At 37.8% G+C, this 115,206-nt stretch overlaps 1 protein-coding gene across 3 annotated transcripts; it reads left to right on the top strand.

Moving 5' to 3' along the window:
- Positions 1-42,395: 42,395 nt before the first annotated feature.
- On the top strand, positions 42,396-99,787 carry DSE (dermatan sulfate epimerase). 3 transcript variants are annotated; one of them, XM_081045380.1, is made up of 6 exons: positions 42,396-42,811; positions 67,406-67,874; positions 88,792-89,045; positions 92,396-92,635; positions 94,780-94,987; positions 97,092-99,781. In XM_081045380.1, the coding sequence occupies exons 2-6, from the start codon at positions 67,459-67,461 to the stop codon at positions 98,851-98,853; spliced, it is 2,880 nt and encodes a 959-aa protein (XP_080901506.1). In that variant the 5' UTR covers positions 42,396-42,811; positions 67,406-67,458; the 3' UTR covers positions 98,854-99,781. The 3 variants fall into 3 exon arrangements, with proteins under 3 accessions (XP_080901506.1, XP_080901507.1, XP_080901508.1); XM_081045381.1 differs by having other exon boundaries at positions 42,399-42,804; positions 97,092-99,787; XM_081045382.1 differs by lacking the exon at positions 67,406-67,874 and having other exon boundaries at positions 42,614-42,811.
- The last annotated feature ends 15,419 nt before the right edge of the window (positions 99,788-115,206 follow it).

Genomic DNA, 115,206 nt, shown 5'->3' with positions numbered 1-115,206 from the left:
TTGTTTTTTTCCCCTTAAGTATGTCCAAGTGTGATATTTGATTTATGTCTAAATAAGTGTACAAGAGCTCTTTAAATAAAGATAAATAAAATTATGTATAAGAATGCCTTGTGTCATAGTTTAATTGGAAATTTCCTCTTTTTTCTTGGTAATATTTAAGTAATACTATGTTTACAACTGATGGTGTCTTAAATTAGATGAAATTCATATAGTTTCTTTCCTGGAAAATTCATTATGTAGTAAAAGAGTGCAAACATATTGTGTTTTTATATGTAAAATTATGTTAAATTCCAAGCTCAGGTAAATAAAAGTAGGTTTTTCCTCTCAGAAGTGGGGCAAGTTTTTGTTGATAAGGACTTCCTGCATGTTATCTAACATCCCAGACCCCATCTCATGAAAGCCAATACTTGGTGGGTATGGTATTCCCATCGATTTTCACTAGAGGGAGCAAGTGATCTAAGAAAGTAATATGTCTTGTCTGTGATGGAAGAACTTTGGAATGGTCTTTCACTATAAATGAAATACTCGTATAATTTAAATTAAATCATAATCTTTTATTCCCACTATGCTGTAATTTTTACAAAGTAGTTTTCTCAAACAGGTTTAGGTTTGTTATGATGGCTTCCAATAATCAAATCAGGCCAAAGTATCTCAAATGACCCTGCACAGTCTGACAAGTTGCTGCCTGTGTAGACTGACGTCTAGACCTGGTTTCAAGTTTGAGCTATGCCATTTATTACCTGTTTGACCTGAGCAAGTCACATCATCTCTCCGAGCCACAATTTCCTCAAAGTTATAATAAAATAGAGATTATAATACGTACTTGACAGGCCTATTAAGAAGATGAAGTAAGATATGTGTCAAGTGTTTAGCACTATAAACTTTCAATGAGTAGAAGCTGATAGTATTATTTATATTGTTTTATGCTAAAACATACATTAAAATTAAACTTGTACAAGGTATAGTCAGGCACTATATTTAATTATAAAACAGTTAAGTGTTTGGGAGTTCAGAGGAAGACATCCATGTGGATTAGAGTGGTCAGCGAAAGCTTCATGGAAGAAACGAGCCTTGACTTGTATCCTACTATGGGTTAAGAGTTGAATAGCTTGAGAAATGGGTGGGGCATGAAGACGTAGCAGTCATACTTGTCCACTGCTCCCGCTATTTTAACATACATTCTAGACCTGCACTGTCCTATATAGTAGTCACTAACCACATGTGGCTATTTAAACTAAAGTAAATGAAATGAAAATTTCAGTTCATCAGTCACACTGACCACATTTCAAGTGCTCAATTGCAGCATTTGGCTAGTGGCTACTGTGGACAGCATACATTTCATCATGGCAGAACGTTCTACGAGACAATGCTGTTCTAGACATGATAGTGTCTTCAGGTGGTGGGTAAAAGGGGTCTTGCTAGAACTAAAATGCCATACCACAGAGATAGCAGGCCATTATTTATAAAGGTAGTAAGGGAAAATTTTACTTATTAAAATTAGTGTTTTCAGTTAGCATTTCTTGAGCAAAAAGTGTGTGTGTTTATAATTGGGAATAAGTATCTTAGAAGTACTTATCTACTGGCTCACATAATATCAAAAGAATAATTCAAATGTTATTTTTTACTATAAAAATTATAGATTTAAAATAATTTTCAAATGTGTCTGAGCCATTACCCCTCAGAGAGAGGAAACTAAATGAGTCAAGTTCCAGGTGTTAGTTGAAAAATTGTGTAATTACATTAGTCATTTAAATAATCAATGAAATGTATGCTTACTGGGACAAACCTCTACTGTATTTTTAGTAAGATAAAATAATTTAAAATGAAGTATGTGAAACAATGAAAATGATTACATAAATTTTTAAAAGTCAGTGTGAATCATAGTGATTTGTTTGATACAATACCAAAAATTGACAGTCAAGCCATTCAGTAAACATGATTTTTATATTTGAAAGCATCTCAGCATCCTAAGGTTAAGAAATTTCATACAAGAGCAAATGTTTCTTTGCATTTTCTAGATAGTATGATGTTTAGATGAGTAGTAGCTAAACCCTTTAACAGTATTCCTGTGAATTTTGTGTTTTCACTGTTCATTAAAATCCAGAGCTTGTATGTAATCATACAAAAATATCAGTACTTTTTTGTGTGTGTGAGTATAGTTCCAAGGTCAAAGAACCTTCTTAGAACAACTAGACTTTCATGATAAAAAGCAGTCCTCTTGTTTTAAACCAAATTTCATCAGTCATTTACTACTTTCCACATAAAAATTAGTTTAATGTGAAAAGTTCATACTATGTTATCTAACTTGATACTTTGCTATCATAACTCTTCATCCATTAGCTAAGAACTCTGCCTTGTGAATTCTTTGGCTTTAAGACTGCATTACAATTTCTTTGGTTTGTAAGCAAGCTGTTCTATGCACCTGTTTTAAAAATGTGAAGGGTCGATTTGGAATGAGACCGTCATTCATTTGTTTGATCATTAATAGAAATTATCTCATCCCCTCTATGACATAGGTAGAATTTGCCATATTGTAAAGATAGGAAATCTCAAAGAGGTCAAATGACTTGCCTAAAGTTACTCAGCTAGTAAGTAATGGAATGTGGATATAAACTCAGTTTGCCTGACTTCAAGGCTCTTTCTACTATGTCCTGTTGCTTTTCTGATTTCTTGAAAACCTTGACAGTAATAGGGGAACTCAAGGACTGCTGTCTCTGTCCTGATAACTTCTTTTTCCAGGGTTTGTATCTTCACTGCCCATCAGCCAGAAGATTCTTGTGCACTGTTCCTGCACTGATTGATTGCACACTGAAGGCTAACTTCTACAGCCATGGGAACTTGAATGTATTAATCTAAACAGACCACATGGCTTTTAAGAGATGAGTGCCCTCATTGGAAGCATTTATTAAAGTGGGACAGATTTAAGAAACAATACCTCTTGCTCATGCTGATATTTCTAACTTAACAGCATTTCCAGATTTTCAGACTTGGGGTTCAGAGATTTCATTTGCTGATGAATGAACTCAAGGGTAAAAGAGCTCTAGCAAATAAATATACCATTAGTTTTTACTGTACTATATTGAGGAGGAAGTCTTGAAAACAAAGGTTTGTTATTAGAAAATACATGAAGTTCAAATTGGAAATATTTCTAGCTCACTCTGAGAACAGAAAAGCAATATGTATCCTTCCCACTTAGCATATCATCTACCCAAATGAAGATGGAATTAAAGCTGTTAATCAAGTGACCTTGAGATAGGGAGATTTTCCTGGATTATCTGGGTGACCCAGTGTAGTCACAGGGACTTTTAAAGTGGAAGACGGAGGCAGAAGAGGAGGTTAGAATGGTGCAGTATGGAAAGAACTCTGCCAGCATTGCTTGCTTTGGAAGATGGAGGAAGAGGCCATTAGCCAAGGAATGTGGACAACCTCTAGAAGCTGGAAAGGGCAAGGAAATGGATGTTCCCCTGAAGGGTCTAGAAAGAAATGCAGCTCTGCTGATCTGATACCTTGAGTTTAGCGGACTGAAATCTATTTGGACTTCTGATCTCCAGAACTCTAAGGAATTACACTTGTATTGTTTTAAACTACTAATTTTGTGGTCACTTGCTACACCAGCTATAGAAAGCTAAACATGTAAAGCATTTAACATGTTTTATGACATTTAATGTTCATGCAATACTGTTAGCTAACTCAGTTCCAGTGTCGAGATGCACAGGAACATTTGACTTTTTCAGCATTTTGAAAGGTGGGCCAGAGGAAGAAGAGCATCTTCTCCCACTCTGTATTCATTAACACCCTTCTCAATTATTTAACTTCTGATTAAAATATTTTGTTGACACCTCAGCCTATTATCTTTTCCTCTGAATACTCAGGCATTTTTTGTACATCTATTATGATCACTTATTTTGTTTTATCTTGTTTTGAGTTATTTGTGAATTTATTTTACTTATCCTTCTTAATTTGGAAATAAGTTGAATATAAAGACACTTTTGACTAGCTTTTCTATTCCCAGGATGGTATCAATTTGCATAAAGTAGGTAATAATTATTAAATATTCTTAAGTAATAAATATGGGAGAAGAGGAAGTAAAGGCAAGCAGTTTTCTAATGTGACCTAAAAATTCCATAGTCCTATCCACTCACATGCCAATGGCAAAACTTGGTTTGAAGGAAGCAGAGAGAAATTAGCCTCTAGCTAATGTGGTTTTGTGCTCATCTGAAATTCTAGGGGAAGAAGTGAGGATTGACTATTGAACAGTTTCTCCCTCTACTGGTTTTAAGAATAATTTGAGCCAATTAAGAGTTATCTATAATTATGAGTTTAAAAAGCTATTAGGGGACAAAATGTCCCAAAGTCATGGTAAAATAGAAATGTAGATAAACTTCCTCATCCTGAAAGGCTGCTTGAATTAATAAAAAAAAATTATTCCTTCATTTTGAGTTTCATGGAATTAGAGCTTATAAGTCTTACAATTATTATGACTAAAATATATTTGTCTATCCTGGGCCAAAATTCTTAAGAGTGTAAAAGCCAAGTTAGGTCGGTTTTGTAGATTCTGCCTTTCAGAACATCCTCATTTTTAAATTCCTGGCTTTCTTGACAAACAGAGTGAGAAAGAAAAAAAGTAAAAGGAATATGTGTCACATTTGTGGGTAGTGGAGAGGTGGGTAGAGGTAAACAGTTCTGAGTATAGTTGCAAATATATGTTAACTCAAATTCTGGATGGATATTTGATGTATAACTGGTTGGACCATCAAGGATTTTTAGGAAGAAGAAACAAAATCCTAAACTGATTTAATCTTCTGGGGATGCTATTGTTTTTACTTGGGGTTTTTCTCCAGTGCTAATAAATCTTTAGCTAATGCAGAAGCCACAGCAGCATGTGTGTAAGTTACTTTAGAATGTGAGTGGTTTGCTGCCTTTTTCCTAAATAAGTCATAAGACAGGATAAGCAGAGGACATAACCCAAAAATATATAGATTTAGATAGATATAGATTAGATATGTACAGAGATAGAGACAGAGACAGAGATAGAGATAGAAACATAGAGATGAGGAAGGTTTCTCTCACTCAACTTATACCAAATAGGATCTCCAAAACTTGAACAAATATATCCACAACTTTTTTTTCTCACCTACGGGGTCCAAGATAACATTTCAGAGCACATTTTTAACAGTTATTAATGTTGAGATGTATAATTCCATGGCATACTGTGAATTAAAGTTGAGAAAGTAAAATTAATATAGTCTAGAAGAAAGTTACTTAACACACTTTGCTGGTTTCTGAAGTTGCTAGCGTTTTGGCAATGGTTGGCTATGGGCAAGGATAATGTGGAACATTAGATGCAAATATAGCTGTGAAATTTTAATAAACTGCCAGTCTGCTAATAATATGTTTTTACTCAAACCGTTTTTTAAATATGGCACTTATTAATAAATCTTAGTCCAGAAAAAAATGTAAAATTTCATTAGAAAGATGGGTACAGTATTAAGAGGGTAAAGAGCAGACAGACCTTTACACCTTCCAGAAAGAGACTTTATTCAGTGCTAAATTAGTATATTTGTACTTGCAGAGTTTGCTGTAATCCTTTGGGATCCAAAGTCACAATTAGAGGAAAAACTGGAAATAATAGAGTCATGTTTGAATAGTAAGTTTCAAGTCATACATTTTAGGTGGCTGTTACTATTTTTGGAATACTAAATAGTCCTTAATAGTACAGCACTCATTTCCTTTTATATTTGAATATTCTTTTCATACAAATGCAAAAATGAAAGAAAAGAAGCCCAACTTCAAATGTGCAAGTTCCTTTAACTTCTGAATATATAATTGTATCACTCTTATTGATACACTTTTACAAGTAGGGAAGAGTTGGGAATTGTTAGAATTCAGAAAGATCATGTATAATATTTGGCAATGGCTTAATATGCCTCATGACATATATTTATCTTATCTTTCCCCTCCTGCTAAAGATCTACTTTTCATAATTGTTTCCCTGATGATTCCACCTCAGGCTATTAAGTCTAATGAAGGGATTTTGGCTTTATACTAACTTACTATTGCTGGTGTCAAAGAACTATTGTCCTTCCCCAGTCCTCCCACTCTTTGAATCTAAGTCCAAAATAAATGAATGGTAACAAGTTTTCTTCACTGCTTTTTAGTATAGAGTTTCAGTTCAGGAAAAGTTCTGTTCAAGAATGAATTCCAGCAGTGTTCTTAATGCCAGCAGGCAGCATAAAAGTATTGGAGTATGGAAGTACGCCAGAGTAAATTCTGCTCTATTTGAGTGAAGTCATTTATATATAACATATGATTATGATTCTTAATGCAAAGTTCATGGCCATCTTAAGAATTTAAATGATGAGCATTTATGAACAACAAACTTGAAGGTGAAATCATCCCAACTGTAATTTTCATTTAGATACTATTCAAGCACAAAAAATGTGGAGGGAAATCCTAAGAGAGAGAGCATTCTTTGCAGAATGGTGGTTGGACGACAGGGGTAGTCAAGCTGAAAGGTTATGGAGTAAGTTTATGTGTGAGCATAGAGAGAGAGCAGGCAACATTTTTGGGGGTAGGCTTCTCCCTCAGAGGTGAATGGCGGTTCTGAGGACCCACCTGGAAGGAGTCTTGATTCTTTTCCTTTTTGGAGATGGCAAGTCCTTACTGGAAGTCCTGGCCTTACCCTGAGGAGCTACGATGTGTAATCTACTGTTTCAGCAGCCGGGAGGTCCAATCCTGCTCGGAGTCATGCTCATTTGGCATGTTTCTGTGTTACCTCTTCTATTGGAGGTCTGTGTGTCCTAAAAGGGAAGAACTGTTTTATTTAATTCTTCAGACATTCACTCTTGATCTTCCAATTCCTTCTCCACCTCACAACTGGAGTGATCTGAAAAGTAGTATCTGGTTAGGTCTCATCTTTACTTAAACCCCTCAATGGCTGATTATCTCTTAGGATAAAGACCAAACTTCTTTTACCTCACCCCAAGTTCTCTCTCTTTCTGTCCACTAGCCACATTTGTGGCTTTCACTTCCACATTTTGGCCAAGTTCCTTCCTACCCTAGGTCAGATCCTTTTTATGTAGTTTGCTTTGCCTGAGATTCTGCCCACCTTCATTCTCCCCGCCTTCCTCTCCCTTTCCACTGGGTTATCAGGCTATCTTCTACTTATTTTTCTCATCTCAACTCAAAAGCCATTTCCTTTGGGAAGATTTCCTTGAGCCACTAGGCCAAGTTAGGCCCCTTCCCCATCCTTACACACTTTCACCATATTCTGCATCCCCATTTGCAGCGCTTACTACAATTGTACTTAATTATTTAATATCTGTTTCCCTTGATAGATTGTAAACTCAATGATGACATCAAATATGTCTGTTAATTGTTGTCCTTTATGTAAAACAGCACCTGGTACATTGTAGCTATTCAGTATGTATTTCCTGAATGAATGAATGAATTAATTAATGATCCAAAAATGACCAACTGGATGGTTCAATGGCTGGCTGATCTGATTTCTTTTTGCACAAACATCCCCACCTCCCAGAGTTCCAGGCAGGACAGTAGGAAACAGGTGCAGGTTATAAGTCCCATGGGGCACAGCATAGTGAGAGTGGAGCAGGCATGGTGGGGGGAAGGGTCTGATAACATTTTCTTAGAGGAAGTTATGGTTCAGGAAGGTTAGATATCAGATAGCAAAAACCATCACCTGAAGAAGAGTGAGGGCTTTGAACTGACTGGTGAGCCAGGCCTGTAAAGGTTGCTGAGGGACAGAATCAAGCAAAGAGCCAAAGATACGGAAATGAGGAACAGTGAGTCAAAACAGGCCCTCTCAGTAGTTCCTGACATAAGATGCCAGTGTGTGGGGAGCCTTCTGTGAACTCCACTCACATTTTCATGGGTGAGATGTTCACCTAAAATTCACAGTCTAAGTTGTAAAGTATTTTCCCCCACTTTTTGAATACATTTCCATATTTCCTTATCAGAAATCTTTACAGTCCCATGAATTTGAAACTCAGAATTTTTTGGATTTTAGAAAGGAGATAGGGTAGATATACTATGAATTAATTACCATCCCCAGTGAGTTCTGGGGCAGCCCTTGTTATCAAACTCATTAATAGTTATGCAGTGAAATATATGAATATTCAGAATGAGTGGGATAAATAAACACGATCAAAAGTCTCAGGATTATTTTAGGTCAGTTTTGCTGCCAAATGAGATGTTAAAAATACTTTTAAAATTATTTGTATTAGGAAATTCTGAGGGATTGTGGACCTGGTACAAAGCGTTATGTGCTTCTGGCACCCCGTTAATTCCTGTTTGACTGATTCTCAGCAGCAGAGGAGGAGTTGCCCTGGTGATCTGACTCAGGGGTTCCTCAATTCTGCTGGGAAATCCCCAGAATCGTCCCAGCACTCATTTTCCCCGAAGATGCCTGCCCCTGGCCTTTTCCTTAGGCTGCTATGGTATGATTGTCAGTCTACAGTCTTTATTAAGCGTCTGCTGTGTTCAGGCCTCAGCCAGGAGACAGAAGTATAGGAAGATGGGTTTATCCTTTTTTAGATAATCCTCTGTCCTAGACACCTCACCTGAGCTCCCTGTCTTATTTCCAACTATATAATACACAGGTCCACTTAACATTCAAAAGCAAACCTGGTTATCCTCCTTCAACCTAGAATCAAACAAAAAGCAAAATCTATTTCTTACCTAATGATCATTTCACCATCCATTAAATGGCCCAAGCTGGAATCAAACTTTCATTTTCTTTACTTTTCACACAATCGTCACTAAATGCTCTTAAATCACTCACATGGGTACCTTTCTCTCCCAACCTGTTAGGCCTTCGTCACCTCAGCTGTTTCTGTCTTCCGAGTCTCCTCTCTGCCCCTAATTTTATGCTCTCTCTTATTCATCCATCTCTCTCACTGACCTTAGTCATTTTTCAATAATAAAGTATTTTTTAATATACCATTTGCTTTAAAAATCCTCATTATTTTTTGGTGTTTTTTTTAAAATGTCGATGTCATGAAAAATAAAGGTTGAGGAACTTTCCAGATTAAAGGACACTAAAGAGACAAGAAACTGAAATGCGACACATGATCCTGGATTTAATCCTGTACAAGATAAAAATTGCCATAGTGAAGGTCATTATTAGGACAATTGACAAAATTGGAATACATAAAAGTACTATATCAGCATTACAAGTTTCTGTATTTGGTAACTGTAAAAGGGAATGTCTTTATTCCTGGAAAATACATAGTGAACTATTAAGGAGTAACAAAATTAACCAGGAAAAAATATATGTGTATATATATGTGTGTGTGTGTGTGTGTGTGTATACATATATATGTAATATACATATATGTATCCATGTATATATATATATACACATACACATCTATATATGTTTATTTCTATATGTCTATATAAATAATATATATATGTTATATAGAGAGAAAAATAAAGAAAATGGTGCAAAATAGTAATAATTGGTAAATCTGGGTAAAGAATATACAAGAGTTCTCTGTATTATTCTTGCAACCTTTATGTAAGTTTGAAATGATTTCAACATTAAAACTTTTTAAAATTTAATTTTTAAATGTTAAAATTGTGTTACTGTTATCCAAACATGCTCTAAAGCATGATGTTATACTGCGTTAAATTAGGCAATCGATGGCTTCCGAAGCCATGATTGGTAATACTGGTTTCACATCAGAATTATATCTGGTGCTTTAAAAAATACAGATGACTGCTGCTTCTCACTATCCCTCATTAAATATTTTGATTCCCTCTTTGTGGGCCTGGAGTCACTACGTTTTGTACTAAAATTCCCAAGTGCATTTAATTTATACCTAAGGTGGAAAATCAGTGCTTAAAGTTTATTTCAGTAAATCCCTTAACTTTATAAATCTTTGAAATTTATCCTGAAAGGAGTTCAAATTGAGGCTTTTTAAAAATCCTACTGATCTAGTAGAGTGGGGTGCATTAACTAAAAGCGGTGAAAGGAACAATTTCCTAAGGTCCAGTTCTAGGGGAGAGTTAGACTGTCCATTTATTGTGAGACACGGATTATCTGAAAGTATAATCTTAAAATTATTAATTACTATTTTAATAAAAACAATTATTTTCTATCAGAACATTATTACTGTTACTTTCATTACTGGGATATTAGATTGGTAATTCCATTTCTTTGCTGGTGCATATTATTGCATTCCTTGTCGATAAGACATACATTCTAGATAATAGAGCATTTAAGCAGATAGTCAAATCACTTAAATGGTTAAACCACTAATTTTAAATCACATAGATTATTGGATCATTATCATCTTATAGTAGAGTCTCTAGTTATGAGTCACAGGCTGGAAAACAGGAAAACTAGAAGACCGTAAGACCAAAGCTGCGTTAGGTTCGTGATCTGGCTTATGATTGGGTTCATGGTTGAGTTCCTGGATCTTTCTATAAAGACTTTCCAACTAGTTCTAATTACATAAAATTGGCTAACACTCGTAAATGTGAGCATGTTATTTTTAGAATTTTAAAATTTTAATTTATTTTCCAATCACAGTTGACAAACAATATTATATTAGTTTCAGGTATACAACATAGTTATTAGACATTTATAAAGCTTATGAAGTGATCGCCCTGCTAAGTCTGATACCCACCTGACACCATACATAGTTATTACATTATTGACTATATACTCTATGCTAAACTTTACACCCCTGTGACTGTTTTTATAACTGGCAATTTGTACTTTCTAATCTTTTCACTTTTTTCATCTAGCCCCCAAGCCTCCCTCCCATCAGGCAACCATCAATTTATTCTCTGCATCTATGAGTATGTTTCTTTTTTGTTTGTTCATTTATTTTGCTTTTTAGATTCCACATATAAGTGAAATTATACAGTATTTGTCTTTCTCTGAGTTACTTCACTTAGCATAAGATCCTCTAGGTCCACCCATATTGTCACAGATGGCAAGATTTCATTCTGTTTTATGACCAAGTAATACTCTATTGTATACATGTATCACATCTTCTTTATCCATTCGTCTATCAAGGGACACTTAGGATGCTTCCATATCTTGGCTATTGTAAATAATGCTACATTGAACGTAGAGGTGCACATATGTTTTCAAATTAGTGTTTTGGATTTCTTCAGATACATACCCAGAAGAGGGATTTCTGGGTCATATAGTAGTTCTACTTTTAAGTTATGAGGACCCTCCATACTGTTTTCCACAGTGGCTGCACCAATTTACAATTCTACCAACAGTGCATGAAGATGCCCTTTTCTCCACATCCTCGCCCACACTTGTTAATGTGAGCATATTTAAATGCTTTGCACATAAGGTTTTTTTAAAAAAATTGATTGCCAACAGAGTTGGAATAAATTATACTAACTCATATTCTGAATCAGAGAAAATTCCTAGAGAAATGAATTATACATAAACTTAAGCCTGTTTGGGCACAGAGCAATTTTCTCATTGTTTGCATCAAGTTTCACTTTGTTTAACTTTGTTTTCAAGACTCTCAGCCACTAACTTAATGATTTCCTTTTCCCCATTTTTTTTCTGTCAATTTAATCTCTAATATTAAATCAAGAGTTACTGTTTTGTCTTTTTCTTTTCCGGTCCATAAGGATAAGAGAAAATTTTGCTGTGTTATCATAGGCACGATTCTACCGAAGCAAATTATGTTTTTTACATAGGTTATGGAATGTTTTGCAACATCTTTAAATTGATTGCTCCTCTTTCCTTTACTCAACCTCAAATTTAATTTTTTTTTAGTCTTGAGGGTCATGGGAAAAGTTTGAGTTTCGTCACATCATATGGGTCTTAACCTTCACAGTTATCTTGTAACACAAACAAATATTAGTCATACTAGAAAAGGGTTAGAAGAGTTGTTTGGACATCTCATAGGACTTTAACTCAGGTAAGTTATTATCACAATACATTTTCTCAAGAAAATGTCTTCAATTATTGCTTTCCTGGTTTCTGGTCTTCTGGAAGTATTCTAAGTTCTATCTGACTAAAAATGCTTTAAAATGCTGCTATGGCCTAAGTATATTTTGGGAAATTATCATATTTGCTTAGTCACAAGATAGTGCTATTTTATATCAAGGAAATTTTAATAGTAATAATAATTATTATTATATTAAAGTATTATTATATTAAATTGTATCAAAATGCATTTTTAGTGCCCTTTTACATTTTCCTTAGCCATTGTTTACCTAGTCATGGTGTAAATGGAGACCAGTAAATAGCCCCTCATATGACTATTTTAATATAAAGATGCTTAAAGAGTTGGTTGGAGCTACAGGCAAGGTGATTTACTTTAGTCTTTATCTTTCCATGTCCTCAGGGATGCCAGATAAAAGCTGCATTTAGCAATATTTGCTTCTGATGTAGGCACCAGTAAGAGCTACATTCAGGTACAGGAATCTGTGTTGAGTCAGATGCTGGTCCAATTGTTTTAGCTTTTGTCTTCCAGCCCCAGATTGAACTTCTCCTAGGAGTGAGATCAGGAGGCTCAGGTAGGGGTAGCCCTGATCCTGATTTGCCTCCTTTCTTACAGTTACTTGGCTGGGTTCCTCCACCTCTCTGGATATCAGTTTCCTCATTGGTAAGATAAAAGAATGGCAGATAGCACTTGGAGAACACCATGTGCCAGGCACTGTCCTAAACACCTTACATATAAACTCTGTTTAACCTTCACCATTCTGTGAGTGGGGGAGATCCAATACGCACATACTCTCTCAATCACCCCCACCCCACTTTTTCTCTTATTATCATATCACCTTTGTGTGTGTATATATTACATGTATACATATATATTTTTATTATTTTATTATGTTGTCATTGTGTCAGTGTCCTTGCACTAGAATATAGATGTCACAAGGGCAGGAATTTCCATTTGTTTTGTGCACTGGTATGTGTCTAGAACTCAGTCTGGCGCTCAACAAATATACATTGGATGTTGAATAAATGAAATACAGAGAGATTAACTTAATTTACTGATGCTTTTGAAGCTAGTAAAGGGGCAGAGTTGGGAACTGATCCCTGGTTGTTTATCTCCAGAACGCAGACGCTCTAAAGCATGATGTTATACTGCGTTAAATTAGGCAATCGATGGCTTCCGAAGCCATGATTGGTAATACTGGTTTCACATCAGAATTATATCTGGTGCTTTAAAAAATACAGATGACTGCTGCTTCTCACTATCCCTCATTAAATATTTTGATTCCCTCTTTGTGGGCCTGGAGTCACTACGTTTTGTACTAAAATTCCCAAGTGCATTTAATTTATACCTAAGGTGGAAAATCAGTGCTTAAAGTTTATTTCAGTAAATCCCTTAACTTTATAAATCTTTGAAATTTATCCTGAAAGGAGTTCAAATTGAGGCTGGAAAACAGGAAAACTAGAAGACCGTAAGACCAAAGCTGCGTTAGGTTCGTGATCTGGCTTATGATTGGGTTCATGGTTGAGTTCCTGGATCTTTCTATAAAGACTTTCCAACTAGTTCTAATTACATAAAATTGGCCTGTGACTCATAACTAGAGACTCTACTATAAGATGATAATGATCCAATAATCTATGTGATTTAAAATTAGTGGTTTAACCATTTAAGTGATTTGACTATCTGCTTAAATGCTCTATTATCTAGAATGTATGTCTTATCGACAAGGAATGCAATAATATGCACCAGCAAAGAAATGGAATTACCAATCTAATATCCCAGTAATGAAAGTAACAGTAATAATGTTCTGATAGAAAATAATTGTTTTTATTAAAATAGTAATTAATAATTTTAAGATTATACTTTCAGATAATCCGTGTCTCACAATAAATGGACAGTCTAACTCTCCCCTAGAACTGGACCTTAGGAAATTGTTCCTTTCACCGCTTTTAGTTAATGCACCCCACTCTACTAGATCAGTAGGATTTTTAAAAAGTACTTTTTGGCAAAGCATTATCCCTTCAAGTCATGTGACAATCATTGCCACAGCAATGCAATGCAACATGGTGCCTACAGCTAGCCCAGGAAGGTTGGTATTTGGTTGTGCTATAGGTGACTTCCTGATCCTAAAACTAATGACTGAAAAGAAGGTTTTTAATAGATTTCTGTGAAATTGATTGAGCATCCTTTCTTTTTTTTTTTAATACGCTATCCAGATACCTTAACTCGTTTACTTTTCTTAAAGCTTCTGTGAGTTTGTGTTAGTATGGATTCTTCAAGAAGCAGAGGCCAAGTCAGGATTAAGTGTGCAAGAAATTTATTAGGGTAAATACCCGTGAGAGAAAATGGGAAATGGGAAACGTGAATATGATTATATCCAGGTTTTATTTAAAATCCTACCATGCCTTTTTATGGCTCTTAGAGTACATACAGCATTTTTAAGACACTGCCTGATTTGGGGTTTACTCACCTTCACAGCCTCAATTTTTTTTATTCATTCCCTTTCACCTACTTCAATCCAGATATGTTGGCAAACTCTTAGCTTCTTGAATATCTCCTCTTTTCTGTTCACAGGCCTTTGCAGTTGAAGTTCACTCCTCACCGTTCCATATAGATAAATCCTACTCCACCTTCACATCTCAGTTTAATCCTCACATATTCTGGGTAACTGTCCCTGTTTCTGTGTTAACGTTGAATCTGCTCTGACTCCTGGCGACTCCATGAATGAGTGATGTCCACAATGTTCTGTCCTCAACTGTCCTCAACAGCTCTGCTCAGCTCCTATAGACTCATGCCTATGGCTTCTTTTATGGAGTCAACCCATCTTATATTTGGTCTTCCTCTTTTCCTGCTGCTTTCTATTTTGACCAGCATTAGTGTCTTTTCCAAAGAACCCTGCTTTCCCATGATGTACTTACCCAAAGTAGGACAACTTCAGTTTCATCATTTTTGCCTTCAGTGATGTTTCATGCTTAATTTGATCTAGGATCCACTCATTTGTCTTTCTGGCAGTCCAGTAAAAATTCCCCTAGTATATGAACTCAGTAGTTAATAGATACCCATTCCATTCCTCACCTCCAACCCGGGATTTTCTTTACTCTTATACACAGGAAATAGAGGTCCAAGAGCCATATCTGCTATTGGTCTTTCCTGCTAATTCCACCATCATTTTCATGTGACTTAATTTATATCTTATTTAATCATTTTGCCATATTTTCCTTAGTTTATTGCCTGGCTCCAAGGTACATACAACAGCAGTATGATCAAGGAAGTAAAGATATTTTGTCTATTTTCCCTAATCTGCTTTAATACCTGGGAACGAGCAACTTGATGGGAATTGATGGTTTGGGTTAGTGGCAAGAACATGAGCTTGGGAGTCAAGGTCAGTTTGTAATCCCAACTCCACTTCCTAACAGCTGTTTGAATTGACTCTGTGAGTCTCAGGTCTTCATCAGCTAAAAGGGCATGGAAATCATGGTTGACTATGGTTGACTTGGAAGAACAGGGTAGTTGTAGGTTATGTAACTTTGGAACCTTCATGAAATTGTTCTGAGAATTGAGAATTGTGTGCAGTATTACATATATATGTATATATGTATGTATACATATATACATATATATGTATATGTGTATTTATGTATATATATGTATACACACATACACACACACACACATCGAGGGTGCCAAAAAATGTATACACATGACTTGTATTCATCTTTTGTTCTTTTGTTATTGGTATATATTGAGTATTACAATTTTAATCCAATATTTTCCTTTCTTAAAACGTGTATACATTTTTTGGCACCCCCAGTGTGTGTGTGTGTGTGTGTGTGTGTGTACACAGACACGGCCTAGTTAAGTTGGACATCAATGATAGACAAATCCAAGTAACTCCAGAGGCCCATTATCTTTCCCTATACACACACACCTCCACCCCATGCCACTCCCCAATCTGTAACTCAGTCAGCCCGAGTTAGCTCAAGGAAAGAGTAGGTTGATAGTTTGACTACATCCTTCCATTATATAGATGTTCACTCCCTTCCCCAACCCATTTTTGTCAATGGGTGGAGTGTTACAGAGGTACGGTCTCATTCTCCTGAGGGTGCATGCAATTTATGTCTTCCTGGCCTAAATTGTAGGTAATGAAGACTCAGGTGATTGTACTCTCCTACTTGTCTCCTTGTCAATTTTCTCTCAATTTATCCCATTTTGAATTTGTACCATGAGGTACTAATAATAGATGTTTGTGACCCCTTTGCATGACAATTGGAGACCAAGTAGGGACACACACCAAACATTCCAGTGTTATGTGTTTTAGAAGCAGCAGAGTTTTAGTGGTCCACCAAGGGTGAGAAAAAACCCTCCTAAGGTGACCAGTCACCTGAAAGCTTAGGGCCAGTGTTTGCTAGCCTACGATCATGTTTGGTGGCATCAGAGGAATCCTTCAGACATCAGAGCTCTCAAGCCCACAAGTCACTGGAAAGAGGTGGATTTTTTTCAAAAGGAAATCCCAGAAGCATGAGATTGCTAGTTGCCTGAATTTTGCAAATTTCCAAGGCCTCACTCCCTGACATTCTTTTTGCAGGGCTGGGGTGAGGCCAGACATGTTTTTGAAAATGTCCATCATAAGTTGTGATGTATCCTCCTGAATGAGGAGTGATGTAATCCATCATCTCCAAGTCCCATCAGCGCTTCAGTTCTAGGGGCAGGCTTAATTGTATACATATGGATACTTTCCCTTGTTTTATTGGAGAAATTGTATAAAATAATTTTTTTGTACTTTCTACCTTGCCTTCATCCCCAAATTTCTTGTACTTTTGATCATTTTTCATAAAACCTAACACCCTGTGTTGCAACGGGGGTAGGTAGATGGTCTCCTGCAATTATACAACTGTATTTATACAATTTCTGTTCGTCACACTGTAATGCTCTGATGCATGTCGTGTGATTTTCTTCTGCCTTCCACGTAAAGATCACTACTGTCTGTTTTACAATTCTGCTGTCTCAAATGTACAACCCATGTATAATTTGCTATCTGACTTAAAGCACAATGCAGATAGTTTCCTGGCTAATCACCATTGTAACCGGGAGAGAGCCTTCATCCCGGAAGAGCTAAGAAGAAATGAAGGTGGGAAGCCTGAGGAGTGAGAGCCTCTCTGGAGAAGAAAGGAAAATCTGAGGCAAGGATTCCCTTTAGATCTTTCTTTAAAAGAAACATCTTTATGTGTGAAATATCTTAGGGGCTGCTTGTACCAAGACTGATAAAATCTTTGGCAGGTACTGTGATCATCATGCCAGTTCGTCGTTTAGATCTTGCTGATAATATTTAAATGATGCCACCACAACACTGTTTGACCACGCGTCTGCCTTCATTGCCACATACCTTCATCCAGTGCTGTGGCTCCGTGGGTGTCTTTCAGCTGGTACTGAAACGGCCAAATCTTGGCTCACTACAGTCATACCCCATCTCTCTTTTGCTTGGCCAAGAAAACTGTTAAGTTCTCTTTTCATTTGTCACATGTAAAGATATCAGGTGCTCTCTGAAACTTACTGCCAAACTACAGAGCATGAATCAGGGTGAAGACTTAATGGAAAGAAAAGTATAATGTTTCAAAATCTAAGTGGGGCCAAGAGTGTGTAAGAGCAAAATGAAGCAGAAAAATTCCTAGAGACATGTGAAAATAAATATATTTTCCTAAATTCATTCCAGTGGAATAGTCTGTAAAGAGAGGAAAGCACAGATTGAAATATAACCCTAAGTAGACTCTTGAAAATGATTAGTCAGGCAGTTAGATTTTCATGATGTTTCACATTTACTAAACTTTAGCTTTGATGTTGGGGTCATTTGTGTGATCTTCAAATATGCAGGCCTCCTACATAGGCCTTCTAACTCCAGGGAAAGTGTATGGGTTTCCCTTAAATGGAAAGTGATGAATTCTGACGGAGTTTACAGTGCAGATAGTAAGGAAAGGAAAGAACAGGGAAAAGTCAGAGAAAGGTATAGCCAGTTGGTATAGCCCCATCCTTCCCCAGAACAGACCTGTTTTTCTCAGTTACTTAGTTACACAGCACATCACAAAGAGTAAGCTATTGACCCTTAGGTACGGAGAGAGGTGACTCAGACTTTATTTCCATAATAGAAAGCAGAGCCTTGAACCCAGCTGTCCTGGGTTCCAAAATACAGGGGTGCCAAAAAAAATGTATACACATGACTTGTATTCATCTTTTGTTATCGGTATATGTTGAGTATTACAATTTTAATACAGTTTTTTCCTTTCTTAAAATGTGTATACCGTGGTTCCCCAAAAATAAGACCTCGCCGGATCATCAGCTCTAATGCGTCTTTTGGAGCAAAAATTAATAAGGAAGGTCTTATTTTACTATAATATAAGACCAGGTAATATAATGTAATATAATATAATATAACATAACATAACATAACATAACATAACATAACATAACATAACATAATATAATATAATATAATATAATATAATATAATATAACATAACACTGGGTCTTGTATTAATTTTGCTCCAAAAGACGCATTAGAGCTGATGGTCCAGCTAGGTCTTATTTTCGGGGAAACACTGTATACAAGATTAAAATAAATCTTTCTTTGATTTCTCTTTCTCTTCTATGACAAGGTGAACAAATAAGGGAGAGGGTTAGAATAAATTTTTGAGCTCCCAAATGTGACCTGGGAGTTCATAACTGACCGTGAACTGTCTCATGAAGTTGGGGTTCCAGAAAAGATAGAGTTGGAGGAAAATGGATTTTCTTGTCAGGATCTTGGGCAAACGATTTACTGGGAGAAACACAGCTGGTGTTCACCAGGGATAGAAATCACTGGCATTACAGGGAATTTGGAGTTCAAAACTTTACAGCATTCTAATAATACTTGACTCCAGAATGCTCCTGGTCAATATTTCTATTTGTTGTCAGTGGGCCCATTATTGGTATATGCTTTCTACCTCATTGGCCATTTAGTATTTTTTAAAGAAAATCCCTTGTTTCTATTATATATTTTATCTACTTAATTTTGAGTGCAGTTGAAACCATTATGTGCGTTATTATAGAAATTGTGTCCTTACACAAGTAAACTGAGAAGCACAACTGCTAAACGTCAGACTCTTGATTGGCATTTTCCCTGCTTTTAGTACAAGTTCAGGTCTGTTCCTCTGCCCAGCCCACTTCCACCACAGAGGCCAGAACAGCACATCAAAGCCAGAAGTACAGCAAGTCATCAGAGTTCAGATTCTTTCCTGCTTCCCTGTGGAGGGGTCAAGAATACAAACATTCTCAATTGCTACAGCAGGAGGGAACATTAGTCCATCAACAGAACCAAACAGGAAGCACCAAATGGGCATTTCTTCTATTTATTTTGTGACTATGAAGACAGAGGTAGTTTAGTTCCTTCAACCAAATTTGTCGATGAAGCATAGAAAACACCTTATAAACACCTCATAGGGTGTAGTCATTTTGGTTAGTTTAAACTCTGCAAAAAAGATTTAATGCTGTTTTTTCAGTTATTTTACTTACTACAATTTATGCAATACTACATTCTTAGGATGTTGAAACTTTACCATATCTTGTTATTTTTTAAGCTGTGAACTAGAAACTTCACATTTGCTGCAGTCTATTGAGATGCACATTATGATTCACTTAGACTTTAATTAATTTTTTTTAAGATATTTCCTTTCCAGATCCAGGAGGATGTGCATAGTATATTGAGCAGAATACTTTCACTCCCTTCAGTTGATGACAGGGTGTCCAAAAGTGTCAGATAAGGCCAGGAAATACCTCAGATGGTACTTCAGAGGTTTGTTTGCCTTACCCAAATTTTTAATTTTGCTATATCAGTTAGTTATCCATTCCATTACATCAGAGTAAGTGCTATTACTTCACTGCCAGTAGTAGCAGATAAGCAAAAATGAGGCACATTGTAATGATTTAAACAAGTCTAGTGAAGGAGCAAAAGGGAATGTAATTTGTATTTTTTGTGGATATTTCCAAAAATAAATCAATGAGACACATTATTCTTGTAATTATTTGGAATCTGTTAATTCCAGAAGATTATTTGGCCTGCTGTTAAAAGGAAATGAATGTTTCTTTTCAGCTTCCTTCACTATTTTTCTCATCCAGACAGTGGTGTACCAGTGGTGGGAGTGGTCCACCCCTAGGAACGGCAGTAAAGGAGTGCTCTATGTGTAGAAAATTTTAAAGGAAAAAAATAAAAAATAATAAATTCTAGTCTGCTTTTTATTACGCACTGACAATTCTAAGCAATGCCAATGATACTACTTCTTTCTGAAAAAAAAGCACTTGTTGGTCTAAGTTCTAAATAACTGCTGCAGTTACTGAAATTTAATAACATACCATGTGTAAGCTAAAAATTAGCATGTTTTTATTACTTATTTAATAAACATTGTATTCTACATGGAAGTGATTCGGACTCCCCTGCACGTGGACTCAGCTACACATGTTTATTTCAAAAATAAGCAGCCAAGTTCTCTTTCTTCATTTTCATAATCACTGTGCTATGATTGTTTATTTTGAATCTATGTTGAAACACAGGATTACATAGTACCACAAGGGTTAGAGATATGAACTCTGCCTGAAGCAAGCTCAACTAATTCACAACCATTATAAGCTTTGGAAAATTTTGCCAACTATTATGGAAATGTATGATGAATTTTCTGGTGAAGTATTTTAGTGAAAAAGTTTCAATTGCAGAAACTTTTGAAAGCTACTAGAACTGATTGCAAAGAGCAAAGATATGGACAGTACTGAAATTTCTGGAATTTACAGTTAACTGAGATTTTTATGAATCTCTGATAGCTTTCCTAACTACTTGTATATCTGTTTCTTCATATGAAAGAAATACTTGAAATTAAAATAAATATCAAGTGTCCTTCAATCAACTATGAGTGAAGATAGATTGACAAATCTGGCTATCCTGATTCTATTGACCATGAACATGTGAAGGTCAATTTGACAAAGCCATTGACAAATTTGGAGAAGTGAAGGCTCAAAGCCAAAAACTGCAATGAAATTATTCATCATTGTGGCAAACCAATATGTAAGTATAAATGTTTTCCTCCTTTTTTCTAAAAACACATTAATGTACTTAAAAAGTATTAAAACTTTACTTTTTTTGCATTTTACTTGCATTGTATATGCAAAATTCAGCAAATACAAATTGTCACTTTTTGCATTTCTTTTCTGGACATAATAATTGTTATTTGTTTCATTTCATGATTATTACCGAAAATGCTTTTGTCATATAGAGGAAGAGGTGTTAAAAATTGTCCCTTTCAGGTGTCAAGTATACTAGGTATACTCTTACATCCACCGTTTCATTTTAACTCAAGACAAATAAGATGCATTCTCAGTCTTTTTAGTACCACAATTATGCTTTTGAAATTTATCTGAAAAGGCAGTTCATTTTAATAACTCTTAATAACCAAACTCTTAATAACCAAGAAATAGAAAGAACTATCCTTAAACATAGTTCTCATTCACCGTAGATTTTGGTAATAATGGTATTTCTAATAAATGTATGTTTCATGTCTTAACTATTTTATATAAGCTTAAGATGAATATAATACAAAAATTCAGACTGCTGAAATTTGAATGTGAAAAAACAGAAATTCTGAATATCGCATAACAACTGAAAATATTTGAATCTCTAATTTAAAACCTTCCACTACAGGTCCAATTAGTTTTACTATTTAACTCGAGCAAATGTTTAACGAATAAATATCTTTATGCCTTCCCAGAAGAGAAAACGGGGTGCACTCTCCTGCTTACTTTATGAGGCCAATATAACTTTGATATCAGAACATAAATAGGAAATTATAAGGAAAAAAGTTTCTGGGCAACCTCAGTCATGAACACCTATACCAAAATTCTTAATGTCAGCTCACCAAATAGCATACAAATGATAATACGTCACAAATAAGTTGAGTTTGTTACAATTATGTAACGTTAGTTTAATATTAGAAAGCCAATTCGTAGAATTTACCACATTAACAGAATAAAGGGAAAAAAGTTAAATGATCACTTACAAGAAAAGCAATTGATTAAAGTCAGCATTTGTTTGTGACTAAAATACATCTTTTGGCAAACTAATAGAATTTCTTTAATTTAATAGAAGATATCTATAAAACATCAATAGCAGGCACCATAGAAATATGGAAAGCTTTCCCTCTGAGATCAGTAATAAAACAAGTATGAGAACAATCACCACTTCTAGTCAGTCTGCTACTATGACTATGTTACATTCCAGCAGAATTAAAGCCAAGTTATATTCTGAAAGATAAAGGACTCTGCTTCAATTTTCCATTTGAACTGATTCACAAACAATTCCACTTTCTGTTGCTCTCTTAATTCCCACAACTCTATTCAAAGAGTAAGACTCTCTTTGCTGAGGGTATTGTTTTCTTCTTTACTCTATGTACTTAATCAATAATAAATAGTTCTTTCAGAATTATGTTCGGCATATGAATGTCCCTGCTTTACATTTGTATTCAGATGTCAACTCCTTTGGAATCCAGCAAAAATTTTATTTTGGCTATACTTATTAATAAATAAATCTCTGTTTTATAGAAGAAAATCTAAAAATATGTAGCTTGCAGTATATTAATAGAAGATACATTCCTGTTGAAAAGGTTTGTGATTACCTAGACAGAATCTAAACTGTTGAATGAGAGAATGATATATAAGCTTACAAGATGCTAAATAAAGTGATAGAGTTAATTTTGGCCAAGATCTTGTTCAGCTGAATGTGAAGCTTAGTTATAATTTCTAAAAGTTGTGTTAAAAATAAAGAAGCATTATTTTTAAACTAATACTATATTGCCACCTATATTGAGTGACGTGTGGGTTGTTCTATTTGCTTGCATGTTTTAAAGAAAAAAATAGCATTAGGTTATATTAGCGTAATTACATTGTGCTCAAAATATTGGACTATGCATTTTAGGCTAAGTTTATAGTCTTTGTTGCAAAAAAAATTAATGACTATATGATACATATATATTAATATTTATGACTATGATGAGAATAGCTCATGATAGTGATTTACTGATAGTGCCCATATTTACTTTTACCCTGAGGTGTAAATACTATCATTACCCCTATTTTACAAATTAGAGAAACTGAGGCACAGACAATAAATATTTGCTCAGTATCACACAGCTGATAAGTGGTAGAGTTGGTATATAAATCTAAATAATCCTACTCCAGAAACACTGCCAAGCTATAGTGCCTCATAGATATGAGGAAAACATATCGTATAAGTTGTTTTGCGCAGGGTTTACTTTAGCTAAATTTTGCAGTAGTATTATTATTCATCATTTAAAATTAGAAATGCCCTAATTGCAGAATTAATCTGGATAAATTGAAAAGCTTGGTATTACTCATGATTATAGAGAGTCTTGAGATCAAATAAAGGCTGAAGATTTAGAAAAATTATGTTTTGATGAAGTCTGAGATTTCAAATATATCATAGTAAATTGGTTTTACATACTTCTTAACTATTAGTAGGCCAAAATGTCCTGTGTGAATTGTTTTTGTGTGTGTGTGTGTGTGGTGTTTTTTTTTCAGAAATGGCTCTGAGGTCATTAAATTTAAGTTAGGTCTGCTCTGATTTATATAGACTTTTTACTCCTGCATTCAATAACATCGTTGGCAGTTTTGGAGGACATTATGAAATTTGCTATAACTATGAAGTTCAGCAACCTGCAACATAAATTTTGCAACTGCTGGTTTTCCCCACTATCCACAAGTAGAGCCTTCCTATAAAATGCTTCTCAAGACAAAATGGCAATAAAGCATAGAGTATCCCCTGCTTTCCAAAAGTTTGCATTATGCTACTTCACTTTTAGAAAGACATACGTTAGTACCCCTTCTTGCTAACTAAAAGAGATCTGAAGATTTTTGCTTTTACAAAGAAACCCATTACTATACGAGTGTAGATATTTTGTAAAAGCAAAGTGGCATAATGCAAACTTTCACAAAGCAGGGGGTACCTGTACCTTGACTCTGTCAGATAGGAGAAACGACAGTAACCACAGAGAATAAACTTCATCAGTTCTTTCATGTGACAAGAGTTTTGTTATTCCTCACATCTCTGTTTGGTGTCCTGATTAACCTTCCTTTTGGGGCTCCGTTTACCTTTAATTGACGTGCATCTTTCCATAGTGAAGCATTTTAAATTTGGATCCTGTGAATTCAGAATTTACTATAATCATAGACTAAACCAAAGATTACCTTTGGCATAAGTACAGAGAGTAGAAGGCTTAGCTAAACCATTTGACCCACACCCAACCAGCATTTGCTGAGTTTTTGTCACCTAATTTGCCAAATCCATGTAGCTTATTCCATTCACAAAGCCGTAGAGTGATAGAAAGCTTTTCCATTTTCCAGCAAAGCACTGTGCAGGCAGCAGCATGTTTATAAAAGCAGCTTCATGCCAGTTCATCAGTTCTTCAACTTCTTATTGTCAAGGGTCTCTGGACCTCTGAGGGCTTGCCCAGACTTCCTTGCCCAGGCCCATCTGGAACTACGAGTTCCTCTATGGCTCCAAATAGCAAAACTGAGTATTCCAGAAATGTTTGCTCTAATCTTTGTTTTATTTACCTCATGCGCCTGTGCTAGAAGCTCTGTTCATCTGTATCCATTTACTAGTAACGTGCTCCTGTTCAGTAGATGAATTACTTTGTCTTCTTGTCTGTAACTGGTTGAAAAGTCCAGGGTGGGATGTCCTTCACCCCAGCCCTGTCCATCTGCTCACCATATTTCATGACCACGTGTCCTGAACTTTTCATCTCCTGTAGCTGATGTGGCCACTCGACGCTTCCAAGAACTTACATAATGTTAAATCTTAGAACATTTACAAGTTGTCAGGAAACATGTACCCACCCACAAGTAATAACCCTTTTCCCCATTTTTTTTTTGTTTCTCTTTTTTAAACTTCATGCTTTATTTCAGTTGAATTGAAAAAAGTCTACAAATGTTTTAATAACTGGAATTTGGGGTTGGTTTAGGAAAGTGGTAAATACATTTTAGAAAGGAATGTTTTGCTAAGAAACTCAGATTTTATTTTTTTGAGTCATTAGAAACTATCATTTTGTTGTTTTAACAAGGAGTGAAATCATCAGAGTTATGCTTTAGGAATATTAACCTGACTACTATGTTTTGGATAGATTAAAGAGAGAAGAGGAAAGGGTTATGAAAACCAGTTATTACTGTAGGATCAATCTGTGTGAGAAGATAATGAAATCCTGAACTAGAGAAGTAGCAGGAGAAATGAATAGGAAGGAAAAAATTGTCATCAGGATTGTCAGGATTTAGCAAATGAGTCAAGGTGGGAGAGAAGGAAAATCAAAGGTAACTGAGGATTCGGATTGCCTGTTGCCCACGTTTGGAACTAATACTATTATAAAAAAATATGTAACCAACGAAAGAAGAATCTCCATTCTGCACTTAGGAGGTCAATAAAATATGCAAGAAGATGTTTTTAACCAGACAATGGAAATACGGAAGCCATGTTATAAGATTTGAATGTTTAAGTGAATCAACTGTTATCTATCTACATGTAACTTCCTTGGCACAACCAATTCTTTCAGACCTTAGCTTGTCCTGTTACTATGTCTAAGGATCAGTTTAACTAAAATGGCCAGTCAGAACCATTTCTTCTTTCAATTACAAGTGTTCCCCAGACATAGGGCTGCCTCGAATGATGAATACTTGCCTTAGAGGAATCAATATGGTGCTGAATTCACATGGGTCATTAATCATAATTTCTAGGCTCTGCGTGGAGATAGCTGTACTTGAAATGGTGGTTCTGAAAAGCTAAAGGACTTAAAATCTCCAGGGTTAGTGCTGGGTGGGGCAGAGGTCAGCAGCTCTTGAACTAGGTAGTAAGCATCAAGGAAATAAGAAATAAAAAGCAGGAACTTTGGGCTCCTTTAGGAGCACACTCCAAACCACCACAGCTTCAGATGTTTGTGCTAAAGAAGTAAGAGGGCCAAGAAGAAAGCATTAGTCAGGTCTGGGATTCCACTCATTCCAATAATATGCCTGGCAAAAAAATCACTACTTTTTTTTGTAACATAGCCTTAGGGCAAGTCTGGGCAAACTCTGTGTGGGCAAAAAATTGGCTTCCCAAAATTGGCCTGGCTTGCCAACCCACCTTACACACACGCCCCACACATGGAGTCTTTCTTTCTTTCCTCCTTCCTTTTCCTCTTTTATTTCTCCCTGCCCTTTGTCCTTCCTCCCCTCCCCCACTTCCTTTCTTCACCAGAGTGGTTTGTGGGAATATGGAATGTGCTTGTCAGACAAGTCCTTTAGGAATGGTTAAAAGTATGACAGAGGCATACGAGAAGTCTTGTGGTCATCACAAGTGCTTGAGCTTCCCTATAAACTCATTCACTTATGTTAGCTAAGTCCTAAAATCAAGGTTTTTACGGATTTATACTTCAAATATACAGAGGAGCAAATGTGTTTATGTCTATGTATGTACATGGAAGTGTATATGTGTGTGGGTGGGTGTGTATAAACACTGATGGATATTTTCCCAAATGAACTGATGATGACCTCTAATTTGTGGTTTAGAGAAGGAACTTTGTGTTCTACTTTTCCTCTGGAGAAATGAAGAAAGTACTAAGGGTGGTGGTAGGGCAGCATCATGCACATGTGTGTGAGTCTTAGGTAATATTGAATGGAAAATTCAGGGATTTTTTTTCTTCATAGTATTCCAAATAAATATATTTATGTCATGGATAGTTACAGGGAATGAATATGTTTCTTCATGAGGCCCTTCTTAATTTCCAGAAAATCTAATAAGTGTTCACCAGTAAGGTCTTTAAATAGACTTTGCTTCAATAATAGTAACAGCCACCTTTGAGCATTTAGTCCACGTGACATTGTATTCAACATTTTACATTCTTTATGTTTCATGCTCATAACTTCACAAGATGGGCATTAACATCTCCCAGAAAACTGAGATTTGGGGAAGCTAAGCAATTTGGCTGAGGTTATAGAGCAAATAAATGGTGTAGCTATTACTGGAACATAGATCTGACTATCTCTAGTCATTGGACACTTGCCATTGTGACATAAAGGGAGTTAGATAAATACGGGGTGTGGTAGCTTTTCTCCTTTGATAAGAGCTTGTCTATAAAGGTGTTTGTTTTTTGTGATCTTTAATGGCTAATGTAAAATAATTTGATAATTATTTTAAGTTTAGGAAAATCTTAGTGTCAGTCTAAAGATAATCATATGCCATGTACCGAGATTCGTAGAAAAGGTTTTAGAGTAGATGTAAGCAGCCTTCAGATACTAAATCATAAGGATTTCTGCTTTTAAAGAATAATAATTACTTTCTAGAATCTAGACTTCAGATGGTTTCCAAATATACACTAAATGTGCAGCAGTATTTAGAGGTAATATTTCCTTAAATATAGTTCTTCTCTTAAAGAGAATAAAGATACTATTTAGTGCATGCTATACAGGAACAGTTTCCTTCCTCGTACTCGTCCTTGAGATGTGAGGCAAGGATTGGGGATTATTAAGTAAATGTTGACCTAGACTACATAAATTTAATGATCAAAATCCTTTTCTAAAAAATGTAAGGAGGTTGGAAAATAGTAAGTAATATTTATTGAAAGCCTTTTGTGTGCTGTTTGGGTCTTAGACAGCATAACCTCATACAGACCTTGTAACTGCTCTGGGGATCAGCCATTGTTCTCAAGTCAGGCTCTTTTCTGTTGTAAGAAACAGAATTTCCCTCCTCATGATATCTCAAAAGAGGTGAGTTATTTTAAAAGAGAGTGGATGAAAGATTTGAACAATAGGAGAACCAAGAAGCTCATGGGCTTGATGTACAATAAAGCCTTACACAAATTTCAGTTAGAACTCTGTCAGAACAGGATGAAGCTCAAGAAACTCTCTCTTTGTACCTCAAGGAAGGATGACACTTTTCTGGTGTATATATATTATGATTATTATATCTTCTTGATGAATTGACCCTTTTATCATTATATAATGGCCTTCTTTATCTCTTGTTACCATTTTTGGCTTAAAGTTTATTTTGTCTAATGTAAGTATAAGTACAACTGCTCTTTTGTTTCACATTGGAATAACTTTTTACATGCCTTAATTTGAGCTTCTGTAAGTTTTTAAAGCTGAAGTGAGTCTCTTATAGGCAGCAGATAGTTGTTTTGTTTTTTTTTTTAGTCCCACAGCCTTTATATGTCTTTTTATTGGAGAATTCAATCCATTTACATTTAGAATGTTTACTATTAGGTAAGGATTAGTAATACAATCTTATTAACTGTTTCGTAATTCCCTGTTTCTTTCTTCCTCTCTTGCTACCTTCCTTTGTGAATGAATGACTTTTATAGTTGTGTACTTTGATTCTCTTCTCTGTATCTTTTGTGAATCTACCACAAGTTTTTGCTTTATGGTTACCATAAGGCTTAAGTAAAACATCTCATAGATATAACAATCTATTTTACATTGATAACTGTTTAACTTCGATTGCATACAGCAATCGAACCCTTTTATGTTTTTGATGTTACAATTCACCTCTTTTTATATTGTATATCTACTCAATTCAACATTTCTTGTAAATGGTGATGAACTCCCTCAGCTTTTGTTTATTAGGGAAAGTTTTCATCTTGCTTTTATTTATGAGGGATAATTTTATAGGGTAAATATTCTTGGTTGGAAGTTTCTTTCAGCATATTGAATATTACCTCTTCCTCTCCTGACCTGCAAGATCTCTGCTGAGAAATCTGCTGATAGCCTTATGGGGATTCCCTTATATGAGAAAAAAAATGTTTTTCTCTTTCAGTTTTTAAATTTTCTCTTTGTCTTTGGTTTTAGACAGTTTTATTATGATGTGTCTTGGACAAAATCATTTTGGATTGAAATTTTGGGGTGATCTATTAGCTTCATGAACTTGGATGTCCAAATCTCTCCCCAGGTTTAGGAAGTTCTCAGCCATTATTTCTTTAAATAAACTTTCTACCCCTTACTCCCTCTTTTCTTCTTCTGGGACTCTAATGATGAGAACACTGTTTCTTGCAATCGTATCCCATAGGCTTTCTTCATTCCCTTTTTTTTTTTCTCTCCTATGATTGAATGATTTTGATTGATTCATCTTCTAGACCACTAATTGTCTCTTCTTCTTGGTCAAGTTTGACTGACGTTGACGCTCTCTATTCAGTTCCCTAGTTTGTTCATTGTGTTCTTCAACTCTAAAATTTCTGTTTGGTTCTTTTTAATGTTTTCTATCTCTTTGTGGAGCCTCTCATTTTGTTCTTGTATTGTTTTACTGATATTGTTAAATTGTTTGTATGTATTCTTTTATCGCTCTCTGAGCATCTTTAGAACAATTATTCTGAATTGTTTGTCCAGCAATCCCTGCATCTCCATTTCTTTGGAGCCAGTTACTGGAGGTTTACTGTATTTCTTTGGTGGAGTTATATTTCTCTGATTCTTTATGATCCCTGTAGCCTTGCATAGGTGTCTCTGCATTTGAAGAAGCAGTTACATCTTCCAGATTTTATGGATTGACTTTGTTAAGGGAAAACTTTCACCTGTGCGTGGGGGCACACTGGAGCATGCTCTGACCCCAGATCTACTGGTGCAAAGCATCAAGTGTGAAGGCGTGAGGCAGCACCAGGTTTGGGAGCGCATGATATATCTTTGGCTCATGCTGCTGGGGACCACAGCAGCAGTAACAGTGTGGTACTTGGTGCGCATTGCGGGGGTACACAGTGGCTTCAAGGGCTGTTAGGGTCCTCAGCACTGCTCCCACATCCAGTGGCTAGAAACCAGGGCAGGGGCGAGAGTGGGGAAGAACTAGGTGGCTGGTGTCAATGAATGAGAATACCTATGTGGTGAAAGCTGGTAAAATCTGCAGGGGGTCTGTGGCAGCTACCTATGTTGGTCATTAGTTTGCTCTGTGGCACAGACTGCTGCGTTTGTCCACAGATCAGGTCCCTGTGAACTGCAATTGTTCCTGCTTCATTGCTTCCTGCTATCGGTAACCCCTGCTTTTCCCCTTATTCCTAGCTGTGTCTGTATGTCTCAGCTTTGCTGGTCTAGGTGGGGTGAAACCAAAGTGGAACTTGCGTGTAGTGTCCAAAAAGCCTGGGTAAGATTTTCCTTTCTAGGCAAAGGGAAATATTACTAGCTGAGAAGTTCCCTCTTGTCACTGGGCAATGCCAGCTGAGGGATAGGATGATGCAGATAAAATGAAGCTATCTTCATTCTCTTCTTGTGTGGATATTCTCAGGTTTTTTGTTCCACTGTGTTGCTAAAGTTTCTTAAGTGGATTCCAGAGCTCTCCAGAGCTGTTTTTGTTTGTGCATAGATGTCTAATTGTTCATCTTTGTCGGGGGACAAAGGCTGGGTACTCCAACGTCCATATGGGTCTCACCGATTATTTTTCACGTGATACTTTTAAACCTTTTCTCCAGTTAGGCCACAGAAATCCTCCTCTACATTTGTGACACCTTTTCTTGCTCTTTGGCATAACATTGGCTCGGGTTCCCCATCCTAATTTCAACTTACCTCTTTCCTGAAAATTCCCAGGTAGCTTCCTTTGCCCTTGCTTAAATCTTGGAAGTCTAGAAGGCACACTTCTAATACATATACCCATTTTTTTCATGTCAGAAATATGAAGTATTATAAGACCCTTCACTTTCATAAGTTTTCTCAATTACTCTCACCATTCAATTGAAGACATCTGAAAGTGAGAATCAGTCCTAGATGGAGGGCAACCAGTCTACACACAAATGGTAAACAGGCCCCAAAATCAATCTGTAACTACAGCTGCAGTTCCATCAAAATACCAGCTGGACACATCCTGGCAGAGTGAAATCTAGTCTCCTTTGTTTTGCAACATCAGCTCATTGTTCTTTAAAACGTTTTAACTTGAAAAAGTTAAATCACATTCAATAACTGAAAACACCTTATGCTGTCAGGATTAGTGTTGAAATCTCCCAGTCCACATAGCAGACAGAAGATGGTCCTCTTGAAAACTTTCTGGAGAGTCTCTGGAAGGGACCACATGACCATGCTTCCCTTATTCCACTCACCTCTGAACAGCACGAAGGCTCAGTTAGGTCAATGAAGAGGTTTTCAAACACTGCCCTGCAGAACTGCCCTGCAGACTGGTAGGAACTGCCTGTATATCAGACTTATCTAGTGAGATTTTCCAACATGTGGCCCATACCCAAGGAATGGGGTAGGCTCCGAAATATTTTTTTAAGTTCATCCAGTAAGTCAGGCTTTAGAACTATGGCTCAGAGCACTAAAGAGAAGTGTAGCTCCTGTGCCATCCCGAGAACTTTACACTACTCTACAGAGCTGTACTTTCCACCGTGATTGTTGGTAGCCATTAGCTAAAAGTGGCTTGAACACTTGAAGTGTGGCTACGCGAGATTTCAGACATGTTGAAGTGACAATATTTTAGACATATTAGGTTAAATAAAAATATTATAAAACCTTGTTTTACCTGTTTCTTTTTACATATTTAATGTAGCTATTTAACATTTAAAATTACATATGTGGCTTGCATTATATTTCTGTTGGATCTAGAAGGCATCTGTCCCATAGCTTAGAAACTTTGAATCATAAAATTCCAAAGTTCAAGGAATCTTGTAGATGATTTAACCCTTTCATTTCATAAATGAAGATACTAGCACCCAGGTGGGTGAAATGACTTATTCAGGTCACCTGAATTGGTGACAGAGCCAAGATGTCCCTGATCCCACATCCATGGATTCTGTTCCAGTGTGTGCTTCTCCCTCCTGTGCTGCCTGTTTTGGGCTGCAGTAGCCACACTGAGTGTTTAAGAGTTTCTACTATTCTGGGGCATAGAAAATCTCACCACCCGCAGCCCTTGCTGCAGTCTCTGCTCATCAGATCCTGTCTGCATAGTTAGTTCTTCCAAAATTCATCACTATTTGGGCCTTAAGTCAATGTCTCCCCTTTTCACCATCTCACACTAATTATTAGTTTTGACTCCACACAGAGCTGTCGTTTTACTGAGTTTTTAGTATTTTTTCAAAGATTGGCCCCCAAAATAACCCCTTTGAGTTTATTGAGAGCTGTGAACTTTTCAAATTCATTAATGTTTTTCTCCCCCCAATGTTTACTACATCTTGGTTTTCTCTGGCATCCACAAAACAATATTCTTTCTTCTCTCTTCTCCAGTACTAGTTCGCTCTTCAGAAGGATCAAGTGCTGATGGGTAAGCCACTCCCTGGGTCCTGTCCTTTAGCCATAAAAACAAGTTATTTTTTACATGGCATCAGCAGAGGCTTGCTTATATAAGACTTTTTTTTAAGCTGAAAAATATTTTTCCTTCTCTCTTATCCTTTAATGAACTATTTGAGAATATTAAGAAAATAGTGTTATTGGTAACATCCAAAATATTTCTAGATTCCCTTCCCCCACCAACATGAATATTTGCTGCTCTGAGTGGCACATTCCAGGAATCTACCGTCCTGGGTGATTCCAGGCCTGTTGAGATCCATGTACGTACATGTCCCAAAATGTATGAAAAACCGTGTGTGTGTGTGTGTGTGTGTGTGTGTGTGTGTGTGTGTGTATGAAAGTCAGTGAAGACACAGAGAAATATCTGACTAATGGCTTTGCATTTTGATGTATATCCTTCTGGATTCTTTAGGTTTAAGCTGAGTTGTCAAGTGTAGAATTTATAGAGTAATTAACCCAAGTCATCGATAAATTAAAATACCCTAGGCTAATAAGAATATGTAAATAAATCTGGTTTTAGGGATTCTTAGGACTAGGTCACAAAACGCTTTCTAATTTTAGTCCATTACTGTCTAGTTGAATCCTTGCTGCTGGAAGAAGGAAGGCAAATTCTCTTTGCCTGGCTCCAAAGCCCTGTATCAAATGCAGCAAAAGTTTCTGATCATGGCCCCCTTTCCCTCATTACTTGTAAGTCTCTATTACTACCGCTGATTCTCTGTGACCACTCTGTGAAAAGAAATAAAAGTGATAATCAATAGATGACATGTTTAGAGATCACAGTATCCGTCCATCTGTAATAGCAGATCGCAGCCTATGCTAGTATATACACTACCATACAATTATTTATAAATGGAGGAGGTGGGAGGAGTTTTTAAAAGTCTCTATCTTTGTTGAAGGGAAGAACTACTCTTCACGTATTGAAAACATGAGATGAGGTAGTAAGGGCATATGATGGGCGTGGTTCGGGAATGTGCTATCCTTGGATGTGTCCTTCGCAGCGGCAGAAACTGATGGTGGACCTTCTCATTGATGGGAGTATGACTTCCAGTTGTGGAAACCTTTGGTGCCTTACAGCTCTGACAATTGTAACGTTTCTTAGTGTGCCCCATAAATACCCCTGTTAGAAGATCTATGAGGCCATTGGGAAAATATTAAAGGTAGTGTATTGCTCTAAATCTTAGCTCTATTTACTACTGTTTCCTTCTTCTGCCAGTATGAGCGAGCTTCTAAATGCCACAAGGTGTTTGTTTTTTAAGCAAAGTTGTCTCTGTTTGTTTGGCTAAAGCACCAAGGCATATTCTTATGTTTTTAACCATCAGATTTATGGAGCTCAAAAGAGTTCAGAAGCCATTGTTTCAGTTACATATTTCTGAGAGGTCTATACTCTTAAACTTTGAAGTAAACGTGAACAATATCTCTCTACACATGCATGATAACCTCAGTGCAATATTTTTAAGCTGCAAGTTGTAATCCACTGGTGGGTCTTGAAATCTATTTAGTTGATCAAAATCTGTCTTTCTTTTTTAATTAGACTAAAATAAAAATATAAACAATGGTTTCTGAGACTTTGTTATATCCATATGTATATTTAATTATAAACTTGTTTATAGATAAGGAGCGTTACCCTGTTACCTACATATGGAAAGAAAGTCATGTCTTGAGATGTATTCTAATACTTCATTTGTAATTTCCTGGTAAAGTTTACCGTTGAAAGATGCAGAAAAATATTTGAAAGCTAACTTTTGAAGGACTTGTAGAAAAGGTGACACCATTATCCTCCTTTCAGTAGAGCAGAGGTTTTGGAGTAGCTGTATAAGTTTCATGTTAATGCCCCAGTTGCTTTGTGACCATTAGAATGGAGATTTAACATGTCTATATGTTTGAAAATGTTACCTTCGCCTTATCAGAATAGAATTCTAATTAAGTCAAGTGCTCACCAACCATTCTTTAAAACTCTCCTGTTAAACCCCAGGACTATCAGGAAAGTTGTAAACCCCAGGACTATCAGGAAGGTTGTTAGTTTTGATTCATTAGTTACTTGTTCTTCTCTGATGAGATTGAAGTTTTTAAATGGCGTTTTTAAATGGTTCCTTTGCCTGGAGAGAAAAGAAAAACTATGGGGGAGGGGGAACAGGGGTTGTGTTTTCTACTTTTATGTGGTAACTTTTTGATGACAGTATTTACAATTAAATGCAGTGGTCAGAGCTCTGGTGATTTATTTTTATTAAAATTTTTTTTTGTTTTTAAATTGGGGAATATCGGGGAACAGTATGTTTCTCCAGGGCCATCAGCTCCAAGTTATTGTCCTTCAATCTAGTTGTGGAGGGTGTAGCTTACTGGCCCATGTGGGAATCGAACCGGCAAACCTGTTGTTCAGAGCTCACAATCTAACCAACTGAGCCGTCTGGCCACCCCGTTGAGATATTTTTAAATGTAATTTTTCTATAATGATTATTGTGAGTTTTGGGGGAATGGCATCTAAAAATCCTAGAGCCATTTATATCCTGGTATCAAAAGAGATTTTAAAATTACATAACTCTGAATATAAATTTTATTACTAAGAAATACTCATAGCTCCTTTATTTATATAGTTGAATGAGCTTTTCTGAGATTTATAAAATAATTGCATTATGTTTATTTGCTTTTTAGAATATTCCTGGACTCTAAATTTGTAAGATTCTTTTAAAATATCTCATAAGCATCTGGCTATTGAAACCCTCCTTTAGTCATACAGTTGAAAGACACTGACCATGAAATCAATTTTTGATTTTTATGAAAAGTAAAGGACCATTCATCTAGCAAATGCACAACTGAAATAGCAATTCCCAAAAAAATTCCTATTTAATGCATTATATCATGTGATTAATGAAAAGGGACTAACAAATGTTTTTGAAACTACAAAATAGAAAGAGCTATCTTATCACCTTTTAGTGTACAATATCTAGATTATATATATTATATTACATATATATGTGATTACATTAAAATTTATACTATTTTAGGACGGAAAAGACCTTTAGAGATTTTCCATGCCAGTGGTTCTCAGATTGGATTCACATAAAGAGTTTTAAAATTTGCTTAGAGTGAACACCCTGCAATAAATCAAAATCTCTGGAATTGGGCCCTAGGCATCAAAGGTTTAAAAATTCCTCAGGTGATTCAATGTGCAGCTCAGTGTAAGAACAAATGGCCTCGGCCAGTGATCCTCAAACTTGGCTATGTGTAGGAACCGCCAGCAGAGTTTGTTAAAAAATGGATTCCTGGTTCTTACTCCCAGAGAATCTAATTCAACAGCTCTGGGGTTGGGTCTGGGATTTTTCAAAATTCCAAGTGCCATGGACCGAATTATCCACACCCCTCCCCCTGCCCCAGTTCATATGTTGAAGCCCTAATCCCCAAGGTGACTGTATTTAGAGACAGGGCTTTTAGGAGGTAAAGTCACATGAGGTCATAAGGGTGGGATCATAATCTGAAAGGACTGGTGGACTTATAAAAAGAGAAGGAAAGAGAAAAATCTGCCTCTCTCTACATGTGAAGGCACTAGGGAAAGGCCATGTGAGGACACAGCAAAGAGACAGGAAGAAAGCTCTCACCAAAACCAAATCAGCCCGCACCTTGATCTTAAACTTCCCAGCCTCCAGAACTGAGAAATAAATTTCTGTTGTTTAAGCCACCCAGACTGTGGTATTTTGTTGTGGCAGCCCGCGCTGACTAATACACCAAGTAATTCTGATGCTGGTGGTCCATGGACCACATTTTGAATACCACTGGCCCAGGCCACATCACCCAGAATTTCTGTTTTAATTTGTCTGGGGTAGTGCATAGTATCATTCTTTTTTATGTTTCCTGGGTGATTCTAATGTATAACCAGGATTCAAGGCCAGTTTTTCCAATTTATGGCTGAGGACTCTGAGACTCAAAGAGGTTAAGTGATTTGCCCAAGTTATCATGTATGCTATTGATGAATTTTCCAAGTTTACAGGAGACAAAAAAGAAACAATTTTTCTGGGGTCACACTGCTTGATATGTGAAAGACTTAGTCCTAGAACCCAGCACTCTCAATTTCCAGTATTAACCCATTCATTTCCCCCCAAACAACATTAAAATTTGTTTAACTCAGGCAGATTCACTTTAAATGACTTTCCATTATAGTACATTCCAAGAATGTTGATTCTATGTCCAATGTCTGCTGCATAATAGTTATTTGTTGCAACATGCTTAATGACTCATCCGAAAGTGATATTATATGTATGAATAGATTAGGTTGGTGCAAAAGTAATTGCGGTTTTTGCAATTATTTTTGACCTTTCAAACTGCAATTTCTTTTGCACCAACCTAATATATATATAATATATAACATATATATATATATATATATATATATACACACACACACATGCATACATATATATATGTGGGTGGTCTTCACATGGTAATATTAATCTGCCCATTCTGAACAGAAACTCTACTATCTAGCATTATCCTTCTTATGTAACAGCAGGAAACTTAGAAAATTGATTCCTGCAATAAAACGACAATTTGTTAAGACTTTTGAATGCCTTAAAAAATTCCTAGGCATAATGAGGATAAATGACTCAAGATAGGTAAAGTCTATTAAAGATTCCACCATAAGGACAGGAGCTTGGTTAGGTAGCAACTATTAAGTATGCGGTGATGAGCTTATTTTGCCTACATGTCAGTGGACAATTATAAGTAACATATACACCATCAAGTTTAACAATGGTAAAAGAAAGATACCATCTCATTTACATTTTGAGTAGGCCTTTGATTTTCTCCAAAAACAAAGCTTGTTTCTCCTTATGCATTAATATTTTGTTAGTGAAAAGAATGCATCTTTACATTTTTCTATAAATTGCCACAGTACATGTAAAATATGGGAATCTCAGAAGGAGAAGTTAGAGTTTCATGGTCAATGATGCAGCATGGAGAAGTGGGAAAAAGAAAGTTTGGCTAGCAACCAGGAGGTTTGTTCTCTCTTCCTACGTCTACCAGGAATTAGTAGCAGGAACTGGTAACAACCACCACCTATGTTAACTTCTGTTTTTTTGTAAAATGAAAGGGTTGGCATATAATTAGTCCACGTTTCCTTTTACTTTTTTTTACACAGATGATAAATGCTTCTAAGGAATGCTGTTTTTGTGTTAGACTGTAGTCAAATTTTTACATTTTGTTATGTTAGCATTTTTAAAAACACCAGTGTTTCCCTTTTGGCCATGAAGAGTAGTAACTTCTTCACACAGTTCTTCCTTAATTGCACTCTTCTGGAAAAAGCCAGAGTTTGATAAAAAGAGGAGGATTAAATACTATCCAACTGCCTATTATAAAGAATCACCAAATTAAATTAACCCTCAGTAAACATTCATTTTCTAAACTCCTCAGTTGATGTCCACAGTTCTCAAAAACCACGTTAGGAAAATATTAAATGTTTAATATTTTTAAGAAAAATAATGCTTAAACTCCTTTTGGTCCATTCAATAAGGAAAAGAACAAACTTTTAATTTCATTCATTCGTGTAGCAAATGTCAATAATCATTTCTGTAATGTCAGAGAATAGTGCTAACTTGGTAGGTGTATGGAACACCTTGGGTAGTTGTCATGCAGGGAGTCACGTGGGGTGGCATGCGGGGTCTCTGGTCCCGCTCCCCACATAAGAACACAGGATGTGGTGAGGCCAAAATGGAACATCCACGGAGCCATAGGTAGGGGAGCCATACCTCTATAGCCATACCCCATACACTATAGTCTCACTGGCGGCTGGGTTGGAGACACAGGTAGCAGGAGCCACAGAATCCGCAATCCTTACTCCTCCACACTCCGCGCTTGCTAGCTCAGTCACCATCTTCGTGCTAGCCCCCATTTGCTGCTAGCGTAGTCACGGCAGTTATATTAGTGGCCAATGGCTCACTGGTTACAGCTGACAGCCAACTAGCCACAGTTAATGGCCATTTACTACCTGAGCCAGCACCTTTCTATGTGAGGCCGAGAGCCTGGAAACTGCTCTTGGGGCTCTGTCCCCACAGTAGTTTAAAATAAATAAAGAGGTGATATAAAAACTATCCATTTCAAGAGTCAATCAAGAATGGAGAAAAACTTTCATCTGAGGCTGGGACACTCAAACTATAAGTGGAGCTTTAGATGCAAAAGGTTAGTATAGACTGAGTGCTTTAGTGGTAGAAGACTGGATTTGATATCAGAAAACTCAATCATATGTGGTCTGAGCAATGTATATCTTGGGAAATTTGCTTCAACTTTCTGAACCTGTTTCCTCATGAGTCAAATGAGTATAGTAATGCCAACTTCAGAGCCTGTGAGGATAAAATGAAACACATATGGAAGTTTTTGGAACAATTAATGATCCATTAGAAAATTGTGAGGCCAGGAAATCTGTACCTGATAAAGAATTATGTATAAAAGCCTCAAATTATGACTAGGTTGGAGGGGGTACAACTCAGTTATATTAAGAATGTAGGTAAATGTTTCCTTTTGCTTGTTTTTAATTGAGATAACATTGGTTTATCACATTATGTGAGTCTCAGGTGTACAACATTATAATTTGACATCTGTAAACACTGTAGTGTGCTCACCACCAAAAGTCCAATTTCCATCTGTCACCAGACAATTGACCCCTTTACCCATTTTACCCTACCCCCAACCCCTTCCCCTCTGGTAACTCTCTGGTCTGAATCTATGAGTTTATTTTTGTAATGTTTATTTGTTTTTCTTTTTATATTCCACATAAGAGTGAAATCATACGGTACTTGTCTTTCTCCATCTGACGTATTTCACTTAGCATAATACCTTCAAGTTCCAACCACATTATCTCCTTTTGTTTTAAGAATGAAACCTAAGTTCAGGAAGTTTGAGTCATCAGGAGATGAAGCAGTAGCAGCAGAATAGTCTAGCTCACGGAAAGAAGCAGGTCAGCACTCGGAAAATCACGGAGGCCACAGGCCTGAGTAAGGGAGGTTGGAGAAGTCTTGGTGGATGTCTGGCCAGGGCTGAATGGAAGGGGCCCAAAAATGGAAGGGGAAGCCGAGAGAGATTATCACTGAGTAAATAAGTAGAAGTATAGGGCAATAGGGTTTGAGCAAACCAAAATGATGATTTCTCTTCAGTGACTCAGGGTGGATCTTTTAGGTGTGGGGGTAAGGCAGTTTTTTACAAAGAGACTAATTTGGCCTCAGGGGGAGAAAAAGCATTTCAAGGATCCACACAGTTGTATAGTCATGGACCAGCTGGCTGGTTAGTAAAACGTAAAGGGCAAATTTGAGTGTAATTTAATGATTTATAAACTAAAGCATGTACTTGTTAATACTCCTGTAAGACTGGGGTCTGTTAGGCTAGAGCCAAGAGTAAACCAAGCACAACAACAATATATACTTTTTTGTTTTGTTTTGTTCAGACAAGAATAAACATAAAAAGGATGCCCTTTCTTGAGATAAATGGATAACAAACCAGAACTAATTCCCCTTTTAATTCTTCTCTATCGTGAAAAATAACCATCCAACTGCAAGAATAAAATGTACTTTGCAAGAGTTGATTGAAAACTAAGATAAATGAGAAAATGTCTTAGCTCTCTAAAGCTTAACTTCTTTTGCCCAGAAAAATTATATCTAAGCAAGAAGTTCACAAATAAGGACTTACATCTAGAACCAGCAAAGAGGAAGCTGAATAATAAAAGACTGGAGATGGACAAATGTTTTCAAAAAAGAACAGCTTGATTCCTGAAACCAAGACAAAGTGCTTTTCACAGATCCTGAGCAAAATTAATAAACCTATTATTAAAGTCATATCTGGGTACTTAGAAAAGGAAGAAGAAATTCAGAAGTTAATGAGAATTCACTAAGTAGTCATTTCCTTTTTTCACAATGTTGCTACACCAGTAAACACATCACTGGACAACACACAGCTGTTTAGGGCTCTATCTGGGAGGAAGAGGTTGCTTTTTCCTAGTAATCCCTCAGCCTGGGTAAGGGTTGTGTATTTTCTTCTAATTTCTACAAAGATGCCATACACCCATGCACATTTGATGATGCTCTGGGACAAGGAATAAAAATATGACTCAATAACACACGTTTCCTCAATTGATGAGATTATTCATCAACAGCATGCTAATTCAGTGTCAGTTGGCAAGGAAGGCATATGAGAATGAGAACTTGATTCCACTCTCCTGTGGAATCAAGGCTAAATGCATCCTGGAAGACTACAGAGGGCAGAATTGCAGATCTTTGAGGCCTACTGTATAGGGGACCCTTTGCAAGAGGTGGGTTTTTATCCAGTAGCAGATTTCTAGGTCAATTGAAGGCAAAACTGGGGGTGAGTGGGAGCAAATAACAGTGGGTACTGTCTCCTTTGAAGAATTCTCAATACTGGTTGCAGATTATAATCATCTGGGAAGAGAGTTTAAAATGGCAGTTGCTTAAACTCTATCCCTAGAGATTCTGATTTATTGGTCGGGTGTGGGGCCCCTATTAAAAAGCATTATCAGTGTCATTTGGCAAGGAAGGCATCTGAGAATGAGAACTTGAATGATGACATAGCCTACAGACCAAATTTACAGAAGACATGAAATTGGGAGGTAGAATTACTCAGTTACATCTACCTCTGCTGACACAATGTTCTAGGTTGAGAGAATTACTGAGCTAGATGATTACTTATGGAGAGGTTCAAGACATCAAAGCAGATGCTTTTTCTAAGGTCTCTTCCAAATTTGAGAAGCTAAATGGAAATTAATACTTATGGGTTAAATACGTATTACAGCTAGGTACTTTTACAATTAATCATCTCTAATAATTGAATTAATACATATAAATCTCTTAACATGTCTGGCATGAAGTAACTCTCAAATATTAGCTATTTTTGTTGTATCCTCTCTATAACTATTCAATGAAAGTATTATATCTCTATATTACAGATGAGGAAACTGAGGCTCTGAAGTTAAGTTTTCCAGGGCCTTTAGTAGTAAATTGCAAAATAAGGATTTAAATCAGATTAAGCTAGTTCTAAATAAAAGAGCCCAGTTTCTCTCCACAGCCCACCTCTAAATAAAACATCTGGAAGTTTATGCAAATCAGTGGTTTATCTGAGTGAACAGGACAAAAATTTAACAAAACCACTTCTGCTTGACCTGTTTGTAAAGAATCTCTCTTCCAATGCAATTTCTGATAAAGAGAACCATAAAAGTAGAAATCCACTTTTTTTTCCTAATGTAGCCTAATGGAAACTCCTCTGTAGGTCTTGAGAACCTGAGAACAGGGGAAATGGATAGAGGTGGCCCTTTAGAACCCAAACAAAGCACTGTGAAGCAAACAGGGGGAAAAAAAGCACTGCTCTCAGGTAAAACGTCTCCGGTTCTAAGGATTGGATAAACATCTGTCACTTCTGTGCTCTCTAGCTCGGGTAGGTTAATTACACGCTCACACTGAGGGAGGCGAAGTTAGCACTGAGGTGATGGCCCTGTTCACGTCAGAAACGTCCCTGGAACCAGGTTGGTGCAGTGGCTGCTTTAAGAGAACGGAAGAAACTTCTCCAAGGGGGCTGTGACTACTAAGGTTACAAATCCTCCTCCTGAAGAACCCAGATGGATGAAGGGTTTCCCTCTCCCTCTCCTCCATCCACCCCCACAGGCGTAGGAGATAAGGTAAATGGAATTTCCTTTTGTGAGCTGCATACATCAAATGCTCCGTTCCTGGCCCTTTACCTTTGATGATTAAAATCTATTCAGTTTTCAGGCTTCAGTGGTTTTGGATTTATTGTATTTTGTTAGTACAATTAAGGCGAGAACGGCTTCTACATAGGTGATTTTTCTCCCTTCTGAGAAGAGTAAAACAGCATGCCGGAGAAAAAGAGTAACTGTTTTGTTGAAGGCGAGTGGAGTGGGCCAACAGCCCCGGTGATAAGGTTCTCCACGTTTTCCCCGATTTCTTCACCCAGGCTGGACGGAAGCATCAGCTCCTCCCCCTGGGCGTTCAAAGTATCTTTCGGTCGGGGGCGACTCCGGAGTCGAACCCGAAACGTATGGGTCCCTAGAAACTACGACAGCAAGTTAGAATCAAAGAGGCCTGGTAGGGCAGGGGCGCGTGGAGTCAGGGCCCGAGTGGAGGGGCAGGCCGAGCGCCACTCGCGAGCTGCGAGTCCAGGAGAAGAAGACGGGGAGAAAGCCCGGCGGGCCGGAGGTCGGGGTCGGGCAGAGGGAGGGGGTGCCCTTGTCCCGCTCCCCATTCTCGCCTCCGGGAGCCCTGGTGACGTTGCGGTTTCCTCCTCCCTCCGGCGGAGCCTGGGCGCCCGCCGCGTCCCGCCCTCCTCCCAGTTCGCCCACACCCCGCCTGCCCGCGCTGGCCCGCCTCGCAGTAGCGCCGCCCGAGGCTGCAGCGGCGCATCTCGCGGCGCGGCGCCCACCGGCACCGATGGCGCGGCGGGCGCCTTGAGAACTTGGCTCCGAGGGCGCCGGGCGCCCTGGAGTGAGGCGGCCGGGAAGGGGCTCTGGAGCCTGGGCCGAGGCTGGGGAGGCGAAGCCCGAGAGGACGAAGCCGCGGCGGTGAGCGGTGAGCGGAGAGGCACGCGAGGGTGGGCAGGGGCGCGCGGCGGGCGCCACTCGGGGCCCCGTGAGGCGCAAGTTTCTTCCGGAGTCTCGGGCGCGTCGCGGGAGGGAGGCGGGGAGCCACGTCCTCCGCCGGGTGCGGAGCGCGGCCGGCGGCGCGTCGGGTCCCGGCGCGGCAGGGTTTCTGGAGGGCGCTGGAGGCGTGAAGCCGGAGCCGGGTGCCTCCAGGGCGGCGGGGCAGGCTCGGCGCCAGCCTTTCGTCTTTTCCCACCCCTTGAACGCCCGGCGCAGAGCCAGGCGCTCCGCAAGAACCTGGAGACCGCTTTGGTGCGTCGGGTCTGGCCCGCACAGCTGCGATTTCCCGGACGGCCCGCGGGGCGCTCTGGCTTCCCTGTCCGGTTGCGTGGTACAGCCCCGCGCCCTCCTCTGCCTGCGTCCCCCTGCGAAGTGGGCTGGTGTCGGGCGTGTGTGCCGATCCTGGCGCTGGCAGCCTGCCTCTGCGGCTGCGGGGGCCGACTGACTAAGCTCGTCCTGAGCCTGCCCCAGACGCTGGATTCCAGCGCCGCTAGGCTCGCCACCTCTCGGAGAAATTGGTAAACCTCGCTCGGAGGCAGCCCCTCGTGGTGGTGGTGGTGGTGGTGGTGGCGGCGGCGGCGGGACGCTTGACTCACTGACTGGGAAGCTCTGTGAGCAGTGCCACATGGGCTTGAGATCTGTGGCGGCTGGAATCCGAGCTAAGTTTGTGACCCGAGAACTTGCTCAGTTTCATCGCTCATTTGATTGAGGTAACAGCCTCTGCTTAGGCCGGCTGGCATGAAAGGTTGAAACCGAATCCATTGCTTCTAAAAGGAGGGGTGAACCTCATTTACCTAGACTTCCTTAGGTCAGGAAATGACACTTTTGGTTTCTGCGGATCTTCGTGTGATAAAGTGCTTTAAAAATGTTTTCGTTAGTCACAGATTAGAAAGTTACGGTTTAGTTAATGTTACATTCAATTGCAGAATGGACGTTCTCACTGAGAAATAGTTTCAAACAGTTCCCCCCCCCCCAGTATTTTTCACAGTAAAGAATTTAATCTTCCAGGAATTACTTTTTCCACAGTTTTTTTAATTTCTCAATAAATGGTAACCTCTGAAGTGAAATGTCATACATAATATTTTGTAGAATACTCACACAGTACTACTAAAATCGGCTCGCGAAAAGATAATATGCATGGAAGAAATAAACGACAGGATTACCTGTCTGTTCGCCTATTCTGTGCTATTATAAGGCCGCCAAATGGATATAAGTCCTTTTATGAAGGGCATAGGTAAGATGTGTTCTAGGTAAAATGGAGAAAAGATTGAATTTGATACCTCCATCATCTAGTCACCCATCAGTGTGAATTCAGCAGAAAAGCACAAGACAGTGCTGGTCACTTAGGAGCCATGCAGAGGTATATGAGAAACTGCCCTAGCTCTTCTGGAGCTGCTAATACAGACAGGGAGAAAACCTAAATAAACATCTGAGACTTTGAGCTTGGAAAGCATCATTTTTCATTGATTAGTATATGTCAGTATAAGTTTCAAGTTTTAGTTAAATAAAAACAGTGGCCTACAAAGTACATTTTTACATTCAAGTTAAAAAATATTGATAGCACAGTCACCAAGTAAAAAGGGATTCTCAGAAAACAAAACAAAACAAAACAAAACAAAAAAACAACTAAAAAAACGTTGGATAAAGAGAAATTTACAACAGAACACAGTATAGACCTTTGCCACTGAGGGTATTATTAGGATCTTCCCAGCCCTGCTGGGTAGGGGTTGTTTAAAGTTCCTCCCTGTGAGGTTAGGAGCCTGGTTGTGGGAAAACATCCTGTAAGAAGTCAGCTAGGTTGGCCACATGAGGTCAGGACCATCATAGGGACTACTAACATTTGTGTGTGCATCTACTTTAGTACTTATAAAATGAGTCCACAAGTTAGTAAGGTTTGCAGTGAGATTTGTGGTCTTTCCCTTTCGGTATCAACAGTACTGCCTTGAGAGGACCTGGTCATTATTCATGAGGTGCAGTCCTTCACAGATGCTGTCCTGCCTTTCCCAATGCCTTATAAAGATTTTTTTAATTTCTGAAAAACTATTTTAAAATCATAGGTGAAAATACATTCTGCAATTAAACAATAAAATATACATTTCTTAATGTTATTTGTGTTATTTTGGTATCTGTTTTTATGGTCTTGGATCACACCGTGTTGCATGAAAGAAATTACATGATTCTCATTCAGAATTATGATTTCAACAAATGACTGGAGATGTATAAAGGAAGATAAAATATTTTAATTGGGATTTTAATGTATCAGTAATCTTTGTTTCCAAAAGCGTAAAGAAATTAGTAATAAAAGGCCAGCATTTTGTGGTTGCAACATATATTGAATATTTCTTAACCATTAGCTTGTTTGAGTCCTAAATATAGTAAATACTCATCCTTTTTCACCACCCCAGTAAAAACAGAAATATTGTTATCCTGTGGATGTGGCAGGTCTTTGAGGAGATCTGGGACCTGTGGTAGAGGGAACATCATAGTGGAATTGTTCCATTGACTGAGAGCAGCTAGATCTGTACTTTTCTGAAAGAGGGGGTAAGGTACCTGATGAGATTCCGTGACCAACAACCTCGTGAAAGAATGTGTCCAAGCAGAGGACAGAACAGTTTTTACTACTAATGCCTTAGGGTTTTTCTCAGCTTGGAATTGTATTATCTTCCCCTATAGTGATCTGTAGAATAAAACTTTGAGGGGAAGGGTCACCAAATTACCAGCAGATGTTTGGATAACACAATAAAATTCTTTAAACCTAGAGTCAGTGCCCAACATGGGAATTAGCCAAGTACCCATATAAACCCAGAGAAACGAAACTATTTTCCCATGAAGTTCATATGGAGAATTATTGGCGGAATGGGAAGTAGAGATTAAAATTGCAGATTCCCAAGGCACTGATCCATGCTTCTATTTACTGATAGCAGTAATTAGAAATGGATGAGTTTCAAAAACTCTTTGCCAACCCTAATGCCTAGTTCTACTAGGGAATTCCTTTTTAAAAATTAAACTTTGCATTTTAAATGGATACTATTTTAATTTAAATAATTATTTTTTGAAGAAAACCTTCATATATTTGAGTAAATACATAGTAGAGTCCCAATTTCTGACCCATCTAAATTTAGCGTTTTACTACTTCTTGTTATGGATAGAAGAGTAGTCTGGTTAGCTGATGGTGAAGTGTTGCAGAAAAGAATCAAATTAAAAAAGAGAAATGCAGGAGGCAGGTGGGGATGAAGGAGAAGGGGAAGGGATTAGACAGCAAAAATTGGTAACTACAATATTGCCACGGGGTATGAAAGACAGTTTGGGGAATATAATCAATAATGTAAAGATTTTGTAGGGTGTCAGATGGGCACATGTCTTATGAGGGAGACCACTTTGTGGACGGTGGAGATGCTTGACCACTGCGCTGTACACCTGAAGCTAAAGTTGAATAATATTGTATGTCAAGTATAATTTAATATATATATAGTCACGGGATATGGAATATAGCATAGGGAATAGTCAGTGGACTATTCTTCCAGCCCTGAAGAATATATACTATATCAGAGGGGCAATAGATTGAAGGTGAAATCTATTCACCACTTTGTAAGGGGTGAAATGTCTAACTATTGCATTGTTTTGTACACCGGAAACTAATTAAAAAAGGAAAAGTAAAGTATTGAGGATGGGTTTAAAGAGGGGGCATTAGGATTAATTAATTCTTCCTTACAAGTTCATATGCCTTCAGACAAGTGAGGGAAAGGGAAACTCCCTGATAATACAGCTACACGAATACTTACATTTTCAAATCCCTAGTCTTTTTAATTTTTTTTCAAATAATTTGAATATTTTCACATTTTAGCCTAGTGGAAATGGAGAGTGATGTAGAGCAGGCATCTTCTCTTCTTAGGGGTAGGGAAATGGAAATACTGTAAACTTAAACATTTATTTATCATCTTACAAGTAATAAGTGGCCTACCTTAAATATGAGACTACCCTACATTGCACATTTAATTCTACTCTTCTTTATGACTCCAAATTCATGTTGTTAAAGACTCTTAAATTTTATTTTCCTACAGATCTAGTTTATTATCCCTTTTACTATTCACTGCTGTCCATGAACTGCCAGCTCTAGAATGAATGCTTATGTGCTTTCCAGGCTTCTGTAAACTGGCTATTTACAGAGCCACTTCCAGCAGCTCCCTCCTCTTCCATTCCTCTGTATCTCTTCTCATGTCTTGGAAGGATTCCATTGTGGGGCCTCTTCTAATTTCTGCGGAGCCCTAGGCTCGTGGATCAGTTCTCATTAGCTGGCCTCATATCTTTGGGTGCTTTACCAAGTGTTGCTTATTTCTGCTTATCTAGGCAAGCTCCAGCCTGTTGAGGGTGTGAATTCCAGTCCTCTTTCAAATGCCCAGAAGAGTATAAACCTGCAGGAGGCAGAGTTTTCAGAGAGATGGTTGGAGATCACAAAGAGTAAAAGGGAATACTTTTAATTTGGAAAGAGAAGAAAAGATTGCTGAGGCCATGTGTTTATTTCTTGAATGCAATAGTTTGTTCAGTTCTTAATTCAGAACAACACTGTGAATTTTAATGAGCATAAAAAGTACCACTGAATTTCTTTCTGTTTTTTTTCAACTCTCGTGGGATATTCCATAAACAAGATCTTGGTAAGTGTTGTCATCAAATGTTAGTAAACAATACCTGAAAGAACAGAATTTGTCTCTTCAGTAATATCTAGAAGCTGTAAACATACTGATAATAAGCATGACTTATTTTGGCATTGTAGATTTGGGAATAGTTATAACTATTAGGTAAGTGTAGTCTTGTTTTTAAAAATATAACAGAAGACAAATAGGAAGTTAGCTCTCAATTACACATACGTGATATATCCATTGTAGGTTGTGACCATCTTCTTTTCCTAGACAGGATCAGAGTGAGCTTGCAACTGAGCGTATGTGTCTGCATGCTAAAAATTCTTTTTGGTATTGTTTATAGAATTAATGCCTCTCTTGTCCCCAATTAATGTAAAAAATAGTAGGACTGATAGTAAAATTCCATGTGTCTAGTTTACATGCTTTTTAAAGTATAATTTGAATAGATTCATAGTCAAAAAACTTCTATTTAAATCTTTCCATTTGAAATATTTGTTGCATACACAGATGCCATAGTTGTGAATGTGTACTGATTACATCAAGGCTTTTGTATTTTTCTCATGTGTAACAAACTTAGCTACTAAGCAATAGGCCTTTAATGCATGCAGATGTTGTACCACAACAAAGCTGAATCAGCATTTCATAACACTTAAAAGGGATTTGTAAAGGAAATGGGCTCACCAAGCTTGTGGGTCTATAATATTTTTATTGATGAAGTAGGCAATATACTGACTTTACTGTTGGAGTCTAATGGCTGTTGCAAGAAAACATGAGGGTATTTGTTAAGAGTTCCTCCAGTGGGAGGCAACAACATTAGATTGGTTATGTAAATTTTGGTAGGAAGTGTAGTGCTCTGCAGCTGATGTTTTGACTCCAGTAGAGATTACTCACTTAGAGAAATAAGAGACTACAAATTAACAGTCTCATTTCGTGTAGTCCTTTAGATTGGTAGAAGTATTGAAAGACTTACTGCATTTCTCAAGTAAGTTTACTTCCAGAAAGTTGTGTCAGTGATAAGAAACTACAACTGCATGATAAAAAGCACTAAGTAGTTTAAACCTGCTTCCTGCCAAGGTGAGCTCACCACCCTGACCTGTGAGATAGAGCAGTAAGTAGTGAAGACCCAGGTGGCCTAGCTGCAGGACAGTCCTTATCTTCTCTGCAATCTGACTGTAATCTCCTTGAAACTGCGATGTTTTTGTTTGAGTATATCTGAGGACAGACTCTAAGCACTGGATTTCTAGAATTCCACTAATTCTAGTAAAGAACGTTTCTAGGGGCCTTTGCAGTTTAGTGATGTCATTCCAGGAGGCGTGAATAGGGCCTGGCTAACCAGCCCTGTAGATAATCTGGCATGGACCAGCTGGATTTTGGAATCACCTGCAGTGTGTACACTTCTCCCGTGGGGGGAATGGGCCTGGCAAGAAAGAAAAAGTAGCCTGAAAGGGGGTGTTGAACAGCTGTTTTCCATCTTTCCTGAAGAAAAACAGGAGGAAAAGAGGAGGAAATGGACTTACAGCAAGCATCAGGAGGGATTTATGCTAAATACAGGGAAGTTTTTCTGAATGTTTTAACCTTCAGAATAGATTTTTAAAGGAGGCCTTTGAATTCTTTTTTGGTTTGAAAGGTTGAAGTGAGATTGTCCTGAGGGGATGTTAGTGTTTGTCTTCTGGGGTTCTAATGTTATGACTTCCACTCATCTGGATTTGAAAATCTTAGAAATTAAAAATGATTTAATTACATTGACCTGTGAACAACATGGGTTTGAGTTGCACAGGTCAACTTATATGTAGCTTTTTTCCTGAATAAATGTGTATAGTACTGCAAGTGCTTTTTCCTCATGATTTGATTTTCTTAACATTCTTTCTTTCTCCAGCTTACTTTATTGTAAGAATACATTATGTAATACATATAATATACAAAATATGTATTAATTGACTATGTTGTTGGTAAGACCTCCAGTTAATAGTAGGCTATCAGTCGTTAAGTTTTGGAAACAGAAGTTCTATGCAAATATTCTCACTGCACGGGACATCGGCACCCCTAACTGCAGGTTGTTAAAGCATCAACTTGTATGTGAATGTAGAAATGGTCAGTTTTAGTGCCTGAAATACAGGTTGCCTTTATAGTTTCTATTTAGCATTTTTATTTGTTAATACAAAGTATTTACTAACTGGTTAAATACTGATCATACCTAAGTTTCCTTTAACTTTTCATTCAGGCACACATCAGTGTCTGAAAACACCTCTATGCTTAATCTGTTTTCACCTCAAACAGGTCACTTTTCTCCACATTTCTAGAAAATCTTAATTTAAAAAAAGTCTTGGCACCAGACTGTCATGTTTCATTTGGATTCTCAGTAATAATCTTTTCTGTTTTTTTGCTCCATTTTTCATAGTAGAATTCGACTGGCAACAGTGGCTACATGAACACCCAGAGCATTCATCCATCATCTGGGCAAAATATAGAGGTTGCCCATGTCAGAAAGAGTCTGGAAGCTTCTCTCATACCAAACTTTTTGTAGCAGTAATTACGGTTAAAAGATTTAATGGTATTTATAGAAACAGTGTGAACTTTGTTTCCTTTTTGTTTAGGAGATTGAATCTGTAGTAGAATTAATTCTGTAGTTTCAGGACAGTGGTTCTGTTTTTCTCTCAATTTTAAAATTAGGCAATACTTAAGATGTAATTATCTTAAAAGCAGGTTCATTTTGATTCAGTGAAAGGTGTTGGAAAATGCACTCTCAGCCAATATTGGGTCAGTGGGCTTGGGGGATGCCAAAAAGTTAGCCCAGCAAAGTCAATATCTTAGGCAGCTGCAATTAAGTGTTTCAATTTAGTTTTACAGCAATTTTGAAATGCTTTTCACAGTTACCTTTCTCAAAGGAAATTGATTCTTGGAAGCATTGAAAAGCCTGCAGAGTTACCTTAGGTGAGAGTTTCTTTTTCTGGCCCCTTGAGATGTGAGGTTCATTTCTTCTTTTCTTCCTCTATCTTTACTATAAATCTGTAAGTTAGACCCTATTGGTTCTAACGGGAACCCAAAAGAAGTGGAGAGTGAAGTAAGAATCAATCTGTTGCTTTTGTGCAGAAGTTCAATTTATCCTTTCCTAAACACTGGTGAAATTCTAGGATTCACCTTTTTTCCTAAGAAAACCAGTATTGTTCCGATTGAATTCATCCTGTTAACCATGTGCTATGATAGGGTTGATGAGATTTTCACCATTAAAATTTTTAGACTTGCATAGAATTCTATATAAAACTCAAATTAAATGGTATTTGAGTATCCACCGTAGGAACTTTAAAAAGTCAATTTCACCTCTACTTGTTAAATTTCATCTTGCAAGTTTTAGGGTAAGTTGGACCACTTCCAGTGTCTTTCTTGGGGAAGAAATGTGTGGCAGTATTTATACTACTAAATCGCCTTAAAATGATAAACCCTGTGCTGAAGAACTTGAATTGAGCTCGCAGTGTTAGAGTGGTTACATAACAACAGATCCCTCTTTGTGTGCTTACACCATTTTTTCTTGTCGGTGAAGCCACTGAAGTTTGGTGCAATGATTGCAAGTTTTAGAAAAGATAAGTCCGTGTTACTTGGCAATGAATGCTTTGATATATATCTTTTTCCAGTGTACTTTTGAACCTGGAGAGTCAGATGAAAGAATGCTATACTTGAGCGATAGACATCCTGAAAGGATTTAGTCATTCAGCAAGTATGTGCCAGGTGCTTCTGTGTTTAAGGGGACATCTAGATGGAGGCAAAGAGGGGAGGCACGCAAAATAAATAGGACATAGTTTCCAGCCCGGAGGAGCTGTAAAATCTGGATGGAGGATAACTGACTGAAACTTTGTGAGAACAATTAAGTGCTGAACAGAGACAAATGCACGTACTAGGGTTGCAGGCAGGAGGTCTGTAAGGATTTCATGGGCAGAGAATACTCAAGCAGGAGGGGAGAATGAACTGAGTCTCGGAGGATTTTATGCCAAAAAGGGGAGGGAAAGCAGCATTGCATGGAGGGTGAAGGCACAGGAAGAGGAGTGAGCAGCAAAGTGGAGTGGCTGCCAGGCTGAGGAGAACTTCTTAGAAAAATCATGGAAATTCACTTCTCTCCTTTTACGACATTCTCTTTCCTTTCTTCCTTGTCTTCCTCGTATATTCTTTCATTGTTTCCCACAAATATTTTTTGAAGGTCTGTATTGAATGTTATCAGTGGTGCTTGACATTTTAGGGAAGACAAGACTCACCCATACCTCCTAGCAGCTTGTACCTGAGTAGGTGAGCTCGACCTCAAATCTCTTTTGGGTCCAGAGAGGACTGAAACAACAAATGAGAGAAAGGAAGATAACATATGCCTGCAAATAATTTGGTATGCCTGTAACTAGTACTAAATGCAAATTAGTAGAGACAGTTAAAGCTATTAATATAGTCTTACTGACCCCTCCTTTCAAGCCCAGTTCAGATCCCACATTCTCAGTGCATCCTTCCTTCTTTCCACCAGCCAGAAATGTTAACGTTTGTAAATTTCAGTAGTACTCGGTCCTTCTCATGTGTACTCCTTTTGTTTTGGTGGTTTGTGTAACTATATTATTTCTTCTGCCATCTGATAAGATGATACAAGCACCTTTTCGACTGGCCTCATACCTCAATTCCCAAAGAGTATTGAGCAATGCATATATGGGGCCCCAGGGGAGAACACTTATGGATGGAGTTGCCAGGGATGACTTCAGGGAACACTGTATTCTTTGAGAAAGGAAAGAGGTTGCCTGTGGGGCAGAAAGAGGGAACAAAGTACCTCAGACTGGGTGGTTTAAATACCAGAAATGTATTGTCTCACAGTTCTGGAGGCTGGAAGTCTCAAATTAAAGTGTCAGCGGGGTTGGTCCCTTTTAAGGCCATGAGAGAATCTTTTCCATGCCTCTCTCCTAGTTTCTGGTGGTTTCTGTCAGTCTTCCATGAAGTTCCTAGATGCTTCTTGATGTTTCACCCCAGTCTTTACCTTCATTTTCACATGGCTTTCTTCCTGTGTGTGTATGTCTGTCTATCTCCAAATTTCCCCTTTTCATAAAATCACCAGTCTTATTGGATCAAGGGCCCATCCTACTCCAATGTGTGACCTCTTCTTCACTAATTATATCAACAATGACCCGGTTTCCAAATAAGGTCATGTTGTGAGGTCTAAGGGATTAGGACTCCAGCATGTGAATTTTTGTAGGACACAATTCAACCCATAACAGATTCCATGTCAGCTCTCTTGAGTGTACCACACTGTGATCGTGGTGTGGTACAAAGATTGTAGGAAAGAGGCAGACTGTAGGTTTCTAGGAGAAACAATTAATGAGCTATCCATGGCTCGTCTATCCTGTTTGCGTGGACCTGAACCGTTTCCTGAATAGCCACAGCAGTGGACATGTCACAGAGGGCCTTGGGATATTGGTGTCTCCTGCAAGGATCTTTTGACTTTCTTCTTTCCAGTATGGCATTCTTTGTAACTTCTTTCCTTTTGGGATTGAGTAATACAAATATTAAGATAAGGTTAGGAACATTATACTTGCACTGGATAACTTCAGTCTTTTCGATAAATTTGGATGATAAATCACTGTCTCAAGAGTACAGGTCATAAAGGAAGAATTGAATGTTTTTGGAAAGAGGCAAACATCTAAAGTATCAATGATAAGGATTTTATTGAGGAGTTGATTGGAAATGAATAAGGGGGTGGATATGTAGCTGTGAGGTAAGATAGCTGTTGCTGCTTCTCGGGTATACAATAGGGATTGAAGTAGAATGGGCAAATATGTTTGAGGTTCCTAAATCACTGAGGAAGTTAGAAATATCCCCAAATGATAGAAATTACCTGTGAAGACTAAAAAGAGTACATAGAGAAATGGTGATTTTAAGTGAATAACGTGCCAGGAGAGTCACTCTGAGAAAGACGCTAAAAGAACTAAGGTGGCCCCAGGAATGAAGAGGCTGGTTCCATCTTGCTTGTGTGTTAAGGCGAATGAGATTTGGTCTTCACAGGAGAGCACAACAGAGGATAAGGTGTCACTGAAAGAGTCAAAGGTACTTCATAAAATCTTTAATTTGGAAGGACCTTAAGTGGCATCTGGTCCTTTCCCCTGTCCCATTTAACTCAGGAATCACCTGACAGATGGCCATCTAGTCTCCGCATTGACTTAGGACAAGACATGAGAAGAAAATTTTAAAAATTTTAAATTAGTGCGGAAGGAGTTTTCTCCAGCGTAGATGAAGAGAATTTCATTAGGTTTGACCAAAAGAAGTAGCTAAGTGGAATCTGGCTGTCAGCAGAGATGGAGTAAAATAGGATGGATATGGTAGGTAAATGCTTGGATTAAGAGATGGCAAAGAATGGGGCTAACACTCCCAGCGTAGGATGGGAAAGACAGAATGAAATACAGACAGTAGATTGACCAAGATAAAGATATAGACACTGAGTTAAACATCCATGACCTTAAACATACACAAAGACAGACATTAAATATCTGGCCATGTTTCAGGCTCTGAGTTAGGGTATTTCTGGCAGGAGGATGTGTTTTGGCCTGTGGATCTAAGGCAAGCAATTCTGAGATTATTCTTTTGTTCTGCATAGTGTGTGTATGTGTGTGTGTGTGGTCTCCAGCAGTCCCGCAAAACTTTTCTTTTCCTCAGAAATTGTTTTCTGACTATTGTTCCTTTTTACAGATCTATAAAAACTCAGCGGGATAAGTTTTTTAGTTCAAAATAATAGAAATGATAAAGGTATAAAATAAATAATATTTTATTAGAAACCATCTTCATTCTTTTGAATTCTCTAGAGAAATGTTATCAGTTCAGAATGATTTTTCTTAAATTTGTAAATAATAGCACTAATAAAGCCCTTAGGCCAAACAATTAAGTAATAAAGGGAACTACTTTAAATTTCAAAACAGAACAACCTCAACAAGTCCTTGCGCTGAAACGGTCATCCGGTGGATAGAGAGGCCTGGCTACTGTCGCCTGAGAGAGCAGGAGGTCGAGTGGTAGGATGTCTAATCCCATGCAAAATGGGCTAAAAGTTTTGAGACGACATTAGGAAAGACTCTGAGAAACCCTTGAAAACCATCCATGGAATGGTGGGAAACAAAGAACTCAGAGGAAGTGGACTGCATCCAATCAGAGGTGGCCCCTGCACGTTAACAGGGTGTGGCAAGACTTGGGGAGACAAGAGAGCCAGCCGCAGCCTGGGGAGACATGGTGAGAGCGCTGTGCCTAAGGGCGGTGAGGGAGCGGGCTGGGTGTGACAGCAGCTCTCTGGAAATTCTGCGATCATCACCTGGATTAACCTTGAAAGTTTCAAGCGTTGTAGTACATTTTATCTCCAAAGATTTTTATTGCTTCTTTTTATGTAGTTATATTTATACAGCTCTATAATTATATGTGTAGTTATCTCTGAGTTTTTAAAGGTTTACGTCTTGACATGTTCGTCTATTCAATAAATCTCTAAGTGTTTATTAAGTGCTAGACACTCTTCTAGGAGTTAGGGAGGGAGCAGAAAGAAAGAGCCCTCATGGAGCTTACATTCTAAACATGGGAGCCAGGCACACAGAAGAAATGAGTAAATTACATAGTCGATGAGAAGGGTATAAGTGCTATGAAGAAAATAAAACTCTGAAGGGAGTTAGGGAATGGTGGTGATTGTACATGGTAAGGATGTAATTTAAATAAGATGGGGATGATCAGTTAGCCAGCCTGACTGAGAAAATGACATTTGAGCAAACACTTAAAGGGGGTAGGGGAGCAAGCCACATAGATGTCTGTGGGAAGCATTCTAGGCAGGAAGAACAAGCACACAGGCGCTGAGGAGGGAGGACTCCCGTGTGTTTGTAGGACACATGTCTCGTTAGGGAGACCACCTCAGGGATGATGAGGATGCCTGATCACTGCACTGTACACCTGAAGCTGAAGCTGAACAATAATGAATGTCAACTACAATTATATATACATATATAGTTACAAGAAGCAGAGTACAACATATGGAATAGAGACAGTGGAAATGGAATGACTGAGTGCGATGTCCGAGGGATAGTGGTTGGGGGAGGGGGTTGTTACTGTGAGGGATATAAATGATAAATGTCTAACTATTACATTGTTTTGTGCACCTGAAACTAAAAAAAAAATGTTACAAAAAGAAAAAAAGAATAGACAGGAGGCCACAACTCAAGAAGGGGGAAAGAGACAGGAGAGTTGTAGGATACGAAGGCAGAGAGGCCAGACTGTGCGTGGCCTCGAGAACTATTGTCAGCACTGGTTCTTAATTCCGAATGAGGTGGGAAGCCAGCGGAGGGTTTTTAATGCAGTGGGGACATAATCTGACTTATGATTGAACAGCTCTGGCTCCAGTGTTGAGGGTGACTGTCGGGAGGTAAGGGTGAAAGCAGGAAGGCGAGTTTGGAGGCTGTAGCAGTAATTCAGGCAAGACATGGTGTAATGTGGGCTGGTACAGGGGTGGCGAAAGGGGCTGGATTCTGGATGTATTCTGAGATGGACTCAACAGAATTTGCTGATAGTTTGGATATGGAGACAGAGAGGGGAAGGGAAGGGAAGGTGGAGGAGTTTGGGCCTGAATTGCTGGTAGGATTGGTTGCCAGCAACTGAAATGGGGAAGTCTTGAGAAGGCAGAGCCTGTATCTTTGGGTTAATTACATCTTTTTATCATTGTTTTACAAAGCAAATATGTGGTATCCTGAGTTTTGGTTAAGATTCATAAGAGAACATTCAGCAAGTACTCAGGGATTTTGAGGCCAAAGAACTGATCTGTGAGACAAAAATTTTTGACCAAAGAAAAGTGCATACAAAAAATTGTTTGAGGATGTGAAAGGCAGCAAAAAGTAAATTTATCATCGGCACGTGTTTGAAGATTCAAAAAGTGGAAGAAAGCTTGTGTATAAGTAAGGAATAATAAAGCCCTTTATGTATAGTGCTAAAAGCAGCACTTCATATATACTTATCCAATAAATGAAATGTTTATTTTAAGTTGAATGAACTGGAAGTGTAGCTTTAACGCCAGCAAATTACTTTCCCAGAAATTCTTTTAAGCTTTTTGCCTAGTCTCTATCTGTTAGACAATATCTAAAGCTTTTAAGCAGTCTGTAAGTCCAGTATATTCTGCTGTGTCCTTTGCTTCAGTAGTAACATCCAGAATCCTTTTCCTGGATACGAGTCAAGAGAACAATAACAGAAGTTGAGTAGAGAAAGATTTGGTGAAAAGCATCACAACATTTTCTATTCTAATGGGAAAAAGGAGTTATTGCAAGACTCTCATAATCCTAACAGGAATTTAGATGATTGGACTAACAATAAAGCTTGGGGTCTCCAAGACCACCTTTGGGCTCAGTGAGTCACTAGAAGTTGTTATAATCAAGGTTGTGGTTTAATTCAGCCAAAGGGTACAGATTAAAATCAGCAAAGGGAAAAGGTGCTTAGAGCAAAGTCCAGGAGAAACCAAGCGTAGGCTTCTAGGTGTGCTTTCCTGGAGATGCACTCCCAGCCACAGTGTGCAACAGCCGTGTACAGTGTTGCCAGCTGGGGAAGCTCCCCCAGCCTTGGTGTCCAGAGCTTTTATTGGGGTTCAGTGATGTAATCATGCAACACTTGCATGACTTACTTCAGCTCTTCAGACTTTAGTTCTCCCTCCCTCCAGAACAAAGATAGGAATTTATCATAAATCACACTGTTAGTATAAACTATCTGATCACACTGGTACCACATGACCCAAGGCCTCAGGCATGCATGCAAAAAACTCCCATCCAGCAGAAAATTACAAGGGCTCCTAGCTCATCTCCCCCGAGCTAAACAAGGGCCAGTCCTGAAGACAGGCCTTTCTTGGAGACGTGTAGTGTATGAGCAGTAGGCCTGCTGAGTTAACCCTTTCCTGCGAAGCGTGGTATTACCTTCAACATGGTATTCGTGCTTCTTAGAGTCATTATCATTAGGGGTAAACTTATAGGACCCGATCCTGGAGGAGATTACATAAGGACAATCCCCAAAGATACGTAGTTTTAGCTAAACTCATGAATGAGTGAACCAGAGTAGATTACATACAAAAAGTTAAACGTGTTTTGTGGTACTTCACCTAAAAATCTGTCGTTGATGCCATGACTCATCCCACAGAAGTTTGTAGATACTGGGCTAGAAGAACAGTTGAAATGGGGGATTGATTGAAATCAAGAAGCGGCGTAAAAGAGGAAATGTGGCCTGGACGTTGCTGGTAAGGCAGAATAATTGGCTCATATGATTACAGAGGCTGAAAAGTCCCATGATCTGCTGTCTTCAAGGTGGAGCCCAGGAAAGCTCATGGTGTAAATTCCAATCCCAGGCAGAAGACTGATATCCGAGCTCAGGGAGGGAGGGACGGAGAGGGGATGATAGGGGAAGGGAAGGAGAGAAGGGGTGGTGGGGAGAGGGGGGGGAGGTTTTCCTGTGTAAGAGCACACACAAACACTCATTAGTATGATGTATCAGTAAGCTTTATCTGTCTACATAAATTTGGTTGATGGAGAAGTAGTATTAGATTTGAAGGCTTCTTTCATCCTCAGATGTGTTCAGTTACTTGGAATATGTAGCCTAAGAGTTATAAATACGCAGTAGAGCAGGAAGAAGTAGAAACCTCTTGGCATCAAATACTTTATATTTGTCAAAATATTTGATATTTTTAGGCTCTTGAAGAGTCTGCAAGGTTATGAATACACAATACATTGTACGTGTTATTTTGAGCGCTTGCTCCTGATGTCATGGCACACTTCCTTTCAGTGGAAATGACCTTGGCGTTCTCATCGAGATGACGACTGCCAGCATTTACTGAACGTCTTGTAAATCCTACGCACCCTTTTATTGCTTTAAGCGTATCAGCTAATTTAAGATCCCAGAAATCCTGCGAGGGAGGTGTAATTATTTCATCCATTTTACAGAGAAGAAAACAGGGACATGGCTAAGGATATGGTGGCTCTTCAAACCTTGGAAGTCTGTCTCTAGCTAGTGCCCTCAACCACTAATCACGTTCTGAGGTGAATGACCATAATTTGCATTTGGGGTAACACTTACTGGAAAGTGGTAAGTGCTTTTGTAGGTGTTATCTCATTTAATCTTCCAACCAGTCTATGAGACAAATACCATTTTAATCTTCATTTTAAATGAGGGACTAGGTTTAGATAATTAGCATGCAGTGGTGAGCTTGTAGCCCTTTTAACCACCTCACCAGTCTGCCCTCATGAATCTATGGCAGGAAGAAAAATGTTACTTTAGTTTTCATTAGCATTTCATGGTTTTGTGTAACTGTTATTTGAAACTGTATGATGTTATATTTAGCTATTGGTGTCATTATCTCTATTCATCTTCTTTTCTATGCTTTATTATTTTTTTAGCCAGTAATGCCAGAAAAGAGCGTTTTCATGCTTAAAGCTATTGCTGAGAAAGTTAAAGGTGGTTTTTCAGAACCTTCCAGAACATCTCTAGTTACTTACTATTTAGAAAAATTTTGGAAAAAAAAATTATTATTTTCTTTTGGGGCCAGTTATAGTGGGTTAAATAAATTGCTTTGAACTAAGGGAGAAATTCCTATTTAACAGTGTAATACAAGTTACTGCAGTTTAAAAAAACACACTGAAAACCTCAGAAACAGCAGTTTCTTAATTTTTTTTCATCCTATATTAAGAGGAGAGCACAGTTTTTTTGTTTGTTTATTTACTTTGTAGCCTCATGCCTAGCAGAGTTCGTGGATTTAATAGCTGCTCAATACATAGCTGAATTAGTTAATTAATAATTACAAGAATTTCTTACTTCCAACATGGATAGGGAATTGCTATTCCAATTCTGGAAAACAGTGCATTGGAAAACTTAATACGTATGCATAAATTGCTACTGTTTAAAAGGTTCAGAATACCAAAAAGAAATATACTAATTATACTCCACATTAAATTATTCAGAATATAATATCAGAATAAAAAATTCTGAAAATACTTTAGGATGTTGTATTCTAACACCATCATTAAGAAAATCAATTCAAATTATAATAAAGAAGTACCAAACAGAAGATTTCCAATTGTTAGACTGCTAGATAAACTAGAATTTACTTATAGCTTATCTTAGAAAGTCTAACCATTTTCTTTTAGCCTTTCTGTAAGCAAAATGAAGTACTCCGGTAGTTGCCTCAGTGACTTTATAGACCCCTCCCCCCCAATTTCTACTTTGCCTTCTCTTTGCCTCCATGAAAATGATACAGATTTCATTTCCTTTCTACATTCTGTAAGACAACCACTCTGTCAAAAGCTGGATTGTAATGTTTCTCAGTTTTGTAGTAATGTGCACCAAGCAAAACTCTACTACTAAATTATGCCTCAGTTTACTAGCCACTAAATTACTCATTCAAGTAGTCTCTGATGAATGGGAGATGGAGCCTTCAGACTTAACACCAGAAAAATATGTGTGGCCATTTTAAACATAACTTAGATTAAGGATTCTTCTCATCTAAGGAATTTTACAATTATTATTGTTGGTGTAAGAAAGAAGTGAGCTTCAGATTATGAGAAAATGTGGTATCTTCACAGAAACTTTCTTGGGGACAGTACAGAACTGTTCTTTGCTCAGAGTTTTACAAAGCACAGACCTAACCTAAAGTTTCTCCAGTGTTGAGTGTGGAGTTGGTGAACACCATTATTATACATAGTGTGGTTTTGCTGTGTGGGTTCAGGGTTATAATTACTCTCAGTAGTGTGTGTAAATTCCTGGGGGTTCCATATGGTATAATTTCATATTGTGGATTTTTGTTTGGAAATGACTTTTTAGGGAGATATATTTCATTTCACCCTTAAATAAAGAAACAATAAGCCTTCAGTAAAAGCAACTTTCATTTTGATTAAGAGCCCTTGGTTTTTTAAAATTTGCTTTTTTGGCTGAGTCCGCAGAGTTTACACATCAGGGAGTATAATTTTAGGGAATGATTGTATAGTACCCAAACCATATGTTTTCTTAGGATTTGACATCGTTAAGAATAATGTCAGATTTATTTCACTACAAAAATTTACCAGGAACATATAAGGTTTATTTTGCTAGTGAAGAAAAATTATTTTTCAAAAATTATCCTAATAGTACATGTAATAAAATTGAAATAGAAAGGTAAGGAGAACTTTAAAAATGTATACATTCCATTAGTTAAAATATGTGGAAACAGTATGGGTAGCATGTATGAGACCACGCAAGATGTTTCTCAAATACTTGGAAATGGGTTTCTTTGAGAGTTCAATTCTAAAATAGATCAGAGAAGGAAATGTGCAGCTTGTTTAGGATGCATTAGTGCTCTTAGGCCATCAGAGTTTGCCTAAAATGAGACTGGAGGCCGAAAGACAGAGGGAACTAATGGAAGCATGAACAAGGAAGAGTCATAGATGCTAATGTCTGCGGGTCTACACATTTTCCCGGGGAAAGGTATGATATCAGGGCCATTCAGTTGTCTGGTCTGCGGGATTGTTTTAGCGTTTTATGAATATGGTATATCTAGTCCTAGTGTGGAGGTATTTGACTGTCCTAATACTAGAACTAACTACTGTGCCCATCCATTGGGTTGGGAAAACTGGAACACCTACCCTTGGGCTGAGCTTGGTGGGGGTGGTGGCAAGAGCTATGGAGGATGTACGTTTTGCTCTTTACTAAGTACCATTACAATTCAGTTTTAAATTTTTTATTTTTAATGATATCTCAGATGCTGACAATCCTTTCAAGTGCAATTATGGCGGTGACCTTGACTAGCTGAGGTACTCCAAGCTCAGAGCCCTTCCCAGCTCCTTTGTTTTGATTCCTTGTTCATCACGCAATTATCTAGTAATTTTACTAGATCAATAGTAGTTTTCCAATAAAGCCAGAAATGTTTCCCAATTGGCTTGATCATTGTATTTCTTATAAATGAAAGCAAACAGTTTGGTTTTATATGTGTTAGGGGAGGAGAGTTTTAGTTTTTTGTTTTTTTTTTTAATATCAGCGAGCAGCATCTCCTGGGGTGTTTAACTGAGATACTGGTGACACTGAGCCAAGGCCAGACTGGGGACTGAGGTTAACTCATCAACTCTGGCAATGGCAGCAGATGTGCCCTGAGTAATCGTGTATCCCTTCCATAATATGAATTTGTTACTAGAAAACAGCTCCCCAGCCAGAGATTGTATTTCCAAGCCCCTGTATCACTTGGCCTTTCTTTTGAAAGAATATGGAAGATGTACGTAAGTAGCAGTCGCCCTTTTTACACCAAGAATCAATGGCTTGGGAAGCAATCAAACTCAGATAATAGTTTATTCAGTTGTTATTCTTTTCTTTGGGGGCAAAACCTTCAACAAATACTTGAAAACATTCAAGGGTCGTGTGCTTTCCTTTCTAGTGAATGTTGAGCTTACTATGATTGATACCGTGTTTCCTCGAAAATAAGAACTAGCCGGGCAATCATCTCTAATGCGTCTTTTGGAGCAAAAATTAATATAAGACCGAGTATTGGTCTTATATTACTTCATATTATGGAAGGGATATATCCCTTCATATTATGGAAGGGATAAGACCGAGTATTGGTCTTATATTAATTTTTGCTCCAAAAGACGCATTAGAGATGATTACCCGGCTAGAAACACGGTATGTTAGTCAGGAGCATTGTTTTCTAATTTCAACTGTTGCTAACAAGTGGCATGACCTTGCCCTAGACAGTTAATATCTCTGGTTCTCATTCGTTTGCTTATGATATTTAGTTTCTTCAAATAAAGTATTTTATGGATAAGTTAATGTAATCTTGCGTGTCTGAAACATCTTCCCTTTTATTAAAAATAGCTGTTCATTGAGCTCTTCATGTCAGATTCTGTGCTAAGTACATCGCATATTTAATCGCCCCATGAAGTTGGGACCATTTTATGGATGAGAGGATGGAGACTTTGAGGGCAGTAGTCAGTTGATCAAACCTAGTAGACAGCAGAGCTGGGCTTACCCTCATGTCTGCACCCCCCCCCCCACACACACACACGATGTTAAGTACAATGCCTAACGCCTTACACGTGGCACAGAAGAGGGTCTTGAATCCATCTTAATTTGGGATATGTTTTACTTTCTGCAGGGTGATTTCTCTCTTCCATCCTTATACTTTCTATGTTTTTTAAATTATTTTTTTTAAAAATATTTTCTAACGCCAGACGAATTAGAATAATTTTTGTACTACCATCTGTTTCATTTATAAGCAGACCAGACTATTTGGAAACTCACTTCATTTTGGAAACTTGATGTGTACTAATCTAGTTTTCAACTCTTCGTCTTTCTGTGCTTGCTTTGTGTAACAATGGCAGAAGTGGAACCTTTAATGCTGAATGCTGTTAAAAGTGTGCTCAAAAGAAAGAACATTGGTTTAGGATTTAGGAGATTTGAGTTCTAGTTCAGCCTCTGAAGTTTACTCTAAGATACTATTAGAATAACAGTGTACAGTGACTTTTAATACTGTCTTGCCTCTGTAAAGTCAAAGATCAAATATTTGAAAAGCATTTCACACAAAATTTCTCTGTGTGTCAGCAATCAATAGCTGCAGTGGATTGTTGGAATCAGAATTAAAGCAAAATAATTGTTGGCTTATTGTTGCTATGTGAGGACCTACTTAAGATAATTAGAATTCAAACATCTTGTTAAATACTTTTTATATCCTTTGGCTTGGCCTAAGCAGAATGCCAAACTAGGACTGCTGCAGATATATGTAGGGCATACAGGCAGAAAGATGATCAAATTGCTATCTGAATTATCTTGTAGTGACAGGTTAATTCTTAAAGGTCTATATTGTATTCATTGATTAGGTCAAAATTTGGGAATATTTTGCTCTTTGAGCTGTGTAGAATGACACAAAAGAAGGGGAAAGAAAACTGGATTAGGAAAGCCAGTGTATTATACTCGTAGTGGAGAAGAGGAAAGACTTTTAGGGGAAATGAGGCCCAGTAGAGTCTTTCAGAAACATCCTGAGAATTGAATTATATCAGGTAAACCGTATTATTAGAGGCAACTGCTGAGGGTAGCGGTGATTTTGCCATATTGAAAATGCCATGCTCTTGAAGTTGCACTTCAGCTTAAAGGTTTAAGTGAGTTGACAGTGCTGTGCTGTGTCTGTAGCACAGTGAACTAGAGATGAACTAGAGGGGATCATCCACGGACATTGAACAGGACAGAATAATTTGTCCGAAGTGTGTGTGTGTGTGTGTGTGTGTGTGTGTGTGTGTGTGTGTGTGTGTGTCTTGTGGTAGCGGGAGTCTGAGTTGGCCATTCTGGTAAACTCATTAGCCTTTAATGGCCATTGTTTCACTCAACATTTTCAAAGTTGAGCCATTCAGGCACCACCTTCTTGAACAAATTTTGCCTTATCCATTTACTTTTTGTTATTGTTAAACTTTTAAACTTAAATGTATTTTAAACAGGTACTTGATATATCTGTTGATGTGTTAAAATTTTTCCTAATGAACATTGAAATAAGTACATAAAATTAGCATAAAAATCTGTCCGTTTGTGGTCCACCTAAAATTATCTTGAGAAATGCTCCTTTTATCTGATTTTAGCTGTTCTCTTTACAGAGTGGTCCACAGAATGCTGAGGTTAGAGGTTAAAGGGGGAAACCTAGACTGGAAATAGAGGCTTTTTGGTAGAATTTTCTAGAAAAACTTAAGATGATCAATGGGAATTAGGTTTCCCTTTAGGATATCAACCTAAAGCATGTTTGGATTAGACTTTAAGTTTAATATTTTTCCTTTTTCTTTTTGAAAACTACTGAATAGTTTATAGGCTACAGGAGTTTTTAGGCCTTATATTTTTTTCCATTAGTTTTCTAGCAGAATTTTTTTCTGAAAAATTCTAAACTTGCTTTGGTTTCAAATAAGGGGGAATAAGGTTTCTCCTTGCTCATTTTAGTGATGATATCTAGCAGCTCCTGAGCTCAAGAGTTAGTTCAGTTCAGCTGGCATTCATGAGCTGCCTTTTATATGTCAGGTACAACATGAAGCCCCATGATGGGAAGAGGAAGCTATGGTCCCGCCTTCTGTGAGGCATGGCATGTAAACAGCCGAAGCAGTCTAATGTAATACAGGAATGCACCAGATACAGGAGAAATGAGGTCTTTGGGTAGATCAACAAAGGCTTAATAGCTGGGAAAGCAGTCGGAGCTGGTTATATTGAATGTGATATAAGGGAGGCAACACATAAATTTGTGCCACTGTAAATGCTGTGGTTTTTCTCGCCCTAGGCAGTCTTCGTAGATGATCATTCTGCAGAATTTCTGTGGGTTCTGCATGGGCCCACATGGTATTCTAACAAGAATTAATGTTTTGCATGTGCGGTAACTCACAGCCTTGCTGCCCTGACACCCTCACATGAATTTGAAGTAATAACTAGGGAACCTTCAGTAACAGTTGGCATATTGAGATGGCATCATTCCCAAAACAACATCTTAATGAGGTTCTGTGCTTCCGGAGCAACTCTTCATGTTTAAATATACTCAGGCACGTCCTACATAACGGGAAGCAGTATGGCAGAAGTGGGTGGGCTCACAGTACCAGTCCTGAATTGTGAGGGACTGACTATCTCAGTGACTCTGGGCCTGGATAGGGGGATGGTATGCATAAGGGAGGAGAAAGAATGTAAACAAATCAGCCTTAACCACCTTTGTACAGAATTTGAGATGGAAAATCTCTGGTCTCCACATAGCTTCTTACCTATCCCCCCACAACCCAAGCTACCCCATACTACCCAGGACTTGAGCTACACAGTCAAAAACCAATAGTGGAGAAATCTTCATTTCTATGCATGTATGCGGTCAGTTAAAGGAGGAACTTGCAACCCATCCTCACCCTAGTTACCTAGAACCCCCACAATATTAATTGTACTGATGGCTACATCCAATCTTAGACTTTTGGGGATTTAATATATACAAGCTTTTAAACAAATTATTAACGTGACTGTTCTCTGAAAAGAGCAAGAAATACAGCCCTGTGGGGAGAGGCAGTAGGAACTGAGCATTACTTCAGACCCAGCCACCTCTCTGTGTTGCCAGAGACCACACCCCTCCTCAGACATAACCACAAAATGTTATTTCTTTTGGCCAGGTCTCTGACCTTGAAGGATCCAGCCCGCCTCCTTGAAGCTTTGGGTGCTAGACATAATATGGGCAGAGTCCAAGATTTATTTCTATCTTATATAATTTAGCATGGCTATACTAACTTTTTTTATTCACTGTAAGTTCTACTCCTGAAGTAAATCTAAAATGCTTTACAAAACTGCTTCCATTGATTCCATATACCTTATATATAATCTAAAGCACATTCGGAAATATAAAGAATACTAGAATTTATGGCAGCATTCACAAGTCATGCCATATTGCCTCTCTCGGAGATATAGCAAGTTGAAAATCTGGATTGAGCCTCAGTGTGTGTTAAATCCTTAGTTTTCTTTCTTCTGAATGTCATGAGGCAGTTTTTCCTTGGAAAAATAATTTGTGTGCAGCTGGGAGGTTGATTTTTCTTCACCAGTTTCTCCCTTTAATAATTGAAAACTACTGTTCATTATTTACATAAAACTGTCTTTTTCTGGTCTGCTTTCTATAACCTTTCCCCTCTGAAGAATTTTAAGAATTCCCTAACTTTCCCTCTAGGGGATTTTTATGCCTGCTTTATCCCAGATGTGAGACGTAGACTAGGACTAAGCTGAGGGGTTTTTTTTTGTTGTTTTTTTTTAATGTTTCTATATTTGAAAGACGTTCTTTTAACCTGTGAGCAAAGCTGCCACTAAAAAAAAGGACTTTTAAGAAAGTTAAGTAGTTAAGAAAATATGTGAGCTTGGTTTAACTGTCTGACTTACTGAATGACACCAAAATCCCATTTGCAAAATGAAAAAGTAGACAGTAGTTTGAAATAAGAAGGGGAAAATGCACACGTGTTATTTTAGCCTTTTGATTCTGGGATTTTATTTTCTGAATGAAGGCGCGTCAGTTTCTAGTGCCAGCAGCCCTGTGTCTGGTCTTTCACTGCATGCTTGCTTCTGTTAGCCCAGGCAGTGCACAGGCCTGGCAGCTGTGTTCCCTGCTTTGTCTTCTCTGTCCCCACCTACTTCTGTTGACAAAAAGAGGATAGTTAGCCTGACTCACAATACGTTGTCTGCTTACATGCTTATAGGTGGATTGATTGATCCTAACCCCTGGTTCAGAATGTAGAATGTTTGGAAGTGGGGAGAAGTTAGAATGAAGGAGGCTGTGTTAAGAAAGACTGGGGGTGGCCGGTTAACTCAATTGGTTAAAGCTAGGTGCTGACAACACCAAGGTTGCTGGTTCGATCCTTGCATGGGCCACTGAGCTGCGCCTTTCATTAAAAAAAAAAAAAAAAGAAAAATGAAAGAAAAGAAAGACAGGATTTTCTATTTTTTCCTAACGTTTATTCACATTCCCAGATGACATCTCACCACCAGCTTTTGGTTCTCGTGGTTTTCACATTAAAAAATACCATAAAACCTAAACATTTTTTGTGTGAGAAAATGTGAGAAGAATGCCAAGGAGAGTTTTCTTCCCTACTTAACGCGAATATTGTGTACCGTTTTCCCAAGTCCAAAGTTCTGTTTTCCACGGTGAATACATGTCTCACGTATCATGCTTAATTGACTAATTAATTAATTTTAAATTACTAGGTTTCAATACATTTCTTCCTAGTTTAGATTTTGTTGTATTAAAAAAAAAACACAACTAAATTCAGATGCTTCATTGTTTTCAATATTTAGACCTTTTCCTAGTAAGTGAGGTCACTCACTACCTACCGTATGTTTCAGCTTTGCCATATTCCCTTGGTTCACACATCCTTCTCTTTTGTTTTTGCCTCCTGTAGGATCTTTCAAAGATGGTTTGGCTGCCTTGGAGATTTGGAGATCTGATGTCACGATGAGGACTCACACACGGGGGGCTCCCAGTGTGTTTTTCATATGTTTATTTTGCTTTGTGTCAGCCTATATCACCGACGAGAACCCAGAAGTCATGATTCCCTTCACCAATGCCAACTATGACAGCCACCCAATGCTGTACTTCTCCCGGGTCGAGGTGGCGGAGCTCCAGCTCAGGGCTGCCAGCTCACATGAGCACATTGCCGCCCGGCTGACCGAGGCCGTGCACACCATGCTGTCCAGCCCCTTGGAGTACCTCCCGCCCTGGGATCCCAAGGAGTACAGTGCCCGCTGGAACGAAATTTACGGCAACAATTTGGGTGCCTTGGCAATGTTCTGTGTGCTGTACCCGGAGAACATTGAAGCCCGAGACATGGCCAAAGACTACATGGAGAGGATGGCAGCGCAGCCTAGTTGGTAGATTTTTGTCTTTTTCTTCTTACTGTATTAACTCTGCAGTATTAATGCATTCATATTCCGATGAACTCATAGAGGCCAGATTTTTCACATACTTGTGTGTGTGTGTGTGTGTGTGTGTGTGTGTGTGTGTGTGTGTGAAAGAAGGTGAGAGGTTGCTTGCTATTTCTCTTGCCAGTGACTAATGAGTGGTCCATAGTTTGAAAAGACCTAGTAACTTCCACGTTTAAAGTTAGAAGGAAAATATTTAGATATAACCTAATCAAAGAAAAAATAATTTGTTGAATTGAGTAAATAGTACCATTTTGACTGGTGAGAATTCTTTCCGCCTTGTTTAACAAGCATGTATGACCATCATCTTGCCTTAGGTTGTGATTGATGTACCCCCTCCCCAAGTGGTTAAAACTTTTTGTCAGCAAGAAATTAAGATTTATTTGCATTTTATGACAATTAGGAGCTAAAAGTAATTGTGAAGAGATTAACTTGCAGTTTATGAACAAGAGTTTATCAAATTACTCACAAATTGCCAAAACGTGTAGGAAAATCAGTGTTGTAGTTTGTGTGAGGAATTCTTTTCATGTAATAAGTTACTTTCAAAAACTCAAGAAGAAAACAAACTTCCTGTCTCTTTTTCATTAGCTTAATTTTATGTTATTTGTTTATAATTAATGCATCTACCTGCTTCCAAAAAGATATGGATGAATTATTAAATTAGAGACTCTGGGTATTCTTATTTAAACTGTGTTTTAATACGTATTCATGGTTCAGTTGCACTAAAACATTAACTAGATGAAATATCCTTTTAAAATTACATAAGCTGCTACTTGTCATAGGGCTGGAGAGAGCTCATTTTTAAATGTTTATAAAAATCAGTGAATGCATTTAATACTGTGATGAATTACATTTTGCAGGAATTACATCTTAGATTTCATAGAGGTGAAGAATGATAGTTTCCAAGCTTCCTGAATTCTGCCAATATGATAAAGAAATTTATCCCTAAATTTCTGCCAATATGTAAATTTATCCCTAAATTTCTGCCAAAATCTTTGAAGGATTTTCTAGAATTTCTTAATAAAAAAGGATTATGGAAGAGTTAACATTAAATCCATATCAGAGCTGGCTTTTAATGCTTATTAGGTATGTATAGTCATTTTGAAGCTTGCAATATTTTAGGTTGAAAATAACCTTTTTTGTTTTGTTTCATATAGCTGAGCCATGTATGCTTTAGTTTCAGTAGTAATTAACTGATCTTATTCTATTCTTGACGAGAAAGAAAATAAGAGATGTGTGAAAATTTATTTAATATTGGAACTACCAGATTATATCATCAAATGTTATAATACTTGGCATGTGCAGTTAGTTAAAAATGGCAACCATATTTATTTAGAAATAAATCTTGGTTGTCTGATATGGGTATTTCTTTTTTTAACCCCTGCACCCTTTTTTTTAAATACATAGTGAAATTTGACAGATTAAGATGCTGATGAAAATATTCCAGAGAGATAGTTACTGAAAAAAGCCATCTATTTGACCTCATAAAATAATAGATTACTGGGGAAATACCATTTATTAATGGAGATTTTTTAAAATACAAGTACAATAACATTAAGAGAATTGCACAAGACTAGTGCATTTTATTATGGTATAAAACATTCAGGCATATAAATGATATAACTATCAACTTGAATGAATGCTATTATCAGAGAGGATTAGACTCGTGATGAATGGAGAATAAATAACTTCAAGTAAAAGTGATAATTTTCACATCATTTCTTCAGGTTATTGGATATGTGTAGAAACTTACTAGAGGACTAGTTCTTTATTCACAGTAGTATTGATAAAAATAGGTATAACTCTATGCTGTTACCCAGTAACCTAAAAGCCAATCTGTGACTTAATAGAGCTAAACAGTTAACTTTCTTCACTTGACCTCCTAGAAACTGAAGGTCCGAAGTTGAGAATTTATCTTTACAGCTAGTTTCTAGTTCCAGAAGTGATCCTAGCATAAAAATTTGAGTTACTGGAACATTTTCTCTTGGCAAGTACTGTTACTAACTAGGGTGTGCTTTTTAATGAATTTATGGATATTTTAACTTTCTAAAAGCTGTCACACCTAATCCCTAGACTTAAATTTTCATTTAAATTTGTAGTTGAACACAATCACTTTTTGACAACTTAAAATACTGTTAAATGTTTCTATAGTTCACCTATCTTTGTTTAAAGCAACTAAATCACGTCCCCATTATACACAAAGAAGTATGTTGTAGGTGTTGTCATTGTCTTAGGATAGATAGTTCACCTATATTTGGTTTCAGAGAAAAAAAGACTAGCACTTACTTATAAAAGATCAGTTCTTAATCAATAATTAATATTTTGAAATTTAATAAAAGCTTTGTATAATGGCATCATTGGGCTGAACACATTTGCCGTTTTCCTTGAAAAACATTTCTACTCTTTTGAAAACCAATGACTAAATTGTGTTCGTTGACTTATTCAATCAAAAACATTTATTGAGCATCTGTTGTATGTCATACACTGTCCTGGGTGCTTGAGATTCAAAGATGAAAAAATAGCCTGATAATTTTAAAATTTGCACGTAAGTAAGTTTTCATTCGTGACTTAGAGGCTCGTATCGTGCTACACTCTAGTGCAGCAGGAAAGTGCTAGCTCTGCAGTCACACTGCCTGGGTTTGAATCCCGGCTCCCCACTCTTCCGCTGTGTTACTTCAGACTAATTTATTAATACTTAATTTGAGCCTTAGTGTCTTGATGTATAAAGTGACAGTAACAGCAGTATCCACCTGATAGGGTTGTTAGGATTAAAGGAGACAATGTAAAGTACTAAGCACAGTTCCTGTCACATAGTAAGCCTTCAATAAATAAGAATAATGGCAATAATGATAATTATTACTGTTATTTACTAAGCACTTAGACTCTGTTTGGTTTATAATTTGGTGTATGTAGGTTCTAAGGAAATAATATTTGGGATTTATATGGAGATTTTACTCATTTTTGTTCAAATTGCTCTCAAAACTAGAACATCTGTTTAACTCGTAAAATTTTCCTTTTGGCTTTGTTCCATTAAAACTTTCAGTGATGCTTCCTTGGGTCCCCTTTTTTATGCATCTAAAAATCTGATGTTAACAGCACTGAAGAAGGCTTAGGGGCAAGTAACAATGACATGTCTTTTGTCAGGTATTAGAAACATGTACATCTGAGACAGATTGATTGGTGTGGTTCAGTTCATGTGATTATTTTATAAATAAAAATCTGAAAGATCTCATCTATAGATTTATTTATTTAAGAATCTTCGGCCATTGTAAGAGAAAAGGTAAATGGAAAATATCTCTGATTGTACTGATCTTCTCCTTTTGATATAATGCACTACAAAGTTGAAAGGAAATCAGATAGATTGATAATGATGATGGTTTTTGGCAAAGATGAGACTTATCTATGTTCTTATCTATCTGCTTTTGCAGAGATGCTCACATCCTGTCTTAGAAACTCTCTCTCCTTTTTTCTCCCTTCTACTAATGCTCATATGTTCTTCATAACAATAAAAGTAACAGAGTAATTTAAGCTTGTTCTTAACTTAGTTCTAAAAAATAAATTTAAAAGGATATTATTTTAACCTATACGTATAAAATGGGAAATTATTTTTAGCACAACAAATAAAAAAAGTCTTTGATTTTTAATTAAGCCTTTTTTTTCCCCCTATAGATCTCATCTTCCAAATGAGAGCTAGGTTTTGGGTTGCAGTTGACTCTGTGTTATGTAAAAGCTTGATTAGAATTTAATGTGCAACCACTTTAAGAATGCTTAATGAGCTAAGATCATAAATCTAGGGCTGATAAGAATAGAAAATGCATTTTATTGCAGTTAAAGTGAATTCATTTTTTATACACTATCACCTAGTCACCAGAACAAGTTCTCTGTATGCCAATTGGCACGTGGGGGTATTCTCATTTATAAATGGTTGCTTTGTGTATTAATTTCTTATATAGTTAAGAAAAAGAGCACAATTAGACTCTAGATAACTAAAAATCTTTCACCAGTCCCCCCCACCCCCCCGAAGAACTTAAACCTTAAGATACGAAAATAATAAAAATAGTTCTTAGTAGAGATTTAAGAGGCATTTCTATAAAGTCAATTTCTAGGGTGAGATTTTGGAGTCAGCACATATTATCACTCCACTTTCCTAAAATTTTAACATGTAAGTATATTTTTACTTACTTTTTTACACTTATTTCTACTGGGCCTTTGCCTCAAAGGACTAAGGAAGCATGAAATACAAGATTCAAATTAGAAGTAGCTGAGAAAGAAAATAGGGGAGAAAAAGATTAGGGACATCAACCGGACTAGGAACGAGACAGTTGCTGAAATGCATCTTACATACCACGAGGAGTTCACAAGTGGGCCCTGAATTTTTTAGCAGCAAAGAAAGTAGGCTCAGATAGTTTTCAAGTATACAGTGTTCATGGGATTAAAAATAGATCTTGGATCAACAGCTACTATTTTTGACCCAAGTATCAGAAATTTTTCGTAGCGTTTTTGTGAAGAACCTTCGCAATAGTCTCAGGAACGTCCTTACAGTGAATATATGAGTTGAACAGTGCTGTTCTTTTTACACCAGCCAAGACTGAGGCAGGACCATGTCTGTTATGCTTGTGTGTATCTCCCCACGTCAAAGAGATTTCTGATGAATGAATGAACGAATGATCGAACGAACGAATGAATACTATAACATCCTGGGGTAGAGCACCTCCAAAATAAAGTTCCCTAAAGCCAGATTGGAGGTGGAGGGGATGAACATACGGTTTAGCCTGAGGCCACTTTTTTTCTTAGTCTAGCTTAATCCTTCAGTAGAATTTTGCATGTGCAGAAAAACGAAATAGCTGCATAGCCTCCCTGTACGCTGTGTATCCCAGCGTAGTTCTTGATAGATGAGTTGTGATGAGCTTGGCATTACGCCCCTCGGCAAGTTCTTAACGGTGGTCTTCTATAACTAAAACCAAACCAAACAAACAAAATTCACTCAAATGGTTATTGGAAAACACTACAGCTCCTGAATCACTTCAGAAAGAGGCATTTAGGTTGACTATATTTTAGTTAATAATATGAAGAGGTGAATGAATGCATTTAAAAGAGATTTAAGATAGGATTGTAACAGAAAGGACTTTTTGTTTGAGCTCTAGTTTGTAGCGTGTAGTTACCCCGTGTGCATTTCCAAGCAGCAGGCTTTTGGGGACTTCAGTGTAAGCATCGTACACCCGGTGAACAGACCTAGCATGGTGGTTTTTGAAGGCAGGGGGGCCCTTGCATCTTGACTCTGCCATTTTATTAGCCAGGCGTCCTTTGGCAAGTCCTTAACTTCTGTGAACCTCAGTTTCTGCATCTGTTAAATGAGGATGGTTCTTTCCACGTAAGGTTGTTCCAAGGATTAAATGAGATAATGCGTGTAAAGCCCTTAGCATTATGTTCCTGGCACATAGTTTTACTAAAAAGTTTACTGTGACACAGAAATATGTAGGAACATGCAGCTTTATTCTTAAGTTTCTTGATGCACATTACTTCGTTTTACCTACTCTGTCACTGTGGAATTGTATTTTTGAGAAGTAGTCATTGTGAATCATTCTTTCCCCTTTTCTTTATGGTATTTTTGCTTACTTGTCGTCAGAAAATAAATCACAGAGGAAAGAAATTACTTCACTCTTGCATTGGAGCCAGTGAGCTACAGGAAATCAGGACTAGGGAGGGAAACAAAGAAAGTTGAACTTTCGGACAGAGAAGTAATTATATTTTTAATCACAGCAGACTGCATATTAAATTCTTACTTGTGAATTGCAAACTTCTGGAGAGTGACATCTGAAGATATATTTGCAAAATAAAATAAAATAGAGAAAAAAAGAAAAAGGAAAGAAAAACCTCTGGCATATTGAAATGAACCCATCAGTTAGTTTCATTCCCGCACATTCCAAAAGGAAGAGTGTGCCTGTCTTTCTCAGCATGGCCTGCTGGCCTCCAAATGCAGTTCCCTACAGCTGTTTTGCAGGCTTTTCACTCTTCTAAATTGCATGCTAAGGCTGGGAATCAGAAGTGGGGAGAATGTAGCTGGGTGCCAACATGTGGAGCTATAGCACCGACTGAAAAAGAAAAGATCAGGGTTTCCTCTTAGGACCTTATTGTGGCAAAGACTAGGAGGCTATTCCCAGAATGCACCTGGAATCCATTGGATTCAGGAAAACAAATGCTGGGCTCTCAGAAAACGTGGCTCCCAACTTCCCTGGCTTATTCTCATTCTTATTTTTCTTTCCATTTATTCTTCTGCTCCTTCTTTCTGCCTCTTTTTCTTTGTTTCATTCATTCTGTGATCTAAAGAAAGTTATCCCCCTTTACCTTGCTTCATATTCTATGAAAGGCTGTTATTACTGATGACTACAAGGCTTTTTCTGATGACCAGATTCTTTAAAGCTTACAGAAACACACGTTTTAGGAACCCTGCCATTGGGAATTCCCTTCTTGCATGCCACTTAATAAGCAGGTTGTTGCCAGCATCATTCCAAATGAAGACATGGGGCAAGGATGGAGGTCCTGTGGCAGGAGGAAACATGTGAAAAGTTGCTAAGGGAGACATGAAGTCAGCTGTGTAGTTTAGCTGAGTATCTCAGTGTGATTGTTCAATATATAACAAGCAAACTGCTTCATCCATTTCAAATGCAAGTGAGGATAAAGTGATTTTAATAATGCTTCTTTAATTTTTAATTTTTTAATTTTTTGTCACATTTAAAATTTTTTTTTTAGTTTCAGGTGTACAAAACAATGTAATAGTTAGACATTTACACCCCTCACAAAGTGATAACCTCCTCCCCCAATCTCCGACCCCTCTGACATCGTATAGAGCTATTACAATTCCATTGACTCTATTCCCTATGCTGTACTCCACATTCTGTGACTACATATATGTTAAATTACAGTTGACATTCGTTATTATTCAGCTTGTTTCAGGTGTACAGCGCAGTGGTCAAGTGTCTACACTATCCATAGAGTGGTCTCCCTAATAAGACAAGTGTCCATCAGATACCCTACAAAATCTTTACAACATTATTGATTATATTCTCCAATAATGCTTCTTTCTAACAACAAATTGAAAATATTCTACAAAAGCTATAATAATACACAATTGAAAAGAAATCCAAAGTTAATTTTCTTTGTGGGATCTGTTTGTTGTTTGACTCTTAAGATTCAGTATGGGTAGGAGCTGTAACTCATCTCCATGAGTGACTCACTGTCTCCTACCTCCTACCCTTCTGGTGTCATTTGTTGCCTTTTAAACGCAGCGCGAGCTTTCAGAGTTGTGTGAGGAAGCTATACTTAGGCCTGAGGAGTCCTCCCTCTTTTGGTGGGGTTCTAAGTCAGTGCCCTTCACCTCATATGCATGAATGTATTAAGTTCCACAAAGTCTGTACAGTTTGGCTCTTACATTTTTCTAATATTAAAATCTTGCCAAGCATGATGTTTAAATTTTATGCTTCCTTTGTCCCATGTCTTGAGGGAAAATGTTAGTTGGCAAGGTGCTATGTATATATCTGTATTCTATTTCAATAATGCTTCATCATCATTTCTTTAAAGTTGGCTTTATCTATGAAGTGAAATGACTGTTTAGTTTTAACACCACTTAAGAACAGGGTTTTGCAGACATTAAGTTCTTACTAAAACCATATAGATAGCTACTAGAGAGTGATAATGGCATGAGTATGCCCATGGAGTCTCATAAAGCTAGGTAGTTCATCTTACCTTACTTGTCTTCAGAATGGCTTCAGATGACTTCATCATCTCCTTCTTCCAGGTCCGTTGAGGGAATATGTTTTAGCCATGCTTAAGACAGACTCTCATCCATCTTCCCTTTTCCTTTCCAGTCAACATACTGGCACAGGACAGCAGGAGGAGACACAGGGACCAGATCATTACTTATCCCACATAAGCCTGTGGTTTGGAAGCTTTGTGTATGGAATGGCTTGGAGGGGAGGAATCAGGAGGAAGGGAACTAGGTAGAAGCTTATGGTATTAGTCTAGGAAGGAGATGGAAACCACAATGAAGATAGTGAGGGTGGTGAGAAGATGGGTTGAATTTAAGAGACTTTTAGGACAGAAAATCTACACCGAAATTGATTGGATATGAGACACTGTTTCTCAAAGTATGATTCTTTCATCAGAATTATATACGTAATCCTAAAAAGACAGATTCCTAGGTCCTACCCAGACTCAATGAATCACCATCTCTTAGAGTAGGCCAAAGAACCTGCCCTTTTAACAAGCTCCCTGTGTGATTCTGAGATGCAGATAGTAAAGGAAAGGGAAATGTGAAAAATGGTACTTAGTTTTTGTCTTGGGTGTATGGCTGCACAGTGATGCCACAGATGAGATAGGGAATATAGGAAACAGCGTAGGTTTGTGGGAGAGAAAATATAGTTCACTTTTCTACATCTTTTGGTGTAACCCTCCCTCCTCTTTATTCTCCCCTTTTTCTCCTCCCTGCCCTCTTTTCTGTTCTTCACTCTTGCTTTTCTATGAATGCATTATGCTATTGTTGGTTGTTGTACTGTTCAATGTGGGTGAGCTCTTCAGGAAAAGTATCATTAGGTGGTAAAAGAAGATTAGCCTGTTGTCATCATCTCTGTAAAACATGCCCCTATAAAAGGCTTACAGATTTTTAGAGACTTTTTTTTCCCCCTAGAATTTTGTGATTTTAATGTTTTAGGCTTTTCACTGATAGGCATTGATGTACATCTCCCCATTGAACAATGTATATTGGCATTTATTTTTTTCATTTACAGTTAACATTCAATATTATATTAATTTCAGGTGTACAGCATAGTGGTTAGACATTTATATAACTTACGAAGTGATCCCCTTGATAAGTCTAGTACCCATCTGACACCATACAGTTGTTACAATATGATTGACTATATTCCCTATGCTATATTTTACATCTCACTGACTGTTTTGTAACTACCAATTTGTACAACTTAATCCCTTCACCGTTTTCACCCTGCTCCCAACGCCCCTCCCACCTGGCAACCATCAGTTTATTCTTTGTACTTATGAGTCTGTTTCTGTTTTGTTTGTTCGTTTATTTTGTTTTTTAGATTCCACAGATAAGTGAAATCATATGGTATGTGTCTTTCTCAGTCTGACTTATTTCACTTAGCATAATACCCTCTAGGTCCATCCATGTCGTTGCAAATGGTAGTAAGATTTCATTCTTTTTTATGGCCAAGGCATTTTCAACTCTGCCCTGAGTCTGGTGGCAGTACGTTTACAGACCAGCCCTGAGCTGGCCTTTCTGCTTCCAGGAAACCCAGACTTATCCATCCCTTTTCTTTCTCTTTTCCCTTATCCAGCCTCTTTTCTCTTATCCAGCCTTCAGCAACCAATTTCACTTCTTCCTCCATAACATTTTCTCTAGCCTCTTACCCCTCTCAGTTCCCATAATTTATATTTTTCATGTGACTTATTGGTTTGCAGTTGTAACTGGATTACTTATCTGGTTCTCTGATCAAGAGTGTATGTCTTCAAGATGCAACCCCAAAGAAGCCTTTCTTTCTAGAAACCTCCTGGTGTCTAACTTCTACTCACGCCTTGGCCAGTGCGATTCAAATATACCGAGGAACCCATGCAGAACTCATAGGCTGTTTCACCTGTACTATAATTCTTGGTTTATTTGTTTGCCTTCCTCACTGGCTTATTTAGTTTATTTGTTTGTCCCCCAACTCCACATAAGCTTATTGAGAGTGGCACCGTCATCAGGTCTTACCATTGAGTCCTGAGAGCCAGATATGTTCAACCTACCCCAAAGACACTAATAACTTATACTGAATGAATACATGATCTTATTTTGATTGAGGGTCTTAGCTTACCAAGAGCAGAAGCCCTGGATCTGAATACAGCTTCGAATCTGATTTGATACCTTGTGCTCTGTGTGCTCATATTTGTCTGGCCTCTCTTTCACTCTGAGGACCTACCTGTTGTCAGCGTGTAATTACAGAGATATTGTACCTTTGGCCCAGTTGGAGGCCGGAGGAGGTATGTCAGGATTTGACATCTTGGTCTGGTTTACCAGAGTCTCAGGTTACCTGCTCTTGGAAGCGCTCCTCCTACACCTGGTATTCTCTCCTCCCTAATCCCGTGAGTTTTGGCATCCAGCATCTAAACATGTCTGTAATGTTCATGAATGTTCCCTATCAGATAACCTCAATAAAAGTTTGGGATTTTTGACTTTAAAGCTACCTGCTTTAATCTTTGAAATGAACGGTAGTAATATTAGGTGGTGGGAGATGGTACTTTATTGGAATTAAAGGCAAGGACTGTGGAGCCAGGCTGCCTGTGTACTCATCCCATTCATGAACGGTGTGACTTAGTGCCTGCAACGGCTCAGTCTCCTGTAAGTTGGTAATAAATATATAATACCTCATAGTATTGTTTAGAGGATTAAATGAGTTAATGAAAGAAGTACTTGGCAGAATGAGTTAGCTTTAACTATTACTTTGTTTATATTTTGTGTTCTTGTAAATTGATGCTGACAAAGGCAATTTTCACTTATAATAAATATATGCAGATGTTTTTCTGTAAGTTTATTGTGTCTTTGTTCTGTTCTGTGCATTGTGGTAGGTATTGGGAGATACAGGAATTTAAGGACAAGTTATACCCCTTGCTTTAAGTTGTTCTCTGGAAGATATAAACTAATAGACAGTATTAATGAAGATGAGACATATTATGATAGGGAAAGTACGGGGTGTGATGGGAAGACTTCACCCAACCTTGGGGCATAGGGGAAGGCTTTCCTGCTGGGACCTGAAGGACAAATAGGAATCAGTGAAGGGGGAAGAGAGCGTGTTTGATTGTTCCAAGCAGGACTGACTGATGTTCAGAGATTGTGACATAAGAAAGCAGAGTGCTTTTGATGAACTGAAAATTGAATGTACGGAGGAAACTAGCAAACTTTGAGGCTTGAGTAGAGAACCAGATGCTACAAGGCCTCGTCCACCACGTGAAGGAGCTTGAACTTTTCTTTACAAGCACGATGAGACCATTGAAGGGTTTGATCGGATCAGTAATGTGATCAGATTTGTGTGAGGGTTTTTTCTTTTTAACATTTCATTGCAAAGTGAAAAAGAACACCATCCAGATGAATCTGTAGCTTAATAAAGCAACTAAAGCAAGTGCCCTGGTAACTACAGCACAGATCAAAAAATGGAAATTTCCAGCCCCCCCGGAGAAGCCCCTCCATGGGCCCCATCCCATTGATAGTCCTCTCTGTCCCCAAGAAGACTACCCTAGCTTCTAGTCATCACGTGCCTGGATTTCTTTATAGTTCATTCAAGTGAGCGTCCCTAGGCACAAGTTTTTCCTTGCTCATTTTAAAAACTATCTTTTTAAAGTCCTTTTTTATGTGCAGTTTCCCCTTCATCCCTTTATTTTTGTTAACAATTTATCTATAGCAGAACTGGGCCCTTCTGACCTGTGCAACTTCTCCCAGTCTGGATCTGGGGTTCTGAGAATGGAAAGAAATGATGATTTCCAGAAAGTTTTAAGAATTAGCATATGTAAAACTTGACAATTGTATTTGAGGATATAGAGGATGAGAAATATCTCTATGGAATGCTGACAGGATGGTGGGACCTGTCGGTGAAATTGTAAAACTTGGAGCTGTTGGGAAATGCTAATAAAGCGTTTGGTTTTGGGTTTACTGAGTTTGAAGTGCCCGTGGATCTAAGACGAGATGTCAAGTTCACCTCTCTCAAGCATTATTTTTACCTACTTCCTGTTTGCCGATAGTGTATTGTGACTTAAAAAAAATGTTGTCACCCGAAGAGAAAAGAGTTTATACAAAATAGGCTTTCAAGTACAACATAGTTTCTGTTGATGATAAAAAAAAATGTAGAAGGAAAGTTCAAAGGTTAGATTTAATTAAAGTAGGCCTGCCATAATAAATTAATGAATAACAACCAGAAGAATGAAAGGCAAGGTGCTAACAGAGCATTCCAGCCACGTGGGTGTCCTCAAATCATTTTCTGGAGCCAAAATGAAACGTTGTGCAGACAGTGCTCCAAAAAGAAGGCATCAGCTTTAAGTGAATTATACTATTTCTCCTGAGGTTATAAAAAGGGAAAAAAAAGATTATTGATGAAGTGTGGATAGCAACTTAGGCTTGTAACATTTTGTGAGTAAATTTTAGTTCATTTCTGTGATTCATTTACAGTGTATTCACTACGACAAGAAAAAAATCTGCGGAAGGAAGAGATAAGAATAAATCCACACATCCTGCAAAAACTTCAGTATTTTTCCCGCCTTAAAACTATTGACCATAATTTTGAAAAACCACATGGAATTTACTATTTTTCCCTCTTTGGAGAACCTGTCGACTAGGGAAGGATTTTAAAGTATTATGGAAGCCAGTGTGAATCTTTGGCTTTTGCTTTTCTATCGTGGCCTGTCACTTGGTCAGAGAAGATGGAGAGAACGTGATTACATTCAGCCTTTGGAGTGTGGTCTACTTTTATTTTCAATATGACATAGATCACTCTAGTTCGAAAATTTTGGAAAGTGTTTAATGTCCATGGCATGTTGAAGATAGCTCTCAAGTTTGACTCATAACTTAAATTTAGTGTTTTCATTCATTGTTTTTGTGGTAACATATGAGATAGTACATCTGCACATTTTTTATGATTCAAAGAAAAATCCTATGCTGGCTTTTTCCACTTCATTGCCAAATTACTTTTTAAGAAGTATTCCTTGAAACTGTGTCCCCAGGACATGAAATAAAATAAACATTATTGGTATAGGGTGCTATTCATAGGCATTTTTTCATTCTTTCTCTGGAATGTAAATGGCTTCAAAGCCAAACAGAATTGTTTCCGGCGACAAGAGATGTTTTATTGTTGTTTTTCCACACAGTGATAAATGATTTTTTCTTCCTGCTTTGACTGCCTGGGCTCATTTAGTGTTTCACATCTGCCTCTGTCACACTGCCCTCTTCTTCGAACATTCTGAACTTCTCTGGTGTCCTGGGTTCCGTCCTGATGATCTCACAAGGGGATTTCCCTCAGTGCTGGCTCCAGACCCCCTCTCTGCTGGAAAGTGCTTTGGGAAGGCCAGGACTGAACTCAGCTGCACGCACAGAACCTGGGCCCCCATGTCCACTGCCTTCAAGATGCATCTGAGGGGCTGCTTGTTTGGTGTCACCTTTGCCTTCTATTAGACAGTGGTTTTTAAGCCTTTTTTGACTGTGACCCACAGTAAGAAACAGTTGACATTACAACCCAATGTACACATAACTTTAACTCTACATATGTAGATATATAAGTAAAAGTTGCACAAATCAGCTTTTGCATTTGAGTCATGCTTTGTAGTCTACTATTCTCTGTTCTCTTCTATCCCACTAAATTCCACTAAAAATATGATGTAACCCATTATATTCATTCCACAATCTGTTACTAGCTTGTGATTGATAATTCGAACATTCTGCCTAACATTCTGATAAACACATGCTTCCTTTTCAGAGAATCTCTTCTCAGTATCCCCCCTGTTGAATAGCTCCAGGGAAAGAACTACTGCACTCTTTGAGGTGGCCTCTTTATTCCGTATTTCTAGTGAGTGTTTAGAGTATTTGTTCCTAAAATATATTATGAAGCATCTTTTTTTCATTAGGAAAAAGAGCACGCCAGGGATTAATGACTACATTTCAGGTTTCCAGGGCTGAGTGGAATAAATTCTTCAGTACATTATTTCCTATTGGAGCCTAGAATAAAATCAGCCATGCAGTTCATTCACTGTTTTAAAAAGGAAACTTTAGCAAAACCTTTAAAAAGCAAATTATAAAAGAGAAAAATTTTTGATAAAGTGTTAGAAAGTGGGCATCTTGGGTAAATGCTAACCTTATCGAGCCGTGAGAAAAAGTAAAAGACTATTTCATGTGTATCCTAGCACCTGAAGACCCCCTCATTTGGGTTTTGATATATTCCTACCATTAGGGTGGCAAGAGTTAGCAATTTGAGTACAGTTTTTGCCATTGTTAAAGTGTCTCTCACTTTTTCAACTTTATATCACAGGTAATTATTTGCCCTTTTTCGTGTTGTGTTGTCAGAATGTTAGGGGATTGCTCTTAATGATAAATGGGAGTGTTCGGGCAGCAGCAAGAAGAAGGCAGTGATGGCAGGTGAAAACAAACAGATCAATTCACCTACACTTCTGGAGGCTAGAAGTCTGAAATCAAGGTATTAGTGGGGTTGGTTCTCTCTGGGGGCTCCGAGGAGAAGCTGTCCCATGCCACTGTCCTAGCTTTGGGTGGTTGTAGGCAACCATTGGCGTTCCATAGCATGTGGATGGATTACTCAGCTCTCTCTCACATATACCATCCACCACCAACATGGACCTTCTCTTGTCCCTCCATCCTTCCAATATAGATTATGTCATAGTTTTAATGAGATGGATACTGTCTTTGCATATTTTAAAAAGGCAAAAGCTATTGACAACTAAACCATATCATATGTTTAATGATCCCTTTTCAATTTGCATACAACTTTTTGCTTTCTCTAGGATTAATAACAGCTTTCTTGTTTTATTTGCGTAGTTTCCTATACATTTATCACTAATTACCAGACAGACTTCCTCAGTTATGTAAATTTTCTCTCAGTTCATTCACACAAGACATTCTCAATAAGACCTTATTCATAACAGTTCATCTTGAAGAAATAACTGCCAGAGCCCTGTGACTTACTGTCATCTAGATCTGCTGTACGGCTCTTGACTTGTTCTCCTTTTCTCTCTCGGATGCCCTGCCATGAATCTCATGTTGTCTTCTTTTTTGACACGTAGCCTAATTTGGATGGAGAAATTCTCCACTGGTTTCCCGAGAAAATATTCAAGAGAAGTAAATTTTGCAACCTTAGATGTCTACATGTGTTTATTCTTCAGTCCCAGTGTCTAAATGAAAGCTTTGTCTGGGTGTGGAATTATAGTCTGAAAATTCTCTCTTTGAGTTTAAGAGGCATTGTTTTGTTGTCTTCTTGCTTCTAATGTTCTATTGCGATGTTTGATCCCACTTTGATTCTTGATGCTTTGACTGAAATCTAATTTTTCTTTATAGATTTTAAAGTCTTTTCTATCACCACTGTTAGGATATTGTGGGATCATGTGCCTTGGTTTGATTTGGGATGGGTCTGTTTTCATTCATGTCTTGTGCACTTGTTGGAAATTCATGCCCTGTAGTTCCAGAAATTTTCTTGATATATTTGATTTCTTCTCCTTTGTTTTTCTTTGTTTTCTGTTTTGGTTCTCTTATTCTGACGTTCAACCTGTTGGGCCAACCCTCTAATTTTCTTTTCTTTCCTGTTTTCTTTGTCTCATTTCCCTGCTTTCTTGATATTTCTTCAACTTTCCTTCAGCCTTTCTATTGAGCTTGTCTTCCTGCTATTTTGTTTTCCATTTTCAAGAGCTTCTTTTAGTTTTGAATTTTTTTCTACCTGCATGGTTTGTTTTTATCATTTTGCTAATTTGGTGCATTTATCATTTTGTTCTTTTCTATTATGGAATTTCCTTAAATCTCTGGTAGTCATTTATGACAGGGGGGTTTTATATTAGTTTCCTATTGTTGCTGTAACAAATTACCACGAACTTAGTGACTTAAACAGCACAGTGTTACCTTACATTTCTGTAGATTAGAAGTCTAATATAGGTTTCACTGGACTAAAATTAAGGTGTTAGGACTGCATTCCTTTCTGGGAGCTCTAGACTTTCCTGGACGTTTTCCAGCTTTTAGAGGCTACATACATTCCTTTCTTTTTGTCTTGCTCCATATTCAAAGCCAGCAACGTTGCATCTCTCTGATTTTTCCACTGTAGATACATTTTTCTCTGACCACAGCCGGGAAAGATTCTGGTTTTCAGGACCCATGTAATTAGATTGGGTTCACCAAGATAATCTAGGATAATCCCATCCCACAAGGTCCTAAATTTAATCACATTTGCAAAGTCCCTTCTGCCTTGGAAGGTAATATATTCATAGATTCTAGGAATTAGGATGTGGACATCTTTCAGGGGACTGTTATTCTGCCTACCACAAGTTCTAAATAGCTAATTGTCCACTCTGGCGGGAGGAGGGTGTGCCATGGCTTCAGTATACTATAAGGTTGATAACAATTTAGCTAATCCTTTTCTTTGGAAAAACCTTGATGACAGAATCTTTAGATTTGTACTCTTGGTCCTAGAGTACTTACTTACCCTTTATGTATCATGTTATGTTCGAAATAGATTGCATGTTTTTAATGTTACATGTTATAAAATTTATATTGAATTTTAGAAGATAAATAAATGTATAAAAATACGCACAATTATTATAATTGTTTCTGAGCCAACATTTATAAATTATCATTTTTTTCTGAACTTTTTAATTTGAAAAATTTCAATCATACATAGAATTTTAAGATTATATAGTTAATATCTACTTACATACTCAATTCCTGGATTCAACCATTATTTGTATTTTCAGAGAACCAATTTTGCCTTTGTTGATTTTCTCTTATTGACTGTTTTGTATTTCATATGTTTTTGTCTTGTCTATATTATTTGTTTTCTACTGTTAACATTGGATTTAAGATTTCTTCCTTTTTTAGCTTCTTAAGGTTGAAACTTAGAACATTTATTTTATACCTTTTTCTTTTCTGATATAAAACTTGCAGTGCCATAAAATTTCCTCTAAAGACTGTGTAGGCTGCATCCCACAAATTCAGACATGTTGTATTTTTATTATCATTTGTAGTCATTTATAATTTTGCTTATGATTTTTTTCTTTGACCCATGCGTAATTTAGGAGTGTGTTGCTTTTATATAACTATATATTTGTAAGCTCTAAAGCTTAGGGTAGCAGATACACACTTTGCAAAATTCTTATTTTTGCTTCAAAGCTCAAGTTTTGTCATTGGCAACTAAGGCTCAGTTTTCCTTGAGCTAGAAGGCTTCCTGTTCATTTTTAAGAAAACTTCCACTTAAACACCCGAGTCTAAATGACCATAGTTTGTCAATTAGTCATTTTTCTCATGTAAAAATGATGTTTCTTGAAAAAAAAGCAGCTAGTTTTAACTCTTAACTCTACACAATTTCTTTTCTTAGTGACTGTTACTGCACTTTGGTATCCATTGTGCTTTTTACATATTTCCCATTTCATCACACAGAATATTGAAGAGACATGTGCTCAAAGGGCTGGAATTTATAAAATTAATAATTGTTACCACTTTATGAAGAATATTCTTCAATGAACATGGCCTTTTTTTTTTTTTTTTTTTTTTTTTTTTAGCTTAGAGTAAATGGCAGCAGTACAGAACCATACAAGGATTACTAGAGCAGTTTGGTGCCCCTGCCTGGATTCTTGCTAAGGTGCCAGCATTTAGCCATTATTGCTTTTGGACGACAAGTGCAACTATCAACATATACCATCTTTATATTATTCTGAAAATAATTTTTACTTGGGATCCCCTAAAAGAGTCTTGGAGATCCCAGGGGTCCATGGACCTTACTTTAAGAACATCTCTCCAAAGGGAGAAAGTATAGTTTATAAAAAAAATGAAATACAGTAAAAGTTTTCCTACCTAACTTCCTCTTCACTGACTTGCCAGTGAAATTAACCTCCAATCCTTGTGTAACCTAGCAGCAACTCTCAGAATGCTGGGAGGCATGTCAAGGCCTGTCCACCTGTCTGTATGTCCATTCATTTCTCTTCCCACTAGTAGAGTTATGTGCTTCGCAAATACCAGTTGTATTTGTTCTTAAGACAGTTGATGCCAGTTTTACTAATACTATAATTATACAATTTTAATACTATTATATAAATAGAATAAGTGTGAGTTCAAAAGTAAAAGAATGTTTCTAAAACCAACTTAAATGCTTTGGAACGACTTACTGTAAAATATTGCTGTCATAATGTTGATATAAATTATTGCTGGGTGAAATTTGTGAAAGTTTAGGGGAAGACTCCTAAAAAATCTGGAAGGATTCTACAATCTTTCAAGTTATCTTTAATTTCTTCTAGATTATAAAGAGAATAAAGCTAGAAATTGTGATGATAATGTTATCTGCAGGATGGAGCGATGAAACTCCAACCTGTAGACCCATATTCAAAGAAAAGGCGTTCAGCTCACCTTCAAATGGTTGGTGGATATATGTACATACGGATATTTTAAGCTGAAATAAAATTCAAAAATTAATACTTGTGTCTTTTTTTAATGATTCCCCACTTAACCAGCCTTTCCAATAAATTGATTAACCACTGATCAGGATCGCATTATATAAGATAGTTTGTTTGTTGTCGTCCATGGGCTAAAAGCAAATTTCCTTTGTTTTCCAGGAGAGTAAAATATGCTCTCTTCCATGCACTTTGTATTTGAGGGTGGGTAATAGTATTGGTAAAGCATTTAAGTAACCTTTTAGAAATAAAGCTATTACAGGTCATGTTTCATAACAACATAGTGATGAACTTGATAGTTCCATAAAGTTTTGTGTGTTTTTTTAAATCAGTATGCTAGTATTTTGTTGAATTTAAAACTGTTTGGAATAAGCAACTATGTGGAAGCTTGGAAATTTTCACAGAAACTGCCTAGTAATATTACCTGAAGTATGAGAATTATATTCAGTGTTCTTTTATCTCTAAAAATAAGTTCATTGGTTAATCAGACGTCAGGTTTCAGTAGATGGTAGTAATTTGTTAATGACACCTCTCTCATGGCTAGGTATATATGCTTTAGTTTATAGATGCAATGTGATATGGTGCGAAGTCACAGAGCTGGAAAACAAATGACTTGTATTCTCATCCTGGCTTACCAGTCACCATAAATCAGTGAAGACTGTGTTCCTAACGCCTTCACAGTAAACTTCCAGTATAAGCTGTTGTTTTTCCTGGAGATAGGGAATTCATACTCTTCACACTCTGTTTACAAACAGTACACACACTGGCAAGCGGACTGGCAAGGCAGCTTTGTGGGTGACCAAATGGTTAAGAAACTCATCTACCTTTGCCACTTTAGCACCAGGCTGTATCACTAGCACAGCTAACCAAACACTGATATCATTATGAAATACCAAGGGATTCCTCCAAATTACCAATTTCATAATGATTGCATATTCATTGTGTGGCCTAATTCTATAAGCTTGTTCCTTTACCTTTTTCCTTTCTTTCCAAAAATACTTATCGAGAATCTGCTAGATGCCAGACACCATTATAGGATTGGGGATTCAAAAGTGAATACAACAGAGGGGAAAAAAGAAATCGTGCCCTTACAGAACTTAAATTCCAGTAGGGGATACATATACATTCAGTACACACACGCTAAGAAGACAAACAGGAAGGGAAATGAGAGATTGCTGGTTGGGGAGTGATGTTGAAATTCTGACAGGGCGACCAGAAAAGGCCTCACCAAGATCACTTATTTAATATAAATTCTTAATGGGAGGACACAGTATAAAAGAAGTAGTCTCTCGACCATTTTTAAGTATTCTTAACCTGGGATTTGGGGGAAATGTTGCATCTTAATTTTTACCAACTCTAACCGAAATTAGCATTTCCTCCAAATGCTGAATATAGGTAACCAACTACAGTGACATTGGGAGAGCCTGTAACTCTGTCACAGATAGACATCACAGGTGTTTTCATATCACATGATAGTTATTATAGATACTTCAAAATATTGCTTGTGCTCATCACGACTTATAAATTGTTAGTTACTATCCGTGCTGTTAAATCTTATTTAATGCCTTAATAAAGAAGCACGTGCATCACAATTTTTAAAAATATCTGTATTGATAGTTGTATTTCAAAGTAATAGATTTCCTTGTATCCCTACATATTTTATCTTAGGAATTTTAAAACATACTGCGAAAGAGGCTAAGGCTTCGCTAGATTGCCAAAAGAGGTTTATGGGCATAGAAATGTTAAGCTTTAGTCTAATCCCTGAGAGCTTTCTTCCACCTCCCACAAGAACTGCACACTCTTCATTTGTTTCCCTCTTAGAGGTTATTCAAATACATCCTGAACAGATGGGGAGGGTTTTCTGGATAATTCCATAGAATGGTGATTGTGAAAGATCCTTGTTAGCTTCCTGTTTAATGCAGGCTACACCCTATTAAAATGCTTGCCGAATAATGTAGCAAGTCAAGCAGAAATTTGGCTTCCTGGAAACTGACAGTGCAATGCTTCACAGATCAGTAGTCAGACTTCTCGGGAAGATACTCAACAGACCTTAAAAGCATTGCAGTTCATTTTATGAGAAGAATGAGATATAGAAATAGAATCAGTTCATTTCACTCACTTATACCAACGTGTAAGCCACTCTCCCTCTCATGGTGCTGATCACGTGGGCCTGTCCAGATTGAGAGGTCACAAACTATAGATCATGCTACCTTCACCTTGACCAGCCTATGGGAAATAAGATGGGATATACATGTTCGACCGTTTTAGTAAGGCGGCCGTAAGAACAGAATTGAGAACCTCTTACTCAGGTAAGAAGGGCACGGTGAGAGCTACTTAGATGGCTGCACCAGAGAATTTTGCCTTGCTACTGCATGTTAGGTACTTTAGGTCTCTTTGAACATATTCCACTACCTCTCATCAAGAGTGAAAAATTAAAAGTAAAGTTTCTCACCACCTCGATGTTGCCAGAAGCCTGAGAGAGAAAAGTGTTACCTCTGTAATTTTCACATTAGCCAAACTTGATGTATATGGCTAATGTGGAGGGAAGCTGATTCCATGTTCTTGAACCTCTTGGATTATATCTTCAATTGTGTCCTTTAGTCTGAGTAATAGACATTTAACCAGTGTGATGAAAGCTGTGAGCCTTGCTGCACTCATTGGCATGGCGTATTTTCCTTTGCAGGTTGGTGAAAGATGCTCCCTGGGATGAAGTTCCGCTCGCTCACTCCCTGGTTGGTTTTGCCACTGCTTATGACTTCTTGTACAACTACCTGAGCAAGACACAACAGGAGAAGTTTCTTGAAGTGATTGCCAATGCCTCCGGATATATGTATGAAACTTCATACAGGAGAGGATGGGGATTTCAATATCTGCACAATCATCAGCCCACCAACTGCATGGCTTTGCTCACAGGAAGCCTAGTTCTGATGAACCAAGGTGCGTGTGGACACAGCCAAAGGATACCCAAGCTGCCATGAGTCATAGTTGCCATGCTGTGACCCAAGCATTTTCCTAACCAGTCTTAGTCATGTTCGTACTTGGATCCCAACTAAGCCTATGAGATGAGGTAATACCTACGGCATCTCTTAGTGAATTTCGAGACATCTCTTTTCTCATTTCTGATAGTTATATTAGCTTGCAGGTTATTTAATTATGGCTTCCCAAGCCCTATTCTTACAGCACAGGAGAAGTGGTCAGTATTCATTTTTCCAGCGAATTTTGACAATGAAGACAGTCAGCTGGGATAAATGGAGTTTTTAAAAGCTAGACAGGTGATTTATTATTTGAAATGAATTTTCATTGTACACAAATGTGTATCATTACACCACTGCTCTCTAAAGAATTAAAACAACCAGTCTATATCGTTTAGGTCAAATTTGGGAGTGACTTTTGTGGCTCATATAGCGACTTTGCCTTCATAGATAACATAATTGCCAATATTACATTTTCTTTGTTCTTGCAATTCTGACTTAATTGCAACTCCTGTGGAAGTCTGTAAATGACTACATATGATTGTATTTAAGAAATGCAGCCCTAAGATCGTAGTGAATTATTAGGATATTAAATATATACTTGGAGCTGGCAAATCTAAAAGAATTTAACTCTTGATTATATTCCCTATAGGATAAATAAGCATTTTATAGATTATCCAACATCAGATTTTTCCCCAAAATTAGCTTCCTCCCTTGTCACATCAAGCAACTATCATTTTTAATTAGATCTTAGAGGAAAAGAAACTAACATTAATTGAGCGTATGGCGTGATCATTCTTGTCCATATTTAAGTCTCATATCAACCATGTAAGGTAGCTGGGGTTTGCATCTACTTCTGGCCAAACTCAAAGTTCAGTCTCTTTTCACTATATGTGGTTGCCTCTCTTGGAATAGAAATTCACTTGATAGTACATAATTTAAGGAAAGCTTAATTAAGAGGGTGAATTTTCATCCTGGGTCCCTTTGCCTTCTACTCTCACAAAAACAAAATTTAATCCCAAGGTTCAGATTGGATCAAAATTTTACTTCTCCTCTGACAGGAGTTTTCATACGCATTTATTTTCTGATGAAAGTTATAGGTTGCTCTGAGATACAGTCCTGGAGCCCTTACATAAGCAGGGCACACATATATAAGAATGGGCAGGAAAAGGGGTGAAATCTCTGGTCCTATACACCTTAGTTAATAATTAGACTTACAGTTCCTGCTTTCTTGGCATACTCACTAACTTTAGGAGCTGCTTTGGCCAGGCTGTTTCCGTAATTTTATGTCCTCCAGACCAGCATTATAGATACTGACTGAGGTGGCTTAGAGCTCACCTGTAGTTCCCACTGGACTCACATAAAATCTCAAAAGTCGGAGAATTAGAATTTTCTGTCTGTTCTGCTAATCGCATCTAAGGCTTGGTGCACAGACCACAGGATCACATATAAGCAGTTTACAAATCAGTTGGAAAGCAGACAGATGTGAAATGTTTAAATGATTACCTAATAGTTATAATAGCACTAGGGAATGAAATGAGGTATCATGAAGTTCTAGTTCTATACCATGCGAGTGTATTAACTTTGAATTCAAAAGAACAGTGTTCTTTAAGTGAGTTTGAGGATGTTCGTGGGACTTTCAAGGATGGATAGGGTATGGTAAGTGAAAATAATGAAGAATATTCCAGGTAAGGTGTATGGATTGTGGGAAAATAGCATCAACAACATCAGTACATCATATTGACAGATTGGAAGTTTACAAAGTATGTTGGTCGAGATTGTCTCATATCTCTTGACCAGGGTTGTTGTAAGGAAAAATGAGAAAAATGAGGTAACATATCAAGGGAGCAGTGAGTAACAGGCTTGATTTTAAACATCAGTCACATTGGTGTCTGGTTACGGATGGACGATACAGAGAGGAGAAAGATGAAAATGGTTGGAATTTTAAACCCTAACAGTTAGGGAATGGAAATTGCAAACTATCCAGAAGACTGCCATTCAGGTGCGGAGCTACATTGGAAGTGAATCCAGGGAACAATGAACAGTCACCTCTGCACAGCCATGCCTGAGAACGGTGTTGGCCTCATGAGATGGAATCCAGGATTTCCTTATCCTAGGATCTTGAATTTAGGCTGGGAACTGTGGTACCTGGGCCTCTGGAAGCCCCCCACACCTAGTAGGTCCAGGTAGAGTGTTCAGCACTGATGATCACACACATCTGTGGGAATGAAGCAATAAGACTCCACCCACATTTGGAGCAGTGAACTTAATTTTATTCCCAGGTTGTGTGTCAAATACAGGCAGACAAAACAAACGTTAAATCTTAAGACCTGGGTTCAGATCAAAAGTCCTGTTCATTTTTAGTTCGGTGCCAGAGGTCTTGAACAAGTCAACCTTGCTGTAATTTTGGAGTTATAATGCGTAATTGGGTTGTTAAAGGATTAAGTAAGATTATGTTCAGTGCTGTGTAAATTACAAATGTTAAAGAAATACGAGGAGTTGTTATTATTACCTAAATGCTAGTCTTGCAAGAATTATAGAAAGCCAGCATTTCTGAGTTGATTTTTTTTTAATTTTTTATTTATTTATTTATTTTTAAGATTTCAGACCTTTAATTTTCAGTTGGGGAAATTGAAGGATGTGACAGATTGAAGACGTGCTTGAACAAAATTATGTAGCTCATTTTTGGCAGATTCTGGACTCCCAGTTGGTTTTTTTCACCCTTACATTGCCCTCCAATGGTCTCTTCACCCCACTGTGCTGCCTTTTCAGATCCTAAGGAATCGAAAAGCACAGAAGGATGAGAAATTGTCTCCTAATGACAGAACAAATTGAAGACTGCTCATTTAGACTTTATAATATTTGCAGCTTATTACAAATCCTATAAAATAGTGGTGAAAGTTTTGTAAAGTAATTTCAAAACCTATTTTCAAATAGCAGTTTTTAGGAAAATTGAATTAAAAGTACCAATATACAGATCTTTTCCTGCAGACATAAACTTATGTGCAATTCATAATCTTAGGTGTGATGTGGTTTCAGTATATTAAAGATTGGAAAATGACTGATATTCATTTAAAAGTTTATCTTCATTTAATAAATGACCTGTATTCAAGAACGTCTTAACTTACATCATGGACCCATCACAAACCTGGATTAAGTGCAGGATGTTATTTATAATGTTGATAAGGGAGAGTTTTACAAAATGCAGTTTGTAATATAAACTGCTCAGATAACTGAGGGTTTTATTTGGCCACATATTTTGTTTATGTTTTATTAAAGCTTGAGTCATTGTTTCCACATGTTTTCATTCTTCAGGATATCTTCAAGAAGCCTACTTGTGGACCAAACAGGTTCTGACCATCATGGAGAAGTCTCTGGTCTTGCTCCGAGAGGTGACGGATGGCTCCCTCTATGAAGGGGTTGCCTATGGCAGCTACACCACCAGATCGCTCTTCCAGTATATGTTCCTTGTGCAGAGGCATTTTGACATCAACCACTTTGGCCATCCGTGGCTGAAACAACATTTTGCATTTATGTACAGAACCATCCTGCCAGGTATAGTGAGGTATCACAAGTGGGACAACATGAACTGTTGTAATTTTTCCTGGTTATGAGAATGGACTAGAGAAATGTGGGGTTTCAGCCATGTTGTGGTTAACAGGACTTAAAAAAACAAAAAACAAAAAAATCAGTCAAATTCACTTTAAGAGTTATATAGCCAGAACATCTTGGGAGTTAATGTGAGGATTTGTGATTTAGGTATTGTAAAATTTGGAGCATAAAGGATTAAATGTAATTTGTAGCCTCCAGAGGACTTTTATTTTTGTATATGTAAAACTTGGGCACATCTACAAATTCATTTTCATGATTCTGAACAGAATATCAGCATTTATGATTACATGTTAATTTTCCTTTTTGTGTGATCCCTGATGTTTGGATTTTAGTTTATAATTTTTTCATCCAAACTATATAGGCATGATTCAAAATGAAAGTTTGCACCTACATGTTTTAAGTTGGAGATTTAGTATTTTCTTTAAATATTTTATTGAAATAAATAGTATAAAAATATGGAAAACTAACCAAGAAATGAATTGCTGTAAAGCTCATCTCTTGTTGCTGTGTACCTTAGTCTTCTAAGAGAACTAGCTCTCAAAAAAAGATATGTATGATTTAAGAATTTGTTTATTTCTAGGAGCACCTTGTAATTCTCCTTATTTCTAAGCAGGACTAATATGTTACAAGGAGTTTAGGAGATAGATTTTCATCAGGATTTCCCCCAGTGAAGTTCAATTTTTAGATGATTATTCTAGGTCTACAGTTAAGAATTTGGTATTTAAATCTTTTTGCTCTGGTTGTATACACATGGATTGGATAAAATCTCCAATCCATTGGATTATTGGATTAGTTTTCCAAAAAATACTGCAGAGCAAAAGAACCATACTAAGATTTAGTTTAGACACTTACATTCAGAATCCACTGTTTTATTCCTCGTTCTTAGACACGCAGAAGAGACCTGTATTATAGTTTATTGTGATAAACAAAGGCCATCAAGAGAAGGGACCTTTAAGTGGTGTCAGTGCGTTGTAATTTGAGCTGAGATCTAACAGCCAACAACAGCAGGGCTTGGGTCTGCTGTGAGCTGTGTACGTGGCTACTTCTACGCTGGTGGAAAACACAGTGTGAACACCTGTAAGAGAAGAATTCAAATATTTGTGTCAATTAATTCAACAGGCTTTTATTGAACATCTGTTTGCCAGTCACTGTACTAGGCAGGGGATTCAAAGAGGAATAAAACATACCCGTTTTCAGGGGACTCACAAATTAGTAGAAGATTCAGAAAATCACATTTTATAATAAGATTTACTTGGAAGAGCATTCACTAAACTGGTAGAAGCAAAAACATTACCTGTAAATCACGGAAATACAGTCATGGTAACAGTTAGAAGGGATTCTGTGGTAAGTCAGTCTCTTTTCAACATGTCTCTTTTTTGCTCTACAGTGGCTGTTCTAGTAGTGATTATTCCTGTGTGTCCCAGAGTTTTCTCCCATTCTTTTTCAAGAATGCTTGGAGCCCATTCAGTCTTACCTACTTTTATGTTTCTAACCTGTTCCAGTATTATCTTTGCATTTTCTCTCTTTGCTTTGACTTCCAGCAATACATACTGGCGGGATCTTCTGTGGGAATTGTTTTCTTCCTATAGAAGCTCAATTTGTCCCCCCAACCTTATAACTTCCTTATTATTGGAGGCCAAATTGAAACATCTTATGTTATTGTCTTGGTGTGGGATGTGGATGGGTTGGTAGGAAGCTGGCGCTCAGTTTTGGTTCAGGAACTCACCATACATAAGAGGATAGTGTATGTACCTATGCGACTATAATTCACATAGATGGACATTGGGAAAGGAGAAGGGTGGGCAGTGTGTCTAAGTGTTAATGGTAGTGGCATTTCCATCACCAATGACAAGTTGACATACGACAAATAAAAAGTTACACACAAGATTTGTGGAAGACATTCGGAGGGATTCTAATCGAATTAATTGGTCCCAGGAACATGAGCATTGTGGTTTTATTGGTTATTTTTTGTCCAAGATGCACAATTGATTCTAATTTGCGGACATGATTAAAAATCATTGTTTAGACCTTTATTGGGAGCGTGCGGTTTTAAACTTATCTTAATACTGTCAAACTTCTTCCCCCAGGGTTTCAAAGAACGGTGGCTATTGCAGACTCAAATTACAACTGGTTTTATGGTCCAGAAAGCCAGTTAGTGTTCCTGGATAAATTTGTCATGCGTAATGGCAGTGGTAACTGGCTGGCTGACCAAATCAGAAAGAACCGTGTGGTGGAAGGTCCAGGGACACCATCCAAAGGGCAGCGCTGGTGTACTCTTCACACTGAATTTCTCTGGTATGACACGTTGGACTGGTTTTGAAAAGAAATTGTAACGAGGGATACAGCATGCTAGTTTTTTGCATTAAAAAAAGAATAATCTAAAGCACTTTTAAATACTTTTCTTTATGTCACCTAAGTACTTGCAACTTTAATTCATGTCACAGTGTTTGAAACTCTTTTAGAAACATTTCCTTGCATTCAAGACCTAATTACTGTTTGCAGTTTTGGGTTTTCTTATACTAGAGATGTCTTAGGCTCACACTATTTCATAGATATATATGTTTTGATTTATATCGTTTTTGAAATCATACAAAGAGAAAACCACAAAATTTAGACTGGGTTATTCTGATAATCACACCAAAAAAAAATTAAGGTAATAAAATACTTTGTCTTGTTTTAGTAAATGGAACATTATAATCTTTTAATTGCAAAGCTGTTACTAAATTTTCAAAACTATTCAAAAGTGTTTGGCAGTATTTGACAGTTTCACTTTGATAATAAAAGAACTATGTAAATTTTTTGCCTTAATCTTTTAAGCCCAGAAAGAGAAGCCAGGGTCTCCTTTTTAAAGTACTGCCAAATATACTGTTGGCATTCAATAAATTAAAATAAAAATTACAGGGAACTAGTTAATCATTAATCTCTGATGTCTTTTTAGCCTTTTGAAATTTGCATTCAACTCCAAAATAAGCTTCTGTGGTTTGATTATTTCTCTTCATTATTTTTTTAAAATTTAAACAATTACGAGGAAAATAACATTAGAAAAGAATAACTGTGTATAGTTTAGCCAGCATTTTTAAAAACTATATGCACAGATGAACTAAATATAAATTAAAATGCAACCATTCTTGACTCCTTTTAGGGGTATGAAATCATTATTTAATAGTCATTATTTAATAATCTTTACCAATATATAAGTAGCATAGAGAGTTCTATAACACTGACTATAGGAGTCAGATTAATGCCAAGTCTACCTTGGTTTAAAATCTGCCTTATAGGAATGTACAAACTGACCAAAAACTGAGAGAAGGATGGCAAATTCAGCTTGTATCTGGATTTGTTAAATCACAAAATTAAGCCAACATTGTTGTACTAGACCTAGGTAGAGACATAATTTCTGATGTCCTGAAACTGAGACTCTAAAACAACAGACAGAACAGCCAAAATCAAACACCAGTGAGATTAACTCCACCATAGGTGATTGATTCACTTCAGGAAAAAGTATGTAAGAGCTAATAATACAGGTCTGCCTTTTCTTTCTCTGAGTAGGAGATCATATGAGCCTGTCAAGGCTGTTACCTGAAATCCTTAAAGCCAGCGATCATGTTTATTACTATTTTTGTGGCCTTTGTGAATCAAAAACCTGTGTTCTTAATCACTGTGGAAGTTTAACGTTAATTTCTATATGACTTTGATAAAATTATCATAAATAAAAAGAGGTAATTTATTGTCAAAGATGCATGACATCATCTGCAGATTAAAACAAAACCTTTGGATCTGTGCTAGACAGTGGTAGCTTTCAATTAGAAATCCTTCAATATTAATAAGTTTCCTGAATTTCATCTGTTCATATTCTTAGATGTGATATATTGGCATAAATTTAATCTAATATGTGAAGTTCAACTCTATTTAAATTAATGTTGTTAGAGGACAAAAAGTACTCTACCAAACTTTTAATAATACCATTGTTGCAGAACAATATTTCATTACAACTCAAGGCTTGCTAGAGTCTAAACTTGAAGCCCCTCATCCAGAAGTTTAGATGAAGTGCTTAATTCCGTGAGCCCCAGTCATTAGGATGGCAGCTCCGACATCATTACGTGAAGAAGGTTCATCTAGTGATTAGCAGCAACAATCATTTCAGATTCAGACCCAAGAATCACATGTTGTAAAGATACTTCATCTCGCTTTCACCAACGGTGTCCCTCTGCACATGCTGAACATCCGTGGGTGTTCTCAGAAACGTCCCAGAAATGTCCCTAATACAGTCTACATTGCCAGTGCTCGGGGTAGCTTTTGGTGTTATTTTCTTCCAGCTGCATTACCAAATGTGGCATCGCAGTTCTGATGTGTTATTTTCACTCCCACCAGAAAACAAATTAATTTTTAATTCTTTCAGGTATGATGCCAGCTTGAAATCGGTTCCTCCTCCAGATTTTGGCACCCCTACATTGCATTATTTTGAAGACTGGGGTGTCGTGACTTATGGAAGTGCATTGCCTGCAGAAATCAATAGGTCTTTTCTTTCCTTCAAGTCAGGAAAACTTGGGGGACGTGCAATATATGACATTGTCCACAGAAACAAATACAAAGATTGGATCAAAGGATGGAGAAATTTTAATGCAGGCCATGAGCATCCTGATCAAAACTCATTTACTTTTGCTCCCAATGGTGTACCTTTCATTACTGAGGCTCTCTACGGGCCAAAATACACTTTCTTCAACAATGTTTTGATGTTTTCCCCAGCTGTGTCAAAGAGCTGCTTTTCTCCGTGGGAGGGTCAGGTCACAGAAGATTGCTCATCAAAATGGTCTAAATACAAGCATGACCTAGCAGCGAGCTGTCAAGGGAGAGTGGTTGCAGCAGTGGAGAAAAATGGGGTGGTTTTCATCCGAGGAGAAGGTGTGGGAGCTTATAACCCCCATCTCAATCTGAAGAATGTCCAGAGGAATCTGATCCTCCTGCATCCACAGCTTCTCCTCCTGGTGGATGAAATACATCTGGGAGAGGAGAGCCCTTTGGAGACAGCAGCAAGCTTCTTCCACAATGTGGATTTCCCTTTTGAGGAGACTGTGGTTGATGGGGTCCATGGGGCTTTCATCAGGCAGCGAGATGGCCTCTATAAAATGTACTGGATGGATGATACTGGCTACAGTGAGAAAGCCACCTTTGCTTCAGTGACATACCCTCGTGGCTATCCCTACAATGGGACAAACTATGTGAATGTCACCATGCACCTCCGAAGTCCCATCACCAGGGCAGCTTACCTCTTCATAGGGCCATCCGTAGATGTTCAGAGCTTCAGCATCCATGGGGACTCTCAACAACTGGATGTGTTCATAGCCACCAGCCGGCACGCCTACGCCATTTACCTCTGGACAGGGGAGACCACAGGACAGTCCGCCTTTGCACAGGTCATTGCAGATCGTCAGAAAATTCTGTTTGACCGGAGTTCAGCCATCAGGAGCACCACTGTCCCTGAGGTGAAGGACTACGCTGCTGCTGTGGAGCAGAACCTGCAGCATTTTAAGCCAGTGTTCCAGCTGCTGGAGAAGCAGATCCTATCCCGAGTCCGGAACACAGCTAGCTTCAGGAAGACTGCTGAGCGGCTGCTGAGATTTTCAGATAAGAGACAGACTGAGGAGGCCATCGACAGGATCTTCGCCATATCTCAGCAACAACAGCAGCAGCAAAGCAAGTCAAAGAAAAACCGAAGGGTAGGCAAACGCTATAAATTTGTGGATGCCGTCCCTGATATTTTTGCACAAATTGAAGTCAATGAGAAAAAGATTCGACAGAAAGCTCAGATTTTGGCACAGAAAGAACTGCCCATAGATGAAGATGAAGAAATGAAAGACCTTTTAGATTTTGCAGATATAACATACGAGAAACACAAAAATGATGGCTTGATGAAAGGCCGGTTTGGACAAGCACGGATGGTGACAACTACTGGCAGCAAAGCCCCATCATTATCTGCTTCGTATACCAGACTGTTCCTGATTCTGAACATCGCTATTTTCTTTGTCATGTTGGCAATGCAACTGACTTATTTCCAGAGGGCCCAGAGCCTACATGGCCAAAGATGTCTTTATGCAGTCCTCCTAATAGATAGCTGTGTTTTATTATGGTTGTACTCTTCTTGTTCCCAATCACAGTGTTAGCACTGAAGCTATCCATTGCTTGATCGTTTGTGGTCATAAATCTATGCCAAAAAAAAAAAAAATTACTGCCCTAGTTTGTTATTGGATTTTTTTCTCAGATTTATTTTAACAAATTAAGGGGAAGATAATCTTCACACAAGAAGGCAAGGACATGGAGGACTCAGCATTGGCACCCACAAAGAATGTATCAAACGAGTAAGAGTAGTTCGGTTCTCACATGGTGTTTCTGGAAGTGTTTGGCATGGCTAATTTAGCGGTCCACATAATGCCACTCTTACAGGAAACAAAAAGTCTGGTTTTATAATATTTTTTCTTACGAGAAACAAAAAAGACTTAGATAGAATTGATTTTATTCATGTTAATTTAATGCTATTAGCAATTTCCAGATACTGTTTTATGAGAAGACTGAAGCACGCAATTCTGAGAAATACAGACACTTTTTTTTAAAATGGTGTAGTCCTGTTGAAAAATAAATGTTGCTAAGTCCTGGTATGGTGGTGTCAGCTTCCTTGGAAAGTAGTTCGTTAGTTAAGTGAATAACAGCACCTGCATATTGGATTACTGTTCAGATAACATAGTAAAATGATGGCAGAAAAGCATTAAAAGCTTAAAATATATTTCCATTAGAAAATATGTATCTATGAATGAATATTTCCTTGATGTTGAACTCTGCACACACATAACTGCTTTTATGCATCCATTGGTTGTTCAACAAATAAAACCATTACAGATAACTTAATTTTCTGGTTTCTTTCTATTGTAAACTGTTATAGACCCAATGACTAAACTTCAAAATAATGTATTTTATATCCTGAACATTGATTTCAATACCAAAGAATGGGGGAGTTAAAATTTGGATATGATTATGTTTTTTAATAGAAAATTTTCTTTAAATTTATTTTGCTAAATAAACATCTAATTGTGATTTTTCGATAGTGTCTGTCTTCTTTGTCTCATTACATTCAACATGCATGCAACAATTTTGAAAACTTTGAAGAGATGTTTATTTGGATATGCATTAATTAAACTTATGTAGTATTTGAATTGAAAGAAGTAATTTCTCTGTTTATTTACCTGTTTAAACATATTTTAAATATTTAAAACAAAAGCCAACTTCTGATATTTGAGTAATACTAAACTTTAATTTTTTAAAGATTTTTATTAAAAATATAACTCATACACAATATTACCGTGTTTCCCTGAAAAGAAGACCTAGCTGGACAATCAGCTCTAATATGTCTTTTGGAGCAAAAATTAATATAAGACGCTGGCTTATTTTACTATAATATAAGACCAGGTCTTTATAATATAACATAATGTAATGTAATATAATGTAATCTAATTAATATAATACCGTGTCTTATATTAATTTTTGCTCCAAAAGACGCATTAGAGCTGATTTTCTGACTAAGTCTTATTTTTGGGGAAACATGGTATATTAGTTTCAGGGGTACACCATAGTTATCCAATATTTATATAACTAAAGAAGTGATCACGATAAGTCCAGCAACCATCTGACACCATGCTATGCTGTCACGATATTATTGACTATATTCCCCATGCTGTACGTTATACCCCAATGTTTATTTGTTTTTACCTGGAAATATGAACCTCTTATTCCCCTTTTGCCTCCCTTTTTAAATTTTTCAATTACAGTTCACATTCAATATTATTTTATATTAATTTCAGGTGTGCAGCATAGTGGTCAGACATTTATATAATTTAAGAAATGATCCCCCTCACTAGTCTAGTACCCATCTGGCATTATACGTAGTTGTTACCATATTATTGACTATATTCCCTATGCTGTACTTTACCTCCCCATGACTGTTTTGTAACTACCAATTTGTATTTATTAATCCCTTCACCCTAAATCTCTCCTATCACCCCAACAAATTTAGTACCCATCTGACACTATACATAGTTATCACAGTATTATTGACTCTATTCCTTATGCTGTACCCTACATTGCCATAACTACTTTGTAACAACCAATTTATACTGCTTAATCCCTTCCCCTTTTTTTCACCCATACCCCCAAACCTTCTAGCAACCATCAAAATGTTTTCTGTATCTATGAGTTTGTTTTGTTAGTTAATTTTGTTCTTAAGATTCCACATATAAGCAAAGTCACATTGCATCTGTCTTTCTCTGTCTGATATTCCACTCAGCACAATATTCTCCAGGTCCATCCATGCACTGCAGATGGCAAGAACTCATTACCTGCCATGGCTGAGCAATATTCCATTATATATATATATATACACATACATACATACATACATATGTGTATATATATATATATATATATATATATATATATATATATATATATATAATATATATATATATATACACCCTCTTTATCCATTCTTTCCTTGACAGACATCCAGGCTCACTCCACGTCTTGGCCATTGTAAACAGTGCTGCAATGAACATATGGATGCACACATCTCCAAGTAGCATTTTGGGTTTCTTCAGATAAATACCCAGAAGTGGGATTGCTGGGTCCTTCACTGTCTCTTCATATAGCCTTTGTTTTAAAGTCTATTTTGTTTGTTATAAGTACCCCTGCTACCCCTGCTATGTCTCCAGGTCTTCCCTAGTGGCCTTATGTGGTAGGTGCCCCATGGAGCCCAGTCACACCGTCCCCCAGTCCTCTCAGTCTCCACACCTCTCAGTCTCTAGGAGTGTCATTTGTGTGGATTGTGTGTGCCCTCCTGTTATAGTTGAGCCTTCATTACTATTGGCATATCAGTGGGTGGCATTGGTCCTCAGGCTAATTGGCTGTGGGATTTAGCAACATCCACTGCTTATGGGCTGCGGTGTGAATGGATTACCCAAGTGAGTGGGATTCACCCCAGTAGGCTCTGGTGCCTGTTGAGGCTGCCCTTTGGGAGTGCCACTTGTGGGGCTAGTTTGGCAGTGTTCTGCTGTGGTCTGAAGCCAACCTCCAAGTATGTTGGTTCTCAGGCCTTTTGGGAAGGGCTCTAGTGCAGGCCCAGGTCACTACCCACTGCCTGTGACTGTTTGGGGACTACCTGGTAGGAGCTACAAAGTGATACACGGTTGTTCGCTGCCTGTGCTAAACCTGGAGGCGGATGGGCGAGGCCACACTACAAACCAAGAACATCTGCCACCAGTACCAGGCCTGAGGTAGCTCTGCAGAAACCCAGGGCACCCTGAGGTCTGCTGCCACCTGCTGGCTCCCTTAAGGTTTAGCTGCTGATAGAGCTTTGTGTGGTCTGCAAGTTGGGTGAGGCAGGGTCTCGGAGTCATTAGAGTGGGTAAGAGTTGTGGTCACCAGGTTAATGTAAATTCTGGTTTGATGACAGTGCAAACCCTGGGGCTATTCAACAAAAGTCTCAGAGCATACCAAGGCCAGTCGCCATGAGCCTGGGGCCTGTCAGACTCTGATAGTTTTCCAAGAAAGAGTGCAATATGGGTGGGACTGGCTGCTCCTAGAGAAAGTGCGTTGGGTGTTGGGGCAGATGGGTAGGGTGAGTCAGCAGGGTGGAGCAGTGGAGCTCACCTGACCAATCAGATTCAGATTTGGCTGTAAGCCTCGGGGGCAGGCTCGACACATTAAAGATGGTGGCTGCCTGCCCGGCAGCATGAGAAGAGGACCCCACACAGGGAAAATGGCAACTGTCATCCAGCCCTTGACCTTTAGCCACTCACCGCAGTCTGCTCCTTGTATGCCTCCAACACCTCCAAGTCGCTGTCCCTCCACCGGATCCTAAGGTGAGTGCCTGCAAGCAAGTGAGCCTGTGTGGGGGCCATTTAAGAGGGTATCTGGGTTTCCTGCAGCTTTTCATCCCACCCAATGGTCAAAATACCCACTGTTTTTCACAGCCAGTTGCTGTAGGGGCTCCTTTTTCTGGTACTAGTACTCTGGCAGGGAGTCTGGTGTGGCGCTCAGGTCCCTCCCTCCTTTGGGGGCAACCTCCACAGCCAAGTTATCCCTCCTGGTTCTCAGCCGCCACACAGATTTGGGGCTCGTTCTGCATCACTGCGCCTCCTACCAGTCTCAGTGTGGCTTTATATTTTCAGTTATAGGACTTGCGTTCTGCTAGACTTCAGATGATTCTCCAAGTGGATTGTTCTGTAATTTAGTTGTAATTTTAATGTGTTCACAGAAGGGCTCAGGCACCGTGTTTCTCTACTTCACTATCTTGGATCTCCCTCACTTAATTTATAATATTCTTTTGCTGGCTTTTCAGATGTCCCCAAATCTCAACTGTAGCCTCCAAAGTGAATAGCGTGTTACAGCCAATGTTATCTCATCCTTGTCACCATAATGGGTAAGGGAGTATGTCACCTCTGGAGAGATTTGGCAGTGTCTAGGAGGAATACTAAAGTTGGGAAAACGTAAAATTTTCTTACTTATCTGCAATCAAGTCCACAGGAGGTAAGAGCAGCACAGAGTGCTGGCAACATATTCCACAGTTCATACTTCAACATAAGAAAGTGGTCAAAGGAACTGAAGAGTAAATTATCTTACATTCAGCATATTTGAGTCTTTTATATTTCTCTCTTAAAAACAAAATATCTTTGGCTCCAATTTTACCGTAAGGATACATTTGCTGACTTATAGGTCTAAAGTCATAAGGGCAATCTTCTCTTCTTACATCTTTTTGTTCATGGAAATACCAGTATGTTACAGAAAACAAGAACATGGAGAAACTCTTATGAGCACATTTTGCCGTTCTAATTTTGAACCTTCTTACATAAAGAAAACATAAGTTTGACTTTTAACTGTGCTTCACTCATTATACTTGGAATCTAGAAAATGACTTCTGAGGAAGTATTTTTTTTCTTTCATGGAAAAAGTCTCTAGGGAGGATGTCATTACACACTGTTTAAAAGAATAATGTTTTCAAAAGAATAATGCTTCCGTTTGTCCTGCATGGATGCTGTTACTGGGATTTAAACTTGCTTTATGTGACAGATTCTCCGTTTACTTAACCTCATTCGACATTCCTCTCTTCTACTCTTTCTCATTCAAAAGGATGAATTGTCTGAAATGATCAAAAGCAAATTTTGAAAAAAAAGGAAAATTGCCCTTTGAGGCTACCAAGCAAACTTGATCTCAGATCCAAACATTCAGGCGTACTTTCTAATAGAGATGAAAAGTACAAATAAGTGCCAAGTCCAGCTTTCCTTTTGTTTGCATTAGGTTAGAGCAGACAGTAAATTAGTCACCATAGCATGACTACTCTAATACATTAGCTCATTTTCAAAGTAATTTCTAAAAATATGGCAATCATGTATCTTTAAAAGAAAATTAATTAAATGGATTTTTTTCCTTTGAATGACCTCGTATATATTTCACTTAAAAGAAGTTTCCACAGGCAGTGATTTAAGTGGTTAAGAAAAAAAGAAAAAAATACTACTGAAACAAATCACCGCTCTTCATACAGAGACATGTTTTATATCACGGATACTGCATATTTGGTTAAAACTAAGGGATTCTTTGTATCTTCCAGAAAATGAAGCAATGTTTAATCTCCCTTGTAACTGAGTAATCAACTACGGAATCTCAGCACTGCTCACTATGAAAGGAGTGCTTCAAGTTCATGGAATTATATGTGAGCTGTTGTTCAGGGGATTGGCAGGACTTTCAGTCCTAGCCTTAACGAAAATTTGGGAATCATTGGCATACAGAGCTTGTCCGAGCAGTGGAAGGGACATATGCCCCTATTTACAGTAACTGATTAGCTAATAAACAGCCGGGATGATGTATGTGACCTATTATCTGCTGAGAAAACATTCTTTTGAGATTATAGCCATAATTGATAATAAAGTCACATATAAGACTTTATTCTGGGACTGTTTTAATAATTAAAATTTATTGTATTGCTTAGAATATTGAATTCTTCCACAGTATTTTAGTCATAATTTTTAAGAAGTATCCAGTGTTCTTCTAAGGTAGCTAGAAAATAGTTTTAACAATATTATGCACACTCAGTATGTTTGTAAAAAGAAAAATTTGCATTATCATTTACTCTGTTTTTTAAAGTCTTGATAGTTTACAAACCACCCACAAAGGGCTCAGAAATTTCTCCAAATTATTAAGAGAAAGCGAGTTATAAAATATATTTGTAAGTTAAAAATAAGTTCCTCTTTTTCCTTAGAAATGTAAAACAAGATTAAAGTGGATATGGTCATGGGTAGGAGGGCCATGTAATTTTATCTTTCAAGCTGGGCACTTTTGAGAGTTAAAGGAGGAGAAAATAACAGATATAAACCAAGACTGTTCTAGGAAAACTAGGACATATGGTCATCTGTGTCATCGAATACAGGAAATAAAAGGGGTTAGGAGGTGTGTGAAGGTCTAACTTGAAGTTTCATGCTAAAAAAAGAAACTTGAGATGATAATCTGATCTAGCCTCCAAAATCTGCAGATGAGGAAACAGACTTTAGCAGAGGGAGCTATCCTCTCTCCCACTCCCTGCCCTGTGCTTATCTCTGCTTATTTCCGTTGGCAAAGCCCATTGGCTTGATTCTCTCCTCTTTATGTTCATGTTGAGAAGAGGTCGGTTTGTGCGACTTACTTACCTTACTGGCAAAGGTGATATTGTTCCAGCAATGTTTCAACTAGATATTTGCTTTATCCTATGTAATGTCAGTGAAGTACTGACAGTTTTCAGGAAATGATAGAGACATCATGCATTCTACTACATGGTCTAAATATTTAACTTTGGTCATCTATTTTAATAGACAGGTTTAAACTGTTAAACAAGACATGTAGTCAGCATGTGAAAAATAAAAGTCAAAGTTGCATAATGACTTTTCTTTTCCTTGGCTGTATAGTTTCCCTCTCTTTGTTTTGGGAGTTTATTTTTTGGTTTGGGTTGTGCATTTTTTTTTTTTGTATAAATTGCAAACACACATAATTGAAAAAATAAAATAGTACTAGAAGACTTGTATTTTTAACATCTGCCAATCCGTTCTCGGTCTTGATTCGCACTTCCCAGAAGTAACCAATTTCTCATAATCTTAGCTGTTGTATCCATTATATCCTTGTTTATGATAAGGTCTAAAACTTTCTCCCTATGAAGCAGAGGATTTAGCTGTCTTATCCATCTCCCTTCTTTTCATACTGATTTTATTCATCCCCCACCTTCTAACAGAACTATCATCATTTTTGGTTAAGTCAGTATTCAGTACTTATAAAATACTATTCTATAAAAAGTGCTTTCAAACGTGATGCTATATGAACAGGCACTTGAAAGAAATGAAAGTATGAACTATGGAGATACCTATGAGAAGAGAATTCCAGGCAGAACAGCAGTTACAAAGCCTAGAGGGCAATATATGTTTGGTGTGTTTCAGGAATAGGAGGCCAGTGCAGAGTAGGAGAGAAGAGAATGGTGAAAGCAAGATCTGATCATACATGCCCTCACAGGTTGCAGCAGACTTGGGTTCTGAGGTGGGAAGTCAGCTGAAAGGATGGAATTGCAATTAACTGAGATGCGGCAGGCTGCAGGACGAACAAGTATGGGGAGATTGAGTCCAGGAGCTTGTATACTTTCTAAACATCCAAGAGGAGATACATAAGTGGATTCCATCAGAAGATATAATCGTTAGTGCCTTCTTAGGTTAAATGGAAAAACTCTAGCTGTGTAAGGAAAAATGCATTCTGAGTAATGGAATAGCATAAAGAAACCAGTATGAAAAACCAAGTCTCGTCCAAAAACTCACCCAGATTGGTGTGGTTGGCTCACAGGGTATGTAATGAGGAATGGCTGAAGGTGAGACTGGAAAGGAAAACAGGGAGTATATTGTGCAGGACTTTGTAAGGCATGCTAAGGAATTTGGACTTTATTCTGGAGTGAGGGCTCCTTATATTTTTCATGCCTCAGCATAACTGAGGGGTACAACAAATACCCATTATTGAGCCAGCGCAGCAGTGATTTTCATCAGGTGATCTATGTGGAGGAAGCAAAAGGAACTTGAGTGAGGGGAAATGATATGGTGATGTGTATCTCCTGGGTGTGTGGTGTGGTGTGGTTTTGAAAAATCCTTGAGGTGTTGAGATGCCTCCATTTTCCATACATTCTAAAGGAGGGTTTCCCTCTAGTTGGAAGTCACTGCCAACAATGGAGAGCTATTGAAAGATTTTTCTTCTTAAATAATCAGATTTGCATTTTAGAATGACAACTTTAACTTCAACATAGAGGATGGACCCAATGGGAAGGAGATTAGGAGGCTATTTCCATAGTCTAAGTAGGAAATAATCAGCCCCTTAACTAAGTCTAGAGAGGGAATATTTAAGGCTCAGCTCACAGGTAAAACCTATAACCAAAGGAATGTATATTTTGAGGGAATTTTGGTCAAAAGATGATAAACCAAGGGGCCCTCAGAATGTCTGTGTCTCTGAGTCCCATTAGCTGTAAAAGAACATGGTTGCCTGCCATGGCTCTGCCCCAATTACCTGACTTTCCCTTACTACATTTAGGAAATTATTCAAATCTTCCTGCCATTTCCCTTTTCAGCCTGCCTGTTTCAAGGGGCTTCACCTAGACTGGCGTGGCTGAGAATGTAAGGTGTGTAATGGATGGTGATAGAAAACAAGACTGGAAAGTTAGAAAGGGGTGAAGAGGATGTCTCCATTTTCACCCTCCATTTAATTTTTGAAAATAGTGACAATTGTATGAGCATTCTTCTGATTATCCCAGGCAGTTGGAGTCCCTTTTAAATGGGAAAAGTAAAAGTGCTGCTTTTTCTGCATGTCTCCAGAAATTAGTTATTGGGAAGTCTTTGTCGTGGGAGGATCATATGATTTTAGTAGTGAATCCCAAAGGCAACACTCACTGCGTTTGGGATGGGATTTTGAGGCTTTGGTTTAAAGTAGAATTTCTTCAAGCAACAGCTTCTAAAAGCATTTCAGTCAGCCCAGCACTTTCCAAATTAGACAATGAAAAATGACTTTAGTATATATTAGGAATTGTCTTCTGAATAAGTTTTCACTGGTTTAGGCACCTTCTTTTTCTTTCAAAGAAATAGTAATACAGGATAACTTTCTGTGTGAGGAGAACATCTTGTCAGTTTGTCCTATTTTCTACTCTTCAGCATTTGTTGTTTACCACTTTTTAATTTTGTCCTGGACAAGAGACAGCTGCTAAAATATAAGAAAATCCTATTTATTTACTTCCTGTGCAGATAAGCTTGATTTCTTAGCTCCTTCACCCCACTCTCTAAGGAATTTGTTTTACTGACAGGATGGTTCCACGTCATTTATTAGAGTTTTGAGAATTCTTGGAGCACTGTATATATTTAAAGCTCTGTTCTTGATACAAAAAGAACTGAAAAGAGGAAAATGTGATTATTTTGAAAGATGAATTCACAGAACTTTTTTCAAAGTCAAAGTTGACATATAAACTGCAGTAACATATTAAAACATCACTATTACTGAATACTTCCCATGGATAGCTCACACTTAGGCGACATAAAAAGATCCTAAAAACCGCTGCTCCATCTGTCTCCCCCACTAGACTACACTCCTTGACGGCAGGGATTGTATCTCTCACTCCTTATGTATACTTGGTTCTTACACAGTGACTGGTACAAACGTCATATTCAAAACAGACTTGATGATTGACAATAAATGAACAGAGCACAGAAGATGGTGGTCCTCAAAGACCATCACATACAGAGCTCCAGCTCTTACAACGAACTAATAACATCATTAACCTCCCACATAGCTGTGATGCTCCAGCTGGCCCCTGGAGCTGTTTCAACATTGCCACCCTAGGCTGTTGTGGCCCTAAAATTCAATCTCCATGACAGGGAACATCAGAAAGACAGACGTTCAGAAGATACACGTGCAGCTGCTATATAGCTGTTATTGTTAATACATGTGATGGTCCCCAGTGGGATATTGTAAGTGTAAGCACCACTTACAATAACACCCCGTTTGTGTGGGATGTTGTAAACCACAGTCATCAACAGACGGTTGCTAAGCTTCAGCAGTTGCCCGTGAGAATGCCTTCTGAGTTCCTAACATTGTGCACTCCAGCAAGCAAGGCCTCGCCAGCACAGCTGACTTCCTAGGGAACATACTAGGACAATACCGTCTGGGTGCAAGCGATGTGGGCGGACAGTGTGGCTGGGAGGATGGGTTATTGAGCTGGCTTGGCAGCCACACCTCTACACACGCTGAGTCACACCGTGGCACCTCAGAGTACATGGGGTTTCCTGAAAAAGACGGGCAAGGGGAGCATCTCATATAAGTTACACATTTTTTTCTCTACTTCTAACCAGAATTTCTGTGTTGCCTAGTGGATGTTTTAAGAGCCTTACAGATCATTCACCGTTGTGAATTCAGTGCTAAAGAGTGGTCTTTTTTTTTAGTGTAAAAAAGTAATTTGGATGCCAGAGGAAGAAGTAAGGAATGAAAGACTATTTGATAATTCTGTAAAACAAGTTTTGTTGCTAAAATAGGATGTAAAGAGCCCACATGCTAGGCTTATTTTATAAAATGTGCTAAAATTCATAAAAACTTGGCTCAGTCCATGTTTACACCATTTTTATGTTAAAGCATACTGGATAGCAATGATAATAATACCCATATTACTGAGGCCTAATACTAGCCCATCTTATAAATTGGGAAGCTAGGTTCAGAAAAGTTAAGAAATGTGACCATAAAACACACAGCCAGTAATTATTATGGGCTATTGCATGAAGCTCAAAATAAAACAATGTTTTGATATTTGTTTTTAATTATTTGGAGTGTTCAAAATGCCACGTTATAATCACTAAATTTTTGAGTGATGACAATAAAATTATTGAAACTATTCAAGTCTCACTACAATGTTTTACCTTTAATCTTGTAAAACCAAAAAGAGTAAGCAAAAATGATTTTTGTGAAAGATTTTTTAAATAAGATAGATTGAAGGACATCTCTTATTTTAGAAATTACTACAAGTATTTGTCATAGTTTAGAATCCTGCAGCATGGCTTACAGAGAGCATAAGATACATCATCAGTACAAATATGAGACTTCTGCTTTCTGTTTGTAGTCTCATCTTGTACCCAAACTTTGAGTTGCTTTGATTCTTTCATACTAGAAGAGCTTCATAAACTTAAAAACAAATTATTTACTAATTTCTTCATATCCATCTCTGAATTTAGTGTTGTTCTCCAGACTTTGCTCTTTACTCGTAAAATGTTTGTGGTTTTTCAGGTGACTGAAATGAAAAGTCATTGTAAAACTATAATGCTTTCAACTGGCTGGATAATACTTTATGTAAAATAAGCCTACTTTATTACCTCCTCCTAAAGAAGACAAACAGTTGGCTGAAATAATTATTAACAGGCATGAAGATATTGAAGAGGCTAGAAAATATTTCACAGTTAATGCATCTTTCGGGTACTCAATCACTTGCCACTCACATTGCTTTTGAAACACCAGCATTATATGAAAGGAAAAAAATGGAACTGCAGTTTGGGGTGTTTTTTTCCCTGTTTTGGCAGATATTTTAAATTCTTTGTTTTCACTTTTGACTAAATTTTGTTCTTACTTGTTTGTATTTTTGGAGATCATGTCTGTTCTTTCCTAGAACTAGAATTGTGTATTTTAGAATGTTAGAGTTGAAAGGGACCCTGAAGATGATATAGTCTACCCCTCCCATTTTACAGTTAGGGAAACACCTTGCTAGTCATTTCCTCCCTTTAGGGCAGGTAAGGGTATCATCTAAATAAACATTGCCTGCTTTGACTTTTCCACTGCTAATTGGACCAACATTCCGTTGGGGAATAAACACGGATGAAAACAAGTTTATAATGCCATCAATCTGGCTGTTGGATTGTTCTTCCCCAAAATATTTTCAAGTGAGTTATAGACTTAAATGTTTGAACTATATTAATTCATTTCATTGAACAAAGATAGATGATATTATGTTTGCTACGGTAAATATCTGATTCTTTTCTTTGGTTACCGATTAGATGAGCAAGTTAAGTGTTAACGCCCCATAGAGCACAATAGCCTATTATGGCGGTGAATTAGCGCCCTCTAGCACATTTCCTAGTCACCACTGTTTAAAAAAATCTTTTCTAAAATGTAGTTGTGAAACTAAAATATTCTAAGTAATGTGCTGGGTTCTTTATACTATCTCACATTAATTTTCACAAAAATTGAATGATCTCAGTTGAAACAGCTTTGAAAGAAGATAACGCTAATATGCAATCTAGTGAGGCCTACTTCAGTTTGAGAAGAGAGTTGTGGAAAGGGAATGACTGATTTTACTGAGGGATACAGTGATGAACAAGAAGTCCTGGCTCTCTGGGAGCTCCCCGATTAGCAGGGAAGACAGAACTCTGGAAAAGAATGTTGCAATAGATACTTTAAGAACTACTGCAGCATTATTGTGTGTTTTTTTTTTAATGGTGTGGGAGCAATGAAACAGAAACACTAACTCTGCTTGGAGATTTGAAGATGACTTCAGTGAAAAAGTGATATCGGACTGAGTATTAAAGGAAGAGAGTAGTTTTTCAGGTGAAGAACAGAGAAATGTCATTCAAGGCAGCGTTAAAAGCAAGTGAGAAGACATCAAATTGAGGAAGAAGACCATGATATGAGTTCAGGTACTATGGGGGGGTCAGTGCTGTTGGAAACTGGGGTGCATGGGAGTGAGGCTGAGATGGGTGGAGCTAGACTAGGAAGAGCTTCTGTGCCAAAATAAGGAGCATAAACTTGTCTTTTTGACAATTGGGAGCACTGGAGGTTTTCAACTGGAAAATAATGTAATTGGATTTCTTTCTTTTCCTGCCTATGAGATGAGAAATATAACCCATAGCCAGAAAACTAAAACAAATATACTGAACGAAGCAAAATCATAAAGCAAAGACTTCTGTAACCCTCATCCTGGCATAGAAATAGAATATTGTGAACACCCCACTTCGCCCTACTCTAAGCATAATCCCATTCAAGCCCACTGTCTTTGTGATTCTTAAACACTACTTTGGTTTTCTTTATAGTTTTGTTACAACCTCAGAAAATAAAGTTTAGTTTTGGCTATTTCTAGACTTTTTCTGAATGGAATCATTTGTGTTTGATTTCTATTACTAAACATTGTGTTTTTAACTCATCTTTGTTATCGCTTGTTACTGTAGCAGCATTTATTTATTTTCATTGCTGTATAGTATTCCCGTTTGCATATTTCAGTTTATCTTGTCTGCTGTTGTTGGATATTTGTTCTTTGATTTTTTTTAAAACCAGCTATTGCCTAATGCAAACTATAATGCTATGAGCTTTTGTACCCTGTATCCTGTTCACCTGTAAATAACAGTTTCTAGAGCATATTCAGATTCCTTTTTCAGGAAATTAACTCTGATAGGACTGTGTGGCATAAACTAGAGTGGGGTGAGGCACGAAGGGTCTGGTCAGTGATGGCAAAGTGGAGAGGTCCGATATGAGGGACAATCCTGAGACAGATCAAGCTGCACGGAAAATGGAGTGGCACCCACAGCTGACCCTGAGTTTTTCAGCTTGAAATACTAATATCCTTATCTGACTTAAAATTTCTGTGGGAGAAATAAGTTTTAGGGTAAAATGAGTTCTATTTTGGGTTTGAGGTGACTGCTAGACACACAAGTGGAAATACCGGCTAGGCAATCAGAAGTGTCTGTCTAGAATTTAGGAGATGAAGATATGGAAATGGTAACATACAGTTGGTTGTCAACGCTATGGGAAAGGAGAATAATGAAAACTGACAACACTTTTTGAGCATTTACTATGTGCCCGACACTATTCTAAGAATGTCATATGTATCGACTCATTTAATCTTCACAACCACCCAATGAGGCAGATAACATTATTCTTTTCTTTTTATAGATGAGAGAACTGAGGCACAGAGAGGTCAATTAGCTTGCCCAATGTCACACATCTAGTCAGTGGTGACTCCAAGATGAGATTACTTAGGAAGTGTCTGGGGTAAGGATTAAATTTTAGTGACTACCAGTGTTAATGGTTAGGAGGAGGAGGAGCCTGACAGGGAGACTTAGGTGAATAATCACTGAGTTAGGAGGAGAGCCAGAAGAGTGATTAATAGCCACATTTAAATGAACTTAATGAGCTAAGTACTGCAGGTGCCTGACACTCCCGGAGGAGGTCAAAGGCCAAAGTAGAGTCGCAGACAGTCAAGCTCTCAGTCTGGTGTCCACGGAACCTATTCAGGCTTAGTCCATTGCTTGCTTCCAAGAAAGAAAGTGAAACCTCTTTAAAGAATCTAATAAAAATTATAGAAAAATAGTTATTTCCCTTTGGTTGCTGTCTACAGTTAAAGTAAAAAGAAAACCCCTCCCTTAAGGAACTCAGTTATGTGTGGGTATGGGAAGGTAGTGGGGAAACATGCTAGGTAGTGGGGAAGATGAGTGCTACATACCAGATGACTCTTCTAAGTAAACAATCTAAGCTGGGCAGGAAGGAAGTTGTGGGAGAGTCCCTGCTCTGCCAAGGCCAGCAGCCTCCCCACCCCCACCCCCCACTGTAGCTTGGTGACTCTGATGAAAGTAAGTTGCAGTGGGTGGCCAGGTGGCCCTTCAGCTGTACCTCAAACCTGCCCACGGCCTTATCTTCTCCCTGGTGCCGCTCTGTTTCTCTCTGGATAGACCTACCTACAGTTTGTCACAAGGTTGGCATTTGAAATATGGTAGGGTTTCCATTTAACAAATGACACTCCTGTGCCAAGCAAAAAAGGTTTGATCTTTTTTCTTTTTGTTTATACTTCCATAGGAAGAACTGTTGTAGTCATTCAAAAATCTTAAGATAACAATAGGTTCCAGATTTTCAAATATATTACCTAATATAAACAATATATCTACAAATTATAACATGCAGAAAGGTATTTTTTAAGATTAAGAGTGTCAGACTTTCTAAATGTACTTGTTAATTTTGACATCTACAGTTGTGTTTTGCACACGGTGGATACTTACTTAAAAGATATATGAACCATAATTTGATTTTACTCTCATGGGTGTCTCCTGTGGGCAGGATTGACACTGTGCTAAAATCTGGTGGTCATATTCCAACCAGGCCATCCCGTTATTCTGAGTTCTCATGAGAGCTCCAGAGAATAATGCTTGAGAGCTAGCTTCCTTGAACATGACTTCACGGAACTTTCAGATTCATAGTATGAATGTGAACTTCCTTTCAAGAGTTTCATTTCTTTCTTATCTGAGAAATGTTTTGTGATTCCTGACAATGATAGTGTGTAGAAACAAAGTACTACAGTTAAAACAAAAACAAACCCGTAACCACTGGTTTTCTAATGTGCTTAACATGAGAATCTCTCACTCATTTCCTAAAAGCTAAAGTAAACTGGTATTCAGTTATAGATTTTCAAAAAGTGTAAAGATCTTTCAAATATTATCTAGTCTCCTCTCGGAGAAAATTCTTGAATCCTCTCCACACCATTAGTATATTTCCACTAAGTTACTATATTTCCACTAAGGGTTGAACTTCTGAGCCACGTCCTCTCAGAGCAAAGCTGGGTATAAAGGGCTGGGTGATCTTCAATAGACCCAGAACTAGAACCCCCCACTGTTCCAGAGGTGGTGAGGGTAGATGGCAGGGTCCTAGACTCAGCTGCATGTTCTGGGAGAAAATTCAGGCTGGCAGGCAGAACCCAGACTTTCATGGCTATAGGAACCTGTAATAAGGACAGAATGGTCACTGGTATCTGGCGGATCCATGACAGGGGGAACACAGTGGTGGCAACGCCAGGCTGTAGTGTTTGGAGACACAATATAATAGGGCAATAAATAGGTCAGGATGCAGCTCAGTCTGTAATGAGTTTCAGGGGCAGGATTGTAAACTACATACTCTGGTCTATAAAGCCCCTAAACCTGACCTCCTGCCTTTAGCGCTGCCCTCGTGATGTGCCACCTTCCTCCTAAACCTCAACACCCCCATCACCCTGGCTTTCTTTCCAACCACAGAATACCAAGCTCCTTGTCACCCCAGAGCCTTGGTCATTCAAATTTCTGCTTAAATGTCTTCTCATAGAGACTTTCTCAGGACACTCTACCACATGATTCCATTATAATTATCTGCACGACCTTGAGGACCCCTCCCCCCCATTATCTATATCTTCTCCACTATAATGCAAACTCAATGAAAGCAATGTGCCTGTTTGTCTTGTTCCTGTTGTATCTAATAATCCCAGGTACTTTAATAGGTACCTAGCATATAAACATTGACATGCATGATTGAATGAACAAATTAATAAATTGGCTAAAAAGGAATTACTCTGTTCAGGACAGGGGACTGACAAGATAAAAGTTTCTATAACGAAAAATATTTAAAACCAAATCCTTGACTAAAAACAGGGTCTAGGGAGAAAAGGA

This window comes from Rhinolophus hipposideros (assembly GCF_964194185.1).
Source record: "Rhinolophus hipposideros genome assembly, chromosome: 3".
In the NCBI taxonomy this organism is placed as follows: domain Eukaryota; kingdom Metazoa; phylum Chordata; class Mammalia; order Chiroptera; family Rhinolophidae; genus Rhinolophus; species Rhinolophus hipposideros.
The sequence above is the reverse complement of the archived record's forward strand: the minus strand, read 5'-3'. Positions and strand labels throughout refer to the sequence as shown.

What these genes read in the sequence shown, in the direction of transcription:
- DSE (XM_081045381.1), top strand. Translation starts at nt 67,459, where the DNA reads ATGAGGACTCACACACGGGGGGCTCCCAGTGTGTTTTTCATATGTTTA. An exon ending in ATGGCAGCGCAGCCTAGTTG is followed by an intron (nt 67,875 to 88,791) that starts GTAGATTTTTGT and finishes TTTCCTTTGCAG; the next exon opens with GTTGGTGAAAGATGCTCCCT. An exon ending in CCTAGTTCTGATGAACCAAG is followed by an intron (nt 89,046 to 92,395) that starts GTGCGTGTGGAC and finishes TTCATTCTTCAG; the next exon opens with GATATCTTCAAGAAGCCTAC.